At 33.2% G+C, this 144,179-nt stretch overlaps 6 protein-coding genes across 12 annotated transcripts in view; 3 read left to right on the top strand and 3 right to left on the bottom strand.

The window, feature by feature from the left end:
• The window catches only part of LOC139503753 (uncharacterized methyltransferase YdaC-like), a 7,064-nt gene extending 1,852 nt beyond the window's left edge, over positions 1–5,212 (bottom strand). Inside the window, exons 1-3 of the mRNA XM_071293607.1 lie at positions 5,147–5,212; positions 2,344–2,428; positions 1,063–1,198 (exon numbers count right to left, since the gene is read on the bottom strand). Coding sequence (XP_071149708.1) covers positions 1,063–1,198; positions 2,344–2,424 — 217 coding nt within the window. The 5' untranslated portion in view covers positions 2,425–2,428; positions 5,147–5,212. The remainder of the gene's footprint in view (positions 1–1,062; positions 1,199–2,343; positions 2,429–5,146) is intronic.
• A 140-nt stretch (positions 5,213–5,352) lies between these two features.
• On the top strand, positions 5,353–34,413 carry LOC139503748 (catenin beta-like). Of its 6 annotated transcripts, none has more exons than XM_071293594.1 (16): positions 5,353–5,561; positions 17,189–17,266; positions 20,753–20,874; positions 21,387–21,534; positions 22,150–22,337; positions 23,173–23,477; positions 24,806–25,007; positions 25,695–25,839; positions 26,680–26,783; positions 27,743–27,949; positions 28,718–28,972; positions 29,450–29,611; positions 30,319–30,469; positions 31,341–31,465; positions 31,976–32,102; positions 32,828–34,413. In XM_071293594.1, the coding sequence occupies exons 2-16, from the start codon at positions 17,221–17,223 to the stop codon at positions 33,031–33,033; spliced, it is 2,493 nt and encodes an 830-aa protein (XP_071149695.1). In that variant the 5' UTR covers positions 5,353–5,561; positions 17,189–17,220; the 3' UTR covers positions 33,034–34,413. The 6 variants fall into 6 exon arrangements, with proteins under 6 accessions (XP_071149695.1, XP_071149697.1, XP_071149698.1 ...); XM_071293596.1 differs by lacking the exon at positions 5,353–5,561 and adding an exon at positions 12,792–13,218; XM_071293597.1 differs by lacking the exon at positions 5,353–5,561 and adding an exon at positions 12,904–14,023.
• A 14,094-nt stretch (positions 34,414–48,507) lies between these two features.
• LOC139503047 (nucleolar protein 58-like) lies at positions 48,508–53,596 on the top strand. Its single transcript, XM_071292721.1, has 6 exons — positions 48,508–48,637; positions 48,751–48,950; positions 50,189–50,518; positions 50,851–50,903; positions 51,682–51,952; positions 53,172–53,596. The coding sequence occupies exons 2-6, from the start codon at positions 48,782–48,784 to the stop codon at positions 53,510–53,512; spliced, it is 1,164 nt and encodes a 387-aa protein (XP_071148822.1). The 5' UTR covers positions 48,508–48,637; positions 48,751–48,781; the 3' UTR covers positions 53,513–53,596.
• Positions 53,597–57,377: 3,781 nt separating this feature from the next.
• On the bottom strand, positions 57,378–83,377 carry LOC139503750 (organic cation transporter protein-like). Of its 2 annotated transcripts, none has more exons than XM_071293603.1 (9): positions 83,244–83,377; positions 66,132–66,435; positions 64,110–64,531; positions 63,285–63,515; positions 60,951–61,082; positions 60,254–60,336; positions 59,661–59,778; positions 58,575–58,647; positions 57,378–57,871 (listed from the first exon to the last, which is right to left on the bottom strand). In XM_071293603.1, exons 2-9 carry the CDS (start codon positions 66,432–66,434, stop codon positions 57,617–57,619), a joined length of 1,617 nt encoding a protein of 538 aa, XP_071149704.1. In that variant the 5' UTR covers position 66,435; positions 83,244–83,377; the 3' UTR covers positions 57,378–57,616. The 2 variants fall into 2 exon arrangements, with proteins under 2 accessions (XP_071149704.1, XP_071149703.1); XM_071293602.1 differs by lacking the exon at positions 83,244–83,377 and adding an exon at positions 69,592–69,744.
• A 216-nt stretch (positions 83,378–83,593) lies between these two features.
• Positions 83,594–122,926, top strand: LOC139503755 (uncharacterized). The gene is made up of 5 exons (XM_071293609.1): positions 83,594–83,719; positions 85,697–85,837; positions 89,178–89,350; positions 91,577–91,704; positions 122,815–122,926. The coding sequence occupies exons 2-4, from the start codon at positions 85,730–85,732 to the stop codon at positions 91,683–91,685; spliced, it is 390 nt and encodes a 129-aa protein (XP_071149710.1). The 5' UTR covers positions 83,594–83,719; positions 85,697–85,729; the 3' UTR covers positions 91,686–91,704; positions 122,815–122,926.
• On the bottom strand, positions 94,260–109,117 carry LOC139503751 (uncharacterized). Its single transcript, XM_071293605.1, has 10 exons — positions 109,091–109,117; positions 108,228–108,251; positions 105,372–105,656; positions 104,028–104,060; positions 101,047–101,070; positions 98,791–99,066; positions 97,798–97,830; positions 97,452–97,534; positions 96,574–96,667; positions 94,260–94,540 (listed from the first exon to the last, which is right to left on the bottom strand). The coding sequence occupies exons 3-10, from the start codon at positions 105,652–105,654 to the stop codon at positions 94,299–94,301; spliced, it is 1,068 nt and encodes a 355-aa protein (XP_071149706.1). The 5' UTR covers positions 105,655–105,656; positions 108,228–108,251; positions 109,091–109,117; the 3' UTR covers positions 94,260–94,298.
• Positions 122,927–144,179: the final 21,253 nt, after the last annotated feature.

Here is a 144,179-nt window from a genome sequence, read left to right as displayed (position 1 = left end):
GCATGCATTTAATATATTTCATTGACTTAAAACACTTCCAAAATTCATTTATTATGACAGTAATGTGTTGCATTCCGAAATTGACATATTTGACCTAGATACGACAACCATTCATTTTGACTGTTCAAACTCCTCCCTCTGAAAAATCACAGTGCAAGTCGTTTGCTTCTTTACAAACAAAAAAGTGAGGTTCATGGAAGAGCCTACACAAACGATCTACACTTATACACATCAGACATAGAAATTACCTTAATTGTCCTAATCAGAATCGAAATAATTGATGCAAACTATACTTTATTGTAGTTTTAACATAGTTAGGCATTATATTCGTGTTAGTTTAGCCCTCACTATCGCTCGGGCAAAAATAATCACGAATATAATGCCTACCCATGTTAAAACTACGATAAAGTATACCTCGCATCAATCATTTTTTAGATTAGATTGGACGTTATCCCAATCTAATTAAAAACCGATCTCTCACCGCTCCTGTTTCTGATATGTCGCGTAGGAGATCTAACGAAACCCGCTTTGAGGTCACATGGGAGTGACCTCGTAGGTGTGTCTTTTTCGACCAATGAAATCGAGTCTTCCACGATCTTGGAAGTTTAACGTAAGGCAAAGGGATGTAACTCATTTTATTTACGACGAAATCGTCAGTCAAAATAATTCATAAACTTTTTTGATTGGCTTATTAATAGGTCGTCAACTCATTTGCATATCTTTATAAATTCATAACTTTTAGTTCACTCGCATGTGACCTCAAAGCCGGTTTCGTTAGATCTCCCACGCGACATATCAGAAACAGGAGCGATGAGAGATCGGTTTTTAATTAGATTGACGTTATCCCAATTACAATTATACAATATACAAACAAAGCAAGCTAGCTAACAAAAGTCTTACTTTACCAGCATTTGGAAATTATCTATCAAGTGGTCTTTAAGGAATAAATGAGATGAGGGACCCCAATCTAGACCCTCGTGAGAATCGCCTTACCCGTCACATATTTACAAGCTCACCTGTCACATATTTACAAGCTTACCCGTCACATATTTACAAGCTTACCCGTCACATGTTTACACGCAGCTTCAAGTCCAACTCCTGGTCCAAACCCGACCTCTAAAACATTGTGGTGTGGTTCAATCTGACACAGTTTTACAGCACTTTCTTCTAAAATCACATTTCGTCTCAAAAAGATATTCTGAATTTAAAATTTAAAAACAAAATTGTTGATGTGATTGGTGTCAAGATGTTAATAAGTTTCAAAATTTTCTTTTCATAACCTGATGGAAGATTTAAGATGTGAACAATACATCTGATAAAAATTAAGCAACCTATATTATTTTTCTCGTTTGAATTGGTTTACATTGTCATTTCTGGGCCTTTTATGGCTGACTATGCAGTATGGGGTTTGCTCATTGTTGAAGGCCGTACGGTGACCTATAGTTGTTAATGTATGTGTCATCTATGGGTTGGTGGTAAATAACCATATTCTAGGAACAATAAATATGATTTCCGTATTATCTCTGCTTTATTAAAATTGTAAACGTATGCATGGTGGTTCTGTGAAAGTTTCAGCCTTTAATTAAAAGGAATTGTGTTTATCTATAGCGTGCAATCATAAGAAAATAAGAAATACCACACCTCTTGATGTGCTTAGTACATAATGCAGTAATTTTGGACATGTCCAAAACGCACGGCTTCCGTTACGTTTTAAATTCAGTTTGGATATTATGTCTGAATTCGAGGTTTTACCATACATGCAAAAATGTAAAAAAATCATTTAAATACAGTAAAATGGGTATAATTATTCATAAAACTTCGAAGCGTGATAGCATCCTTGTTAATACAGGAAGCAGTTACAAAGCAATAGACCACTTTCGAGTTCATCCGTCACCGGAAAAAACTCGTCAATTATACGCGCCTTTATCACCGTCATTTTTGCGTTTAGGGGCGTCGTCACTTCCTTCCAATGTTGAGCGAGTGGTTGGAAAACTATAATTCTATATTGTACGAATTATTCGGCAAATTGAATTCTCAAAATTGACAATCAACACTGCTGTCATTAGGGAATTGTCAGTAAGTACCTACAGAGCAACCATTATTTCTAGGTTATCCTGCACAAAGACGATCACTAAGACGCTTGATGAACGTAAATAGTGCAGGGATACAGGCGAGCCCCTCTATCTGGTAAGTGACGTCATAAAGGCGTGCATAATTGACGAGTTTTTGCCGGTGACGGATGAACTCGAAAGTGGTCTATTCGATTCATTTCATATTGAAGTACTGTCAATTTGTATTGCAGCATTCTGATGTACTATAGTATATATTAAGACAAATATTTACCTTCGTAACATACCAACCAAAGAAGCCACTTCCAGGTTTCCGCAGATTCTGTGCTAAATATTCTCTAAAGATATTAGTCATCCTCCTGAATATATGAAAGTATATAGATAGATATAAGAAGATGTGGTATGAATGCCAATGAGACAACTCTCCATCCAAGTCAAGATTTGTGAAAGTAAACCATTATAGGTCAAAGTACGACCTTCAACACGGAGCCTTTGCTCACACAGAAGAGCTCAGCAAGCTATTTAGGGTCCCAAATATTACCAGTGTAAATCCATTCAAACGGGAAAATTAATGGTCTAATTTATATTAAAAACGAGAAACGTGAAACAGTTATATATGAACCACATCCAGGGGCGGATCCAGCCATTTTAAAAAGTGGGGGTTCCCAACCCAGGACAAAGGGGGGGGGGGGGGGGGGGGGGGGTCCAACTATATGTTCCCATTCAAATGCATTGATCGACCAAAGAAAAGGGGGGTTCCAACCCCCGGACCCCCCCCCCCCTGGATCCGCCAATGACATCAACAAACTAAAACTACTGCACATCAGATTCTTGAACATAGTTATCAGAATAAAAATAAAGAAATTTGTTGAGGTTTTCAAAGGGATTAAAATTTGCCAATGTGCACAAGTACAATGTGCTTATCAAGGGTTTGAGGTATGTAGGGGGGGTTCTGAGACAAGTGCCTGTGTTTGAGGAAAGGGAGGCGCAATTTTCCGAAAAAGTTATTACCAAGGGTAAGCCGTTTACACCCCCTGAATCCTCCACTGATGTCATAATACCATTATCGTCAGCAAATAAAATGTACAAAAACAGTGCCTACTAGTTATCATGAGTAATGAAATAACAGTACTGTAACTGAAGAGTTCTCGCCGTCAATTAGCAATTTGATGGTAGCAAATGCAATTGGACTGCATTTTGATTTTCTGTAGAGGAAGTAGGGATTTTAAAAATGATTGGATTGGCCTGGTCACACTAGAAAAACATAATTTTGATGATGTAACTAGATGCTCTTAAGAGCCTGTGTAGCTCGCCTGTCACGTGCATCTTCAACAATGGATATTCTACAAAACTGTACACGAACAAAGTTAATGATTGAACTCTCTTTTTTAAGGGGAAAAAGGGGGATATCGTGTTGGTGATCATTATTTTTCTGTTTACACTATCTCCCTTTCTTCTGTAGTCCCCCTCCCCAAACACAAAACAAATGGTAAAAAAAAATGTCCTTTATAGGCAACAACTTTTATGACTGACACTTCTTTCTTAATGCGGATCTTGTATTGCTTGTCAGCTTAGTATTTTAATGTTTCGAAGCATCTATTATAATGCGAAAGTAATAGAATGAAATTCAAAACAGCGTGGCTGTGGCCATTGATTGACACATTAAATTCATCCATTGACCGGGACAATTTACGTGAACGTTTGTATGTAACGACCACTGTTCACGACGTACCTACGATAGACTTTTAAACTGTGGGGTCACCAAAGGTTTCTTAACGCCTTTAATTATAAAATAATTCGAAAAATTAATCAGGAATAACCTTTATGTTTTGATTTATATAATTGATATAAATCAAAACATCGTGTTATTTCTGATTAATTTTTCGAATTACTTAATTAAGGCGTTGAGAACCTTTGGTGACCCCATAGTTTAAGTGTCTTTAAAAAGTACATAGTCAGTGGCGGATCCAGAAATTTTCATATGTGGGGGCCCACTGACTGACCTAAGAGGGGGCCCGCTCCAGTCACGCTTCAGTGATTCCCTATATAAGCAACCAAATTTTTCCCAAAAAGGGGGGGCCCGGGCCCCCCCTAAATCCGCCTCTGATAGTGAGCAGTGGTCGTTACATACAAACGTTCACCTAAATTGTCCCAGTCAATGGATGAATTTAATGTGTCAATCAATGGCCACAGCCACACTGTTTTGAATTTCATTCTATATAACGCCAAAAACTGTTATTGAAAGTCATCATTGTCAAGAGCAATAACTACAATAAGGAATCGACTGCATGACAATTTCATCCATTTGGCATGTTCGACACATTTGAAGTATCTTTTTCGTGTTGATTATTTCTGCTATTAAAAGCGTCTAGTATTTATCTACTATAGTTTTTATGATATAAACTGGCAATCGCACATAAACATTGATAAAATTAATTTCGGGGGAGCAAGATTTTGATGGTCAAGGGCATTACTACCCTTATGAAAGTTCATTATTCAGAATATGAATAAAATTTCTATCAAACCATCGTAACCGACATATATTTTTTTCTTTTATTGGAGGAAAAGGAACGACAAGGATTATGTTTTTTTTCCTGAAAAATATTCTGATCCCCCAATTGGATGAAAAAAAATTCTGGTCAAGCAGATAACAAAAAAAATATTCTGAATGCAGATTTCCCCTATACCTAAAATATACAGTCATTGTGTTGAATTTTGGAGAGAAAAAAATTACCCAGAAAATAACATATACCTCCTCCTTTTTAACTCTTTTAGAAGTTAAATGGTTGTTCCCTCACAAGACAACATAACTTTATTGATTCACATTCTGTGCATTTTCAAAATATTTTGACTTTGCACCCGACTATTTTTATATAATAAAACAAATCAAGGATTTGTACAAATCCCGAAGTTGAACAAATCAATAATCATGCTGTATAAAAACCAAACTAATTTTACTCGAGGGTCAAACAAAATACAAAAAAAACCCAATAATTCTATTTTTTTTAATTTTTTTTATTGTTATGGGTGTTATTTTATTTTATTGTAACAGTAATATGTGTTCAATTGTAACAAACCGTGATGCATGAGGAAAACATGGAAAGAGTATTTCTAAACAATGCGGATGAATTCGACTGTTAACCTTTTATTTAATATTGCAGTCATATCTAGTATTTCCTTATTGTAAAAATCATGAGAATAATAAAATAAAATATTTTTCATGTATATTAATTCAATTTTTAAAGAGAAAGACAAATATTACATGACCATAGAACTATTTTTTAATGTATAATTTGGCCTACAGGTAAATAGGTCAAGTAACAGGTGCTTGTTTAAGAGCGCATGCGTGACAGATTAAATTGAATCGCCATCTTGGAATTTGAATGATTCAGTTCTGCTGTAATGTGAAGTTAATTTCAAGCATTCAAAGATTGTGTTTGTAAACTGAGTATTTCGAAAGCCACCTTTGGTTCAAGGCGGCAGTTATTTTCGGTAGGTACTAAGTAAAGGTATACAACAGGCCAATATTCCCTTTGTGACCTATATTTTCTCGAACCAAGTTATTCTCCTTTGTTGACGGTTGGGTGTTCAAATACAACGGCTTACTCTCTGCAATACAATAAATAATACCGGTAGTTGCATAGTTGCACAAACTTGGGGTCGATGGAAAATACCCGTAGTAACCACAATATAAGGTTTGCTACTTGCATGAAAATAATTTCAAAAAGGGGGAAGTGACAAGTGGACGAAAATTTATGATACATGCGAAGTATGACGCATGAAATTACCGGCGTCAGAAATTTTATAGCTGGTGCTTTATGGTCAAACCTTTGGTCCTGTTCAACTAAAAATCGTGACTAGAACAAGGTTTTTAGAGCATGGCAGGTACAAGTCTAAATAATGATGAATGAAGTCTTGATAGGCTATTTTATGTTTTTGCTTTTGCCCTGGCTTTGACTATCTTGTTAAATAAAGTTTAAATTTTCTTTTGAATTTCAACTGAAAGAATGAGCGTTGTGAAGTTGCAGGAAGGCGTCAAAGCAAAAAATAAAATTGTTTTTAATAAATTTATTTGGACTAGGCTGGTTACCAGGTACTAACTATAGTCACCGTCAGCTGAAATTCGTAGCGGTTATCGGTAAAAATAATCTAAACTATCAATCGCGTTCACTCGAGATATAGTTTTTCACATTCCATTCATAAATCGCAAAAAGAAAAACCACTCTCGATCGATGTTCAATGATCATTTTATTTCTAAAAATATGACAGTTTGAAACGAATTTACCTTGCAAGCAACATTTTTCACTTTCAATTAAAATAAATCACTTCTCGTTATCTTTAATCAAAGTTTATTTTAATTTTTTCAACTACAAATACTCTCATTCATAATTTTCATCGTAAATATCTTTAGCAATGTGTATTCAATTCCCAGTGATTTTCCAACCCTCATTTTGGGGCCGAATTTCGGCCCCATTCCCAAAGAGAAATATGCTCTTTTTTTCCCAATTTTCAGCTCTAAAATTCCCAATCGTATATGGACATCGTCGCGAGATTTTGTTATTGTCGTATCTCCGTATCATGTACTATTTTGTTGACAAATCTCTGAGCGTTCGGGGTATTTCGGGAGTTATCATTATCGTTCACTTAAGACTATGATTGGTTTGCAATCTTTTTTGGATTGCATTGCATTGCAATCTACGATATTCTGGTCACGTTTGCGCTTGAAACATCCGAATGAATAATTCAATGACAAAGCAAAAAAATGAGACATAATGTAAACAAAATGAACGTAGATCATGTCTCATAATTCCAAATATTACACAAAGAAGCTAAAGGCGGCGGACGGTAGTAAATGCTGGAAGCTGAAAGCTTTTGGATTCAAAAAGTCGTTTCTACTTCCTTCTGATGAAACAAGTGAAAGAAGGAAAAGACCGACTCTCAGATACAGAACTGGAACAACTAGTTGACATGTTTAAAAATAAACATGAAGGAAAACTTGGAATTTTAAATAAAACTAAAAAATAAATGCTTCAGATTTCAAATGTGTCTTTTTAGAATTTCTATAGATTCTCATCATTATAAATAGAATCAGAAGGGATAGGTTGAATTTTACCTTTCAAGAGTAAAGTTACAAAGCTTGAGTGCATGCAAATGTGTCCTCAGACACATTCAACTTTTATTTTTAATCCTTTTCCTTAAAAAGATAGCTTATTTTGTACGCAATTCATGCAGTTAATCCTTCTCAGAATGCAGGATTTTGCACCTAATTTTCAAAATTTTCCAAACCCCCCTAGCGAGGCGCACACGGCTTACGCCGTGTGCCCGCCCTCGTAAAGACCATTCATATTTTTCCCAAACCATAATTTTTTTCCCAATTGCATGGGCCCCAGGACCCTTCCCCTAAACACCAGGAAAATCACTGATTCCATCACGTGTATTGAACAGGTTCATTGGTCGTGTTTAAATAGATTCTTCTTTAGACCAATGAAAAAATTCGTTATATAAATAGTCAAGTAATCACACACACGATGCCTAACTTAAATAGAATGTATTTGCGATCTATTTCTTCAATTTCTGCACTGAAGTTTTTAATTTTTTTAATTTTTTCTAAAAATATCTATCTTCTTGATGATCATTTACGCTATTACATGATAACATAGTCCGATAAGGCTGAGATAAGCGTGGCTCAGGTAAAACTATATTATCAGATATTGCGTAACACTGAGTGACCTCTCAGCTGTGATCAGCATGTCAGCAACTTGACAATTTTAACAAATTTATAATGAAAATGTGAAAATTAACACGCTGCGGGATCAAGTAGTGAGGGACAGCAGCCAATTCAGACGCTGCGGGATTAACGAAAATATTATGAAGGCGCTGCGGTACCCCAGCATCATATCGGCCTGAGGAGAACACTGAGTTAATATGAATGTTTTGATATATCGTAACAGTTTCAGACAGGTATTGATTTCAAAGAATATAAAGCTGACTATTTTGTCGATAAAACTAGATATATGTAGCTGACATGATTTCAATTAAAGTAAGGTCACCAATTTCCTGGTATCAAATAATTTGATAAACCCAACAATGAAATGCCATATGACCTTTTACATTGAAGGGTTAAATTTGCATTAAGTCATGTTCAGACCCTTTAACAGAAAATAAAGGAATATGGAGAGAACGTGCACGGGGCCTGATCGCACTCAAAGTCGATGAAAAAAATACAAATTATCAATCCAAGTGGTCAAAGTTTTTATTTCTTTTCTTCATTTTGATAGTTGCTGGAGGGTCTTCAACAATAAAAGAATCATTAATACTGTTAAAACAAGGTCAAGATGGTCCCTAGTGTCAACTTAAGCAGTACAAGTACTGAAGGTATAATACTGCATTTATTTTTTTTTTATATTTTAATCTAGCCATAAAAAAAAATCACCCAAGTCTTAGCACAAGACAAGATAGACAGACAGATCCTGTATTTATGATTATGAGAATTACAATTTTTGCTTTATCCTACATATCAGTCTTTTAATGTTGTCCCTAAAATCTACAAGTCTTAAATTACAATGAATCAATGTTTTTGTTTTGAGACCAGAATATCATCGAAAAAATAGCTAAAAATTAATTATGTTTCAATTTAAGAAAGAGCCTAGGAAACGCTCAGAATGCACGATTTTGCGTTATTTCCTCAGAGCTTTCCCTTGAGCAACCCCCAGACCCCTCGCCAAAATTTTTTTGCCTCACTGCGCTCTGCGAATATATTTTACCTCACTATTAAAAGAGGCTAGTTAGGCCCTGTCCTCAAAGTTCTTTTGTTGGACCATACTCTTTCATGTATGAATTTAATTCCTTATTTGGAAGGAGAATGAACTAGTTCTTTTGATTATAATACTATACTTAAGCGGTAGTTTTATTACCAGAATATAATGTGAAACAAATATTAAAGCAAATTGGCATGAAAATGAGATTTTCTCTAATAAAATATTTTTCAACCTAAACCCGTATGATGGCTTATCTGCCATTTCAGTGTACACAAATGTACATTGTTGGTCATGTCTGGCAAATATAATCATTTCCAGACCCTTTGGCTGTATACAGTTACTGTACACTGTTACTATACAGACACATGTCATGTTTGTGTTTTTCTCTAATGAACTTGACTTGCTTGATTTATAGACACTTGCACTTTTAATTTTGGTACACTTTTTGGAGCAGAGCTGCATGTACAACATGTAGTTGAATTAACCAGCACATGACAAAGTCAATTAATGTGCCATATTTGCACTTTGAGCCAATGCACCCAAACTAAAATAAACTGAAATTCTCACTATATTAAATTTTGAAAAGCAATTAACTTGAAATAACACCATATTAAAAAGTTTCACAATTTAATACCTGCTTTGGAACACCTGGGGCACATATCAAGGATAAGCATAAAATTTAGTGATTTTCCAATATTTTGAATGCTGAAAATTCATCAAGTACATGTATTTAAATAACATCTTTCAAATTTTATATAAAAATATAGACTAACTGACTGATCTTGCTCTCTTTGGCTTGCAGTCCGACAGCTGTTGCATCCAATCGCTGTTACTAATATGTTCAACATGACAATATTGCATATTTAATTTAATGAGCTATACATGTACATGTCAAATTCAAATTGTATTTCAAAATGGTGATAGAAGCTTTATATCTGTTGAAGGAATGTTAAAAGTTCAACAGTAATACAAAATTAACATAACAAATAAAGGGAGATAATAACCAAGGAGACATGGTTAAAATTGAAATTGGGTTATCTTCCCTTGAAACTGTATAAAAACATATTTTCCATGTAGTTGTTATATTTAACAAAGTATTTTACATTGATAAATTTTATCAAGTTTAAAGTTATTTTAGATCTGTAACTTAAAGATTTATAAACTGTTCTATAAAGATTCAAATACCCTGGTAACAGTTTTATGGCTTTTAAGAAAAGGCGTCTTAAAGCTTGGTTTCAGACCCCTTGAGGCTCTGCTGATTTCTGATCGGCCTCAGGATACCCAATGTGTGGAACTTAATTGAATGTAAAGTTTTTAGTTACATGTTATCTTTCATGGTTTCAAATTTTAAGCCAATTGCTGAACTAAGTTATAAGTAAAGGAAAGATTCCCTGTCCCCACAAGTTAATCAAATAAGAGATCATAACAAACTCCTGTGTTAGAAGCAGAAACTAATTAGTTGCAAGTGAAATCACATTATAATATAACAAAAATAGTGCATGATTCTCATTTGATCTAATTATAGAAAATTAAGTGTTAAGAAGTATCTATATGTCTTAATGTTATACATGTAATAGGCTTTTGTAGGCCATGAGTAAGAAGCATTTTCTACATGCTCATTCATGTAACATTTGTATGTAGTTTCAGTTGTAAGAAAAAAGTAAAATCACAAAAATACTGAACTTAGAGGAAGATCAATTGTGAAAGTCCATAATCATATGGCAAAATCAAATAACAAAACGCATCAAAAACGAATGGACAAGAACTGTTATATTCCTGACTTGGTACAGGCATTTTGAAATGAAGAAAATGGTGGATTAAACCTGGTTCTATAGCGCTAAAATTAGTCTAACTTGTCAATTGAACAGAAAAGTCTCTATTTTGGTCCAAATATCCTGCTTTGATGATTTCAAAAGAATGTCAGTGTGATTAAGGTCTGTTCTGAAGGATGTTAAAATTATATATATTGATGAAAAATGTACATGTATATATGAAGGAATTGTCTTAGACCTTGCAAAATTCTACTTGTTTATGTCTTGAAAATTTTGGTGTCTGCTTTAGTGATTCAAAACATCCAGTGTTCTCCCCAGGATTTTTGGATAGCACCAGGGTAACGCGTGACGAAATAATTTTTTACAATATTTTGTGTCACGTTGCGTCGCTTATTTTTTTCTTGTTAGTTTTTGTCATTACCTTTTTGCCTTTGTTTTGTTAACTGTGGTACTGTGTTGTATGGACTTTGGGTCAGAAAATTATTGGTAGAAAAAGTAAATCAATAAACAGTTTGTATACTTTAATATCTTTGAAGAATAAATAAAAGAAAGCACAATTAGTCTTTAAACTAAAGTCACTTCTTATATTTTGATCAAGCCATTTTGTCCTGATACTTGTAGTTACACTACACATTCCCCATGTTAGATTTCACCATAACAATTAACTTTGAACAAGATTAAATTTTGATACAGAACCTTCAGTAGATTAAAAACTATTTTCCATCGTTTTAGACCTGATTCTTTTAAACAACAACAAATTATTTTTATAGTTAATACTTTGTTGCAGACATGTAGAGTACTTATTTAAATATATCTATCCACTAGTTCATATTGAGATATAGTCCTGTTTTGGATTATATTACATTTCAATTGATATAATTTTGGCAGTAGGCTTGTCAGCCTTGGCACAGTAATTTTTGAAAAATCTACTAATTTAATATAATATGTCTGTGCATCAATAAAAGTATGATTCTCAAAAATAATTTTCAAAACATTTTTGTTGGTATGTTCTAAAAAAGTTTTTATCTTTAATGTAACATTCTAATATAATTTTGCATTCAATTTGTAATTTATTTTTATTTTCAATGAGAAATTATATAAGAGGAGCATTTATTTGTGATACGCAAAATCAGGGGAAGTAATTCCACAATTAATTTCCAACAGGCAAATTATTTTGACTCAAGACTGGCGTAATAGAGTTCATTAACAAATGTCTGCTTGTCCCTCACAAGTCTGTTATTAAAATTATAATCTCTTAATTAATTAAAACACAAAAGAATCAGGTACATCGATTAAATCCAATCATCAAGGTTAACCTCAAAAGGTAAATCGATCACGTGGTGTAAACAATCTACCTGTCAGATCTGGATTAAACTGGTCAATTTTCATGTAAAATTTTAAACCTAATGGAAAGTTAAACAAGTCGTCTCAATCTTTACCGATTTACGATTTTTTTACCAAAAACTCTAGCACCACGGAGAAAAATTATACATCGCGGCAAGAACGATACCACCGCGGTACAAAATTATACATCGCGGGCCCGTGGTCCTTTAAGGGCCTGGGGAGAACACTGACATCTACATACATGTACAAACATAGAATGCGTGTTTCAAGTGTACTCAAATTACTGAGTCATTTTAATTTGACACCATTTTTTCATTGACCAAGTTCTTTACTACATCATTTTAAATTTGTGTAAACAAGGGTTTTAACATGTTTAACTACTTTTTTCAATTTTCAAAACATGCTTTTTGTAAACTTAAAGTGAACTAGATCTGCAGACATTATTAATACATGTACATGTTTTAACTATTAATTTATTAATGAAATGCACATTTATACCCCTGGGGGTTGAAGGCATATACAAACAATACAATACAATATACACAATATAAAATTAACATATCAATTAATGTAGACTCAATGTATATGTAGCTTATGTTTTCTATTTATATATTATATCATATATATATATAATTATATAGTTAGACTTGATTGGAAATTTTTTTCTCTGAACTTTATCCAATTTTACTTGTACCATAATATAATTTGTTAAAATTGGAATGACCAAAGAAAATATATATATATGTATCAATATTTAAGAAGAGGTATTCTTTCGTTTCATACATGTCAATAAACCAGAAAAATCCTTTGTTGAGCCTCTGTTTTGAAATGTTAGACAGGTGAGAGATTTGAAAGTTTGACACATGGCAGGTTGATTTATATGTTAATATGGTCGACTGAGCTCACCTAGCGTCTAGGTCATAGGAGTGTTTTATTCTTGCAAACTTTAACAAAGTCTTAGTCATTTTTAAATCGTGGGTGAAAGCATTCATGTGACAATGTTAGATTTCACTGTTTTGACACATTTATGGAGATAAAATTTAATGTGTGTTTATTTTGCGTTGGATTAATGTGAAAATTAATTTGATACAGCAACTGGTGCAAAAGAGGGGAATATTTTACCCGGTTTATTCTGGATTCTAAGTGAAAATTTCAGCACTTTTACTTGTTTATCAAATTCGAATTTTATATTGGACTTGTTACTCTATGGCAATTACAACAACGAGTCACCATGTAGTGGGATTTTAGTATTCTAGATTCATAAACATTGCAAAGGTAGAGTATAATTTCAGTCTGCACTTTTAGCAACTAGGTAGGCCATAGTGCCAAGACTACAAAAAAGTCGTTTCAGTCTATTGAAGATAAGAAAACAATTAGTTTTGGCAACGTGAAGAAACTCTTAAAATTTATTTCTCAGGCTATTGTGTTAAAAGTTTGATGCAGACTTTTTTGATGGCATGTTATATGCTGCTGTAGATTTTATTATCTTATAAATGTCAACTGTTACATGTCTAATGCATTTGTTTATACATGTACTTTAAATGTATATAAAATCTTTAAATCAAGGGGAGCTGATCCCTAGGGTGTTTAGAACAGTAAAAGTACAAGTTAACTTCTCTAAGAAAAGGCCTGATAAAAAAAAATAAAAAGAGATATGACTTCAGTGATTTGTACATCTGGGAATATGCATGAAATATTTGCCACTGGACGTTAAGCAACCAGCAATCAATCCTCAATGTTGCAAAAATTAAAATCCACAAATTGAAATATGTTAAGAAAAGTAGATATTTTTGAACAATGTAATGTGAGTTGTAAACTTGATGCAGATGTGTGTATGGTGATTAAATGTTAATGGAGTGACATTTGAACTCCTGTCAGTTGTCAGTTACAGTGATTAATATTCAATGACCAGCATGTGAGTTGGTCAGTGTGTAATTAGGTTCCTATTGATACTGACCAGTCTTAATCAAATTTCCACCAGTGGGGCAATTCTTTTTCATTTCAATTTGATAAGAGACAGATGCTTGCTTTGAAGAAGTTATGTAATTTGATTCTGATGCTTAAGAGGAAAGGTTAAAAGGTTAGTGGTACATAGTGAAACATACATACACAATTCAAATGCAGTCACTGACTTTAAAAATAAAAGTTAACCTGAGGTCTGACAAAACGCTTCTGTTTTACAATCTGACATTTGACTTTGAACAAAAATTAGGAATTGATGGACATTTGCGTTTTCATTTTCTACACTTAAGAATATTCATGGTTTACAAATGTACAAAACTTTAAAAAAAGAAAATAGATTGAAACTGTTTAGTTTGTTGTCCATTCTTCTGTTTTTTCCCACTCGTGCTTACATTGGTACACTTGTAATCAAGGGTTGATTAGACATTTTGATATGGTCTGTAGGGCCAATTATATTTCTATTTGAACTTTAGTGGAAAGTTGTCTCATTGGCAACTATACCACATCTGCTATGACAACTTAAGATTCAGTGTATTCATTTAGGTCACACCAGTGGAGAACAATTTTGTGCTTCATCATTCTGCATCAATGGGTAATGGTAATGATTTCCATTGACAAAGTTAACAAGCCATAAAATATGATTAGTTTTATCAAAGATAATTGATGTTAATGGGTTTGTCCTCACTGTTCTAACACATCAGCCCTTGATGACAAACTGTGAAATTGATTATGCAGAAAATGTATTGAAAACCAGGAGGCCATACCTAGGGTTAAAATACTTGCAAGGCCAAGGTTCTGTACATTTGCAGTGGGAAGCAAAACAATTCATTTGAAGTTTGGTTTTTTTTACACGAAGGGGTTCAATACAATCTTACTGAACTTAACTTAACAGTACTTAACAATTCAAAAAGAACAACTTTAACAGTGCTCATTGGTCTTCAAAGGGGGGTCTGGCTGTTTTAACCCCCCTCTGGATCCAGGTTTAGTATCTAGACAGGATAAATGGCCAAGAGAGAGTAATGTCTGTAAACCGTCAATGCCATGTTGCGTATCAACAAACCCTTCATTCAAATAATAAATATTCTTTTTTGGGTTTTCTAGTCAATGTCTGCTTAAATTCTGGAATTGATTTTTCTTTACTCAGATTTTAAAATGCAATATATTTGACATTTTTTAAATCAATACTGTTTAAAATATTTCGTTGATTAGACACAAGTGTCTCATTACGGTTGTCAATTAATTCGATTATCTCCCCCTTTTTAAAGAGCTTCTTGTTGAATCACCCAACCACAAAAATTGCAATGTTTACACCCCTTGTGTAGTAAGCTTGCATTGTTATCATTCATGACACTAATTGATAAGAAAGATTGAAAGGGGCCTGGGGAAGGGAAATCTCATTCTGAATGCTAGCTGAAGTATGACAAGCGATTTAATCTGACCCAAATTTGGCAACCTGCCAAATCTGAACTCTCAAGTATTTACCTTTTGGATGACAGGTGTTTTGAACTTTAAAAATTTATTGATAATTTGAAATACTCAGTCTGAAAGGATTTTTTGCAAGATTGGAGGGGGTGGTACATGTATCTGTCTGAATTTGTTTCTAGAGTGGAAACAGGGGGTATTATAGTCCACTTTCTTAAAAGTCAATCATATGATCACAGTAAACAAAATGTTTGTGCTGTACCTTGAGCTTGTAAATTCAATAACAAAATTTAATTGGTAGTTTGAGGGACAGAGTTGCTCAACTTTTCTCTTAGGCTCATCCATAAAATGTCTTAAAACATCAAAGGGATAGAAGTTACTTGATTTTCCTTAAGCTAATCAGGCAATTAGAATTTTCTTCCTTTTCATCCTCAGTAGTGTATAGCCAAAGTGCTGTGAAAATGTGAGCTTAAAGTGTAGCTAATTTCAAATGTTGAAGATGAAAGGTTGCAGTGGCTGTTACTTACATTAGATTATAAATAAACTTTCCTGAATGACCCAAATAAAATTGTAGTTCAGAAATAATGTTGGTTAACATGGTTAAAAAAATTGGGGGCGGATGAGTACAGACAAATGTTATAATGAGACCTCCTTCCTTCCTCAATTGAGGGAGGTATCAGTCATCTTGTATTGATCATCATGTGTTGTGTTCTGCCTAAAGGCGCAACATTTTGATTTTAATTTAGAAAATAGTTAGAATTGTCATCTCTTTCTAACTTTCTCTTTACTTATTGGGCTATCATTATTTTTTGTTGCATACCAATTTTTTTTTAGGTTTTCGTGGAAACAACTGAATCACGAATTTGACTGTTCCAACTTCAATGAATGACAAATTTTATATCTATAGCTAGGCTTTGTCTGTTAAATAAATCAAAAGCATGAAATCAAATGTCCTTGAAAATTATAATTTACTCAATCGATGAAAAAAATGGTATCCATGAAAATAAATGAATTCACATTATTGTATTTGTGATTCTCGTTTCTGACATATCTATTTAAGTCGTTGACATAGCTGACACCATGTGCATAAATGAGTTTGAAAAAAAGACTAATGATAAAATTAAATACTTTCCCCATACATTATTATACATAAATATTTGAGTCATGTTTAAATGCCAAGGTGAAGTTTTTATTGAATAGATAAGTGGCTTTTGTTGACTGCCAGGTCATTCAAAAATCTGACACTTCTTCAAAGGCTTGTAGTTAGAGGGTGTGAATTTATATTATATGGTAATTTGGGGGTTACAAAGGGGTTAGATTCTGCTTATGCATTGGGTTATTTGTTATATAACATCCTTAAGCCCCTCTTGTAATTGCTAAAAGTAGTTCATTGATAATATTAAGACTTTAAAGCAGGCAATTAACAGACATATTATGTACATTATTTCTAAATCAGGTTTGAAATGTTGAAAGTTTAACAAGTACATGCATTTGTACATTACATGTATAAAAACAAGAAGATGTGATCATATGATTACAAATCAGCCAAATCTCCACCAGAAACCAAATGTCATAGAATTTACAAACTTTGTCATCAATTTTGCCCATTCTGCTTTGTCTGCTTTTAAAGGCCCTTAAATGGCAAATGTAAAAAAAAAAAATTTAAAACAAAAGATTTAAAAAAAAAATCAAAGGAATAGAAGAAAGTTGATTTTTCCTAGATTATTTTAATGAGGATAAATTGGGATGAGGGAACCTAATTTTGAGGTGTTTAATATTCCATACAATTATTTTTGTAAGTTATGTATATTTGCATGTTGCAGCTTGTGTCAGCTTTTCAAAATTTCGTTTTCTTTTTCAGACTTGAAAGAGAACCAGCCATTATAATCAATCATGAGTACTTATCAGATAAATCAGAATGAGGGATCAAACAGGAATAGTAAGTGTAGAAATAGACAGAAACCTAAGTACCAAGGCCTAAAATAAAATATTGTTTGTTTCCCCAATCCCTACCGACCCTGCAAAACTGGTCCGACACTAAAAAGATTAATGTCAATTGATCCTAAGTCAAATATTATTTTATTCATTTCTGATTTTCAGGCTTGCCGGATGGACCGTTAATGTTCCAGCTTTTCGGAAAAAATAAATTATTTCCCTACCTACCTTAACCCACACCTGGCTTGGCAGGGACGGGATTGGAGAAACAAACAATATATTAATTTAGGCCCAATACATGTTAAATTGACAAGTTCAGTATGAATAAATCTCCATCTTAAAAAAGAACAGGTGCAAGACTTAGATTAGTGTGGTTAAGGATATTGTAAACCAACTTATTTTTGCGAGCGATTTATTTTCTCGACTTTTGCAAATGGAAAAATAATTAGAATATTAAACGTCGCGAATATGTTATACATGGATCATTCCTTATTGAACTTCAGAAAATCGCAAAATTAAATAGCTGCAAAGTAGTCTAAAAAGGGTAAAACGCGAAAATAAGTTGGTTTACAGTACTAGAAGGACATTCAAACTCGCAGATCAAAATAAACTGACAACGCTGTGGCTTTTAAAATAGAAGACACAGATAAATAATAGTACACAAGACACAACATACAAAACTAAAGACAAAGCAACATGAACCCCCACCAAAAACTTGGGGTGATCTCAAGTGCTCTGGAAAGGTTAGCAGATCCACATGTGGCACCCAATGTATTGCTTATGATAAGCTGTAAACAGTTGAAAATACATGTTTACAGAATTTACATGGCATATTAGGCTTATGTTTGAATGGATTTGAGAAACATTGATTTGTTATAAGCTTGTTGACTTGACACCTGATAATGAAGCAAAAAATGTCATCCGTTAGTAAATTTTCACAAGCTGTAGTACAAGGTAAAAAGTGCAAAATTAAGTTGTTTTTTATATGATTATGAATATCAACAAGCAATAATTAGAATTGTATGCTTTGTCAGTCATGAAATGGATTTATTGGCTCACAGCCAGACAAACTGTGCACAATTATACATAAGTCTTCAAAATTGAGGAAATTTTTATAGCAAGCAACATACAAAACAAATGTTCCAATTACTATCTCAACATTAGGCTGAGATAACTTAATTTTTTGTGCACATACAAATTGTTGATTGAACTCTGGGGTCACTCACAGGCTTAACCATTAAGAGGCTTGCTGACATTAACAGGGTCACATTCAATGTCGTAGTGGTTACAATAAGGGCTATGAAGAATTATGACTATTGAACGTGTATCTAGCCAGCTACACATAAATATTGATAGCAGATAGGCTAGCTACTAGATCAGTAGACAAAAATCTACCTAGCACTATATAGCTGCTACGATATTGAACACAACTCAGATTTCCATACCTGCCAACATTTCAAAATGGCCAAGCAAGATGGCTTTCATAGTTTTAGAAAACCTGAATAGGGGCCTTCAAATTCATTTTAATGTTGTTGTTTTTTTGCTTACTCATACTTTTATAAAGTTAATGTATAGCCATTGTAAATTGTAAAAGTCCTTATTAACATTTGTATTTACAAAGTCTTGAGATAAGGCTAATAATTGTATACCTTGGAAATAATAAAAAGAAAATGATTTTTTTGGGGCATAAATTTGCTTGGCCTTGAATTTCCTGTATTTACAAAAGATTATCAATGAGCTGTGAAACATAAATCTCAAATGCAATAAAGAACAAATCCTTTATCATGTTTATGTGTTGATTAGCATCTGTACACACATTTTATTTTAACAAAGGCTGAAGATTTTATTTTTTTCCTTGGCCTGATTCTGAAGGATATTCTTAATGTACAAATTAAATGAAGCATTATTAATAAATATTTGATGTCAGAAGAAACAAATGTGTAACAGTGTGATGGCTGTTTGGGAAAATTGCAACAAAATGGTAAGGTTTGTTGTTGCATTTTTAATTTATCTCTCAAACTTTGGTAAAATGATGTCTTTCTTGGGTATTTCTATCTTATTTGGATAAAATGTCTTTAGGGTCAATTGGCTTTTTGCTTCAAATTTTGAACATTTACTCTACAATTATGTGATCATTTTAAAATTTGTGTACAGGAAAACACATTTTGATTACTGCTTGCACGAATTGTCCATATTCATATAATATCGGCTAAATATGTTGCACCCTTTGCCTTCTACCACAGCTTGTGAGAATTATTCACTTTCTCCCACATTACATTCCGAAGGGATTTTCTGCTTCATTTTCAGTGTCAACAAACAAGACCCAATCAAGTGTTTAAAAATCTATATTAGGAAATTGATATTACAGCTCATTTTCTAATGCATGTAAAGCAAGACTTTGGTTTGCTAACTTGCTTTGTTTGTATATTGTACAATTGTAATTGGGATAACATCCAATCAAATTTAAATGATATATATACAGGTTAAAATATCCCAATATATATTGTTTGAAGATGTCAATGTTAATTACAGTGCTTGAATTGACGTTCAAACAAACAGAGCAAGCAAGCCTTCTAAAGTTTTACTCTACAAGCATTAGGAAATTATCTGTAATGATAAAACGAATTTAATATGATCATATATTTTTCTGGTTTACTACACATAATTTCATACATTGTACTTGCATCTGTTGTCTCAAGTTGTCTTACTTGGCCAGATGCTATCGATTTACAGAAACATTCATCAATTTTTTTGCATTTATTGTTTTGAGGTTTATAAAATGAACTTATTCACCAAAAGTATCTACACACCTGTATGTAGATTTTTATTGCTTAGTGACTATGCATTGTTTTCCATGAACTCCCATGTCAGCTGTCATACATGTACATGCATTTACATTTCATTTATTACTAGTAGTAGTACATGCTTGTCATGCTTGTTTGGTTATGCATTTACATTTCATTTATTACTAGTAGTAGTACATGCTTGTCATGCTTGTTTGGTTATTTTAAAACATGATTAAAGTCTTGTAATTGGTTTGCTAGTCTTACAAATAGAAGTACATGTAGGATGTGCTTACATACAACTTTTACTATTACCACTGACAGTCGAGAAGATCGTCAAAATTGTAGAAATTAAAAACTACTTCGAAAAAAGAAAAAAACACTTCCTACAGAAAGCACTATATCATGATAACCTGATATGTTTTAGGTGCACCTCAAATGTAAAATATCTGCAAATTGTTAATGCGTGAACAATGATGAATTAGACATGTTAGATGAAATATCAAATATTTGTCAGTCAAACAGTAACTTAACAACCTAAAAAGACTAACTTTGTATTAACAGAAGTTTCTGTTCTGTTTAGCTCTAAATTGTATTGTACATGTCTTATTATTTTCAGAAATTGACCAAATCCTTAATTGGGAAAAAAACTGTAAACAAGATATTTTCTGATGCTCTCTATTGTAACAAATATATTTGTTTTTCAGTGTCGGGAGGGAATAACTACATGGACCTGTCGGACATGCCGCTGGACAAAAACCAACAGACCATGATGTGGCAACAGAACCAATACATGGATTCTGGTATCCAGTCAGGAGCCACAACCAATGTAAATACTTCAATCAGTTAACAAAATATTTATACAAATTTGTAGTCACATTACACATACATGTATGTGCCATGGAGTCCTTGAATTGATATTTTGTCAGTAGAAAAGGAATTTTAACATTGCAGAATATGGAAGAATAATTAAAACTGTAAAGTTCATATTCCAGTTACTAAGAAAACTTTACAATGGTTTATTTTGTGTCTTTATGCAGTGGCACAAACTAACAAAGCTGGATAAACATGAGCTCTGTACAAGTGTTTTTTGGATTCACAAATTGAACAGTTCAAATTAGTTAATAAACTCTAAGGAACAAAAATGGTGAAAAAGTGTTTGAAATTGTATGAAAAATTGAACAATAGTCAGGATAGTGATCGTCTTAAATGCTGAGAAAACTCAAAAGAGGGGTCGGGTGTCCATTTAGAATTGATCATGTATAGTATATGTATTCAAACTATTAAAGTCTGTAACTTTGTATTCTCAGATTATTTATAATATTTTTACTTGTTATTTAGGCTCCTTCCATCAGCAGCAAAGGAAATCACCATGAACCAGAGGATATGAATGAATCAGGGGGAGATAACATGGACACAACCAGGATGATGTTAGACTGGGCCGAACAAAATTACAGCAATCCACAATATACACAGGATCAAGTCGATGGTAGGTTTTGAAGGGTAGAAACATCAGACATTTGAATCAGAGGAGTGATATTATTATATATAACTTAATCTACTGCTTACATACACATTAGGGCTATTCCAGAAAAAAATGTATGGGAGGCAGTTTTTGTCAGCACCCACCAGCCAGACAATTGTAATTGAGAATTATAGTGCATTATAGTGTGAAAAGTTGCTCTGATACCCATCACCCATGTATTATTAATACAATGTGCCTTCCAACCCCCCCCCCCCCCCCCCCCCCCCCCCATACATTTTTTTCTGGAATAGTTCTTATGTGAACTCTGCTGGACAGTTGTTTCATTGGCTATGGTTTTGTCAGTAACTGCACTCCAATAATTACATGTTACAAACACTAATAACTCACACTATCAATCAGAAACAACAATGTGAAAAGGTCTATACTAAATTGTGCATTAGTAGAATGAAGGGCATAGCAAATAAGGATTCCTCAACAGAATTGAAGAGATGTGGAATGTTGTTACACTTAAACTGTATAACCTCTTATAGAATAATTTTGTAAAAAAAAATATAAGAAGTTTAAATTCTGAAATCTTTTTGAAGTTGAAGATATGTATTTCTGTTTTTACCATTGCAGAAGTTAACCAACAGTTAAACCAGACACGTTCACAGCGTGTGAGAGCAGCCATGTTCCCAGAAACCATGGAGGAAGGCATGGCTATACCATCAACACAAATGCACCCTGATCAACCAACGGCAGTGCAGAGATTGGCTGAACCATCTCAAATGCTGAAACATGCTGTTGTCAACCTTATAAACTATCAGGTAAATTGTTAATTGTTAATATCGTGATCAACAGATGGCAATGCAAAGATTGGCTAAGCCATCTGATATGCTGAAACATGCTGTTGTTAACCTTATAAACTATCAGGTAAATTGTTAATACCCTGATCAACCAACGGCAGTGCAGAGATTGGCTGAGCCATCTCAAATGCTGAAACATGCTGTTGTCAACCTTATAAACTATCAGGTAAATTGTTAATTGTTAATACCCTGATCAACCAACGGCAGTGCAGAGATTGGCTGAGCCATCTCAAATGCTGAATCATGCTGTTGTCAACCTTATAAACTATCAGGTAAATTGTTAATTGTTAATACCCTGATCAACAGATGGCAATGCAAAGATTGGCTGAGCCATCTCAAATGCTGAAACATGCTGTTGTTAACCTTATAAACTATCAGGTAAATTGCTAATACCCTGATCAACCAACGGCAGTGCAGGGATTAGCTGAGCCATCTCAAATGCTGAAACATGCCGTTGTCAACCTTATAAACTATCAGGTAACTTGGAACTTCTCAACCTCAGTTATTTTGTAAAACTTCAATATGTTATCATGAAGTAATTTCCTAAAAAAAAACTTAAGACCAGTAACTGTAAGAATGTTTCATAAACCTGGTATGAAATGCTGATCCTTCACTATAATACCTAAATGCAGTGCTTAAAAGGCGTTAAAACACCAAAAATCAAATACATTCATAAAAGAGTTAAATATGGACAGCACAAGAATGATAAATGATTGAAAATAGAGATGCCATATCATGAAGACCAAGAAAATGAATAACTTTCTATCAAAATTTTAAATATTTTATTTTTATTCAGGATGATGCAGATTTAGCTACCAGAGCTATTCCTGAACTGACCAAGCTTCTTAACGATGAAGATCAAGTGGTGGTCAGTCAGGCCGCCATGATGGTCCACCAGTTGTCCAAGAAAGAGGCCAGTCGGCATGCCATCATGAATTCCCCACAGATGGTTGCAGCATTAGTACGAGCCATGAACAATACAAATGACATGGAAACCACCCGTTGTGCTGCTGGAACATTACATAATCTTTCACATCACCGCCAGGGATTACTCGCCATCTTCAAATCTGGTGGAATACCAGCTCTAGTCAAACTTTTAAGGTATTGAAAAAAAGAGAAAATACTGTAAATTCAGAAATGATTGAGAGGTTTTTATTATTGTGAAAAAATAATGCAACAGAGTTGTAAACGCAATAATTTAAACTCTCATTTTGAAATATGTTATATAAATTAAACAGGATTTTTCTCAAAATCGTAAAAATTAAAATCGAATTTAAGTCTAAAATGACAAAATTGCAATAATAAATGCATGCAATATTTTCTGAAAGTACAGTAACAAATAACAACGAGACAAAGAATTTATACTATTTATTATATTTACTGAATGTGTCAAAGGGATATTACCTAAAAATAGACTAAAAAAACATGTAAAGAAGTAACCAACATAGACAAATAAAAGATCACTAAAACATGTAATTGAGATGATAAACAATGTCAGTAGCTGGAGTCTATAACCAACAATATTGATCACATAGATGCCAACCATTACGATTTTTGCGTAGTTTTTTCGATTTTGCGATAAAAACTACGCTGTTACGGTCAAAGTCGAATAGTTACGGATTACCAATCATTGCAGTTCAATTTTGTAAAACGCGCATTTGTATCATTACTTTTCCGTCCTGGTCCGGTATTTAGAAAACGCCAATGTAATGCTTCCGGTTCCTCGGGAGTTATCAACCTATTGTTGAGTAACTAACTGACTTCCGAAGAGGCAAACTTGCATTTTATGAAGGAGCTTTCCCCCTTTCTCTACTTCTCCTTGACAAAACGAAAATGTACGAGTTGAGAACATCTGAACAATTAATGAATGGAATACATACTACAGACAACATGTTAAACGACAAATTTTAGGGCACATCACTTTGCAACCACTCGTCAGTAATTTTTATTGGTAAATGCACGTTTATAAATGATTACTGAAAGCTTTTCAAAAATACGGAAAATTTGATAGTTTGTTACTGATTGTGTCAAAAGGGGGTTGGCATCTATGTTGATCAGATGAATTCTAATTTTATTCTCCTAAGAGGATAATAAAAAGGTTTAATAGAAAGTTCATTATTTAAAAATCCCATGTTACTGCCTTTGAAATATATATATATTCTTGTTTTTAAAATTCCAATAGGGAAAGTTTCGGCCATTGGCCTTCTTCAGTTCTTTATTTTTCCTCAACTACATGGCTGACATTACATTTTTATATATAAAAATCTGCAAGGTAGAATCATCAAATAATTTTTAGTCTCTGATGTATTCCTTCTCCATGCAATTTGTTTCTCTTTGATAAAAAAAAATATAGAAAAAACTAACAAAAATAATGATAGTCAATTCATTATGCTCTGATACAAAAACTAACATTTGTTTTGTATTTTCAGTTCACCCATTGAATCAGTTCTATTTTATGCTATCACAACATTGCACAATCTCCTGTTACATCAAGATGGTTCCAAGATGGCTGTCAGGCTTGCTGGGGGTCTACAGAAGATGGTGGCATTACTACAGAGAAACAATGTCAAGTTTCTTGCCATAACAACAGATTGTTTACAAATTCTAGCTTACGGAAACCAAGAAAGCAAGGTTGGTTTATAAACTCTAATGTCTCCAAAACGATTCCAGACTCAAATTTTATTTCGCTTTTTATTCATCCATGAATGAGATTTGAAGCAGTTTGAACACTGCTTGTAATCCTTTATCATTGTAGAAGTAATAACATCAATTGAAAACAAGAATTTACATACATACACATCATGAAAACAAAAATCCTACCAAAAGTGATCTATTTCTGAAGAACCTTTTTTAAATTCAGCCTGTTATTTTCATCCACATATCTATCATTTGTTATTACAACATAGATGTACTTTAGTTAAAAAATACAGATCAGGTCTCACAGTCATAAAACTTTCGAGCAAGATTTTTGTACTCAGACTCGAGAATCAACCAATCAAAATACAGGATTTGGTGTTTCGAGCATGATTTTTGTGCTCCAAGCACTGAGCAAAGTTTTATGACTTCAACCGCAGGAATTAAAATTTAAATTTCATTTGGAAACATAAATACTTCAACCAATTTATACTTGTATTAAACACATTATGCTTATTAACATCAATTTTGCATGAAATTTACTTTAAATATCTTGATTTCTAGAAAATGCAAATAATTGTAATATGGTGTTGTGTACCAATGCGGTTGAAGCATCAGCTTAAGAAAATATTTATTTACTTATTTTATGAGTAACTGGTTCATTTATGTATTATTTCCTTTCAGTTGATAATCCTTGCCAGTGGTGGTCCAGGAGAACTTGTTAGAATTATGAGATCTTATACCTACGAGAAACTGCTGTGGACAACATCTCGTGTCCTCAAAGTTTTATCTGTATGTTCAAGTAACAAACCTGCTGTCGTAGAAGCTGGTGAGTATAATGAAATACCGTATAGTGGGTTATTTTGGCGGGGGTCAAATTTCGTGATTTACCTTGAATAAGGTATAAGAAATATTTTGGCGGTTATTATTTTGGCGGATTCAAAACTTTCATCAATACCTTTGCATGTAGACTTTTAAATTGGCGGAATTTATTTTGGCGATTTTGTTCTATCCGCGAAAATAACCCGCTATAAAAAATCATAAATCAGTTCACTGTGAATTTATTTTGATTGGTACCAATATTTTTTGGTTTTATAAAAATTTTGAAAAAGACAAACATTTATAGTTCACCTTTGCCTAAGAAGTTGGTATCCAGGAACTATGATTCCACAGTACTCTGAATTAATTAAGTTGATTCTAAAAGAGATACATATTGTGAAGAAGGTCCATGCTTCACAAAGAATTTTGATTTAGTAATTCAGTATATTTGTTGGTTTATTACTATTGGTAAATGAAAGGATGAGTTACCTATAAATCTGTTTAGGTTGCTTATGATTTGAACAATAGATCCCCATACAAATACAATTTCAAAAAATCTGCCTAGATGCCTAGAATATTTTTTCAATGTTAATGGATGCTTGGGATACACTGATTTTTTCCCTGATATGAAGTCAAAAATTCAACTAAAATAATTCTCCCCAATATGAAGTTAAAAATGCAACTACAAAATTTCTTCCTAATATGAAGTTAAAAATTATTACTACAAAGCTATTGGCAAATAAATAAATACATGAGTAGTTTATAACTACTGTAAAATTATATTATTTGTAGTGTCTAAAGATGACTGTTTATTTAAAGGTTATAATATGATTTCTTTTGTATGTTTCAGGTGGTATGCAAGCATTAGCTATGCATCTAGCCCATCAGAGTCAAAGATTAGTACAGAATTGTTTATGGACATTGAGAAATTTGTCTGATGCAGCCACTAAAGCAGTAAGTTGTTTAATAAAATTTGTGAGAATGGAAATGGCCAATATGTCAAGCAGATAACAGCCGAAGTCCACCCATGGGTCTTAAACACAGGGAGAAATTTCCGCTCTTGAGGTGGTCCTCAGCTGGCCCTTAAATAATAGTGTACTCAGGACAAGGCGCAATAATGTGGTTACCTTTATAATATCTATTTTAAGAATTACATTTAGCAATGTTTAGTGTTAAGTTATGTTGGTAGTTTGTGTAATACAGGATACATTTTAAGGATGTCAGGAAATATCAAAGTTTGATTAGTTTTACAAATCACACCCAACACTGAGACTACCTATAACAATAAAAGTAGGATTAAACCAGTTTTTTGTCTGTCTACATATTCCTTCTCTTTGAATATCTAGACCATATGTTACAAAAGTTAAATGTATTATAGATAGGTTATTTTATTATAATCTGACTTGTATATCAGCATTAACATTTTCCACATTATTCAACATGTACCAAAAGTCAATCAATCAACATATATTTGCTGACAAATTATTTAGCATCACCCCTCAAGTGAAAGAAGTATTGGTCAACTTGTACATGTTGTATGTATAAATTGTATTTTTCACAAAAATATGTTATGAAAAAAGTCTGTATATTTTCTTTTGTGAACAACTGACATCTAATTTGATTATTTTTGAAAAATGATGCTCCTTCAGAACTCGGTTCCGAATTTTACATACCTATGTTTTAACATTACTGAATAAGATCCTGATAGATGTTCTTACTGTTGTTAAAACTTTAAGAAATTTTGGATCTCCATGCCCTTCAACTTTGAACTTTATTTGGCTTTTTTAACTTTTTTGGATTCGAGCGTCACTGATGAGTCTTTTGTAGATGAAACGCGCATCTGGCGTATATACTAAATTTAGTCCTGGTATCTATGATGAATTTATTTATAAGATTATTATTTCTGTTTACAGGACAATATGGAAACACTCCTACAAATGTTGGTACAGCTTCTGTCATCCAACGATCTCAACATGGTTACCTGTTCTGCTGGTATCCTGTCGAACATGACTTGTAATAACCAACGTAATAAGATCATCGTGTCACAGGTCGGAGGTATCGAGGCTCTTGTCAGAACCATTCTACAGGCTGGAGATCGGGAAGACATCACTGAACCAGCTGTAAGTACATAGATATACGAAGATGTGGTATGAGAACCAATGTGACCAAAAAAAAACAGGTCACACCGAACAGCAAGCAAATTGTATCTGAAAAAATTACTAGTGCAATCAGTAAAACCAACAATCCCAAGTCTTTGTAAAAACAAGAAACACTTATGAACCACATCAACAAACAACAACTACTGAACAACAGACACCTTACTCAGGACCAGTACAAACAAATACAGCTGGTTTTAACAGCACAGATGTCTTATTCAAAATAGCAAAATTACAAATGGATATCAGTTAATAAGGAGTAAATATAATATTGTACTATTTGAAATTTGATTAGTAGTCAATATAAAGAATTCTGTAGATTGCATCAGTCAGTTGGTTAACAAAGATGAAAGCAAATTCTCAAAGGAAACTTCAGAAATTGTGAGAAATTAGATGAAAATTTTGAAATTTCAAAATCTTGATAAAAACTTGATAAATTAAAATGGTAAAATAAGGCAAGTGTTGTGATTGCAAATGAGACAAGTTATCAACTAAAGACTTAAATTCCATGAACAGTTTGTTTACATAAAAATTTACAAACAATAACTTTTATTAGAGAAAAAACATAAGTTCATACTTTTACAGATCATTTGTAAATGATTTCATAATAATGTTGACAACATTGGTGGAATCTAAGTATTTTCCACCGAGACGCTTAGAAGTATTTAAAAAAAACTATTCAGAGAAATTTCATTAATGACAATGTAATAATTATGATTCTTGTGTTTTCAGGTGTGTGCATTGCGTCATTTGACCAGTCGTCATCCAGATTCAGAGATGGCCCAGAATGCAGTGCGATTACATTATGGACTTCCTGTCCTTGTCAAACTGTTACATCCACCAAGCAGATGGCCATTGATCAAGGCTGTAGTTGGTCTGATCAGAAATCTGGCTTTGTGCCCAGCTAATCATGCACCACTGAGAGAACATGGTGCCCTGCCAAGAATTGTCCACCTTTTGTTGAGAGCCCACCAAGACACACAAAGGGTAATTTGTTATCTGGATATTCATTTATTTTCGTATTTTTGTGGATTGAGGAAAACTTTTTATTTTTTTGTGGATATTTGAGGGTAGTAATGCCCTTTACCTTCATTCGTTAAATTGGTTAAAATTTATTGTAAATTATGAAATAATAAATAAGGATAATCCAGCAAATTTTGTCTGATGAAGCGATCTTGAGGACTGTAAATAGGAAATTTTTTGTGCTCTCTTTTATTAGTGGTTTACCAACCGAAACTTTGATTTACACCAATTGTAGGAAGCCTGTAAAAAATAAGTAAATGATTTAAAACATGCACTTGTGCATGTATTGTATAAAAGTAAGTGATGAAAGAAAAAAAATGTCTCAATAAATGGAAATCTACTGTCATATTTCTGTATTGGCACAGGCATTTTCAATATAAAAAGGTAATTTAAACTTGATTTTAATATTATGATTTATATGACAATATTTTTATTTTCTAGAGAGCATCAATTTCGTCCAATGGTCAGGGATCTGGCTACGTTGATGGCGTTCGTATGGAGGATATTGTAGAAGGTACAGTAGGAGCTCTCCACATACTGGCCAGAGAAGGACACAACAGAGCAGTCATCAGAGGCTTGTCATGTATACCACTCTTTGTACAGGTAAGGAATGTAAAATAAAAGTTCTCCTATTTCAAGATGTCATTGATATTCTTGGTGTAGGCAACTTCAAAAAGTAAACTTATCAATTCACTATTGCTTCTTCTTTCATGACACATCTTTTATAAGAGATAGTCTGTTTAATAAGACACCCTCAATGTTATATTACAATAATTTATCTTGGAATAATTACATAAGATGTATGTTTCATTATAATACATTATTCTGATTGGCTACACTGCAATCTCGCGTTATTCCTTAATCAACTTCATTACACAATAAAATTTATCATTCATGATGACACGAGGACCCACAATAAAGTGCACAGGTATTAAATTAAATGAAAACTTGATTAAAATCGTGTTTTCATGATCCTGGTTAAAAAAATGTAATAAGTATTGAATGCTTCTTTTTGTAACATCATAGGGGTGTAAAAGAGTTGACTGTATGCACATTTTTAGAATGAAGCCCACGCTTCATACAAATTGTACTTTGGTCAACACTTTTACACCCTAATGAAGTTACAAAAAAAAAGAAGCATTCAATTCTTAAATAAAAGATTTGATGGTTATTGCAATGTCACATCTTGAAACAAACCTATCATTTTCCAGTGTATTTTAAAGAAGTTTACTTCAAAGAAATTTTGATAACCTTGATAATAAGTGACTATTTTGAACATGCTGAATAAATATAACTGTCTTATTTTACAGCTGTTGTATTCACCTATTGAGAACATACAGAGAGTAGCCGCCGGAGTACTGTGTGAACTGGCTGCTGATAAGGAGGGAGCTGAGCTCATTGAACAAGAGGGAGCCACTGCTCCTCTTACAGAACTGTTACACTCCAGAAATGAAGGAGTTGGTAAGAAGATAAAGTTATAACACATTTTTAATTTGTAAAAATTTCTGATGAAATATTTGCTCTAAATAGATATAAGAAGATGAGTTTCAACTTGACAATTCTCCATCAAAAAGTCACAATTTGATAAAGAAAACCATTATAGGTCAAAGTCAGTCTTCATCACAGAGCCCTGACTCACACTGAACAGCAAGCTATAAAGGGCCCCAAAAAAGTTACTAGTGTAAAACCATTTAAATAGGAAAAACAACTGTCTAATCTGTATAAGAAACAATAAACACGTATAAACCATATTAACAAACAACAACTGCTGAACATCAGATTCCTGACTTAGGACAGGTGCAAACAATTGCAGCTGGTAAAAACTTGGCTTTATATTCATCCCCAAGACGATGGAATACCATGTCTTTATTTGAAACAGCTTATCAATTCAAATTGATCATTCCGTTATAAATGTGACCTGTTATGAATTTCTCTCATAATTATCATTTCACACTGCTAAGAGTGTGATGTGTAAACGTGATGCAAAAAAGGTAATTTCTCAGCTACAATTTCGTTGAAGGATATCAGGTCTGAGATTAGATGTACCTAAGAGACATCATTGAGTGTGAAAGTCCATTGATTTTTAGTTTATTGCTATTTTTCTGGCAACATAAATGACAGGCTAATAATTTCATACATTTTCTTTCATTTTGACTGAAAAAATCCAATATTGTGATGTGAAAAATTATTACTAAAAAATTTAAATGGAAAATTTGATCAAAAAAAGAATGTTTTTATGTCATCACTGAAGTCTGCATTGTATGTTAATATGACTAGTGACGAAAGTAATTATTAAAAAAATCAATTGCTAGCCATTGAACATTTCTTACAGCCACATATGCAGCAGCTGTTTTGTTCAGGATGTCTGAAGATAAACCACAAGATTATAAGAAACGTCTGTCTGTAGAACTGACTAGTTCCTTGTTTAGAGGAGACCAAAATATGCCATGGTCTGAGGTAAGTTGTTTACATATTCTATGATGCTGTCTTAATTTAATAAGACAGAATTCAATTATCATTTAATATGTATGGATTGAAATGGTAGATATGTATTTATGCTATTAAAAAAAATTTGTGACATTGAATTATTAAAAAATGATATGAACAAAATATCTAAAAATGTTGGTATTGAGGTTAGACCCTTGTTTTTTTGTACTTCCAAAATAGTTTATGTTCTCAAATATGAGCTTGCATCAACCAATTGTTATGAAATGCGAATTACCTCCAAACACAATTCAAGTTGGAATTTGGTTAGTGTCATTTTTTTTACTATTTTCAAGTTACGTCCCTTTGTCAAGCAAAAAATAATTTGTAGTATTTTTGCAAGCAGGGGCTCACATAGACATATATTCTTCATTTATTTAAATTTCATCCATCTAAAAACTTGATTATTTAATATTTTTAAAAAAGAAGTACAAGTCTTTCTTTTTGAAATTTTTTTTTTCAATTTACATTTTCTCTTTTTAGCCACCAGGATTTGATGATGTTGCTGGAGGTTTCGGACAGGATGAGTCTTACAGGGATCAGATGTATCAACCACCACAACACCATGGTAGTCAAGGCAGCATGCATAGTGGAGGGGACATGAGAGGAGGTAAGGTCAAGGTCACACACAGGATAGGAGTTAAAAAAAGTTAAATTGCTTCATAGAAGAAAAAAATAAATAACTCGTCCGAAAAAGATTCACACAGGCATTGATTCACCAGACAGAAAAAAGTACACTGCTTTACATTAATTGCTAAAGCACAGAATCAGTTTTTTGTTGTGGAGGTAGTTAATTATTTGCAAGTTAACCTGTCCAATTGTATAAATATAATGGTTCAACTTGAATGAACAATGCTTAGAAAAATAGACACTCTTTCTACCAAATGTATTGAGTAGTTTGTTGTTACGCTCTCTTGTGCAACTGGAAGATAATCAAGTCTATATACTCTGTAGTGTAGTCGTAACAATTTCAAACTGGCATAAATTAGTGTACTCTGAGGTCAATAAATTAAAGAAACTCGTCATAAAGCAGACCATGGAAAAAGTCAATTAAAAAAATCCAAAGCTTTATATGGAAAAAAAAAAATAGTTGAAAGACAAAGTTATTCAATGTTTGCAGCTTTTAAATGCAAAGGGAGGTAATTTAAATCATACCAGTTTAAGGAACTTTTAAGCCAGAATACATAACATCATGAAAATAAGTTCATGACATCAGTCACATGACAAAATTATGTCTATGAGCTAATAGGTAACACACTGTCAGCCAATCAGAAGACACGCTTCATCCAAAATTAAATTATTCAGCATTGTGATGATTTGTTTCCCTCTTTTCAGGTTATGATCCTCAACTGCCCATTGATTCCATGCAAGGCCTAGATATTGGAAGTCAGCATGGCAGCAACTACGGTCCATTGGACAACATCCCAGACCTGGGCCCACAGTCTCATCATTCTGGACCAGATTTAAACTTTGAGAATATAGAATCAACACTGCCTCCTCAACATGACGGAAGCCATTCTTGGTACGATACAGATCTGTAGACGGAAAAAATTGTTTTTAATGAACTTGAAATTCAACTGACACAGATTTTTAGAATGATACTATCAGGAAGTGAACATTAGTTGATATTTGATCTGTGACAATAGCACATTAGTGCTTGAACAAATGTAAATAAAACATCAAGGTGACAAGCATGTTACTGATAAAGATCTGAGCAAAATTTGCCTGATGATATTTTTTTTTGTAAATTAATTTTTAGAATTAGAATGAACTTGTATGTGCTGTCTAAAAAATAAATGTTATTTAAAATTAGTTATTTAATTTCCATTATATAGACTATAACACAATCAAATTACATGTATACACAAGTTACCATGGTTACTTGGAAATCATAATGTCAATAACGGAACAAAGTTCTTTTTTTTTCTCATTTAATTCATTTACATTTCATTTCTTCACACATATCGGCATCACATATATCAATCAGAAAAAGATGTAAAAAAGAAAAGACCACAAATTATTATTTTGTTGCCATGGTAACATGTACTGATTTAAATTATAGATATTTTTTAATGTTTTATCCATTATTGTACAGGTGTATGTTTTTAAATTATACAAGTGATTTTTATTAATTTTAACATTTAACTGGTCCCCTGTTATTGTTTTTTTTTAACCAGATCAAAGGTGAATATTTATATTTGACTGGTTTAAATTCAATACAGAGGGTAACAGAACATTTTAATTATGTATGACAGTATATTCTATGTATTAAAGACATCGTGATATTGTATTTTTAAGAAATTTAAGATCAGAAGGTTGTCTTTTTTCTCCTGATAATTTCATATATGAATAATTTTCTTGGTAAAATGAGGATAAAAAATATTTTTAACTGTTATACTTAGTCTGATTTTTTTCTCTTTTCGTCTTAATATTTCTTTCGACACTTCTTTGTCTTTCAGATTATTTTTATACAAATAACTATATCAGTTGTGAGAATCAATAGAAGGTTGTAAATAGGTATTGGTTTGATGAAGAAGAAGAAAAAAACAATTTTTATAGTAATTTTAGCATTTTAGAATTTTTAGTTATTTTATTTCTATGAACAAAATGCCATGTTGCATAAAATAAACTTTACTATGAGTTTAAAGTCATAGAATAAGAAGATGAAGATTTCATTCATTAGGTAAAAATTTCAGATGATTCAAAATTGTAAATTCTTTGTTTAATGAATTTGGTCTCTTAAGGATAATTAGTATTTCTAGATTTGAACAAGTTTAAGGGATTACCCAAGTTATTATTGTATTTAGAAAGTAAAGAAAGTTGTACCATATTTAAAGTCTCATTTTGATATTTCATAAGAAATTTATAATGTACTTATATTTGCATGCCTTTTTCAATAAAGATGGCATTTTTCTATAAAATGTGTTTCTCCTTTCTATTAGATTTTGCATCCAAGTAATTATACCCCTGCTTTAAAAACTAAGTGTTAGTTTACTGTTGTACCTATGTCTGTCCGTCCATCCTTCTTTTTGGACCTTTTGGATAATAGCTCTTCATCTTTTATATAAGCTTTGGATTTCAAATATTTGGCCACGAGCCTCATCACTGAAGAGACTATATATTGTCGAAATGTGCATCTGATGCAGGAAAATTGGTACTGTGAATGTTATTTCAGTCCTTCCATCCTTCAGTCCATCCAATGAATATTTTTCATCGTATCTTTCTCAGAAACTACATCATAAGGGTTTCTAAAATTTGGGTTCAGGTTTTATGAGTCGGCTATAAGACAAGAAGCTGAGGGTTGAATATAAAAAAGATGTGGTATGATTGCCAATGAGACAACTATCCACAAAAGACTAAAATGACACAGACATTAACAACTATTGGTCATCGTACGGCCTTCAACAATGAGCAAAGTCCATACCCCATAGTCAGCTATAAAAGGTCCCCATAAGACAATGGAAAGCAATTCAAACGAGAAAATTAACGGCCTTATGTAAAAAAAATGAACGAAAAACAAATATGTAACACATAAACAAATGACAACCACTGAATTACAGGCTCCTGACTTGGGACAGGCACATACATAAATAATGGTGCAGGGTTAAACGTGTTAGCGGGATCCCAACCCTCCCCCTAACCTGGGACAGGGGTATTACAGTACAACATAAGAAGGAACTATAAAAATCAGTTGAAAAAGGCTCAACTCATCAGATGGACAAAAAATACAAGGAGAAGCCATTGAAGAGTAAAACTAAAGACGGAAATATTGGTAATTGCTGATTCTCTCTAAGAACATAACATTGAGGACTTGTCTAGTAGTTTGAAACATGTGTATGGGTAGTGTGACGGGTCTTCCTTTGGACTAATGCATATATGGGAATACTTATGTATAAGAAATATATAAAATTCAGATAGGTTCTGTGGAACCCAGCGTCTTTCCTTCTGGATACTAGCTTTTGATCATTAACAAGCTTCTGTCCAAGTGGAGTACAAATCCAGGATGGTTAAACAAAATTAAAATCTTCAAAAATTTAACCACAGAGTGAATATTTGTGGACGCTGCCGACAATGGAATGTAGGATTGCTATGTCTTACTTTTTCAACACAAGTTGTGGGCTCAACAATAAATGGGTAATAATTTTCTCAAAATTTCATTCTATGAAGAGAGTTTTTTTGTGAATCCACACAAGCTGCACACCTTGAGCCTTTTTCACAAAAAATCAGTGTAAAATTTAATCATAAGTGTAAAATATTTCTTAACAATACAACTAAATATTTTTATCGTAAGATTAATTTTACACTTTGGATTTTTTGTGAAAAGGGATACCCTACTGAAAATCTACTGCAGAAGATGCATCTTGCCCACAAGCAAAATTTCACTAGTTACAAATCATTAGTGCCCAAAAATTTTCTAAGCTAATATTACATCAACAATGCAGGTAAAAACTTGATAAAATGAATATTTATACTACTGTCAAGCATTACCAAGATATAGATACCTCTAAAGCTTTGAAAAAGGGCTCTTCACGGTTAGTTCGGCCATATTGGATAGGGGACAGATTTTTGTCGAGCCTGCAACTTTTGTTGCAGAAAGCTCGACATAGGGATAGTGATCTGGCGGCGACGGCGGCGGCGTTAGCTCACTTCTTAAAAGCTTTATATTTTAGAAGGTGGAAGACCTGGATGCTTCATACTTTGTATATAGATGCTTCATGTTACGAAGTTTCCGCCAGTCACATGTCCAATGTCCTTGACCTTTCATGGTTCAGTGACCACTTGAAAAAAAAGTTCAATTTTTTTGTAATGTTGAATTCTCTCTTATTATAAGTAATAGGATAACTATATTTGATATGTGCGTACCTTGCAAGGTCCTCATGTCTGTCAGACAGTTTTCACTTGACCTCGACCTCATTTCATGGATCAGTGAACAAGGTTAAGTTTTGGTGGCCAAGTCCATATCTCAGATACTATAAGCAATAGGGCTAGTATATTCGGTGTATGGAAGGACTGTAAGGTGTACATGTACAACTGACAGGTGTCATCTGACCTTGACCTCATTTTCATGGTTCAGTGGTTATAGTTAAATTTTTGTGTTTTGGTCTGTTTTTCTCATACTATATGCAATATGTCTACTATATTTTTGTATGGAATTATTGTAAGGTATACATGTCTAGCGGGCAGATGTCATGTGACCTTGACCTCATTTTAGGTTCAGTGGTCAAAGTTAAGTTTTTGAGTTTTGGTCTTTTTATCTGTACACTATATGCCATATGTCAATTATATTTGGTGTATGGAAATATTTTATGATCTTTATGTCAGTCGCGTAGGTTTTATTTGACCGTGACCTCATTTTCACGGTTCATTGCACAGTGTTAAGTTTTTGTGTTTGGTCTATTTTTCTTAAACTATAAGTAATGGGTCAACTATATATGTTGTATAGAAGCATTGTTAGCTGTACATGTCTGCCTGGCATGGTTCATCTGACCTTGACCTCATTTTCAAGGTTCATTGGTCTTTGTTTAGTTATCTTGGTTAATGTTAAGTTTATGTGACAGTTGTAATAAAGCTTAGCTTTATACTGAAGACTATCAACATATCAATGATTAGTATAGAAGGCGAGACATTTCAGCGTGTGCACTCTTGTTTTTGAAAGAGGTGGAAATAGTATATAAGTATGGGAAATCCTATGCATGTTTCCAAGCAACTGCTCTGTTTTAATGATGTTTTCCCGTATTTTTCACACTATTTTTACCTTCATTATGAAAATCTGCCCCCTATCCAATATGGCCGGACTAACCGTGAAAAGCCCTATTAAAACCATATGTGACTTTAAATAAGATCGAATTCTTGCATGTTTTCATCAATTCTACGTTTTGCTGACCTGCAAAATTTTGTGATAGTGATTCATAATTATGTAGTTACAATTAAGGACGGATTTAATATGATTCTTAATTGGCTGTCTTTCTCTTCAAATTATCAGAACCGGATAAAGTTTTGCCTGTCAGAAGCATGTGATGAGTTTAAACTAGATTAAACTACTATTCATTTGAAGTTTTCATCGAAGAAAGGGATTTCAGCTTGAAAAACACGATTTCTAAATAAACATTTTTTACACAAAGAATTTCATGCAAATAAAGTAGGTTAACTGAGCAATGATGTGCTGTAGTTTAGAATATGTATTTTTTGCTGTCATTGTTTCTTTGCCTCATATAGCCTATATTATCTGGTGGTGATTTGCATGTATTCAACTTTTGTCTTAAATTTTAATTTCATAAAGGAATCGATGTTGACGTTCAGCTACCGTGCTACATTGCACAAGGTAATGTTCTTCTCGGACTGTAAATGACGTCTTTTTACCAAATACATTGGACCTGCGCTCATAGATATTTTAGTCTACATTATATATTGTGTATTTTTGCAGTATGCCAGACTTAGGTATTCCTATATGGTGGCGGAGGCTTAAACTATTTGTATAATAGCACGAACGGACGCCTGACGGATGAAAATAAAAGTTGTCTTTGACAAAACTGTTATCCGTTGGGAGTTTGTTGATGTACGGACCAAATAAAGCAGACACCTAACGGAAACTTACCGGATACAACGCAGGAACAAGATATACAGAAAAATTAAAGGTGACAATAATATTACATGTAAATCGCATAAATATTCAAAAAGTTTCTGTGTAACTGGTTTTGGTTTGTTCTTCAAAATTCCACCAAAGGGTGGTATCTGGCCTGAATAACAGCTGCTTAATAGTGAAGACGTACCCTTACTCTAAGATCGATTATGCATATAATGAATACATGACACTCAAGTAATCTGACATACCAATAATTGGTATTTCTGTCGCGAAATTTTCAATTGGCATTTATCCGTTTTAGATCTGTTCATTATCCGTTATCCATTAAACGTCCGGTAGAAATCCGTTGCTGAATTGGTCTACCAGATCTCCAACGGATATATAACGGACAAGCAACGAAAAGAAAACGGAAACGAAACGGACGAATACCGTACAAAACGGACGCCTACCAGACGTTCAATGGACACTTCATCCGTTGGACGTCCGTTCAAAGTTTTGAAATGCTCAAAATTTTCCGCCGGACAGAACGGACGTCGACAGATAAAACGTACGCTAAACGGACATGAAACGGATATATACGGACGTCTAACGGACAAGAACGGACATGAACAGATAAAAAAAAAATATCCGTTCGGCATCCGTTCGAGCTATCCGTTCAAGTGTGACCGAGGCTTAAAACTAAATATTTCAGAAGATATAAGACGTTGATGTTTCATATCTTGCATCTGAGACTACTATAACACATAGCTTGTATCTGAGACTACTATAAAATATAGCTTGTATCTGAGATTACTATAACACATATCTTGTATCTGAGACTACTATAACACATAGCTTGTATCTGAGACTTCTAGAACATATAGCTTGCATCTGAGACTACTATAACACATAGCTTGTATCTGAGACTACTATAACATATAGCTTGTATATGAGACTACTATAACACATATCTTGTATCTGAGACTACTATTACACATAGCTTGTATCTGAGACTACTAGAACATATAGCTTGTATCTGAGACTACTATAACACATAGCTTGTATCTGAGACTACTATAACACATAGCTTGTATCTGAGACTACTATAACACATATCTTGTATCTGAGACTACTATAACACATAGCTTGTATCTGAGAGGTATCTGAGACTACTATAACACATAGCGTGTATCTGAGAGGTATCTGAGACTACTATAACACATAGCTTGTATCTGAGAGGTATCTGAGCCTACTATAACACATAGCTTGTATCTGAGACTACTATAACACATAGCTTGTATCTGAGACTACTTCATGTATAACACATAGCTTGTGTCTGAGACTACTATAACACATAGCTTGTATCTGAGACTACTTCATGTAAAACACAAAGCTTGTATCTGAGACTACTATAACACATAGCTTGTATCTGAGATGTATCTGAGACTACTATAACACATAGCTTGTATCTGAGACTACTATAACACATAGCTTGTATCTGAGACTACTATAACACATAGCTTGTTTCTGAGACTACTATAACACATAGCTTGTAAATGAGACTACTAGAACACATAGCTTGTATCTGAGACTACTATAACACATAGCTTGTTTCTGAGACTACTATAACACATAGCTTGTATCTGAGACTACTATAACACATAGCTTGACACATAGCTTGTATCTGAGACTACTTTAACACATAGCTTGTATCTGAGACTAGCATAACACATAGCTTGTATCTGAGACTACTATAATACATAGCTTGTATATGGGACTACTATAACACATATCTTGTATCTGAGAATACTATAACACATAGCTTGTTTCTGAGACTACTATAACACATATCTTGTATCTGAGACTACTATAACACATAGCTTGACACATAGCTTGTATCTGAGACTACTTTAACACATAGCTTGTATCTGAGACTAGCATAACACATAGCTTGTATCTGAGACTACTATAATACATAGCTTGTATCTGAGACTACTATAACACCTATCTTGTATCTGAGACTACTATACCACATAGCTTGTTTCTGAGACTACTATAACACATAGCTTGTATTTGAGACTACTAGAACACATAGCTTGTATCTGAGACTACTATAACACATAGCTTGTTTCTGAGACTACTATAACACATAGCTTTTATCTGAGACTACTATAACACATAGCTTGTATCTGAGACTTCTATAACACATAGCTTTTATCTGAGACTACTATAACAAATAGCTTGTATCTGAGACTACTACATGTATAACACATAACCTGTATCCGAGACTACTATACCACATAGCTTGTATCTGAGATGTATCTGAGACTGCTATAACACATAGCACGTATCTGAGACTACTATAACACATATCTTGTATCTGATACTACTATAACACAAAGCTTGTATCTGAGACTACTATAACACATAGCTTGTATCTGAGACTACTGCATGTATAACACATAGCTTGTATCTGAGACTACTATAACACATAGCTTGTATATGAGTCTACTATAACACATAGCTCGTATCTGAGACTACTATAACACATAGCTTGTATCTGAGACTACTATAACACATAGCTTGTATCTGAGACTACTTCATGTATAACACATAGCTTGTGTCTGAGACTACTATAACACATAGCTTGTATCTGAGACTACTTCATGTATAACACATAGCTTGTATCTGAGACTACTATAACACATAGCTTGTATCTGAAATGTATCTGAGACTACTATAACACATAGCTTGTATCTGAGACTACTATAACACATAGCTTGTATCTGAGACTACTATAACACATAGCTTGTTTCTGAGACTACTATAACACATAGCTTGTAAATGAGACTACTAGAACACATAGCTTGTATCCGAGACTACTATAACTCATAGCTTGTTTCTGAGACTACTATAACACATAGCTTGTACATGAGACTACTATAACACATAGCTTGTATCTGAGACTACTTTAACACATAGCTTGTATCTGAGACTAGCATAACACATAGCTTGTATCTGAGACTACTATAACACATAGCTTGTATATGGGACTACTATAACACATATCTTGTATCTGAGAATACTATAACACATATCTTGTATCTGAGACTACTATAACACATATCTTGTATCTGAGACTACTATAACACATAGCTTGTTTCTGAGACTACTATAACACATAGCTTGTATCTGAGATGTATCTGAGACTACTATAACACATAGCTTGTATCTGAGACTTCTATAACACATAGCTTTTATCTGAGACTACTATAACAAATAGCTTGTATCTGAGACTACTACATGTATAACACATAGCCTGTATCCGAGACTACTATACCACATAGCTTGTATCTGAGATGTATCTGAGACTGCTATAACACATAGCTCGTATCTGAGACTACTATAACACATATCTTGTATCTGAGACTACTATAACACACAGCTTGTATCTGAGACTACTATAACACATAGCTTGTATCTGAGACTACTATAACACATAGCTTGTATCTGAGACTACTACATGTATAACACATAGCTTGTATCTGAGACTTCTATAACACATAGCTTTTATCTGAGACTACTATAACAAATAGCTTGTATCTGAGACTACTACATGTATAACACATAGCCTGTATCCGAGACTACTATACCACATAGCTTGTATCTGAGATGTATCTGAGACTGCTATAACACATAGCTCGTATCTGAGACTACTATAACACATATCTTGTATCTGAGACTACTATAACACAAAGCTTGTATCTGAGACTACTATAACACATAGCTTGTATCTCAGACTACTATAACACATAGCTTGTATCTGAGACTACTACATGTATAACACATAGCTTGTATCTGAGACTACTATAACACATAGCATGTATGCAGATACATTATTTTGCGAAGTTTCTGACTGTCATATGTCTGTTGTCTTTGACCTTATTTTTATGGTTCAGTGGCTGCTTGAAGTGTCATGTGAGTTTCTCGATTACTATGAGTAATAAAAATACTATTTGTTATATTGGTTCCTTGCAATGCCTACATCGCTGGCAAGCAGACTTCGCCTGACCTTGACCTTATTTCATGAATCAGTCATCAGCATCAATGTTACGTGATCAGGTCCGTTTCTCAAATACGTATATATGGTGTATCGAATAATTGTTATGGGATACATGTCAGTCTGTCATGTTTTATCTGACCTTGACCTTATTTTCATGGTTCATTTGTTATTGTCAAGTTTTTGTGCTTTGCCATTTTTTTTTTCAAGTACTTTAAACAGTAAGTCAACTATGTTTGGTGTAAGGAATGATTGTAAAGTGTACGTGACGGTCTAGTGAGTATCGTGTGGCCTTTACCTCATTTTCATTGTTCAATATTAAGTATATGTTTTTGGTCTGTATTGTAGCAATATGACTGATACTCTTGGTGTATAGATTAATTATCAGGTGAACATTTCTCTATGGAAAATTTCTCTATGACAGTTATCATCTGACCTTGACCCCATTTGTATCGATTCATTGGTCAATTACATTTTTTCGGGTTCTGAATGTCAGAAACCTATGCTGTATTTAACAAATATCACAATCCGAATTCAGAGCTTGAATATTATTTATTTCATATCGGTTGAGAATAAGATTCTCTTATTGGATAAAAAGGGGTCACATGGCATTCATTATTCTTCAGTAATAAATTCCATCGGTCATTAACAGAAAAAAAAACGGACCAGAAAACCGATCGTTAACGAACTTTCACATGATAATGACCGGTGGGGCGTGGTTTCCGTCTGATATTGACCGCTAGGGCGTGATTTCTCTGTTTAGAGAGATTAACCTTTTATGAAACATGTTCCTGATTTTAATATTATATTTAAGTTGTTGAATTGTTTATTATATGTTTTCGTTAAATATAAAATTAAAGATAACTTGATTAATACTCATATACTGAAAAATTGCACTAAAATGAATGGCAGTATTACTACGACTGGTCTTCACTCTTTGTCATAGAAATCGTACAACTATTCGAGTTCGCTTTAGGCATTTTTAATATACAAGAATTTTCCAAAACATGGTTTCTCAATGAAATAAACATAATAGTTCTTGAAAAACTGGTCATTATCGTGATACATGGACTGCCCGTAGGACAGTGGTATTGACTGCGACAGCGATAATGACCTCGCCTTTGGCTAAGTCATTATCACTATCTTAGTCAATACCACTGTCCTGTGGGCAGTCCATATATCACGTTAATGACCAGTTTTTCAAGAACTATTATATAGGTCTATACTGCTCTAACTGGTCATGGTTCGACCTCTGCGGTCGTCAGTGACGGATCCAGAACTTTTCATATAATCAACTAAATTTTTCCCACGAAAGGGGTCCCAGCCCCCCCCCCCCCCCCCCCCCCCCCCCCCCCCCCCCCCCAGCGCCCTGGATCCGCCTATGGTCGAATCACATTGTGCCCATGAAACGTTTTATCTGGATTTTCCTTACTTTGTCATAATTATTTTTTATATTAATATTTGTTGTTGTAGCTATTTTATTTTCAAATTATTTTAATAAAGATATGAATATATTTTGATTTTTTAATTGTATACTGATCAGGTCCTCTGAATTTTCAGGTATTATAAATTGTAAAGTTTGTGATGTAAATAAACCTTTAGACTCGGTTAACCTTGTAAATCACTTCTTTATTGAATAATAATTGTCTTTTGTAGAGGATAAATGTACATATATTTCCTGAATCCAAGTGTAACATTTATTTTCAAAAACCAAGATAAAAGCAATCTTTCATGTTCTTCAGCTGTGTATTTGGGGAAAAAATATTTTTGAGACAATATTCCGATATTTCTTTTTAGCTCTCCCGGCCAAAACATTATTGGCGAGACCATGATCTAAGATTTCTTTTGAGCTCACCTGGCCCAATGGCTCATCACTTGGCGTCCAGTGTCAGATATCGTCTGTCAACTTTTACAAAAATCTTCTCCTCTGAAATTTTTGGGCCAAATTTAACAAACCTTTGCCACAACCATCATTTGAGTATCTAGTTTTAAAAATGGGTCTAATGACCTCGCCTGCCAACCAAGATGGCAAAAGAAGGCTAAAGAGAGAATACAGGTAAAACACAATTTTATATGACCTCAATCAAATTTTGGGTTCGTCTAATGCTATGATGTCTGTGTCCATGTTGGTAGCATCCGAAGATGCATACAAATTTGGTTTCTAGACAATATCTTGAGTAAATGTAAATGGATCCTTATAAAATTTTACCAGAAGGTTTAATACACCAAAAGGTAGATTGGAATTGATGTAAGGGGTTATAGTATACCAACAGTTAAGGAAGAAGGGGTCAACAACAAGGATTTTTGTAGTTTCTGGACAAAACATTTTTGTGATAGTATGTATCCCTCTGAACTTGTACCACAAAATATCGATATCAGAAAGGGAAGGCTGGGATTGATGTTAGAGGTTATTGCCTTATAGGTTAAGGAATTAGGAACCAAAAAGGGCCATAAACCACAAAGTGAAGGCTGAAATTGAGTTTAGGGGTAAAACTCCAAGGGGGTGTTCAAAAAGTGGGGAAAATTGTTTGGGGGGTTTGAAATTTTAAATTCTGTTGAAAGTTTCAAGAAGAAATCTCCAATTGCACAGTATAACACAAGAGCAAAAAAAAAAAAAAAAAAAAAACTTCAATTGTACAGTATTGTGCAATAAATAGCACAGTATTGGAGACAAAAGCAAGAAATCTTCTATTGCACAGAATTGCCCAACCACAAGAAATCTCCAATTGCACAGTATTGCGCAATAGCACAGGATTGTACAATAACAAAGTTGGGGGCAAAAGCAAGAAATCTTCTATTGCACAGTATTTCCAAATCACAAGAAGTCTTCAATTGCATGTAGTATTTGGCAGAAGCAAGAAATCTTTTATTGCACAGTATTGCCCAATTACAAGGATCTTCAATCGCACAGTATTGGACAAAAACAAGTAATCTTCTATTACACAGTATTGCACTACATCACAATATTGCCTAATCACAAGAGATCTCCAATTGCACAGTAATGCACAAAAGCAAGAAATCTTCAATTGTACAGTATTGGGCAAAAGCAAGAAATCTTCTATTGCACAATATTGCGCTATAGCACAGTATTGTCCAATCACAAGAAATCTACAATTGCACAGTATTCGGCAAGAGCAAGAAATCTTCTATTGCACAATATTGCGCTATAGCACAGTATTGTCCAATCACAAGAAATCTACAATTGCACAGTATTCGGCAAGAGCAAGAAATCTTCTATTGTTACGGAGTCATGATTGCAACTGCACAGTATTGTGCAATAGCTCATAATTGTTCAATTCCATAGGATTGTACAATTGCACAGGATTGTACAATAGCACAGGATTTAACAATTTCACAGGATTTAACAATTTCACAGGATTAAACAATAGCACAATATTATATAATAACACAGCCTTGTACAATTCGTTTATTGTTTTAACATAAATCAGGTAATTAGTCTCGTTTAAATGGGATTCATTTTTGTCATTCCTGGAACACTTTAGCTTGCTATATGGTACGAAAATTGCTCAGTTGAAGACTTTATGTCGACCTACGGTTGCTTCAATCCACGTACTTTGGTATCTAGCAAATCATTGGTATTCATTTCACGTCACCTTATTTCATAGGTATGCTATCATTTAAAAAGTAATTGGCAGCTTAGCGTTTTCAAAAAGCAGTGACCGGCCCCGGCAAAATAGCAAATTTGTTATTTGACCGGCACAAATCTTAGTAAAATCTATGGTTAAATATCCTGCCATGTCATAAAAAAGTGGTATTTAAAACTACATCATAAAACAGACATGACAGACAGTATTAAAAGTCTTTTGATATGAATTTCAAATGGACTTAACATTTGCAATTGTTACAAAACAAATTATTTGCCCCGGTCCTTTGGAAGAACTACACATTACACTGGTTTCCTTTGAATCTGCGTCATATGTGCATATGTTACATATGTAGATAGGTATATATAAAAAAGAAGATGTGGTATGATTGCCAATGAGACAACTCTCGACAAGAGACCAAAATGACACAGAAATTAACAATTATAGGTAGATGTACGGCCTTCAACATGAGCAAAGCCCATAAAGCATAGTCAGCTATAAAATGCCCCGAAATGACAATGTAAAACAATACCTTTAATGTCATTTGTTCGATTGACTTCTCCAGTTCCTCTATCATATCGCTTTTCCTTGAAGGTCTTCTGTAGTAGGAACCTATGTAAATTGGGTAGCTGCCTTGAACAGTAAGTGTTGCCCAGACTATCTCACAATCAGTTTATATATTAATCACTGTTGTTATGAGTTCACTTATAGCAGCTATGAACACTCCACTCTCCCTCTGAATAACATCTAATATCTGTTGATATTGAATTTATTCGCCACCAGTAGCTTCGGATGCAAGACTTGCAATTTGCTGTAACAGTATTTTTGTCTCCCTGTATTATGTGCTTTGATTTTTATAGTTCGTTCTTATGTTGTACTGTTATATCACTGTCCCAGGTTAGGGGGAGGGCTGGGATCCCAATAACATGTTTAACCCCGCCACATTATTTATGTATGTGTCTGTCCCAAGCCAGGGGCCTGTAATTCAGTGGTTGTCGTGTGTTACATATTTGTTTTCGTTCATTTTTTATATATAAAAATAAGGCCGTTAGTTTTCTCGTTTGAATTGTTTTACTTTGTCATATCGGGGCCTTTTAAAGCGGACTATGCGGTATGGGCTTTGCTCCTTGTTTAAGACAGTACGGTGACATATAGTTTTTAATGTCTGTGTCATTTTGGTCTATTGTGGAGAGTTGTCTCATTGGCAATTATACCACATCTTCTTTTTTTTTTTTTAAATTTGAGACATTTTCCTCACTCTTTTTGGTGTGCATATGATAGAACACATAGAATATATTTAATTTAAGTTTAAGTGTTGATATGAGTATCAGTAAACAAAGTTTTTTAAGTATAAAATTTCGATATTTAATTATTAATCTTCCATTTTAATTCCAGTATAAAGATATAATTTAATCAGACCCAGTTAAGTAGCAAATTTGCTATTTTGCCGGTGCCGGTCAAATAGCCACTGCCTTTTTAAAAATATTTGAAAAAAATGAAAATGCCGAAGAGTTACGTACCCCTTTATACCCTTACTTTCCCTATGAATCTGTCACTGCTGAATAACATTTTGAATCTATGGGTAAATGTTTAAGAAGTAGAAAAGGCAACAAGATTACACACGGTACAATTGAGTTGAAGTAAAGCAGACTAACACAAAGACGAAAAGATTTCCAGCGTACAACACTACACAGAATATTACAGATGCAATGTACAACAGGGAAAAGAAAATAATAATTTTGATAAAAACTAGAAGTACTGCGCGATCAGAACTAACAAAATTATACCCCAACGCCTTGCAAAAGTTACAATTGGCAGGGAAACCCCAAAACCATTATGATGAAATAAAAGAGGTCGCATGTATATGATTAAGATTGTGATAAAGTTAGATAAATTCAGGAACATATATATATATATACTGTTCCTAGATAAATTGTAATAAGGGGTTTAAAAGGAGTAACGAATGAAAAAATATCGGTAGACCAAACATTATGCAATGGCAAGGTTCTTTACTAAGAATAATCCGCGCCCCTCCACAATCCCCCAAAATAAACGTTGAACGAATACAAAATCATTATATGGTTAAGATTTCTTTTTAAGTTTGAATAGAGGTTTAGGAGGAAAGGCGGAGACATCATCATTTTATTATTATGTGCAGATATGATGTCATTTAAAATTAAACAAAAAATGTATTCAAATGACAAAATGATATGATAAGGTGCAAAAACAAATAATGTCAATAGTATTTAGTAAAAAAAAATGTATGTAAATTTTATATCCGCATCTGCTGGGGAAAAATGTAATTTTTGAGTAGCAGATGCGGATACAAAATTCATACAATAACGAACGGACAAACAAATATACAGACGGAATCCTTTGTGACTCTAAAAGGTGAGATATATAATTAACTATGTACTAACAATTCAGAAATGAAATGAAAATGTATCATCTTTATACCACAAAATAGGAATCTGAGAAAGTCCGAAAAAACTTTGCTCTTGTGAGGAACCATTTTACTTCGAAAAAAAGGGGATAGTAAAAAAGGTATTCTTACATGTATTGCCAAATTGATGGAACAAATATTCTTCTGTTCAATCACAATCAGAGGACAAAAAAAAGTATTCTAAATCCAGATGTTCCCCATTCCTTATATAGTGTTAAATTTTGAGCAAATAATTTAATTGATAGCGTTAAAAAAATAAATACAATTTTCTGACTCAAACAAAAAGCCCACCCCTTTTAAAGTATATTGGTTGCTCCCTATAGTGACTATCCTATTCATCGACGTCATAAACATCTCTTCTGACAACGTTATCGTCGATGTATCGTCGATAAATTGCACAAGGATACATTTTTAGACGTCTTAATTGATCTCGTGCAGCATTTCTGAAGAAAATAGACTTCGTAAGCGGAGAGTGGTAAGTTACTTCAAAGTATTTTTCTCAAGTTCTTTGTTTTGTTGTTCAAATTTTTAAAGGGGGTAACGGGAAGGGGTTAAAACGGATTTCATAATGCTTTTTTTAATTTTCAGTTGACTCAACAATCAACAGGACAACTTCAGTATGGAGTGGACAGCAGAAAAAGAAGAAAAAGTACATAAAGTAGTAGCTGGGTTCAGTGAAGCAATCATTTGTGTTGGGACATTTGAATTCACATACGAACAGTGGGCAAATGTAGAAGGAGACATAAGAGCAGCTGAGGATAGGGAATCTGCTCTGATAAAGGAGTTAGGTATGTCAGTAAGTAATCTCCCACCCCTGAGGATAGGGAATCTGCCCTGATAAAGGAGTTAGGTATGTCAGTAAGTAATCTCCCACCCCCGAGGATAGGGAATCTGCCCTGATAAAGGAGTTAGGTATGTCAGTTATCTCCCTCCCCTGTTATAGCTGAGGATAGAGAATCTGCCCTGATAAAGGAGTTAAGTATGTCAGTAATCTCCCTCCCCTGAGGATAGGGAATCTGCCCTGATAAAGGAGTTAGGTATGTCAGTACTCTCCCTCCCCTGAGGATAGGGAATCTGCCCTGATAAAGGAGTTAGGTATGTCAGTACTCTCCCTCCCCTGAGGATAGGGAATCTGCCCTGATAAAGGAGTTAGGTATGTCAGTACTCTCCCTCCCCTGAGGATAGGGAATCTGCCCTGATAAAGGAGTTAGGTATGTCAGTAATCTCCCTCCCCTGAGGATAGGGAATCTGCCCTGATAAAGGAGTTAGGTATGTCAGTAATCTCCCTCCCCTGAGGATACGGAATCTGCCCTGATAAAGGAGTTAGGTATGTCAGTAATCTCCCTCCCCTGAGGATAGGGTTTCTGCCCTGATAAAGGAGTTAGGTATGTCAGTAATCTCCCACCCCTGAGGATAGGGAATCTGCCCTGATAAAGGAGTTAGGTATGTCAGTAATCTCCCACCCCTGAGATAAGGAATCTGCCCTGATAAAGGAGTTAGGTATGTCAGTAATCTCCCTCCCCTGAGGATACGGAATCTGCCCTGATAAAGGAGTTAGGTATGTCAGTAATCTCCCTCCCCTGAGGATAGGGTTTCTGCCCTGATAAAGGAGTTAGGTATGTCAGTAATCTCCCACCACTGAGGATAGGGAATCTGCCCTGATAAAGGAGTTAGGTATGTCAGTTATCTCCCTCCCCTGTCATAGCTGAGGATAGGGAATCTGCCCTGATAAAGGAGTTAGGTATGTCAGTAATCTCCCACCCCTGTCATTGCTTACACTTCTGAATGTAATACAAAATTGTCTATTATAATCATTTCGAACTGCTTATATTTCTCGTAACCGTAGACCAAATCTTGTCAAAATTGTATTTATACGAAATGTTAATTTTCCAGATAATTTTCTTGAGTTGTTAGGTTGTTGTCTAATTAATTTTTGAAATGTACCTGCTTTCGCCTTAATATATGTCTCTGGCAGCACTAAATGTACAAGAAAATTAAAATCATACTCTCGTGTTGCTCTATTTAGACAAATTAAAAGAACATGGCACAACCGAAAAAGAAGAATTAGAAAGGGAAGAATATGGGTTGAATGTTCAAGACGACACTGGTGATATATCTGACGAATTGAAAGACTTGGACGAGGCATTAGACGTGGCAGAACAACAGATGGCATCTATAAGATCAGAACGTCAAGGTGCACCTATGAGTGTAGCAGAGCAACAAGAGGCATTAATTAGAGCAGAACATGAAGAGGAATCGTTGAGTGCACCAGAACAGCTAGAGGCATCTGCGAGTGCAACACAAGAGGAATCTATGAATGTAGAAGAACAAAAAGAGGCATACATGAAATTAGCAGGTAATGACATAATTTCTTAATTCCATTTCCACTTGTTTTATTTTAATAGTTTTAATTCTGATTTATCTTCATAAACAGTTTTACCTTAATATGTCCGTGTTTTTTGTTGATTTTTTTTACTCTTACCTGAAAAGTAGCATATTTTCTGTTAGTATATATAAAAAATTGTTAAGCCGTTTTCGGTGTTTTTGTTAGAGAATGAAAATCCTTATCATCATTGGCTGGATCTGTAAATCTTATGTTATCTTGTCAGGTTTTTTTTATAGTTTAAAAAAAAAAAAAAAAATGAAAATGACAATATAGTTATATTCATGAGGGTATTTTATTTTTAGATGTTTTAGGACCAACAGAAAAATCGCCAAAGAATGCCGGATATCTTTTCCAGGTACAATACAACATTTAAGAAATAAGTCCTGGGGGTTTGAGCTATTCTGATCTGTCCACGGTTTTGCACTTTTTGCTTAATATTTTACCACGAGCGACAGTGCTCTATTGTTTGTATTGATTTGTGTCTTTTACTTCTTCGGGTCACAAGGGTTACTGAGGAAAAGAAATATGGCCGCTTATTGTTCTTCCGACCGGCAGTAAAAACGCTTGCCAAAGTGGGGCTTCAGTTTGGCTGTGCGGGATGTATCAAGTACACAGCCAAATCCGATCAGAATGGGGACGCTAAATCCGATGCCTTGTGTAAATAAAGTGACATTCTCTCTACACGTTAAGAACCCTTGCAACAACAACAACTGTTTGAGGGTCCATAGGTGGCCTGTTACACGTCAACATTTCTGTCCCTATCCAAATACCCTCTATTCCAATGGCAATCCAAATTTCTCCGACCATCATTCCGGATGGCCTCTTTTACAAGACCTACCTAGTATTGTATTAATTGTCAACTCGTTCTCGTCCAGAACATGCATGACATATTTGCCACTGGACGTTAAGCAACTATCAATCAATCAATTTATTTCTTCGGCGTAGTCAGAATGCATAGTTGGTGGGATCTTGTATACTGTCCAATATGTTTGGTATACTTCCTGTTATGCTTTTAAGGTTTGATGAGATATGGTTTATAGATATTTTCCCCAAAACACAATACATGTGAAAATGTAACATGTTGTACAACTATATTTTAACAATTATATATACATGTTGTGATATTTTCATAGGATATTGTCAAGAATTCTAAACAGAATGGAGCTAATAGCAAACAATCAAAAAAGGACAAAAAGAGGATAAAAAAAAATATTAAGAAAGACGAGAAATTAAGAGAAAAAATTGCTAAAAAAGAGGAAAAAGTTGTACAGTTGCACTTAAAGTTGGTAGATCAAATTATGAAAAGGTACAACAAGGATGTCAAAGTACAACGAGAAAAGGAAGAACAGAGGAGAAAGAAGATTGTCAAGATTGAGATAAAAGCTCAAAAGATGTTGGAGAAAGGTATTCATTTTATTGAAATGTACACTTCCAGGTTTTTTTCCTTAAACGATTCTATATGGACGCCTTTGACAGGACGAGTAATATTTTCAAATGTCAGGACATGCTAATGATTCTTGCGGGGAACAAAAAATAGTACAAACTAGAATTTTTTTATTATTGGGGTTCGTGTTGTTTATTCTTTAGTTTTCTATGTTGTGTCATGTGTACTATTGTTTTTCTGTTTGTCTTTTTCATTTTTAGCCATGGCGTTGTCAGTTTGTTTTCGATTTATGAGTTTGACTGTCATATCTTTCGTCCCTCTTTTAATATGTGTAAATACGAAATATAATCATATATATATATAATCACATCTTTGCATGCTTCAATCTTATTAATTAATATATAAGTTCGCATCACTTGCTCCTCGGTTTTTTATATGTCGCCGTGTGTATAAAAAATCGAGGAGCAAGTGATGCAAACTTATTTTAATAAAATTGTGCATGTTTCTAAAGCGGTTATTGAATTAAAAATTGGCATGCTGTTTTTGTTTCTATTGCACACTAATAAATTTTAAAATTTAAAAAGTACAACAAAAGCTAATTAAATTGTTAAAATTTCAGTTCGTTGCCAGTTTCATTTTAGTGCAATATATATTGTACTGTTTCATATTTGAATAGCAGCTTTTTCTTTGTCAAACATGACTTTATGCATAGTAAAACAGGATTAAATAAACCTGTCCCAAGTCAGGAGCCTCTGGCCTTTGTTAGTCTTGTATTATTTTAACTTTTAGTTTCTTGTGTGCAATTTGGAGTTTAGTATGGTGTTTATTGTCACTGAACCAGTATATTTGTTTAGGGGTCAGCTGAAGGACGCCTCCGGGTGACCTTCTGCTGTTGTCTGCTCTATGGTCGGGTTGTTGTCTCTTTGGCACATTCCCCATTTCCATTCTCAATTTTATTAAATAGCGGATACCAAGTTAATACTGAACTAAATTTTGAATGCAAAAATAGAAAAAAAAACATTTTTGTTTATTGGTCTTTAATCAATAAATGGTCTCATTTAATACTTTCCCTAGTTTAATATTATGATTTTTTAAATGCATGATATACTAACACTTGTAAAATTAAAATTGAGAATGGAAATGGGGAATGTGCCAAAGAGACAACAACCCGACCATTGAAAAAAAAAACAACAGCAGAAGGTCACCAACAGGTCTTCAATGTAACACTTGTGTTTACAGAAATGAAGAGGATAATGAAAGTAGATGCAAAAGATGAAAAGAAGAAAAAGACCCCCATTATGGTTGAAAAGGACAAAAAACATGATACAAAGAAAGAGACAGAGAATAATAAGGGTCAGGAGATGAAAGAGGCACGCAATAAAGATGGTGTAAAGGCTATGGAGAAAAACAAAACAAAGAAAGAGGCAAAGAAAAACAAAGATGAAAAGAAGAAAGAGTCCCAAACCATGGAAAACATTGATAATGACGGAAAGAAAAACTCAGTTTCAGCAAACATTCAGGCATTTTTGCGAATCTTTTCTTGCAACAAACATCAGAAAAAGGATGAAGCTGTAGTTTGATATATCGTTTTTTGTATTATACCAACTTTTCTTTATTTTCATCACTGTGTTTTGTATTATATTAAATTTTCTATATTTTTGTTATCTCTGTTTTTCATATTTTTTTCTGAATGAGACATCAAAATGGAATTATGCGTTTATATAAAGGGTCGACACGATTGGACCTGCCTGAAGAAAGATTTAATGACATATAAGTTATATCATTTATTAATTAACAAAGATTTTAAGTTTTGCTACTGAAGTGGTCGACGGTTCTCCGGCTTCCTCCACAAATTACCACAACAACTCCTCGTATACAGGTACATAACAGGAAAACAGTAAAAGTGATGCCACAAAAAAAAAACGAACATGATTTGTGTTTGGTGGTAATATGCATTGTTGGTGACCTTCTGCTGTTGTCTGCTCTATGGTCCGGTTGTTGTCTCTTTGGCACATTCCCCATTTCCATTCTCAATTTTATTGTGTCTAATCTTTTTATATCTTGATTGAGGCAAAGTAAAGTTAGAATGCTGAAAAGACATATTCAGCATAATCATTGTTTCCAAATACAAGAACATAACAAGAGAAAAGTAAAAAAGGCGTCACCAAAACTCGGCCTTCATATGTGTTTTTTGGTAGTGAGAAAACAATGTACAGGGTCGGGTGCTCGGATAAGTGCTATTTTCAGTCTGTTTATATGTACGGGATCGGACAGCTTTCTTTTCCTTGTTGGGTTGCGGAGTTTGATAAGATGTGAACTCGGAATGTTAATAACTACATACGGACCATCAAAAATTGGTTGAAATTTTCTTCCTACACCAGTAGGTTCACGTTGTAAATAAACATAGTCGCCAATTGATAATTTTAATTTATTAGTTTTCAAATTCTCCTTTTCCTCCATTTGTAAGCCGGGTGCGATAGCATGTTGGATACTATTTCATGTATTGTATTTAATTTACAAGTGAGTTCCTGAAAATACGTACGCATATCTACGGGTATGTCTTTGAAAGATGCGCTATTATATTGTATGAGCGGAAAATTTGGGCTTTTCCCATAGAGTATTTCAAATGAAGAAAAATCAATGCTGTTGTTTACAGACGAGTTCATTGAAAATGTAACGGAATGTAGTTCGTTTTCCCATGATTTTCCTTTTAGAACATGAGTTGTTAAACGTTCTGCTAACGTTCGATGTTGGCGTTCACACGATCCTAAGCAATGATGGGCAAAGGCTGGCGTGAACTCCTGTGTTACTTCAAGCAATTTACATAATTCGGCTGTACACTTATTGGTAAATTCACTACCGCGATCCGATATTAAAGTTTGGCACAGTCCATAAGTAGTAAACATCCTGTAAATTGCGTGTTTCACATACGGTTATGGGATTTTTATTTCGCAACGGGTATATGCAAGTAATAGTTTTGTGAACATATCAACCGCTGTAAACACATATATATTTCCATTAGCAGAAACTGGATAAGGGCCACATAGCACGGTCTATCTTAAATATTTATCTCTTTTGAAATGAAATTAAAAAAAAAATGTAACACTGAAGTTGATTAATAAAGATACTATTACGTGTATTTCTGTATTGGCCTTGTCTATTGGGCCTCGGTCAGCTGTATTGGCCTATGGCTTCGTCTCAGGCCAATATAGAAATACTTACGTAATAATATCATAGTCCCTTTCTAGTAATACCATTATATTTATTTTGAATTGAAATGCAAGTGATATCTTTCATATATTATAAGGTCGTTGTTCTCAGGTCCCATGGTATTTTTTATATAGGGTTGACTGTATGTTGTCAATGGAAACATTATAAACCTTTCATGTCTCACCTGTTTATAACACTAATAATGAAAAGGGAATTCGACAACATCATAGATGTTTTACACAACTATTACTCGTTTAGTCATGGTTGTATACTAGTATTAGATTCCCGTACTTTCCTCCAGCGCTTATATGGCTTGGAAAAAATATATATAACTAGAGGCTCTAAAGAGCCTGTGTCGCTCACCTTGGTCTATGTAAAATTGAGAATGGAAATGGGGAATGTGTCAAAGAGACAACAACCCGACCAAATAAAAAACAACAGCAGAGGGTCACCAACAATGTGCAATGTGCATATTAAACAAAGGACACAGATGGATTCATGACAAAATTGTGTTTTGCTGATAGTGATGTGTTTGTAGATCTTACTTTACTGAACATTCTTGGTACTTAGAATTTTCTCTATCTATAATAAACTTGGACCTTTAGATACAGTGAAAAATATTTTGTAAAAATTTACAAAAATTTACCAAATTAGTGAAAATTGTTAAAAATTGAATAAAATGGGCAACAACTCCTTAAGGGGTCAACTGACGATTTTGGTCATGTTGACTTATTTCTAGATCTTATTTAGCTGAACATTATTGCTGTTTACAAGTTATCTCTATCTGTAACAATATTCAAGATAATAACCAAAAACAGCAAAATTTCCTTAAAATTACTAATTCAGGGGCAGCAACCCAACAACAGGTTATCCAATTTATCTGAAAATTTCAAGGCAGATAGATCTTGACCTGTTACACAATTTTATCCCGTCAGATTTGCTCTAAATGCTTTGGTTTTTGAGTTATAAGCCCAAAACTGCATTTTACCCCTATGTTCTATTTTTAGCCATGGCGGCCATCTTGGATGGTTGGCCGGGTCACCGGACACATTTTTTAAACAAGATACCCCAATGATGATTTTGGCCAAGTTTGGTGTAATTTGGCCAAGTAGTTTCAGAGGAGAAGATGTAAAAGATTACTAAGATTTACGAAAAATGGTTAAAAATTGACTATTAAGGGCAATAACTCCTAAAGGGGTCAACTGACAATTTCGGTCATGTTAACTTATTTGTAAATCTTTTTTTGCTGAACATTATTGCTGTTTACAGTTTATCTCTATCTATAATAATATTCAAGATAATAACCAAAAACAGCAAAATTTCATTAAAATTACTTATTCTGGGGCAGCAACCCAAAACCGGGTTGTCCAATTCATCTGAAAATTTCAGGGCAGGTAGATCTTGACCTGATAAACAAATTTACCTCATGTCAGATTTACTCTAAATGCTTTGGTTTTTGAGTTATAAGCCAAAAACTGCATTTTACCCAAGGTTCTATTTTTAGCCATGGCGGCCATCTTGATTGGATGGCTGGGTCACTGGACACATTTTTCAAACTACATACCCTAAAGATGGTTGTGGCCAAGTTTGGATTGATTTGGCCAAGTAGTTTCAGAGGAGAAGATTTTTGTAAAAGATTACTAAGATTTACGAAAAATGGTTAAAAATTGACTATAAAGGGCAATAACTCCTAAAGGGGTCAACTGACCATTTCGGTCATGTTGACTTATTTGTAAATATTACTTTGCTGAACATTATTGCTGTTTACAGTTTATCTCTATCTATAATAATATTCAAGATAATAACCAAAAACAGCAAAATTTCCTTAAAATTACTAATTCAGGGGCAGCAACCCAACAACAGGTTATCCGATTTATCTGAAAATTTCAGGGCAGATAGATCTTGACCTGTTACACAAGTTTACCCCTGTCAGATTTGCTCTAAATGCTTTGGTTTTTGAGTTATAAGCCAAAAACTGCATTTTACCCCTATGTTCTATTTTTAGCCATGGCGGCCATCTTGGATGGTTGGCCGGGTCACCGGACACATTTTTTAAACTAGATACCCCAATGATGATTTTGGCTAAGTTTGGTGTAATTTGGCCCAGTAGTTTCAGAGGAGAAGATTTTTGTAAAAGTTAACGACGCCGGACGACGACGGACGACAGACGACGGACGACGGACGCCAAGTGATGGGAAAAGCTCACTTGGCCCTTTGGGCCAGGTGAGCTAATAAAAACGGGATTCTTATTTTGATAAAACGTTAGAAACTAACACTGTCGACATGCATTATGAAAACACGAATACATATAAATACATTTAAAGTGGACAAAATGAAAACAAATGCACAAGAATAATATAAAAAAAAAGGTATTCGGCACACTTCTGATGATAACGGTATCGTAACCCGAATAATGTCAGTCGTTATATTCCGCCGATCTCCGACTAATCTCTGATTAATTGCTCGATAGGGTATTAGCCGTTCGAGGGCACAGAATTATTCGAGTTGGCTGCATTAAAGTTTCTTTCTAATTTACATTTTTCAGAAAACAGAGTTTCACTTTCATCTACCGTTTTCAATGATTCGTTTTGTTTGACTGGAAGCGAAAAATCATTTATCGTATTTTTCAATGCGAGATTGTTCGTTTCTTCTAACAGAAGAAGACAGAAAGCTGACATGATGAACAACCCGCCAAGCAATAAGAACATTATCCCTGGTATACGATAGCTCTGAAAAAAAAAGAAAATATTGATGCATGAAATTTGGTTACAAGCCTAGTAATACACGGTAAGTAATTATGATTTCTAGGTAATCTTTTCGAGGAATATTCAATCTTCAAACTGTGAGCAAAACAAATGTTTTAATTCACGTTTTTACACAAACTTTTGTTTAATCGTAAATCACAGACAAGACACATTTGAAACAAATGTAATCTTTGCGGGGAGGGGGGTGGAGAAAGAAACGGCAATTATTTTTGAATTAAAATTGAAATACATAGTTTTTACATTAGATGTGTTTCATTATAATACAGTTATTTTGATTGACTAACAGCAATTTCGCGTCCTTCTGATATTAACATTCATTACTCAATGAAGATAACACGTGACGAGGTCCCACAATAAAGTACACAGGTAAATTAAAGAAAAACTTGATAGAAATCGTATTTTCATGATCTTATCTAAAAAATGTAATTATAAGTACTGAAGGCTTATTTTTGTAACTTAATACGCTTTTAATGGCAGAGGCGGATTTAGGGGGACAGGGGGCCCGGGCAGTCAGTGGGCCCCACTTATGAAATTTCTAGATCCGCCAGTGAATGGAGTAATAAAAAGAAGCATTCAATTCTTAAATAGAAGCAATGAAAAAGAGGAAAGCATACTAGTAACATAGCGTCAGCTGGAATATATAGAAATATTGTTAAATCATACTTACTGCAAATATTAATTGAGGTGCTATCATAGAACCAACACGTGACATGGTATTATTGAATCCAAAACCTATATTTCTGTGAAAATATAAATGTATTTGATTATAAAGTGCGGTTTGTTACTTGAAGATTTAGCACAGTTCAATCTGTTCATTAAAGGGGCAGACCCATAACGCATGTCGTTACTACAATCCTGTTCCATTTTCACGAATGTAACTTCCGAATTTGGTAATTTAACGAGTTTGTAATAACATGAGCAACATGACGGGTGCCACATGTGGAACAGGATCTTCTTACCCGTCTGGATAACCTGAGATAACCCCCAGTTTTCGGTGGGGTTCGCGTGTTACTCTTTATTTTTCTATGTTGTGTCTTGTGTACTATTATTTGTCTGTTTGTCTTTTTCTTTTTTAGCCAAGTCAGTTTATTTTCGATCTATGAGTTTGAATGTCCCTCTGGTATCGTTCACCCCTCTTCTGAGGAAAGAGAGAGTGGTGTTATTGTCCACAATGGTAAAAATAGCACCGAACGTAACTTGGTGAGTCATTTGTTTTACTATTTTGCGCCAACTGAAATTAACATGTACCAATAATAAGAAGATAAATTAGGGACGTCGAAAAGTTAAAAAACACTCATCGTTTCAGAATTAAAATAACAAGGTTATTTCATTAATGATCGTATCTCAACTGAACAAAACCTCATATCATTTGTTGAATAGCCATTGTTTAGGATCTTGAAAATCATAAATGTACGTTACTGTGTAAATGTATTTTAGTCATTTGCTGTTGTGGGTTGCTGTCTAAATGACGCATATCCTATAGACATATTCATTTGTTCATGTAAACTAAAATGAAAAAGACAACTCAACTAGGGAACGACCATTTCACTTCATGGGGGAGGGGAAGCGGGTAGATTTTTATTTTTCTAAAAAAAAAATCCGATCCATAATTTGATGAAAAAAAATATACTGAATGCAAATTCCCACATACCTTTAAGTGTGAAAGTTTGAAGAAAAAAAAAATAATACGAGTGATCGCGTTATAAACATTTTTTTTCTGACTAACCCTCCTTAAAGAGCTTTCTACATTTACCTCACAACGGTGGGATATAACTCAGACGTAAATATTATCAACGCCATCCAGCCACACGCAACACACAATTTACATGTTAACGCTAAACCATTTATCAAAGCACCCTCATTAGATAAATCTGCAAAAGAAAAGGAGCGAAATTAAAAAAAAAAAAAAATCAAACAAATTGAAAATCCTCAACATATTGAGAAAGGCGTTGAAATAAAAAAAAAAATCAAAACTGAATCAGTTTTGATTTTTTTTTTATATCGATTTAAAAATTGCTATTCATTAGAATATATGCACCTGCAACGAATGATTAAATACTCGTATGTAATTTATCTAATACGCATTGTATCAAATCTAATGTGTAGCTCCAATGTTTACATATCCCTAGGCATAAGATATGGTATGAGGGCCAATGAGACAACTCTCCATCCAAGTCACAATTTATAAAAGTAAACCATTATAGGTCAAAGCACGGTCTTCAACACGGAGCCTTGGCTCACATTGAATAGCAAGCTATAAAGAGCCCCAGCTATAAAAATTACCAGTGTAAAACCATTCAAATGGGGAACCCAACGGTCTAATCTATATAAAAAAAAAATACATACCTAGGAATTGAACGATTCCGACAGTTATACCAGTTATACCAGATAACAAAAAGAACACAAAGGATGATTTCTTTCTTCCAATGCTGAAAAGTAAAGAGAACCAATATATAACGACGAAAAAAATTATTGACGAAAAGAGCTGCGGTTTTGGAGTGTGATAAAGGCGGAGTCGTAGATTTCGCACCAGGCCTAGTAAGACTTTAAAACAAAAAAAAAAACCTAACAAAACCTATGATTAAAAGAAAGTTTATTTAAAAATATGAAGTCCAAGCTTGTAACGTTATGAGGGGCAAGAAGAGTTAAAAGTAGAGCAACCCAAATTCCAACCTCATCGGTGTTTTGGGGGTAATAAGCACTGAGTGTAAGTTTCATTACATTTGGAGACAAACTAAAGTAAGAGAACAGAAACCAAAATTGGGACGTATAGATATATAGACAAGTATTTATAACGTTATGCCCCCTCTGCTGCTGCGGCGAGGGCATTTCGTTCGTTTGCTTGCTTGCTTTTTGTATTGAAATGTTTTCTCTATTATTCAATAACATTATACAAGCTGAACCCCCACCTGTCTATTGCTTGTAATTGTAAAACTAACTAAAATGCTTGTGCAAACAGTTATACATACAGAACAAGCAAGCCAACCAAATCTTTAAACTACATGCATTAGGAAAATAGCTCTAATAGTCTTTTTATTCTTACCAGTTTGCGAAATAACACACAACAAATGATGTGGATTCCATGAGACCAAGCAGAGCCATATTGAGGTAGAGATTGCCAGACAGCTGGGCAACACCGAACGAGATTGCATAAAACCCGTATCCACAGGAAACCCTGCGTTAACATATAAAACATATATTATACTAATATTGTGTGCGTATACAGACATCTTTCAATGAGAAATGAAGAAATGTTCTAACTACATTATCTTCAATGTGTGGGAACACTACCATGACACTACGGTAATGCATGTTATATAATAAGCTCATATCTATATATATAAAAAAAAAACCAACAACAAAATGAATCACAGTAAATAATGGTAAAATAAGTCACACTTTTTACGCTTCAGAAGCTTATGGAAAGATTTAGCGGACCTAGCAAGCAATTTTTACGGCATTGCCATTTCTTTTCTCTAGCCAGTCTAGGAAAATTCGTGAGAGGTAGCTGCATCACGTTGTTTTATGAACTTTTAGTACATGTATGCCCGATATATTAACCACAGAAAAACAATGAATGACTAAAATGGATTGATGTGTTCAAGCTTTTGATATTGCCATTTAATAAAGAACTTTCCGAAAAAAAATGAAAAACCAAGTTTTTATAGATGCGTTTAGTAAAGATTTAGTATCAAGAAATGTGGTATGCAATACATAAAAAATGGTCAGAAAAAACGCTATATTATTGACATAAGAATAACATCCATGTAAGAATTATATATGTGGTATGATTATCATTGAGGCAACTGTCTATCTAAGACCAATAATGTAGATGTGAGGGACGACATCAAAATATCGATGAAGGATAAAAAAAACTTAAATCAAATAGTTTGGGGGTGGGGGTTAAAATTCTACAAATTTTGTATACCTAAAATCGATTTTTACATATATCCTTATTGGTAAATCAATTTTTCCCAAATTAAGTTAAGAGAGGGGGGGGGGGGGGGGGGGGGGTGTCAGTGAAAAAACTATGTGAATTAAGTTTTTTGTCCTACATTGAACTTTTGATGTTGTCCCTTAGCAAGCATAGTTCAATTTCGACAATGATAAAAACCGGATCACATATAAAGATAAAAAGGCCCCGACATGACAAATGTAAAACTTATCAAATTAGTAACTTAACAGTCTGAGGTATGTACAATACAATAAACGAAGCACAGAAAGGGTTATTATACAGCAACAAAAGAAAACAGCTGATTTCCAGGCCCATGACTTGGGACAGACACACAAAGAATTTGACAGATTTAAACACGTTTGTTGTAGCATTTTCTCATGCCTCCCAACAACCTTCATCCTGGGTCAGCGGTAACAGCAAAACATACTAACACACCATAACCAATCAATTCTCTAGTGTTTTTTTTTTGTGCTCTCCAAAGTATACTATATATTTGTCTTCTTATTTTTCATAACGATGCAATTCCGGAAACACGTGTTGTAACATGCAGTAAGAGGTGTAGCTAGCTATAAAATCCGGTTTCATCCACTATTTCCTTAATAAAGAAATGTCTGTACTAGTTTAATGTGTTTGATCTTTTCATTTTGTCAATTTGATACAGGAACTTTCCAGTTTGAATTGTCTTTGAAGTTCGGTATTTTCAGTGTTATTTTACTTTATAAGAATATAATAAAATGGAAACGGGAAATGTGTCAAAGAGACAACAACTCGACCATAGAATAGACAACAGCAGAGGGTCACCAATATGTCTTCAATGCAGCGAGAAATTGCCGCACTTGGCAATAGTAGTCCGTATTTTAGTGGCACCTAGTTGTTTTAATAGCCCAATAATATGCTCAAATTGTCATGTTTGCTGAAGTTATTACTTAAAAAAAAACAGATGGAAGGAAGAAACAAATAAAACTAAAAGATAGCGAGTTCTACAAGTTATTATCTTTTTCTCAACAAAAACTGTACAGGTAATTACTCGTACAATTATTTTTGTAATTACCATTTGGCATCATACGAGTAATTACTGTTACAAAGTTTTTGTACACGTAGTAACCTGTACACGAAATATATATGGTAAACATACAGTGAATGATAGCAATGCAGGGACTTTTAATATATGTTTATTCCTCAGAATGTCTAGTATTGTATAGATGAAATTTCATTGACTAAGGTAATAATTAGCTGCGATTTTATTGGCTAATGTAATGATTAGCTGAAATTTCATTGGCTTATCTAATAATAAGTTAAAATGTTATTGGCTAAGGTAATACTTACTAGTGAGTGTAGTCGGATCCTTGTAAACGAAGAGCTACATTTCAATCAGATAATGAACAAACAAGGGGCTGATATATATCGATATGATATACATACCATGTGAAAGACAGCAATGCCGTGACTTTTAATAGATGCTTATTCCTCAGGATGTCTATTAAAGTATATTTTTTCTCCTTTGCCACGTGTTCGTTGAGGTTTACCATATCAATTAATTTCTGCTTATTCGGCGGGGATCTACCATTCATTTTCGCTATTTTTATCATCACTTCGTAAGCTTCCTCGATTCTTCCATGTGATATAAGCCATCGATAACTCTCTGTTATAAAGCTACAAATAGATTTGTTTTTAATTTTCGAAATAAGAAGGATTTTCTACTCCAGAAATATAGTTTTTGGTAAATTTTCGGAATTTAACGTCCTTAATGCTCTTCAACTTCGAATTTCATTTGGTCTTTTTAACGTTTTTGAATCGAGCGTCACTGACGAGTTTTTGTTCACGAAAGTTTTGAAAAGCGCATCTGTCCAAAGAAATCGATAGAAATAAAAATACAATATAAAAATTCAGTCTTCATATGTCACCTGCATAAGCCAACCTTGTGAAAGCACAGGTGAACCATTATATTTGATAATTCAAAAAAAGTATGCCGATGTCACTTCTGATAACAATGTTGGCATTCGAATGGGTAACTAGTGTGCGCTCCTGCTTGACGATTTCTTTTTATACTTGCGGTAAATGTATGCATGTTCTTACAGAATTTAAGGGAGATATCTGGTTAACAAATGATAATTTTTGTGAATACTTGCATCTTTTTGTATATCATTGTAAACTTGATTTAATAATACTATAAATAAAGTTTTATTGTGTTCACTTTGGCGTTAATACAAATTTCTTCGTTTTTGCAAATTTTCTGGGCAAACTTACAATATTCCTAGAAACCACGGGAGACAACACACTGCAGCAGCAATTTGTATATATTTCCAATCATGTAAGAAATAGCACATAAGTCCATTTGACATGGCGCCAATCGGCCACACTGGTAAGGATAGAATAACGGATCTATATTTGATAGGTATTAATTCTGCCAAATAAGTAATATCTATAGTTAAGTACCATCCACACCCTACCCCCACAAGGAATCGTACGACAGCAAACATGTGCCAACTTGTAGAAAAGGCTCCGACCACATTGAAAACAAGAAGTATTAATATTGATATGTAATACGTCTTTTTTCGTCCGTACAAATCACCTACATGACCGGAAACGAATGCGCCAATAAGTAGTCCAAACATCTGTATTGTTGTGATAGAAGAGACGATCCAATATTTGTCACATACTAGATCCCACTGTAATATAACATAAAGATAAAGATACATTGAGATCTCACAAACATGTTTAACCCCGTTTTTGCGCCTGTCCCAAGTCAGGAGCCTCTGGCCTTTGTTAGTCTTGTATTATTTTTAATTTTAGTTTTTTGTGTACAATTTGGAAATTAGTATGGCGTTCATTACCACTGAACTAGCATATATTTGTTTACGGGACAGCTGAAGGACGCCTCCGGGTGCGGGAATTTCTCGCTGCATTGAAGACCTGTTGGTGACCTACTGCTGTTGTTTTTTTCTATGGTCGGGTTGTTGTCTCTTTGGCATATTCCCCATTTCCATTCTCAATTTTATTAATGTGTTTCCAATAGAAGACATATTATAGGATAACAAGTAGAATGATTATTACATTACACACCTACAATGTAGGTAATAAAAAAAACCCAGCTCAATAGATATAAGAAGAGGTGGTATGAATGTCAATGAGACAATTCTCCATGCAAATCACAATTTATAAAAGTACACCATTATAGGTCAAAGTACGGTCTTCAACATGGATCCTTGGCTCACACCGAACAGCAAGCTATAAAGATCCCTAAAATTACAAGTGCAAAACCATTCAAAAGGAGCAAACAAATGCAGCGGGTTTAAACATTTCAACAGGTACCAACCTTCACCCTTATTTGAAACAATAGTGTAACACCACAACATATAAAGACTATAAAATATCAATTGAAATGACTTAACTCAATCAAACATGAAATATGCTATGAGTTGATGAAATAATCATATAAACCATAAGGTTCAGTGTTTGCTGACCATCATAATTTTGAACTTGTCAAATTATTTTCAAATATTTTTCAAATTATAGTTTGTATGAACAGTAACAACATCCATAACAAACTTGACTGACGGAGCTGCAATCTTAAGTTTAAGAGTTCATTTTGACTTTGAGCAAAGAAAGGCGAAAGATAACAAGGGGACATTCAAACTCTTGTGTCGAAAATAAACAGACAACGCCATGACTAAAAAGAAAAAAAAATTACAAACAATAGTACACAAAACACAACAGAGAAAACTAAAGACTAAGCTACACGAACCCCACCTAAAACTAGGGGGTATCTCAGGTGACCAGGGCGGGTAAGCAAATCTTGCTCCTCATGTGGCACCCGTCGTGTAATGTAATTACAAACCTAGTAATAAGTACTGTAAACCAATTTATTTTCGCGGATATTTTATTTCGCGTTTTACCCTTTCTAGGCCACTTCGCGACTATTTTATTTCGCTATTTTCTGACTAACTTGATAAAGTTTAATAAGGAATGATCCAGGTTTTAAATATTTGCGTTATTTTTTTACTCGCGAAAGTCGCGAAATTAAATAGCTCGCGAAAATAAGTTGGTTTACAGTATAGTTCAGTAGGTCAAATTTATGAAAAGGGTATGGGATTGTTGTTACCACATTTGGAACATATAAAAACATGAACACGAAACCTGTATAAAACAAACATGTTCTTGAACATGTGAACCTAATAAAATCGAAAATTGGCCAAAACCGAAAAATATCTTTAGTCCCGAAGAGGTTAGGTTTAACATGTTTAAACAGGTTTCACTATATATTCATACCTCAGATACAATGGTGTTCATCGATTCGTCAAATTTTCTTGATGCACAGTCTAATTTCTCTGTTGTATTCTCTAAACTACACTTCTTATCAAACGTGATATTGGACATAAATGGTTCTCCTGATTCTGTATGCCACTCGCATGACCAGTCAGGCATAACTCCACCAAAAGCCATCATTAAAACACTCCATGCTACTGTTGCTTTACTCCCAAGGACTACTAGTGTTAATATAAACTGGTACCGCCCTAAGCCTCCTAGGTCTGTTAATACCGATTCCAAATATTCATTTAATTCAGAAGACATCCTTAAAAGAAAATAATGATACGAAATGTGAGACGTCAACTGTCGAATTCCTTTTAAAAAGTATATTTGTATAGAAATCCAATTTTAGACTTGAACTTAAAATAATTTGATATTCTTTAGATGACCGCATGAAGTCTATCTACATGAATTAGACATTTTTATTTTCATGACCCGGATATTTAATTTTATTTTATTTCCCAAATTACAGGGCCCATAAAGGGGAAAAAATCTGATACAATTGATTGACATGATTGGTAATTACAGCAATAAACATCACTATGCACATGTAATGCCTCGTTCACACGGACATTTAATTCGAATTGAATTCGAATCGAATGCGAATCGAATTCGCTTATCGCGTTCACACACTCTTCCTTTTTTAATTCGAATTGATCCGAATTGGCTAATTAGAATTGCCCAATTTGAATTAGAAATACGTTTTTGTTAAAACGAATTAAAAGTAAACGTCGTTTGGACAGTAAAGCGAATTTGAGGCGCATTGTAATTCGAATTAGAATTGACGTTAGGACGTGAAACGTTTCGCATTAATTCGCATTTTGAATTACGTGTGAACTCAGCATAAATATAGTGAAACCTGGCTAAACCGAATCCTGCATAAACCGAAAAGCTGTATAAACCAAATATGTTCTTAAACACCGTCATACCACGTGTATAAATTGTGAACCTGATAAAATATAATGTCGGCAAAAACAGAACAAAATCTTTAAAAGTCCTGAAGAGGTTCGGTTTGAACAGGTTTCACTGTATATATTGAGTTTATAAGCATTGTTTAGAATCAGAGCCATCAATAAAGAATAAAATTTTATCATATGCATTCATTCTCAAATTATTTTCTAGACTAAGTGTCAATATTCATACCTGATCTCATTAATTTAACAGTCACAAATACATATAATAGCCCATTTTTCCCCATAAGAGATACGTTTTCTTGCGTCAAGAGCCATACAAATTTGGATAAGTTTTTAAAATTATAACAAATGTTAGAAATGTATTGTTAAAAATCTTCCCTGTCGACAGGGCTCGACATTAACGCTTGTCCGATTGTCCGGGACAAGTGGACACAGGTGTCGGGCAAGTAGATTCACCATACTACTTGTCCGATGGGACAAGTGAAAAGTCAAGGTCAGATAAAAATAGATCAAATTCAAGACTTATACATTCCCAAAAATATGAATGATTGTTTTATTGATCATACTTAATGAAATAATTATTCATTGATTGAACCAGAGACATATAAAACTTGTATAATATGTCTCTGATTTGGAGTTTTGAACATGCTGGCAGCCATTGACCAGGGGGATATAAGTAAGGGGAAAGAAACCAATGTTAATGTATCTTCTTAGTATAAGCTTCTTGAATTAGGAATATGGAGTTTTACCTAAACTTTAAGATATTAAATTAAAGTATGTTTCATTTGATTTTGCTTTTATGCATAACAATACATTAAAAAAGGTTTTATTTGATAAGATCTATGACATGAATGATATAAAAATTTAAGATGAAAAAAAAAAAAAATCTAAAAAGGCAGATTTTTTTGTAAAATGTGTATGTACTTCATGATCATATATATCAATGTATATACAAATCAAAATAAATTGTAAAAGCTTGTTTTGACATCATCAATAAATTAAAAAGGTTTACTCATATACATGTTCAAAGTGGCCAGGTGTATTTACGTCCTTGGTTTAACCCATACCACTACTAAAGAATGAATAGGTCCATAGGGGAACGTATTGGTTTGGGAAGTAATGATGATTTAATGATTGACAAATGATAGTGACATTGAGTCAGAGAACACAGTCTTGCAAAAAAACTTTCATTCTGAAATAATGAAATGTACTTTGATGCGGTATTCATATAACATTACAAAATGCTTTTTTTATTAGGTACAATCAAAGCCCAAGTGTTATTGCATAAATCATCAATATGTTAGATTTTCAATTATGAATTCGGACAAGTGAGTTAAGAGTTCGTACAAGCTGATTTTCTTGCCACTTGTCCGAAGGGACAAGTTAGAAAAAATGTTAATGTAGAGGCCTGTGTCGATATCACAAAGTGGTCATTCTAACAAAAAATGAAGCTCATTTTCAATTGTATGAATTCATTTTAAAATTAGGTTAAGATGAGTCTATAAGGACAAGAGACCCGGATGTTAACGACCAAATTGACTAGAATGTCGCATACTCGACCGGAACTCTGTTATATATATGACACCTAGTCTGGGCATTGTGATATGACCCTAAAAAACAAATAGAGAACAACAGGTGTCACTAGAGTAGTGCAGCAGCAACTGTTTACCCCTCCGGAGCGCCCCGTGTTTGTTAGCCTGCGTGTTATAATACTATTATTAATAATAATATCTTTATAAGAGAGAGTAGATCAGCGGATTATATGAATTTTCAATTAACGGCGGGTGTCACATGTCGAGCAGGATCTGCTTACCCTTCAGGAGCATCTGAGATCACCGCCAGTTTTTGGTGGGGTTCGTGTTGCTTACTCTTTAGTTTTCTATGTTGTGTTTTGTGTACTATTGTTAGTCTGTTTGTCTGTTTGTGTTTTTCATTTTTAACCATGTAAGTACAAGCTATCTGATAAATGGGAGAATGACAGTTACGGCATATTTGATCAGACGAACTCCACTATCCCAGTCTTTACAGTGAGGAAGGAAAGCGGACATGGAAGAAGGAAACCCTTACATAGGAACCTTCTTTTGCCTGTGTGAGTTTATTTTCGACTAATGAGTGTGAATGTCCCTCTGTATAGTATTTTTCGCCTTTCGTTTACTTAACCTCAAGTTTTGTGTTGTGGATTGCTCGATCACTGTTGTTTGCCTTTGATGGCTATTGTCTACTTGTTATTAGTGTATTTTGTATTTTTTTCTGGTTCAGCAAGACCATTTGTTTCAAATAGAGACAGATAGCTTTGTCGGATCCAGCCATTTGAAAAAGGGGGGGGGGGGGTCCCCAACCCAGGACAAAAGGGGGGGGGGGTCCAACTATATGTCCCCATTCAAATGCATTGATCGTCCAAAAAAAGGGGGGTTCTAACCTCCGGAACCCTCCCCCCCTGGATCCGCCACTGGTTAACAACTAAGAGATGATCAATTTTGTTTGTTTGTTGACTAACGATCACTTACCCCTCTGAAATTTAAAAGTAAGTTCCAAATAGATTCAAACTATATAACAGTCAAATCTGTTAATTCGGATTTATAAGCTCTTGAACAGTGAACGTATCTGTGTATTCCTAGGCTTTAATATGTGAAATTAAAATCGGTTTACCATTTTCATGTTTGTTTAATTATTTTATCCTGATTTGACATGTAGATGTAGGCTTTGCTATAGCTAGAAAAGGTAAAGGAGCTACCATTTGATTTTTAGGGGGGCTAGGATGAAAAATTCTGTCCTGCCTTATTATTTTTCAAAATTGTCATCCTGCCTTTTTTAAAATAAATTTTCATCCTGACTCTTTTTTTTGCAAGTGTCTCATCCTGCCTTTTTTTTTAACTAAAAACTCCTGTCCTGCCTATTTTTTTTTAACAAATTTCATCCTAGGCCCCCCCTAAAAATCAAATGGTAGCTCCCTAAACATCATATATCATGTATATCGTGATCTGTTTATATTTGAAAACTAATTTTGACAGCTCACAGTTACAATGTTTTGATGTTTAATTTTAAATTTTATGATTTGATAGTATTATCAATTAGGAACGTCCATCAATAGCAGATAATGAATAATGACGCTTTTTTTTTTTAATTTTATGCGTCCGAAGCGCTTTTCTCAATAAAAAAAACCGGGAAAAAACCCAATGAAAAGAAAAGGTAATTGTCAATGAAAGGTGCAATCCCAACTCCCCCCCCCCCCCCCCCCCCAAAAAAAAAAAAAAAAACCACCAACAAAACAATAGTCACAAAAGTTCAAACATTCGTTTTATTTTAAAAGCATATGAAAAAAAGTGGAGCATGTTTCAAATACCAAAATGACAAAAAATTAAATATAAACAAGTGTACGCGTGTACTCAAATCAAATGTATGTGTATACCACCAAACAAACTTCTGGTATATTTTTACATACCTTATGCTTGTTTATAACTTATCGACAACTATCATTTCTATTGAAAAGTTTTAGGACAATACAAGACAATATGACAAAGAAACATTGATGATAGAAGTTTTTAACGACCTTGACTGGCTAGTCAGCCCTCGATTAAAAGAAACAGATGTCATCTATTTATTGTTACATGAATGAGCTCTACAAAACAATGTTTAATTTTATATCATGTGATTTTTCAATTTTGATATGGATATAATTGAATATTTTTGCCCGCTTTAGGGAATAACCGTTAAAACGGTTTGTGTGTGTGTGGTGGTGGTGGGGGACGGATGGTAATACAAAATTGTGATCAAGCATATGACAAAAAGAATACTTGAATCATGATTTCCTTATATCTTATAGTGTTAAATTAAAAATAAAAAGATTGACAGGGTATAAAATCTAAAAAAAAAAAAAAAAATCCCCGACCTAATTAAGAAAAAAAAAAAAAAAAAAAAAAAATTTGGATCTGTCACTGACACGTCCGGACAGCATAGGGCGTTAAATCCAATTTTTCATCTGCATAAAGAGTGACATGCTCTCTTCATATTATGACATTTTGCTACAACTCTTTCATTGTTTATGTTTTGGCCTGCTGCAAAGCAAAATGTCTGTCTCTATCCAATATACCCTCATTTGCAAGTGGCAGTTCAGATTCCCGAGCTTTGTATCCTAGACGGTGTACCCTAGACGGTGTATCCTAGACGGTCTCTACTACAGGACCTACCTACATATGTGATGTATCTATGGTTTTGATGTTCTCGTCCTAAACATGCACGAACAATTTGCCACTGGACGTTCAGAAAATATCAATCAATCATTTAAAAAATATGTTAATTGGTAGCCTGTATGAGTTCTATAAATCGTCAAAAATGAATGGTCCTGCAAAATCCAAATATAATGAGTGATAGCTATATTTATACATTATATCTATTCTTCTGCGTCTTACAGTTATTTTGTCATTAAATTAATAAAGTAGGTCAATCGGTAAATATGTACTTTAAAATAAAATCTATACCAAAGGAGTTACAATTATTTTACATGACAACAACAGAGCCATTCAATTGTTATTAACAGCGACTTTCACACAAAGAGCCTTGACCAGGACGAAGTCCATTCATATTTAGATTATGTTATTTTGAGTCATGAATAGAAATTCTGACCAGCTGCTGTTTCGGTCAATTCATTTGCTCAATACTATGTTATTTTCTTTGTTAATTTTTTCTTGACCTTAGACCTGTTTATATAGTAGTAATGAGGGATCGGATGAGATTACAGAAAAGAGAGAAATGGACAAAATCTACAGAAAAATGGACGAACAATTAAGAATACAGAAAAAATATTGAAAGGAGAACAATAGCTAGAGTATTAAAATATAGAAAATAATTGAAAAAAAAACATGAACCGTATAGAAAAATGACATAAAAATTAAAATCTTTCAGAATGAATGACCCCCAGCCAGACCATCTGTAATTGGACCTGGAATATTACTTAAACATGATTACACGACCTCACTTTAAAGTCTGTGACACAGAAGGAGCATTATTCAGTTGGGTGTTATTCATTTAAATTTAACTAATTATAAGTAACTTCTAATTACTAAAATTTGTCAGCTTAGTATATTACATATTAGATGAATAAACATGCATACACTAAAAATAAGTAAAGGAAATTCAAAATGTCAATGTTTTATAATATTTTTTTCCAGATTTACCGAAATGAAACGAATTATATACAATAGATGTCTTATAGGGTATGCTTACTGAATAAGTTACTAGCTGTTATCATTTTTTTTCGTTCTGAATATGCACAAAATTTAACCTGAATCTACATAAAATGAGTGCCCTTAGACAAAAGGCAAACAATAATTAACCAATAGGGAATGTCAGAGGTGGTTTTAGGAAAGGGGGGGGTGGGCAGGGGGCTCGGCCCCTTGAGAAAAAAATTTGGTTGCTTATATATGGATTCACTGAAGCGTGAAGCGATCGGGCCCCCTCTTAGACAGCCAGTTATGAAAATTTCTGGATCCGCCACTGAATGTGAGCAATCATATTACTATGTTCAATTAAAAAACAATTGATTGGTCAGATCTGACAAAAACAAACCTCAAAGTCAATGCAATATTTTAGTTTAGGAAATATACAACAAGGCATAGAAAATATGAACATAAACTCAAAATTTCATAAAGAGATGACGGAATTGTTTATAAAGAAGAGTCACTTACCTAAGTTCAACTAGCACTAGCTCCGACCTTAAACAGTGGATAGATCGAAATGCAGGTCAACAAAAGTTCAAAACGCTATACTCTATGACTTTTCTATTGTCCGTGAACAATTTAAATTGATATACAGTTTCAAAAGTAAAACGAGAATTATTTTGTAAACTAAGTTTTAACGGTTATATTATTGTTCACATGCGTGGTAGTTACGTCTTTTTAAAAAAAGTAATTAAGTCAAACTTTAAAACAAGTTAGATTTAAATGATTTTTTTTCAAATTAGCAAGAAATACGCGTTCGATCTTAATAAAAAAAAACAAAAAACACCATTCCACATTGGAGGACATAACACAGAGATAGATACCAATAAACCTTCAAACTCATAAGTCGAAATTAAACTGACAAGTCCATGGCTAAACAATTATAGGTCAATGTACGGTCTTCAACACGGTGCCTTGGCTCACACCGAACAACAAGCTCAGTGGCGGATCCAGCCATTTTAAAAAGGGGGGGGGGGGGGGTTCCCAACCCAGAGTAAATGGGGGAGGGGGGGTTCCAACTATATGCTCCCATTCAAATGCATTGATCGGCCAAAAAAAAAGGGGGGGGTTCCAACCCCCGGAACCCCTCCCCTGGATCCGCCACTGAAGCTATAAAGGGTCCCAAAATTACTAGTGTAAAACCATTCAAACGGGAAACCACCGGTCTAATCTATATAAAAAAGACTGAATTCCAGGAACCCTATTATGAACGGGCGTGATCTCAAGTGCGCCAAAAGGATACTCAGATCAACATATGGCTCATGTAAAATACTAACCCGGCAATGAGACATCAAGAACCATGCAGTGAACTTGCCATTTTCTGAGACTTCACTGATCATAAAATGTTAAAAACTCTCAAAACAGTACGGATTTTATTCTCTTGTATTTATGCCGCTTATCCATATAACACCCAACTTTTTAGAATTCTAAGTTATCATGAGTCAAACATAGTCATATGTATACATTGCTTTTACTTGAGCGCCACTGATGAGTCTTATGTGAACAACACGAACATATGGTATACAGTACTTGATTATAATATAAAAAGAAGATGTGGTATGATTGCCAATGAGCACTGAAAATCTAAATTAGTCAATTTGACTAATTTAATTAGTCATTTTGACTGTCCTCTAGATGACAATGCACTTTAATCATTTTGACTATGCTCTTAGTCGTTTGACTAGATGGTTAGTCACATTTGACTGAGTAGGGTGGTCATTGTGACTATGTTAGGAAGTCAAAATGACTATATGTCATACTCGTTATGACGAATTGGATTGTTCAATTGACTATGCACATTTGTCAGTTTGACAATTGAATGCAGTCCATATGACTGATTGAAATAGTCGGAAGTGACCATGTTGGTTAGTCAACATGATTACTGTGAATAGTCACGACTGTTAGACTGTTATTTTTATTTGTGTTGTGTTTTTTTGTTCTACCATTTAATTTGTGTGCGTTTCATTCCGTTTCGTTCTGTTATGGTTCATTTCTTCTGTTATTCTACTTTTTGTTGTTTCTCTTCCATAGGATTGACAAATACATCTGGAATATAATATCATTAAAAATACCACAGCAGCAATACTAACAATGACAATAGTATAGGACCACAAAGTGCTCAATGTTCAAAACCTTCCTATATCTTAAGTTTCCATGTGTAACCATTACTCAGTGACATATATTAAAGACTAAAAATCAAACAAAGAAAATAAATTATTATAAACTCATTGTTAATTTGAAGTGTTTATTTCAGATATTTTGTCGGTATCAACTCTGCATGTGTCAGTGTGGTATTCTCTATGGTAAAAAATCTCTCAGCTGTGTTCATACAAATAGCAATGTCTTCATTTGCTGAAAAATATAATTATATCATTTTAGAAGCTAAAATATAACAATAAACAAGTATATCAGTCATGTTAAAAGTTTAAAGAAAAAACTAATTTTAAAATCTTTGATCTAGTGATTTAATCACTCATCTTATACCATTAATTTGTAATGTAAGCACCGGGATCTTGACAGCCACCCATCCTATATCACAACATTGTAACATTGTAATGTAAGCACCAGGACCTTGACAGCCACCTATCTTATACCACAACATTTTAATGTAAGCACCACAATCTTGCCAGCCACCCATCTTATACCACAACATTGTAATGTAAGCACCGGGATCTTGCCAGCCACCCATCTTATACCACAACATTGTAATGTAAGCACCGGGATCTTGCCAGCCACCCATCTTATACCACAACATTGTGATATAAGCACCGGGATCTTGACAGCCACCCATCTTATAACACAACATTGTAATATAAGAACCAGGATCTTGACAGCCACCCATCTTATAACACACCATTGTAATGTAAGCACCAGGATCTTGACAGCCACCCATCCTATATCACAGCATTGTAATGTAAGCACCAGGATCTTGACAGCCACCCTGAGTTTTTGATTCATTGTTGTGAATATCAATTGCAGTGTTTAATTTTAACAGTTTTTGCTCAGGTGAAAAAAAGATGTCGCTAAATACTCTTTTCAATCGACAATACGTTGTATGTGTATCAAAATTAATATCACGTATACATATCCCCCTTTTTTTATTGTCGTTACGTCAACATGTGACGATATAACTTTCATTTATACACTTCTTTTTCTTAAATTTAATTTTTGTAAGTAAGAATTAAAACAAATATACATCATACTTACTTTAAACAATTGGTTTATTTGACAAAATAACAGTTTCCGTGCCTTCTGGTTTGTTTACATCTACACAATCTATGGAACAAAGGAAACGCGAAAGAGTGCGCGTGAAAACCGATACTCTACACCACGTGGTGCTGTGACCACTTACATAGTCAATTGACCATGCAGGTAGTCATAATGACTTGACGGGTAGTCATATATACTTTTGACTACCTTTCGGCTGATATTTGACTAACTGAATAGTCATCGTGACTACTTTAGATTTTCAGTGAGACACCTGTCCACAAGAGACCAAAATGACACCGACATTAACAACTATAGGTCAACGTACGGCCTTCAACAATGAGAAAAGACAATACCGCATAGTCAGCTATAAAAGGCCCCGATATGACAATGTAAAACAATTCAAATGAGAAAACTAACGGCCTTATTCATATAGAAAAATGAACGAAAAACAAGTATGTAACACATAAACAAACGACAAGCACTGGATAACAGGCTCCTGACTTGAGACAGGCACATACATAAATAATGTATAAGCCTGATATAAGCCTGTATTGAAATAAAAAGATTATAAGACTAACATAGAAACAATTACAGGAACGGCTCTCAACAATGAGTAAAGCCCATTAAGAAAGTCCGTATTACTTGGTCGTGTTCTTAGTGGTAAGAGCATTATTTTAGGAGAAAGCATTAAAATACAAGATATATATAGATATACTCCTAGAGCACTGAGAAGTATTCTTCTGAAATGATAAACCAGTTTTCAAGAACCAATAATTTTCATACTGGACAGGGTCAGCTTTATTGTAAATTTTACGTGAAAAGAATGTAAGGCAGTAAGATGGTACAGTGAAACCTGACTAAACCTAATCCTGTATAAACCAAACATTTTCGTGAGAACCGTCATATCAAATTATGTGCTTTACGAACCTGATAAAACCGAACTTCGGCCTAAACCGAACAAAATCTTAAGTCCCAAAGTGATTCGGTGTAAACAGGTTTCACTGTATAACATTAGATATAACCTGGTCAGCTAATTTGACAAGACGAAAACAATAAATAAATGAGTGCGGTGAATAAAGTGGGTTTATTTTGTAATGAGCACGAGGTAAAGAGTACATTTTTTTGGCCTGGGGCGACGACTTTTCAGATATGTCATTTTAACGAGGTTAAGAAAAGTTTTTACTGGAAAAAATTATTTTTTCTGCATAATGCGATACATGAAGTAGATATGTCCATTAAAAGTGGCACTTTGCAGATATGTAACTCGTAGTAACGAGGTTAAGCGGTGTTTTGAACTAAATACAATTGTTATGCACTGATGAATTGAATTAAAGCCTATGTCCACTTTTCAGATATATGTCATTTGAAACGAGGTGAAGTGTACTTCTTATACACGAAAAATTCTTTTTTCTGCACTTATGCAATGCATCAAAGTATATGTCCACGTAAAGTGGCACTTTGAAGATATGTCATTTTTAACGAGGTTAAGAGGACTTTAAGAACTGGATACACTTTTTTCTGCACTGATGCATTGCAGACAAAGTCTATGTCCACTTTTCAGATATATGTCATTTGAAACGAGGTTAAGAGATCTTTTTGAGTGATCGAATATGTTTGCCCTCGACACAATAAATCAAAGTTTTGTCCACTTTGCAGATATGTCAATTGTTACCGGCTCGAGGTTAAGAGGTCTTTATGCAGGAAAGCAACTTTTTATATACCATAGTTTCCGTGAGGAAAACAATACCGACTCTTGTTTAAACGACTAACAATGTTTTTGCATGATTCGTTTAATGCACTTTCTTATTATTTAAGAGGCATTCGCTGTTAAGAAAAGTTTTTACTGGAATGTTATTTTATCTGCATAATGCAATACATCAAGTAGATATGTCCATTAAAAGTGACACTTTGCAGATGTGTAAGTTGTAGTAACGAGATATAGAGGTGTTTTGAACTAAATACATTTTTTCTGCACTGATGAATTGAATTAAAGCCTATTTTTACTTTTCAGATATATGTCATTTGAAACGAGGTGAAGTGTACTTCTTATACACGAAAAATTATTTTTTCTGCACTTGATGCAATGCATCAAAGTATATGTCCACGTAAAGTGGCACTTTGAAGATATGTAACTCGTAGTAACGAAGTTAAGCGGTGTTTTGAACTAAATACATTTGTTCTGCACTGGTGAATTGAATTAAAGCCTATCTCCACTTTTCAGATATATGTCATTTGAAACGAGGTGAAGTGTACTTCTTATACACGAAAAATTCTTTTTTCTGCACTTATGCAATGCATCAAAGTATATGTCCACGTAAAGTGGCACTTTGAAGATATGTCATTTTTAACTAGGTTAAGAGGACTTTAAGAACTGGATACACTTTTTTCTGCATTGATGCATTGCATCAAAGTCTATGTCCACTTTTCAGATATATGTCATTTGAAACGAGGTTAAGAGATCTTTTTGAGTGATCGAATATGTTTGCCCTCGACACAATAAATCAAAGTTTTGTCCACTTTGCAGATATGTCAATTGTTACCGGCTCGAGGTTAAAAGGTCTTTATGCAGGAAAGCAACTTTTTATATACCATAGTTTCCCTGAGGAAAACAATATCGACTCTTGTTTAAACGACTAACAATATTTTTTAATGCACTTTCTTATTATTTAAGAGGCATTCGCTGTCAAGTTCAAATTCACTGATTAAACTCAATTTTGACTTTAAGGTCGTAGACCTTGGTTCAGGGATATCTCTTTAAATCAGCTAAATGTATTTATAAAAGTCACAAGGGAAGAAATGTCATTATGACACAGAAATTAACAACTATAGGTCCCCATACAACCTTTGATAATGAGCAAAGCCCATCAATGAATTTTTAAGCATTTATCTGAAACGGATTGCATGGAAACTATCTATATATTCAAGAAGCTTATAACATATTCATGCAATTGGTTGACACAAACGTACTGATGAATTTTAAAGTTATTTCCCTTAACCTAAGTGTACCACCTTAATAAAGACCTGTTTACACCGAACCTCTTTAAAACTTAAGATTTTGTTAATACAATAGTTAGTATAACATCACAACATAGAAAAACACACGACAAAATATCAATTGGAAGGCTTAACTCAATCAATAAAACAGAACAAAGCTGTTTTAGGACTAAGACATGTCCAAGGAGGGGTTCACACAATAGTCCGAACTTAGGACATATCTTAAAGTTGGTCATAAAGTTAAGACTCCAATTAGATGCACTTAATTTTCAAATGTTTGGTTCCGCCCAGCTCATGTTCGAAGATATTACGGGCTCTGGATTTTTTTTAAAACAGTTATATAGACAGTCTGGCATTCTCAAATTTCCACTCCTAAAAATGGCCGTATTATTGTGAAACTCGATGACCGTATCATGTCAACAACTGACTTGTTTTTATATATAGCTCTTTTTTTGAGAGCCCAGGTGGTCGTGTGGTCTAGCGGGACGGCTGCAGTGCAGGCGATTTGGTGTCACGATATCACAGTAGCATGGGTTCGAATCCCGGCGAGGGAATAACCAAAAATTTGCGAAAGCGAATTTACAGATCTAACATTGTTGGGTTGATGTTTAGACGAGTTGTATATACAGAATATATATATATATTTGCGAAAGCAAATTTACAGATCTAACATTGTTGGGTTTATGTTTAGACGAGTTATATATATATGCGTGTATGTCATCAAAATATTATTGGGAAAATAAACACAAACAATTAGATCTGTAATGACAAGAATTTTGACCTCCTTAGTGACAAACTGCTTTTTTAGTACGAAAAGGGTAAATATCTGCTGTGTCAGAAAATAAAACATCTCGACCATGAAAAAACTTCTTAATTGGTGACACACTAGTTTCTAAGCACAGGCACTTGTCTCCGATTTCTTCCTCATATATCTTAATATTAATGAATATAGAGAAAAAATACGAGACAATTATTATATGCCTGTGTTTGTGAATTCTGAAAGGATTAATGTTTGCGGTGTCAGAAAACAACCGGCGTTTTGCATTTGCGCCGATCTGCATTTCATTTGCGCCGATTTTTTCTTTCATTTGCGCCGATTTTTTTTTTTCATTTGCGCCGATTTTTTTACAGGTAAATTACAGGTGAAATGATATAAGAAGATGTGGTATGAGTGCCAATGAGACAACTCTCCATCCCAGTAATGTTATTTTCATTTATCATTAAAGACCTCTTCCGTTAGCCAGTTGTACATATGTTATGAATTGTCAATCATAACATGTATATAACTGTTGTCTTCTGCTTAAAATCAAGAAGTGAAAATCTAAGATAAAAGCACTTTGTTTATACTAAAATGACGAATTAAAAATATATGTACAGCATTCAAATCCATAAAAACGGAATACATTCAAATCATAAATCGATGTATGTATAGGCAACACATCTAATATATTCCTTTCTTATGATTTCGTCTCTTCTATATTTGGCGTAATTGTCGATAACGAAGGCCATCTTTTCTTTGTCTGGCATACGTACTGGTGAGGGCATTTCTAGAGTTCGCATTTTATCATAAGGAAGCTATTAAACCAAGAGTTCCAAACGGTGAAGTTGAAATCCTCCTTCGTTAGTTTTATGGACGCTATCACGAATTGTTTGACCGTTATGGAATGTGTACTTGTACGTGGTCTAAGAATGTATGACATTTGTCATCAGAAAGAGCGTCAGACAATGTCAAACGTGAAGAAAAGTCATTGATTTCATTTAAGGAAAGGAATGGTAACCCGAAACATTGGGATAGCCATTTACCAATTGCAATGTCACTTGATTTGTCCTTATACTCTGTGCTCAGCCAATGTAAAAGTGTGAACTTACCTGTAACTTACCTGTAAATCCAATTAGGAAAAAATACAAAATCGGCGCAAATGAAAAAATGAAATCGGCGCAAATGAAAGAATGAAAATTTTCAAAATCGGCGCAAATGTCATACGCCCAAAACAACTTGACCCTGAAAAGCTTCTTAATTGGTGACACAGTGAAACTAATTCGTAAGCGCACAAAAGGTACCTGTAAAATTGTAATGTCAGAGAACAAATGCAGATATACTTTTCTTAAGGGAAAACGGTACTATTTATTCTGCCATAGGCAATAATATTAACATTTTCTGAATTTATCACTTTTTATGATAAAAACCTGGATAAAACAGTTATATGTGGTGTTTGTACTTTATAATCCTGTTTTAAAAATTAAAGCCAATAAGTTTCATGACCAACTTTTAACGAAGCTTGTTTATGTTATTCATGCCCACCGTCATTTTGAACCATTTGTACCGTTTTCCTTTAAATAACTGAAAGTCCAATAACAGTATCAGAAGTAAATAAAGTTATAAAATCCCTTAAAATGAAAAATCCCCTAGACCAGACTCCATTGTAAATGAGGTGATTAAATATTGTAGTCCAGTAACTATTAAATGCTACACAAAAGTATATAACCTTGTTCTTGATTCAGGATATTCCCGTGAAACATGGCAATATTCTCTATAAGTGCCAATAATGAAGTATTGAAATTCCAAAGACCAAAATAACTACAGAGGAATATCTCTTATAAATGGTATTGCCAAAATATTTAGTTCAATTTTAAATAACAGAATAATTAAATATATGGAAAACAAATTTAGCCAGGAACAATTTGGATTTCTTCCTAAATTAAGAACTACAGATAGTCTATTAAGCCATAGATTATTGAAAATTTACACATGGCCTGGGCCGTGATATTCGAATTTTATCCTGAGCGTTAGCTCACAAACCACAAACCGAACATCTTTAATACATTTTTAGAATGATGCAAGCGTCTTAACTGATGTTCTGTTTGACTTTTTTTATTGTAACCTATGTCATGTTTAATAAATTTTTAGAATGGTGAAATGAAAACGGACTTTCGAAACTACTGCGAATTTGATTTGGTTCCTATTCTCTAATGGGTAACAGATACAAGGGAGACATCATTTAATTAGATCTCGACAGTTTCCATTTCTTTTTCCATTTTAGTTCAATGAAAAGATAATTGGTCTAATATTTACAGATAGTTAATATTTTCTTATTAAAAACATTGATGAAATGTTATTTCAAAAATCGTATTTTCACCCGAGAATTCAAATTTAAATTTTAAACTATTCGTGGTGGGCTTAAAATCTTGAATGCCTTTGCAGATATTTGAAAACTTAATTCTTATCTTCGAAATAAATTTACCGACTTTTGTTCTTATTTTCAACAGATTATACCCCTATGTTCAACACCAAGTAACTATTTTCTCACTTTCCCGATTTTGTCAGATTCTTTTAAGAGAGGGGATCTGAGGTGTCGTGACCCCGAAATCCCGGGCTTTAAGCATGAAATCCCGACGTCCCGAATTTAAGAAATATTAAATCCCGACATCCCGAAATTAAAAAAAAAAAAGAAATCCCGGATCCCGAAAGGGTCAATCTCGAAATCCCGACGTCCCGAAATGTTTAACATTTGATAATTTTTTTTTCCTATTTATTATATTTTATAATAAACTGGATTTCAAACTTGTTGATGTTACGTTTGACTAGTATATTTATATGTAAAAGTATTAATGTATGTACATGACTACACATGTATGCATCGATTAAATTTTTGTTTTTATAAAGCGTTACTTAAGAATTGAATGCTTCTTTTTGTAACTTCTTTGTGGTGTAAAAGCATTGACCGAATACATTTTGAATGAAGCGCGGTAGTGCTTCATTCTTCAAATGTGCGCACGGTAAACGCTTTTACAACCCTTCGATGTTACAAAAAGAAGCATCCAATAATTATAATTACATTTTTTAGCTAGGATCATGAAAACACGTTTTTTCTCCAGTTTTTATTTAATTTACCAGAGTACGTTATTATATATATATATATATATCTTTATTCTCGTCACCAAATACATAGGTACAGCTAGAAATACATAAATGTATGAGATCTGTCCTATTTTTAGACGACATAATTTCAGATTTTAGATTTTGGTCGGTTTTATCAGGTTCGTAAAGCACATAATTTGATATGACGGTTCTCACGAAATTGTTTGGTTTTTAAAGGTTTTCGTTTATACAGGATTCGGTTTAGTCAGGTTTCACTGTATCATCCTTTATTTTACATCAATAGCAAGTGGAAAACGTCCTAACTCACTGATATCATACAGTTGGGAGTGGAAGATTTCAGATTTAGGAGCAACTTACAAAATTTTAGATGAACCTTTTCGATAATATTACATTTTTCTGATCCATATATAAAGGAACAGGTTTTACTACACTTAGCATACTATATACATGTAGCACACTAAGCACACTGTAGTTAATATATAGTACACTAAGCAGACTATATAGTACACTTAGCTCACTACATAATAAACTAAGCACACTATTGAGAACACTAAATATCACGATAAGCACACTATATAGTACATTAAGGACACTATATAGTACACTAAGCACACTATATAGTACACTAATCACAGTATAACACACTAAGCACACTATATAGTACACTAAGCACACTATATAGTAATTAAGCAATATGTAGTACACTAAGCACACTATATAGTAATTAAGCACACTATTTAGAACACTAAATATCACACTAAGCACACTATATATTACACTAAGCACACTGCATAGTACACTTATCACACTTTAAAGCAACCACACGTATATCTGACAAAAGAAAAGTAGGGATTCTTACCTTGAATTTGTTATCTTCTTCGGAAACTGTCGATATTGCAATAACAGTGTTTTAAATCTCAGAGTTTTGCGTCGATATACAGAACATACAGGGCCTTGGAATTTTTTTCTCTGTATTTGACAATGTTAATAAATACGAAGATTTTATTCTCGTCCTTCAGTTTTTTTAAAACAACAGAAGTAGGGGTGGAAAAAATGGTCATTAATAAAGGTTTCTATTGTACACAACGTTTCAGATATTATATGCGAAGTTAAGTATGTCATGAATCTGTAAAGTTTCTACTTCATTTTGATTAGCCCACTCTTCCTTATTAGTATATAAAAGCATATATTTTGAAAGGATGACAATATTTTGCATCGTTAGTATTGAGTAATGGGTCATAACAATTAACCTTTACCGTAAAAACACGATGCAGGAACTATAAAAGAGACGTATGTAACGATGAACTACCCATACTGCTGTGGAGTTTCTAAAAGGTAAGTCTCGTATTCTTCACAGGGAGCAACAACTTAACTTCAAGGGGTCATGGTTTTTGTCGGAGTCAGAACTTATTTTTTCCAATATTTAAGTTATGGGGGATATCTGGACTCAGATTTTGTTTTGGTCATCTTCATGCTCATATTATGTTTTTTCATTTAATTGGGGATCAGAATTTTTTTTAGAAAATAAAACATACCCCCTCTTTTTGAAGTTAAATGGTTGTTTCCTTATATTATTTAGATATAGAAAAATAACTTTTGTTTTGGTTTAAAGCTTTAATAGTTATACCTTGAAGATTACTTCAATGTCAAAATAGAAAAAACCCAGTATTTTACATTTTATTTAACGAATTTTGTGTAAAATGATATATATTCATTAACTTATATATATGTTTATCAAGATAACTTGCTCGACCTACTTGTCAAATGCATTTTTGTTTAAAATATACTTTTTACTTTTTAATTTTTGGTCTTTTGGAAAATATTATTTGTGCTTCTGCGAAATTAAGCAATAGTTCAACGGAAGGAGAGAATTAATAGAAGTTCGTTTTTAAATTGCAAATATACCATTCATTTTTGGACTTTTTTTAATGAATCCAACGCTCATGAACTGTATCTCATCTTTGTTTTAAGGATGTCTGCTTGTCATGTTTTGGAATTTTTGTCAGATGTGTGGAATCCTCTGGTTTTATCCATTTGAATGCCTTTTTAAAAAAAAATCCCCATGAACCCCCATTTTTCTTTTTATAAATCTTTTACATGTGTAATTACATGTATAAGTCATTGTAAAAGTCTTATAAAATTTTATTTATTTTTTAATAGTATTTCAGAACTTTAACTGGTCAATGATAAAGCTATGAAAAATCAAGAGATCAAATTTCCCCGCCAAAATTCCAATGGCTAATATCTCGAAAACAAGCACATTACCCCTATATTTTGTTTTTGCTTTTTATTCACTATCAGTACATACTAGTTTTATGAAAAGTTATTTATTTTGAAACTGAGCAGCGAACATCCTTAACTAATATTTGAATAAAAAAGAAAACTATTTTTGTTTTAAAATAAATAGTGTTGACAATTGTCGGGACAATATACCATCCACTTACCGATTAATGACTTTTTTAAAGTTGAAATCCGTTTTTTTATGTCAATGTTGACATTTAGTTCCTCAGAAATTCAAGGATATATACATATTTGAACGTTACCAATGAAGGCAAAAATAGAAAACCGCATCAAACATATCGAATGTATCGCTTTTTAACTTCAATGATTAACAGAGCCTTTTAGGTCAGAACTGACCTATATAATACAAGAGAGGAATATCTTTCCCGTTTCAAGGATCATAATTTCTATTTTTGTTGTTGTCTATAACTTTATTCAGACCTATTGTAAAATCAGATCAATTGGTATTTTGGAATACAGTGAAACCTCATCAAACCGAACCCTGAATAAACCGGAAACCTGTCTAATCCAAACTTGTTCTGAAGACCAATCATATCACATTTTATGCATTGTGAACCTGATCAAACCGAATACCTGCCAAAACCGAACAAAACTTCAAGTCCCGAAAGGGTTCGGTTTAGTCAAGTTTCACTGTAGAAAAAATAAGGATTATGTGATATGTTGTCAATGAGACAACTTACTTCCAAACACAACATAAGGTTGAAATACGCCACTATTTTTGTAAGCCTGCAAACTGTAATATAATAAATGTTGCCATGGTATATTGCATGCGCTTCGCATTTTCACAATTAATATATCTTTAGTAATGCTCAGTCAAAAACCTAATTCAAAGCGTATAATATCAAAATGAAAATGAAACAAATTCGGACAAGGCATAGAGGGAGATACATTCCTTAATTTAAAATGATTTGAATTTTATAACAGCAAATATCAAGAAGACAATATATCCGTTCTTTTATGTCATTCATGTAATGTGCAAGTCTATACACTCGGTTTTATTTATTGTTTCAGTAAAGTTTAAAAGCATAAACACGTTACGTAACCATGGTTATCGTTGTTATACACACCTCCCTTAAGGATGAAGAGCTTCCAGAAAAGTTTGAAGAAACAGTGTCCAAGATGTTAGCGGACCTGATGGACTATCCGGTGGAGGTAAATACTAGTACATGGACATTTTTATTGTGTATAACAAGAACAATCATATATTACATCATGTCTGTCGACGCATTTTGCAATACCTACCGTTTTGAGTATTGAGTGCATGAACAAGTGAATTTTCGTCTAAATTATGAATGAAATATTTACCATTGAATGTTAAAAAACAGCAATCAATCACGGATAACAAATTACAAATTCTACTATCTCTAGTAGTCCATAGCGCACACAACACGCTTTTACAAACGGCGAACCTACAAAAAGAAGTCTTCAATTCGCCGTTTTAGAATCTATTGCATTCTGAGTAATATTTTCAAAAATGTACACCGAAACGTCGTGATTGGTTGAAAACGTCCAAAAACAATGGAAATTCAACCAATGTCGTGACGTTATTGTCATTTTGGGGAACGAACAATGAAATTACCCATAGTCCTTTAGATTCTGAAACGGCTAAGTTGAGTGACTGGTTCCTCATTTACTAGGTTGGTCCCCTCCGTAAACATTCAGTATGCCTTCGGAATATACAAATATTAACGTATTGTCAAGAATTTCAATAACGGCCGGGAAACAGACTACTCATTTACCTACTATTGCATGTATAGTTTAACATATTGACATAAAGGATAAATAAAGGTGTCGTAAGGTGAATTAAAAAAAATCCAAAATTTAGAATTGACACTTTAAATCAGAAGATAGTTAAGGAACAAAATAAATTAAATATAAAGGTGACTTGTACATGTACCTCCTTGTCGAGATATTCAATTTTTCAAATATGGCGGGAAATTGCTGACACGGACTTTTATTATTTTACATTTCGCATTAGCATTATTTGGATCTCAAATCATTAGAAAGAAAATCTAGTATCTGCTTAAATTTTAGTAATGTCATTTTGTTAGCTTTTGTAGCATATGTAGTCTTCTATAGACTGTGAAATCTTTTTAGTGATATTTGGCAACTTGAAATGACTACATCCTTCACTGCTGTATTTCGACCAGTTTTTTTTATTTTTTACCAAGCGCCAGTGTATTATATACACATATTGACTGGGTGTGAGGTTAATATCAAGATACCAGCTATTGCTCGAGGCGAAGCCGAGGGCAATAGTTGGTATGCGAAGGGACAACAAACTAGCTATTATCCGCACAACCAATCATTTAGGTGTTTAATTATACCGAACAACACAGTCATTAAGTGTTTTTTATATACCAAATTAACCAATTTTCTAAAAGTTTACATATATCATCTGAAAGAAAAGAAAAATGCCACATAACTTGACATGCACAAGATGAAATATACGTTTTCTTTTAGCTCACCTGGCCCAAAGGGACAAGTGAGCTTTTCTCATCAATTGGTGTCCGTCGTCGTCCTGCATCCGTCGTCCGTCGTCGTTTAGTTTTACAAAATCTTCTCCTCTGAAACTACTGGGCCAAATTTAACCAAACTTGGCCACAATCATCATTTGGGTATTTAGTTTAAAAAATGTGTTCGGTGACCCGGCCAACCAACAAAGATGGCCGCCATTGCTAAAAATAGAACATAGGGATACATTTATAGATTTTGGCTTATAACTCTGAAACCGAAGCATTGAGAACAAATTTGACACAGTTTAATTGTTTATCAAGTCAATGTCTATCTGCCCTGAAATTTTCAGATGAATTGGACAACTGGGTGTTGGGTTGCTGTCCCCCAATAGATAATTTTTAAAGAAACTTTGCCATTTTTTGTTATCATCTTGAATACTATTATAGATAGAGATAAACTGTAAACAGCAATAATGTTTAGCAAAGTAAGATATACAAATAAGTCAACAGATCAAAATGGTCAGTTGACCCCTTAAGAAGTATTGCCCTTTATAGTCAATTTTTAACAATTTTCATTAATTTGGTAAATTTTTGTAAATTTTTACAAAACATTTTCCTCTGTAACGAAAGGGTCAAGTTTATTCTACTAGATAGTGAAAATTATAAGTAGCAAGAATGTTCAGTCAAGTAAGATCTACAAACACATCACCATCACCAAAACACAATTTTGTCATGAATCCATGTATGTAATTTGTTGAATAAAAAAAAAGTAAAATCACAAAAATACTGAACTCAGCGGAAAATCAATTCGGAAAGTCCATAATTACATGGCAAAATCAAATAACAAAACGCATCAAAAACGAATGGACAAGAACTGTCATATTCCTGACTTGGTACAGGCATTTTCAAATGTAGAAAATGGTGGATTGAACCTTGTTTAATAGCTAGCTAAACCTCTCAATTGTATGACAGTCGCATCAAATTCCATTATATTGTCACCGATGCGTGAACAAAACAAACAGATTCAATAGGTAAAAATGTCAAAAATAGGGGTACAGAAGTCAACAATGTGTTATCATTTTAATCACTATAAAACAACAAATGTAACGAAGAAGCACAAAAAGGCATACATCAAATTAACATCCTCATTTTGCTTATATTATACGATTTTATTTGTCTATGTAAAATGCAACCATCAAGGATGGAGGGTTTTGAGTACTGGTGTAAAATTGCACATACACCAAGGTGAGCGACACAGGCTCTTTAGAGCCTCTAGTTATAGTTCGTGTTGTATTTATAAATATTTCATTAGTTGCAATCAAAACTAGAAATACTTGTGTTAAACTTTCCGTGCATATGATAAATTCTAGCTAAAGAACACAAAACGCAATACAATTTTAGAATACAACGATACGCCCATATTATAAGTATAAGGTACTGTTTTTAGATACTGAAATGCGCGCGAAGATTTTCTTTCTCTTTTATGATTACTTCTTGTACGTGAAATTACAATCAACACAAACAGATTATACCGTTTTGTATACGATATTAGAGTCTGACGTTGCCAAGCACACAAATCCATTCAGAATAGTTAATGACATCATTTTAGACCAATGAAAAATAAGCATGAAAAAGTACGGGAAATATGATTATAAACCTATTAACCAGGGTAATAGTCTTTGAAACTATTAACTGGCAAATAGTCTGTGGTATGAAATAGAACAACTGTTTCATTACTTTTTATATAGAAAAAAACATACTGATTTGTATTATCTCCCTTACTCCATGTGTCATGTACGTATGGTTGTTGATGGGTTATTTCCCTTTATTGTTTACCGCTTGACATTCATTATTATTAAATGTGCCTTGCATACGATCACATGTGTTAAAGTGTTATCTGCTTACTTGCGAAGGTTTACTTTACCTAAATCATGTGAAATGACTTCCTCTTCTAATACATGCTGCATTACGTCAAAGACAACTTTCCTTTTTAGTTTTTGTCTTATTGATAAGATCCTTTATTTCCTTTTACACAGGTTTACTACTGTATTGTAAAGACAGCTGAACGGATATGGCATGACGGGAATTATGATCCATTTGTTTATGTTGACGTGATAACAAACAATAGGTTTAATGATAAAACTAATCCTAAATATATAACTAATATAATGCAGTTTTTCAGGGATTTCATGAAGCTACCAATAAACCGGTATGTGTTCTTATGTTGTAAGAGAGATACCATTTGATTTTTATGGGGGGGGGGGGGGGGGGGGCTAGGATGAAAAATGTTGTCCTGCTTTTTTTTTTAGTTGTAATCTCTGTCCTGCCTTTTTATTTTTCACTTTTTATTTTTTTAGTTTATCCTGACTTTTTTAAACCTAAATTATCATCCTGACTTCTTTTTTTATTGCAAGTGTCTCATCCTGCTTTTTTTTTACTCAAAATTCCTGTCCTGCCTATTTTTTTCAAATTTCATCCTAGCCCCCCATAAAAATCAAATGGTAGCTCCCTAATCCAGGTTATCGAGAGAGTTAAACACTCATAAGCATTTTAAACCCCACCACATTCTGAACATCTTTGCTAGTCAAGGGTTACGATCCACTTCCCTCTTGTCCACCTTTGGTAGATTTAAGCCAATATTTGCGATAACAATGTTGCGTCATCTATTGGTAGATTAAAGTCACTCCCATGCAGAATACATTATTCTTGACCAATGGTACAATGTAGCACCTGCATTTGGGGGTTAAAGATTCTATACACTTGGTTAAGCAGAAAACGAAAATATACATTTTTGCAAGAAACATACACACGAACTTCTATTAGTTGATTAAAAACATTCAAATTGTCACTAAATATAGTTGTTTGATTAGGGATGTAAAGACTTGTTGCACAATAAGCACGTAATAATGGTTTACATGCACTTTCTACATTTACACGTGATCATGTTATATGCGCTTTTTGATTGGATGCAACAAGTTTCGACTACATACACAGGAACTTCTATTAGTTGAATAAAAACATTCAAATTGTCACTAAATATAGTTGTTTGTTTAGGGATGTAAAGACTTGTTGCACAATAAGCACGTGACAATTGTTTACATAAACTTTCTACATTTACACGTGATCATGTAATATGCGCTTTTTGATTGGATGCAACGAGTTTCGACTGCAACCAATGAAAATCATCACCTTGTGTCTCCGAAATTCTATCTCTATCCGCTAAGGGTGGAGAGGAGGGAAGTGGATCGTAACCCTTGGCTAGCGAAGATGCATTTTGAATGTTCCTGCCCCAAGTCAGGAATTTAGTGGTTGGCGTTGTGTCATGTCTGTCATATTTGCTTTTCGTAAATTTTCTTTGTTATACATAAAACCGTTAGTTATCTCAATTGAATTGTTTCATATTTTTCATGTCGGGGCTTTTTGTAGAGGCCCATACGGTACAGGGTTTTCTCATTGTTGAAGTTCGTACAGTTACCTAAATTGCTTACATCAACTTCATTTGAAATTTGATAGATAGTTGTTTTAGTAAATACAAATAATTATTATATCAAATAAAAAAAGTTAAGTTTTTACCAACTTTTTGAATACATATTGTAGAATTCTTCTTTAAACGTAAGATATAATTACCACATTTCAATAGGTCACATATATCAATTTTTTGCAGCTCAATTCTTATTGGCTAATGCACACCATCCAATCAAATGGCAGCTTTTTTAGATTTTCATTACTATTCAATACACATTTTCAGGTCAAACGATTTTTCTAGTAATATGCATGCAATATAAAAAGAAGATGTGGTAGGATTGCCAAAGAGACCAAATGACACAGAAGTTACTATAGGTCACCGTACGGCCTACAACAATGAGCAAAGCCTATACCGCATAATACATGTTTTATAATACAAAAACGTGACTTTAATTGACAAACCACGAAAGCTTTTGAATTATATGATATTAATTTATTATTTAGTTTATGACTGTTCTGAATAGGAAAATTCACATGGTAAAAAAACATTAAAATTGGTATGGTTGCTATTTAAAATATCCCTCTGAATATTATTACACCGATCTTCATCGGGAAAGTTAATTTGAAACGTAATCAATTTAGAACCGTACAAGGTTTTTCATTTTTACTCTTAAAATTTAGGATCATCCCGGTGTTTCTCTCTCTCGTATATCCTTATTAAGGTGGTACAAAACACCTTGACTAAAAAATTTACGTTGACCCTTTGACAAAAATCTAAAATTTAAAAAAAAAACACTTTCTCGGAAAAATTTCATTGGATATATAGCAGTTTGACAAACACTAGTCTTGATAATTGAGAAGCTTAACATTTCCTTAGAATACAACTTGATTAAAACGTTAAGCTGATTTTACAGAGTAATCTCCCTGTAGTGTTCGGTACCTCATTATAATAAGTTGATTTTCATTTTAGGGTTTTAGCCCAGCTTCACGAGTGTCCCTTATCCAGCCTTGGATGGCATAGATTAGCGCCACAGTATGCAGCTGAAAAATATTTTCGGGATGCTACAATTCAGCACTAAACAAAGCAGGTATAAAGATGTAAGTATTAGACTGAGCTTTTACTATTCAAATATGTTGATTGTATACGTCAATATGACGTAAACAATATAAATTACTAAAACATATATAGACCAACAAAACCCAAGAATATTTACAATAAGTTACGCCTTGAATTTTTTTTTTTAGTAAAACAGGGACTATCAAATATCTGCCATATTTCTTATTCCTATGTGATGTGTGAATTAGCCATTTCAGAATCTATTTCCTTCTGTGTAATAATCAAAAGTGTACATCAAAGCGTCGTGATTGGTAAAAAACGTCATACACAATTAAAATTCAACTAATGTCCCGAAGTGTTTTTCTTTTTGGTGTACTAACAATAAAATCACCTATAGTCCTTAAGATTCTGAAACGGTTGCACCCATACACAACTCTTGGCATTCACATCTAAACACATTTAGTTACACTGTTCAATGTTAATCAGTCTTAGTAATAATTGTCCAATTTGATAGTACTATTTAGTTCTGCACTTCTACCATTCAGGTGCCAATCTTAATTAATGATTGAATATGATTAAACAAATTCGTTGACTTCTTGATTTCAAATAATTGCCAAAAACTTATATCATGTCATATCATTTGAAAAAAACACCTCCGCATTTTAATCTTCAAAACAATTCACTACTGTGGATTCATTTATTTTCGTGGGTACCAATTTACGTGGATTGAGGAAAACTTGATTTTTCGGGGATATAGTTATTATGGGTTTGCGAATCTTTGCATACAAAGCCTTTAGGAAGTTAGTAACTCGTTTAACATATGAATGTACGGTTCAGCTGTACCAACGAAACCAACGAAAATTGGTATCAACGAATAATAATGATTCCACAGTAGTTAAATGATGTTTCTCCACATTCAGTACTTAAGGTGTCCTTTGTTTGTGCTCACGTATTTCTTCTAAGTCATTTGCATATTTGAATATTCAAAAGATTACCTTATCCAATTAGAAATATGAAAGTTGATTCCCAGTCATTTTATTGGTTGATATAGTCAAACGTTAGATTTTTGTCAGTTTTTAAGGTTTTCCTCTGCTAAAATTTGCCTTGATGCTCGGTATTCTATTCTTTCTGAATCAAATAGCAAATCAAATTAACTCTCGTTTTCTTTATAATCATATATTTCATTAATTTACCAAGAAAAAATATCCCGGGAGAATAATTTAAAAAGAACCCAACATAATATTTTTTAAGTTACAGAGGTCACTGTTTTTACAGGCAATTTTGGTCCCTTTATAGATTACTGTTCGGTATGAGTCAAGGCTTATTGGCACTCATAACATATCTTCATATATCTATCACTGTCTATGATAACTGTTGAATGGTTTATATGGTTTCATAAATATTTATGTTTTTTTTGTAGATTGCGATTTATCAGAAAAAAAGTGGATTCCACCAGCATTACGCATTATAATGAAATATGACAACGCATTTTTTGTCGAATTCCTTTTATCAAATAAATATTAAATGCTACCTGAATTGTATTTGAAAAGACCTTTCGGAATTTTGGGTTCTCATGCTCTCCAGCTTCGTACTGGATTTGCCCTTTTTATAATCTTTCTTTTATTCAAGCATCACTGATGAGTCTTTTATAAACGAAACGAGCGTCTGGCATACAAAATTTCAATCCTGGTATCTATGACGATTGGGATATGTTTATCACAAAATAAACATTTTGAAATCTTCAATACTTACTAAGAAGAAAACATCAAGTGAGAGGTTTGGCTAGCTATCAAACCAGGTTTAATACACCATTTTCTACATAAGAAAAGGAGTGTTAAGTTCGGAATAGGACAGTTGTGATCCATCCGTTTTATGTGTTTGAGCTTTTGATTTTGTCATTTGATTAGGGATGTCCCTTTTTGATTTTTCATCGGATTTCAGTATTTTTGTTATTACTCTCTGTTCTGAATTATTAGCTTGTATATCAATAATGTCAACCTTTTGAATCCGTGTTCATTCTAACTTTCATTTGACACTTAAAAATGCCAACAAAATTATTGTGTTACAGATAAAACAATGTTTCACATATTTGTTTTAATCTATGAAAAAAGAAGGGCGAAAGATACCAGAGGGACATTCAAACTCTATAGATTGAAATTAAACTGACAACGCAATGGCTAAAAATAAAAAAAGACAAACAGACCAATAATAGTACACAAGACACAACATAGAAAACTAAAGTCTTTGCAACACGGCGCCCAACAAAAACTGGGGGTGATCTCAGGTGTGCCGGAAGGGTGTACAGATCCTGCTCCACCTGTGGCACCGGCTTAATTTATGTACAAAATATGAACGAAAAACAAATAGGCAATACATGTACATTAATTTAATGAGAGTAATTATTACCTCCATTGACAATTTAGACAATTAAGGAATGCGCACTCCTACAGATGGAACGAATGGATTTAACTTATGATTTATCTGACTGCCTTCTTGGTATATTCTACACTTGCCATATCAATGCTTTGTGTCTCGTGTATAATTAGCTGAATTATGTTTTCTAAGAAAAACACAAGCACCGAATTTCAGTTCAAGTTATTTATTCATTTGTTTCTAAATTTGTTAAAAACACATGTTATATTTCACAAATGAAACCCCCAAGAAAATGTCCATTGTCACACATCACATTATAGAAATTGTATCTATCATTCGCGTAGAAGAACATGCAGTCTTCTCCCTTTTCAGCTGACCAAGAGGGTTGTCCCGGAGCAAACGCAAAGTATGTCATCTTTGTTGCGTTACCATGTTTAATCCATCTCCAATCGCCACTTGAAAGGTATCTATTGACGTTACGTCCACCAACGAAGTAGGAAATACCTGTATGAAAATAAGCATTTGGTTTTTTTCTTATTGATCTCTGTATATATTGTTCATATGTGTCTTTCTTCTTTCAAAAAGGAGAAATGAAAAGAAATGAACAGAATATAACGTCGAACTTTCTGTAAAATAAAAAGTTTTGTTAAGTTTTGTTTATGTTTTTTCTTGTTCAGTAAAAACAAAACATTTTATTAACAGTAATAACTGGTATATCCTGCAATAGTTTAGTAAATATCAATTATTGATTTTAGCATTTGTAATACAAAAGGTTTAGAAATATACTAAAATATAGTCAGAGATGTCGGTAACATGAAAGAATCAATAGTAACAGGACAACTGTAACAGAATAGAGTTGATAACAGAAAGGATTTTTTTCTAAAAAAAAGAAGCTTTATTTTGTAGTTTAAGAAAAATACATCATTTCACATTGGTCACAATTTGAAGATAACAGCAAACCATTTCATTTATCCTTTGAAACTGTATTTGCCAGATTAAAAATCTGCCAAGGTAATGAAAAATTATAAAATAAATTCCTTTCTGTTACTATCTACTAATACTAGAATTGCACAATGTTCTCTGCTGTTATCAAAAGCAAAAAACCTATTTTTTCATTCAATATACTGTATATTACTTTGAAATTTATTTAGTATGTTGAACTTATATTAAGGTGGTATGGGAGTCTAAAATAAAAATGATAGAATTTGTTCATACTTTGCCAAAACGTTGTATCTATTGATACATGTTGAAAAATATAATAAAAATGATAGGTCACCGCGCATTTTCTCAAGCTACAGGACGGGACAAAATGACACATTTTGTATGGATTATACAGGAAAAAACACCATTTTGTGATTAGAAACTAAACAAAATGATAAAATTGTTAAATACTTCAGGAAAAGATAGTTTTCAGTCACTGCTTTGAGAATATCAAAAGAAAAGATAGGGTCACCGTACGTTTTTTCCGGCTAAAATACAAAATAGAAAAATTCCATACAGAATCCTTCAGAAAATGCACTTTTTTAGAGTTACCTACCCTTAAAATGCCAATTTAAAAAAAAAAATAAAAACAACCAAAAATAATTAACATTTGCAAAAATATCAATATTTAGAAGTTATATTCTTATAAATTGGTACTTTTAAATGAAAATGTACATTAAACATCTGCATTCCTGCATCAAATTTTGCTAACTTGATGGAAAATCTTGACCTTTGATTCTCTGTTTTTTACAATCCAAGATGGAGGAAGACACCCATACCACCTTAAATGAAATGGTTGACATATAGTAGATTAACTTTTTTATTCATGGTTATGCTGTTATTTTTATCAGGTAACGACAGAATGTAACAGAAAGGAATTACGCAGTACTTTTTGTTCATTCACTTGAATTGTGTAGAAGTTTACTTTCATCTACACATCAATTTGATAAGATACTATAAAAACACATGTACTGTTATAGTGCTGACAATGAAATATTCTCAGAAAATACACAAAAAGGCTGCAACAGGAGAGAACAACAAAATTATTTTTCTCCAAATTCTGATCTTTAGGGAGTTCAGTTTTTTTTAAAATTGGCCGCTATTCACCTAAACAAATGGATTCATACATTCAGGAAATGATGCTCTTCACATTACATTACAAGAAATACATTTTTGGTCTTTCAAACGTGTCCAGTGGTAACAGGAGGAAAAGTACTACTGGGAACAACATTCAAAAGACCCTTAAAATGCATATTTTCTTACATGCTTTAGTTATAACAAAATAAGACCAGTAATTGAGAAGTATATTATATAATTTATCAGATTTGTGAAAATCGAAAGGCTGTTTACTTAATGTTTTTATTAAGGTTTGATTCTCAAGTATATCGGCCTCGATCATCACTCATGGTTTGTCGAAACGCGACCGTGTTGTAATGTAATCGTTCTAGGTATTTTTTTAATTTAAAACGTACAATAGAAAATAGTGAGATTATATCATTAAGAAGATTTGTTAGTAAAACATCAAATTAGTCTAGCAAATGTTATGTAAATATTACCTGTCTTATTCCTCTGAAGGAATACTTTCATGAACATAGCCTCTTCAAGTGTTTCAAAGTTAGCCAGGTACGCACCTGGGTCTGTACAGCTTGCCTGGTGTATTGGAAGTAGAAATTAAAAACATTCAATACATTTAAAAAAAAATTTGAGTTACTTTACATAGGAAATTATCTAGAAAAATGAACGCTCGAAAACAAGAAATAACAAATCATTTATCCTCAAACCCCTTTTATCATAATGGAAAAAATGATTTATAAACTTAGTGAATATGTTAATGTTACAATCTTTAAATATTGTGTGATGGCCTAATAATAATAAGTGCTTTTTGAAATATGTCGCTCGCCTATTATGTTTTGTAACATTTTACATACAATGTTCCTTTATTAGTTTTCCTTGTTAATTAATATGTATAAATACGCCTTTCTGTCGAAAATAGAAGTAGGGAGATGTGATGTAAATACCAATGAGACCAATTGTCACAGGAAACCATATGACGAAGAAGTACACAACTGTGAATATTTCAGCTATTTGTGAAATGTATTCTAGTCTTGATTTGATTCAAAATAGTTACCCATTATAATTCTATTTTGCTATTTTTACTATGAGATACTTGCAATTATTATTTAACAATATGTATTATATTAAATGAATACAACGCTGTGAAAGTATAAAATAAAGTGTGTGAAGGAGGTGGATGAGGTGGACAAGTCTACAGACAACTTGTATCTAGAAAAATCAGAAAAACATCAAACAAATGATGAAGCCATATAGTTTGTGAGGTTACGCAAAGTATGTGTGGGTGCTTTAGTTGAACATCATTGGGCCCTATTTTCTGCATAGGGTATATTTGAATGTTGTCGAAGTAGTTAATACATACAAAAGCCTCATCACCAGATATGTTGTCATCGTGGATGGAATAACAGCCATTCCCTATCTTCTGGTATGGTTCCTGACAGCTATCTGATTAATGTAATGTGACATAGATTAATAAATAGGTAAGATATATTTATAGATATTATAATCATTAATCATAACTTAAGGTTGCACTTCTGTAAATGTAGACAATGCAATTTCCCACTGGAACGCATATAAGGGTTTAAACTGTGGCACTTTTTTTTATGAAGTTTGGAAAAAATATATCCTAGAATGGGAAGTTCAAAGCACTCCATTTTGGTCCACAATTAGACATATTTAAAAGAAAAGAAAATGTTGAGTTAACTTACCAGTGGGTGGTTGGTTAGTCGTTATGGATGGTTCTACAAAAAGATACAAAATCATGAATATTACATATTGTTGTTGACGTTTACTAAACATATTATAATTGATTTTTTTTCTTAGAAAGAAAGCATTGCACGAATATATTTGAATTCCAAATATTCATTCACTGTCACACAACCCTCTGAATACAGAAAATTTAACAACTTGAAACATGTAGATGGTAATTACAAAACTTCTTCTGTCGCCTCGTTAGCTGACTGGCATAAGAGACGAACTAATGTATTAACACTGAGGTTCCAATCTTACTTGCTACAGGTATTTAGGCTTAAAACACCCCCCAAAAATATCACCTGCCACGAAATAGCACAATATTGCTGAAAGTGCAGTTAAACATCAATAGATGAATGACTCAATCAATAAAAAAAACCCTATTGAATATGATGTCATTAATGAAGTTTACAGAACTGTTATATTATCCCCCAATGTCATATATCTTGAAAAAAAAGAGCCGAAATGTACCGAAAAGAAGAATAAATAGACAAAAAGGGAGCGTACACGACGTCATAAACCTACGTCATTGCAGTTTCCTTGGTACACGAATGCTTCTCCAAATTTTATATGTATCTCTCATGATTTTTGCCGCGGTTAAAATAATGATTTATCAAAGATGATTTCCTTTTTCTTGCCAACGAGAAATTAGAAAACTTAGGTTCATAAAATAAAAGATAATATTGTATTGAGAATGATATGTGAAAGTTTCACAGTTGTCAAATTTGCAAAAATGATGTCATCAGCCTTATGCGGAACCTATTTCTGATACTCACCATTAAGTTTCCAGGTATTGTTTTACGGATAGGTTTTAACGTTGTAACTCTTATTTTCGTTAATGCGTTGTATGTGACGAATACTTATCATTGCCCTTTTGATATTTTATCATTGATAAAGCCAACACTTTTAGGTCGATTATAAAATAAAAATGAAGAAGAATGTTTACTTACGAACAAACACTGTATAGAAAGTGTTGTAAAAATTATGACTACACCCCCATTCAGTTCCATTTTCTGTCATTGTTAAAGGATCAATTAAAACAAAAATTCCACTAGTGTTGCTATTCACCATTGGCTTATCTGTGTCACAAGTATCAGGAGTACAATATGCATACAAAACATTATCTCTGTACCATAATGCAAATCCAGTGAATGTTGGTATAATGCACGATAATAGCAATGCAGAGCCGGCTTCGAACGATCCTTTCCCAACTATGCTTAATTCACCTAAAACAAGACATACGGTAATCAATAAGTTGCTAGCCATAAAACCAGTTTCATCTCACCAAGTCAGGAACGTGGCAGTTGTTTTCTATCAGTTTGTTTCTATGTACATGTATGTTGCATTATCGGTTGTTTTTTGTTGCACTTCAGTGTTCTGTTGTTTCGTTGCTTTCCTCTATAGATAATGAGTTTCCCTCGGTTTTCATTTGTGTCCCGAATTTTTTTCTCTCAATTCATTTATGACTTTTGAAGAGCGGTATACTAGTATTACTGATGCCTTTGTTTAACTATTTGTGCATACCGAAAGCATGATTTGAAGAAAACGAAAAGCTTTAAATTTGTGTATCTGTATCGTATTAATAAATGGAACTGTAAAAACAAATTTCACAAAAATGAAAAATAAATGCTGTTAGATTTAGTAAAATTAACAATATTACAATAAATCAAAAGTGTATGAATGCCTTTTTAAATCGTCTTATGCTAGTTATATATTTTACATCTCGTTTTATAAACAATATATATGGAAGTGTTTAACGACCTTGACTGGCTTTTCAGCCCTCGCACGGTCGGCTCGGTGCCCGAAGGCGTTTGGTGAGCTTTAACATATTTTGATGCCGTGGGACAGGAACAAGTAGTGGAGGACGCCATATGTAGGCCGCCATCTTGGTTTTGGTGAGTTGATTTTTCTTTTGTTTACTATTTTGTTGTTTTTCTTTACTTCACAACGGCTGCTTTTAGGGCCAGTTTGGTCAGCTTGGCAGCCCGCTAACCTCGATGATGGAGTACTTGGTAGATGAATCGTGGACGTAGTTCTAAAGATGACAGGAAACGATATCAGGACCAAAGCAGTGAAATGAAGGTCGTATCACCCAACAGCCTATGATACAGCCCTCGGATGTTAATCGGCATAACACTCCCCATGACACAATGGTTTTGGAGTGCATGTTAACGCGGATACGCCAACTACTACGTCTATCTGTACGGCATGGATTGGTTTCTGTCTTTAGTAGTATGTCGTTGATCATCTGACTGTAAACCCTCATCGAACATAGCGGGTAAAGGAGAGCTGGCCCAGCACGTCCGTTCAGCTGTAATGACTGAGACGTGACTGGATTGTGATGTTTATAAACAAGTTATAGGTTGTACTGTTGTGCTGTTTCTCAAACCACGCCTCTTTTGAGGAGATTTTGTTTACATACTGGTTCCCACTTATGCTCTCTCTGTTCCATCTCAAATGTGCATATTGTTTACATTGAATTCTGTGGTAACCCTTCATTCGAGGAAGGGGTAGTTAAGAAAATTAGTGTTAGTTTAAACTCTGAAAAGTTCAGGGCATATAAACGTTGAAAATATACCGCACAGCCCTATATTTTGACCTTTGAAAAAAAAATGTAGTGCATATGCATATATGGGAAATTGCATTGTCAATATTTACAGAAATGCAACCTATACGCCAAATATTTTATTATATTCCTCAACTTTGCTACGAGACTGCTGCAACTATACAGTAAGGCATATTCGTTTAACAGACTGACACTGTATGATTGTTCTGTGATAATTTTTGTTTTCTAGTCGTTCTTTTTGATAATGTGCCTTGACTATCTGCCTATTCGTGCTTCTTTGTTATCTATGTGTTTGTTTTAATAGTGATTAAGGTTATAACACTGCATTGCCTGCAGTACTCCTATTATTATCACGCTTATCTGTTATGCATGTTTGTTTTGTTCACATATTGGTGTCAGTATAATGGAATTGTATGCGACTGTCATACAAGTGAGAGGTTTAGATATCTATAAAACCAGATTAAAGCAACCGTTTTTTACATAAGAAAATGCCTGTACCAAGGCAATATGATAGTTGTTATCCATTCATTTGATGTGTTTGGGCTTTTGATTTTGCAAATTAATTAAGGACTTTTATTTTTAAATTTCAGTTCAGTATTATTGTGATGTGTGATTTTATTTATTATCATTAGTATCTTACCTGGTGGTGGCACAAAAGTTGATTCTAAAAGAAAAAGAAAGACATATTTTGCAATGTCGACAACAAACAAAATACGTATGTTCCATCTTAGCTTCCCAATGACAAAGGATCTGGAGTTTATCACGTCTGTTTTAGACTTAAAAATGTAAAAAATAAGTTTGCAGGCAGAATATACAAAGATGGCATTAACTTCCACTGACTGGAAACATTTGTTTAGCCGTATTTGGCACAACTTTTTGCAATTGTGGACCCTCAATGCTCTTCAACTTGTTCTTGTTTGGCTCTATAAATATTTTGATATGAGCGTCACTGATGAGTCTTATGTAGACGAAACGCCTGGCGTACTAAATTATAATCCTGGTACCTTTGATAACTGTTTAAAGTAATCTTTATTGCAAAATTACACCCATAAGGATCAAGCAATACAGACAATCAATTATACATTCTAAATACAATGCAATACAATGAAATACAATACAATATAATATAATAGAATATACTTTACAAGTTCAATTATAAATTTATGTATAAAACGCAATTATGAGCTTGTCTGACATGGGTCGGACCATCTCAGTTTTACAGACAGCTTAATGAAGACTCCAATATGACAAACAAATTTCAGGGATGAAGTTTAGAATGTGTTTTAGTTTATTAAATCCATCAAGATGTTGAAATAGTAGTACATAGTCTTTTAGATAAGCAATAAAATTAGAACGCAATGATATACGCATGTTCTATCGATATAACGACTGCATGTGTCATTTAGGACATATGAATTCCGATGAATATTGCTATTGTGAAGATGCTAATCTTTCCAGAAGACAAATTAGGTAACAATATATTTTAATGTTATCATTATTATATTGTTTGTGTCCTGGAAAAGAATTACACATATCTGAACCAATAGAAAGACGTCTATAATATATGCCAGAGAAAATGCTCATTGCTCCAATAATTCATCTTCAATCCTGATTTTATATCGATTGAAACAGAAATTCAAGCGACGACATTTTTTATTCAGCAAGTTACACAATTACGGTCTCCAGTTTTTTCCCTATTATTTCTATGTTTAAAATATACTCTAAAAGCAAGCGTTTTGTGTCTATTGATTAAACAAATGAAATAATATGTAATGTTTGCCTTGTTGGTATTTTTTTGGGGTGGGGGGATTAGGAATGAATCACAAATTTGTACTTACTGTTTACAATTTCATTTTATAATTTGACACATGAAAAGAAAATATAATAACAAAATACATTATAAATTAGGAAAAATTGCATTTTAACCGATATAACCCTGATAAGAATTATTTCCAAATACTCATAAAAAAATCTGTTGTCACTAAAATGACATCGTTGAAGGCTTCAGCAATGAAACAAGACACAGTATCTAATGAAGAATGTCTTTGAGAGAGAAAAAAAAAGGAATAATCAAAATCCAAACAACGCGAAATTTTGAAATTTTGTTTGTTCTATTATTTTCAAAAAAGATATAAGAAAACAATTCGTTTCTTTATGGAGCATTTCAAATAAGACAAAACGGTACAGGTATGAATAAAGATCAGTCTATTAACAATAATTTTCAGTCGGATAGATCTCGACTTTATGCAAATGAATATCACCTATTTCTGATTAATAAATCTCTATGGAAATATTTCTGTTATGAAATTGAGATGCTATAAAACCCAATAAAACAGACCAAAATTGATCTTTGATTTCATTTTTGAATATGCCAACACCAATCAAATTTAAAAGGCGTGGTTTGTAAAACAGTCATAATTTTCAAGTTCAACCTTAATGTATGCGATGTACACTAACATATTGGCATCCATTTAGTAATATTTGATTCGGCGAATAAGTTGTAGTCCTAAAATTGTCAAATACAGGAAATATATCTTTGTGAAGGCCGCACGGTGACCTATAGTTGTTAATTTCTGTGTCATTTTGGTCTCTTGTTGGGAGTTGTCTTATTGGCAATCATACCACATCTTCTTTTTTATAGATAAATATAATAACCAATCATTGCAAAGCAAATTGTTCATTTGACAAAGATGACACCTCGGGCATAAACATGTATCTTTCTTTTTATTTAAAGATTTTATAAACGTTTTAGGTGAGCTGACTGCTTTTAATAAAAACTGAAACAGTAAATAAATAACCTGATAATTAAAAGCGGTTATGACTTTATGGTTCATGAGTACGTTGATATAGTTTGTAATGTGTTAATAACTATTTTTCCTATCAAAGATTTTAATATTGGAAAATGTTACATCTAGATGTAGGATGTTGAATCTAAGGCGATACAATTGGACTGCTTAACAAGCTTTATTTGATAAATTATAAAAATGACGCATAAAATAACACTATAGGTTACCGTACAGCTTTAACAATGAACAAATCCCATACTGCATAGTCAGCTATTAAAATCCCCGAAATGACAAATGAAAAATAAATCAAACCAGAAAACTAACGGTCTTATTTATGTATAAAAAATGAACGATAAACAAATATGTAACACATCAACATACGACAAACAATGAATTACAGGCTCCTGACTTGGGACAGGTACTTACATAAACCATGTCTTATAATGTCTTTTCTACACTGTTATTCCAATGTTTGATGTTTTTTGTATCAATATGAATCATATATACATAATGCTTGATAACTCTTTAAACCGTTATGAACTTCAAAATGATTCTCATTAGTCTATTTGAATCAGTCTTTTGATTAGTTAGAGGCAAAAGGTGTTTTAAATTTAACAATTAATCTTTTATCGGCAGGTACTCATAGTTGAATTTGGAAAATTAAATTATTTTAGCGTATCATGATATTGGGTCTCTTATAGTCGAACAATATGTGATGACCTCTTAATGACTCTTATTGCAACATATATATGTTTTACGAACACCATGATGATTCTACCTCATTTTGAGTCACAATTATAATAATTAAAAGAAAGGAAATGTAGGGTTTACTCACCAGTGGGAGGTTGGTTTGTCGTTATGGATGATTCTATAAATATAATATAAAAATATTATGAATATTACTTGTTGTTGTTGACGTTGTAAAGTTGGTACTAAACATATTATAATTGTAACAGTAGTGATAAGAATTAAAAGTGAGCGAATGCCTTTTCAGATGGAAGTTTTGCATTCTATTTTGTTAAATAACCAGCAAATTTCGTTATATTAGTTAACTGTGCTACATCACTTCCGTAAATTTATGATTATCATTTAAATATATCAAGATATCAATATATGTGATTTTAATGTTGAGAAGTCTAACACGTTAATATATTAAAAACAATAAATATTCAATCATTGACGTAAGAACTTCGAAATTGTGTAACGAATTAAATATATATATATTTCAATTTCCACGATAATGATTAACATACGTTTGATTGATACAAGAAATCATATCGTACACCGCGATGAAATAACAATTAGGCAATTACTCGTACTCATACGAGAGTAAAAATAATCTTGTCATTTTGATGTACATTTAGGAGTGAATTGTTAACTAAAATGAAGGTTTTAAATTTTTTTTCTTCTCATAATTGAATACTGCGTTGAATACTAGTATATAAGTTTCAAACTCCGATTATTTCAATTTTGCAGCCCCTATAATGTTGGCATATAAAATCAGACTCGATATACGGACTTTGGACTTCGAACTTAGTGCAATCGTTGACTCTACAAAAAAAACCCACATATTTCACCATGCCGACAAAAAAATATTAATATGTTCGTTTCATCCATTATCAACGGCTGCACATTTGTGGGGTCGATGAAAATCATTTTGTTTCCATGCAAGCGACATAAAATACTATTTAATTCATTTTGATTTGATCCCAGTGTCTGAAAGCACTTTCTGGTTGTCAAGTATCATTCTAAGTGTGATTCCAATTAGTTATCATGTTGTTCATGGATGAACGGCATTTTGTACCTCTGTCTGGATAACCTGCTGTAAATTGGCGTCTTTAAGTTTACTCGGTCAATACAATGGTTATGAAGTTACCACACAAAAACACTTGATATACAACCACAACTCAGTCCCATAATTGTATAGATTTAGCAACGGCCTACCGAAAACTAACGATTCCATAACGAGAGTACAACATTTTCCCGCTATGCTGATCAAAACGCGGGAAAATATCAATATGCTCTTTCATTAAATTTGTGGCTAGACGTGTGATGCTAGGGACACCAATTGCTAACAGTTACAAAGCGGATAATCCGAATTTACCCCTGAGTAATTTACACTATGAATTTGATTTTAGGTTAGATAAGATTATATTTTAAGAAGAAAATATTTACATACGGACAAGTACTGTATATGAAGTGCTATCATCACCGTGATAGCACGTCCATGTAGTACCATTTTCTGTCATTGTCAAAGGGTAAATTGCGACAAAAATGTCACTGTTGTTGCTTGAAAACGTGTAATGTTGTTGCATGTATGGGAAACATAAATCATGAAAACAAGTTGATTCGATAATGTTTTCTCTGCTCCACGTTGCAGATCCAGTGAAAGTTGGTATGATGCATGATAAGATTAATGTAGAATCTACTTCTGAAGATCCTTGCACGACTAAGCTGAGCATACCTAAAAAGACATGACGTACTCAACAATCACTATTTGCCGATAAACAAACATAATAGAACGTAGGAAATGGTATCTTTTAGTGTATTTGTATTGTAAGAATTACAGTTATTATAGGATATATCGAAATGAAAGAACAAACAATACAAAAGACTTCCAGATGGCAAACATTAGTACTGTCTGCATTAACGAATAAGAATCAAAAGTCAGCAAACACCTTTTCAGAATTTTTTATGTTTTATAAAATTGAGAATGGAAATGGGGAATGTGTCAAAGAAACAACAACCGAATCAGAGAGCAGAAGCTGGCCCCTTGAAAACAAAATGTGTATAAGTGAAGTGAAAATGGACGTCACACTGAACTCCAAATATATAAACAAGCAAAAATTAAAAATCATACAAGACTGACAAAGGCCAGATGCTCCTTTGGACAGGCGCAAAAAATGTGTAGGGTTAAACATGTTTAGTGAGATTTCAACCATCCCCTCTGATATACTTCTAGCCAATGTAGAAAAAACCCACACAGCAATACGAACAGTAAAATGCAGTTTACAAAAGTCAGAGTCCGATGTCAGAATATGTTAAAAAAGAAACTATGCAAAATGCCAATAATACATCAATTAACAAAGGAGCAGTTACTGCTATGCCAGCTCCAGACCTAAATTAAACTGACTGAATGATTTTGTCTTCATCATATAAAAATCAAGCCTATCCCTCTCGTTAGGTGTTTAGTATTTTACCATTATAACATATGAGAAGAACATAAGCTGTATCAAGCCATCAACTTGTTCTAGAATAAATGTGTTTATTTCCGATGCATAAACCCTATTAGTGAATCAATATTACTGCTAAAATATGTAATATTTAATGACCTGACAACAGTATCGGAACTATAACCCTTCTGGACAAGGCTGTTTAAAGGTTTGTTTAGCTCTTGTGGTAAATTCCGACATGTGTGTGCTTCATAAAGAATAATACCGAAAAAGATTAACTGTGAAATACCTGAACGCATAAGATGTCTGCATGTTGATTTATATTTACGAATAATGTCCTTACACCGATGCTAACATTTAGTAAATATTTGATTAGTTTGTGATATCGAAACCCGTTTTGGTGTAATAATTTCTTTTTTTAAAACCAAATACGTTGGTATATACATGAGCGAATTAAACAAGTTGGGGTATATAAACACCAACCTATTTTATCATATTTGTTAACTTTGCTACGTTAATTATGTATTTTTAAATTCATGATAGTCAATTTTAATAATACAAAATATTAATAGATGTTTGTTTAATGTTGAGACGTCACACACATATAGATATCAAAACAATATTAATTTTCTAATTGGTATAACAATTTCGAAATGTTTCACGAATATTTTTATGTATATTCATTTTCTTCGATGATCATTAATTTACGTTTGGTTGATAAAAAAATCATATTACAGATCATGATGAATTAATAATTAGGCAAAAGGTAAAATCACAAAAACACTGAACTCCGAGCAAAATTCAAAAAGGAAAGTCCCTAATCAAACAGCAAAATCAAAAGTTCAAACACATCAAACGAATGAATAACAACTATCATATTCCTGACTTGGTACATGCATTTTCTTATGTAGAAAATGGTGGATTAACCTGGTTATATAGCTACCTAAACCTCTCACTTGTATGACAGTCGCATCAAATTCCATTATATTGTCAACGATGCGTGAACAAAACTAATAGACACAATAGGTAAAAATGTCAAAAATAGGGGTACAGCAGTCAACATTGTGTTATCATCTTAATCACTATAAAATCAACAAATGTAACGAAGAAGCACAAAAAGGCATAAATCAAATTTACCAACCTCATTTTGCTTATATTATACGATTTTATTTATCTATGTAAAATCCACCCATAAGTACTGGTGTAAAACTGCGCGTTTGAAATTCGCACAGATAGAAATAAAATAATTTTGTCGTTCAAAGTATGACGGGATACATAAATACAGAGTCACGTAAAATAGATATTACAAAAAGTATAAGTCTAAAAATGATGCGGAGGAAGCCGTGTCTGTTGTCTCTTTAATTTCTAGTTCTGGTGGATATATAAATGGAACCCAATTAGTAAAGTTCGGATTGTTAATGGAAAGAACATCATCAAAATATCCGAAAGTGAAATTAAATAACCTGGCTTCTTTGATCTTCTTGTTTTTGACAAGTGTCTGAAGGAACTCCGATTCATATGATAATAAGAAGAGGTCGACAAGGAGAGGCGCACAGTTCGTTCCCATAGGAATGCCGACAATTTGTTGAAAAAGTCTACCTCCAAATTCAACAAATATGTTGTCAATAAGAAACTCCAGCAAGGCGTTGTTTCATGCTAGAATTGCAACTTTCATCTTCATTTGTTTTACATTTAGGTGTGATAGGTTAATTAAAATGAAGGTTTAAAAAAAAAAAAAAAAGAAATGTTTCCCATAATTTAAAACACAATGGAATAAATTCCAATTTTTCAGCCTCTAAAATTTCGGCGTATAAAACAAACTCGATATACGGACTTCGGACTCCGGACGTATAATATCTCACCTGTTGTTGGTGCAATCGTTGACTCTACCAAAAAAAAAAGAGAAATATATTTCGCCATGTCGACAAAACACAATATTGTGTGTGTTTGTTTCATCGATGGCTCATAGGTTATCAAACGCGGCACGTATGCAGTGATGAGGAAAATCATTTTGTTTTAAATGTCAAACAAACCAATTATGACTAACGTAGATTAAAGAAACCCCAACGAGACGTCAAATGTCAAAATCACTGCTATCAACACAAAATAAAATTACGATCTGACATATGCGACAACTGACCAGGTTTTTAACTAGGTGCAGGCACTCTAATATATTTATTACTTCATATCCAAACTTCACATTAAAAATAGGCATTGTTCAACAAATGGAAGTTTTTAACGACATTGACTGGCTATACAGCCCTTGTATGGTCGGTATGGCATTGTTCATTCCATTACTTCTACTTTTTATAAGAATTTGAAGATGTTGTAGGATTGCCATTGAAAAACTCTACACAAGAGATCGAATGACGAAGAAATTACAAGCTGTGGGACATGTAGGATATCGTCCGTAAAACGAGAAAAAATACCCTACCTGAAGAACATCTAAAATGAACTTGGTATTCTGTTAATTAGAATAAAAAAAATAGCTAACCATTTTCGAAAACTCTTGAAAGACATATATTTGTACTTGAATTTGTGAAATGATTTAGATAGAACTTTTATTTGTAGTTGCTTATAGTCCAACTAGAAAATGTCCTCTCAATACTCCTGTAGTGAAATTATTTGATTTCTACGTAAATCTTGTTGATTCTATTCTATATTGTTCACTCGCAATTTAAAATATAGGAAACATATTGAAGATATAAATGTATAGTTAACTTACCAGTGGCGATCGTGCTAGTCGTTGCTGAAGATTCTAAAGATATAATATAAAATACTATGAATTGCATTGTTCTTGAAATTCTTACTGTCTTAATATTAGAAACATACCAATAATTACTCCTGTCGCCTCGGCAGCTGATTGGCATAAAAATAGGACTTTTGTCAACAATATCACTCGTGGCAGGTGCGTTTGAATCCAATCTTAATTGGCAAGGATAGTTATTTTTCATACCGATTTTATTTCACTTCGGGTTCGATACCAATCGCCACTTACCTGTCACGAAATAGCACGATATTGCTGATAGTGCAGTTACACACCAATAGATGAATGACTAAATCAATCAAAATACCTTTAAATATGATGTCATTATTGACGTTTAAAGAACTTTTATATTATCCTCACATACAATGCAAAGGGTTTGTAGAGAAGATTATATAAGTTTGAACAACTTGTGTCTCATCCCTGTTGCACATTTAAGCAAATAAAATATGTTTAAACTAAAAATAGGTTTGTATATTACAATACCAAAATAGTTATCCATCTTCATTCAATCTTCAAAAATTCACAGATTACAGATAATGTATTTGCTTGAAGCATGCGGACGGTTTTTAATTTGTATTATACAATTATTGACTTTTGATCAGGTTGATACAATGATTTAAACCTCTTTGGTTAATAAATCATTGTTTTAATTTATTATATGACTTTTTATCCTTCTCCAAATTTCTAGTATTAACCCAAGATACTTTTAAAATTGCTCCTTGTTTTAACACTTATTGTATCATCTGCTCATTTTTATACATTTTGTAAGTTGAAACATTCAGTAAAGTAGAACTAGAAAAATACACCGAAAGCAAAAGTAGAGCAAAAATGTCCCGAAAACAAGAATAAATAGAAAAAACGGGAATGTACACGTCGTCATAAATCTACGTCATTGACGTTTCCTTTGAAAATATATATATATGTACAAATTTTATATTAATCACTCGTGATTTTTTTTCGCGATGAATATTATTATTTATCAAAAAGGATTTCTATGTTTTTAGCCAACGTGAAAACTCATAGTCATACTATATATAGATAATATTGCATTGAGAATGATATGTGTCAAATTTTCTCGGTTCATATTATCAGGCTCATGTGCAATTTATATCTGATGCTCACTATTTATTTCCCGGTTATTGTTTTAAGGATTAGTTTAAACATTTTGACTTTTATTTTTGTTAATGTGTTTTCTGTTTTTCTGTGACGAATAGTTATCACTGTCATTTCGTTATTCTAGCATTTCTAAAGCCAACACTTTGAAGATCGACTACAAAATTTAAATTAAGAAGAATTTTTACTTACGAACAAACACTGTATAAAAAGTGTTGTCAAAATTATGATTACAATGCCATTTAGTTCCATTTTCTGTCATTGTTAAAGGATCAATTGAAACAAAAATTCCACTAGTGTTGCTGGCAAAAGTGTAATTTACCATTGGATTTGTGTCACAAGCATCAGGTGTACAAATTGTATATACAACATTTTCTCTAGATAATGAGGCATGTCCAGTGAATGTTGGTATAATACATGATAATAGTAATACAGATCCGGCTTCGAACGATCCTTTCCCAACTATTCTGAATTCACCTAAAACAAGGCATAAGGTAATCAATAAGTGGCTAGCAACAAAACCAGGTTCAACCCGTCATTTTTATTTGAAATATCCTGTACAAAGCTAGGAATATGGTAGTTGTTATCATTGATGGCGATCCGATGGATACATCTGTTGTAGAGTTGTCTCTGACTCAGACGTACTTATAAATATAATTATTTTCTGTGACTGTATATTACATCAATTTGTAGGATCCTTAACTATAGATAATTTAAATGATCTGTAACAATAACATCTTCATGCCTTATATATCATGTACTGTAGTACGCCGCTAGATTAAAACTGACGAGGAAAGGTAACACACGACCAGCGAAAGCTCTTTTTTTGAGAGCCCAGGTGGTCGTGTGGTCTAGCAGGACGGCTGCAGTGCAGGCGATTTGGTGTCACGATATCACAGTAGCATGTGTTCGAATCCCGGCGATCGAAGAACCAAAAATTTGCGAAAGCAAATTTACAGATCTTACATTGTTGGGTTGATGTTTAGACGAGTTGTATATACATTATGTACACAGCCATGTATCACCATCATTGATGGCGATCCGATGGATACATCTGTTGTAGAGTTGTCACTGACTCAGACGTACTTATAAATATAATTATTTTCTGTGACTGTATATTACAGCAAATTTACAGATCTAACATTGTTGGGTTGATGTTTAGACGAGTTGTATATATAGCAAATTGCTTTCGTAAATTTTTGGTTCTTCCCTCGCCGGGATGTATATCTTTCTATATATATATAAGAGCCCAGGTGGTCGTGTGGTCTAGCGGGACGGCTGCAGTGCAGGCGATTTGGTGTCACGATATCACAGTAGCATGGGTTCGAATCCCGGCGAGGGAAGAACCAAAAATTTGCGAAAGCAAATTTACAGATCTAACATTGTTGGGTTGATGTTTAGACGAGTTGTATATATATATATATATATACTTGATAAAACGATGTTTGTTGGCAATATACCCAAAAAGAGTCTTAACCTTGCAATCTATCTTGAATAAAATAAATATTTTCCTCTCTCACATTTTAAAGAATACAGAAGTAATTAAAAACCTGGCTATACCGATGAATATTGTTATTTGGAATATAATGATATTATATTTATCTATAGCTAGAAGACAGTTATGTAGCAAAGATTTATGGATTTATTGTTATTCATGGATGCAATTTTTTGTGGATTTCGTGGGAACCACGAATTCTAATGTACAACAAATACTAGTAACTTATTTTCTTTAAGGTTATATGCAGACTTTTGCGAAACCATAAAATCAAATATTCACGAAAATGCAAGGTATCTTTGTTACATCTCAATATGATTTAAAAAGACAACATCGAGTTCATATACAATATTTATATATTGCAAACATGTAACCAACTTTTCACATCGAGCAACAACCTTAAAACTGACCAGAATCTACATTAAATCTGTCTTTATCTTTGTATTTTAAACATATTTGAATAACCAGAAACTTTAAGTGTTCTTCAGTGGCGACTTTAGGACCATAGATAATTAGCACTAATTAATTGTGATAGTTCTATAGAGTTCATTCAGATGCTAAGAAAATATAACTATTTAACAGTTAACAGGTGTCACAGTTAAAGTTCTTGTAATATTAAAATAAGACTTTTAACAATCTTCAATACACGAAAACTGGTATCCACAAAAATTAAGGAATCCACAGTATTAATATGTTGTTCGTGTGTCTTAGAAAAGAGGACATACGTCTTAACCGATAAACAGACGTCATAAAATATGCCAAAAGAAAATGGAAGATCTGCAATCAAAATGTTTTACACATTGCCTAAAATAGTTCATACAGTATCTCAAACTTTATATATATTCAATAGGAATGCACTGGGTTCAAGTGACTCAGACATTTTATTAGCCAATTGACACTGTAAACAATTCTGATCATCCGTTTTCCCTGTTAGTGTTACTTTCAAATATAAACCAAATATAATTTTCTCATTATCAAAAGTACGTGACGTTTTTGGTAATAGAGGAAAACAATTTCTAACACATACGGAACAGATCACCTGTATTTACCCTATGTCAAATTGAAAGAATTTGTGATTGTAATGATTATTAGATAATTGATTGTTATGTTTGTTTTTTATGGATTAGTACTGACTATTTTATCCATTGTATTGGTTTTTAGTTATAATAGCCGTTTTTGAATTCTACAATCTTATGAAGCCAAAGCTTGAAAGGCCGAATATGCACCTATTATATAAGAGTACATTGTTTAACTGAGTGATGAAAATTTGATGCGAAACACTCTCAAAAACTGCAATGAATAGCTGTTACCTTAAACTACGGAGTTTGTTTGTTTAAAGATGACATTTTTTTTAGAAGAAGAATAACTTACGGACCATAATGGTATATGAAGTTGTGTAATCTTGATAATTACACATCCATATAGTTCCATTGTCTGTCATTGATAAAGGATTAGTGGTGACAAAAATGCCACTGGCGTTGCTTCCAAAAGTGTAATTTTCTGTACGAACATTCGTACAAAAATCAGGAATACAAGTTGTATAGATATGCGTTTCTCCCTTCCATTGTGCAGGTTCAGTGAAATTTGGTATAATACATGATAACATTAATGCAGAGCCCGCTTCGAGAGAACCTTTTCCAATTATGCTGATTTCACCTTAAAAAGATATCATAATAATTCTAGACCATTATTTGCACATACGAAAATATTCATTACGGATGAAATGTTAAGTTTTTGTTATTTGATTCGGACGAAGCTGTATGATATACCTCAATCAGACATCAATGACATAAGATTAAATCCCTAATGATATACTTATTTTAAAACATTCTGTATAAATATCGATATTATTATCAATAAAGTAAAACCCAACTAATTATTATTATTCCCAAAATATTCATGATATTTATAATTGCGATATATATAATTTTTGTCATTATAATGGAATTTTATGCGACTGTAATGGTTTACCTAGCTATAAATATAGGCTTAACCCACCATTTTCTACATAAGAGACTCACGTACCAAGTACCAAGTCAGGAATATGACAGTTGTTATCCGTTCGTTTCTTGGGTTTCATCTTTTGATATTGAACATGCTTAGGGACTTCACGTTTTGAATTTCCTCGGAGTTAAGTATTTTTGTGATTTTGCTTTTGTCACTGTCTGACGATACCATTTTTTTTAGCATTACAAAAAGTCGACTATTAAACACGTCTTTATGCTTTGTATTTATGAAATGAGTTAAGCTCTTGTCATCTAATTTTTATGATTAGTTGGTTCTTATGTTGTACTGTTGTACTGTTGTTAACTACTCTCGTACGTTGCTTAGAAATATATGTATGAGAACTTACTAGTGGTTATTTGGCTAGAAGATGTTGATGATACTATAAATAAAACATTAAATAATATGAACAGTATTGGTTTTCGATATCGAAATGTTTTATTTCATACACATGTATCAAACGCTTTATATTGTCCGTACAAAACTGTTATTTCATATATTTCAATATCAACACAAATTCATTAATCATTTAACCTTCTACGCTATTACAGATTACAGATTATGTATTAATTAAGGATGTACTTAGGTGAGGTTTTGGAATTTGTGTCATATGTTTAGACTCCTTGGTGTTTTTCCATACAATAAATGTAAAATATTTTGCCCCATAACACCCATTTATCTTAATAGCTCATGAAAGGTCATTTACCAAAATTTTAGAAGATTCTTACTTTTCTTTCTTTTGTTTTGAGACCTAATAATACCAATGCAAATATAAGGTAAAAGTCCGAGTCAGCCTTTTCCCGCCATATTTTAAATCTCAAATATCTTGAAAAGGAGGTCCATGACCTATCAATATTTTTAGCTTATTGTTATCCTTAATTGATGCTCTACCAGCTTATAGTATCAATTTTAACTTCTTAATTTATTAGTTTTCACCTAACCTCACCTAAGTACATCCTTAAATTGAAGCATTTACTAGATAATATAACATAGATGAGAGAACTTATAAGTGGTAGCTACTGCAATCTTTAAATGTTCCTAGTATCGTTCTTCCACTTGATTGCATTTTGGATTTGGAATATGGCAGTTGTTATATAATAATTCGTTCCGATGTATATTGCTTTGGCGTTCGTTATTGTTGCACTTTTGTGTTTCTGTTGTTCTGTTATTTTTCTCTTATAGTTGATGTATTTCCATCGGTTTTAGTTAGTAATCCGAATTTTATTTTATTTAATCGATTTATGACTTTTAAAGTGAAGGCATACTACTATTAATCTTCATCATTATTATTAATCCCTTTTTGAATAACTGACCGCAATAAAAAATAGGCACGTGACTTATCATTTTTCTGTTTCCTAGTGACCTACCAGGTAATATTTCAAAAGTCAGGATCACAGCGAGAAACAACAACGTTGTCATGTCTACCTCGAACCAAAATTTCTCTGACTTTTACTGAAATAAAATGCATTGTTGTAGTAGATTTTGTTTGTCTTTTACATAGTGACCAACTTCATCACATGTTTGGCTTTTACTGGTATATCATCAGCTATTTGCATTCACATTTTCAAAACTCGAACAATCGTCTTTAGTGATGATTGAAATAGAGAAAATGATAGCTAACAATTGAAGAGTATGTAACCATAAAAGTCATATATTGGGGTTATTAACCCTTATGTTAGAACAAAAGAATCAGACAACATGCTGTAGATTGACAATTCAGATAATAAGTTTACAGTTGTGTTGTCTGTTTCGAATTTTTATATATTTATGATTTATACATTGTCTTAACTCCTTGATCTTCATTTTACTATGGGATTTTTGTAGGGTCTGCTAACAAAAATCAAAACGTACAAACGCATACACGTATTTTAATGTTTCATTTTTGTATGAACTTTATATGAATATAATTTTCGAATTGTGAATAGAATATCAAAAAATCGAATATAGAAGAATGCTATTTGTATATGCGTATCGCTTCTCTATTCATTACTCGTAGCAGTCTTTTTCAACGTAGATCGAATCATACACAAAACCAATATCAATATCGTTACTGAAACAAAGACAGTTTAGTGAGTAGAAAATTAATCTGTAAATGGTCTTTTTCGCAAGTTTTGTTAAACGTAAACCATACATTCACAGACATTGTTTCTAGATCAAACTTTACAAAAATAAAAAAAGAAACAAAAACAAACGTTGCACATTTTTCAAAACTATACTAAATAAACCAGTTTAAGTAATTAGTTCGCAAAGTTTAAGTGATATGCAATGGTAAAATGTGTACATACATTTTGAAATATAAATAAAATTGAGAATGGACATGTGGAATGTGTCAAAGAGACAACATCCCGACCATAGAAGAACAGATAACAGCAGAAGGTCACCAACAGGTCTTCAATGCAGCGAATAGTTCCCGCACCCAGAGGCGTCCTTCAGCTGGCACTTAAACACATATATATACTAGTTCAGTGATAATGAACGCCATACTAAACTCCAAATTGTACACAAGAAACTAAAATTAAAAATGATACAAGACTAACAAAGTCCAGAGGCTCCTGACTTGGAACAGGCGCAAAAATGCGACGGAGTTAAACATGTTTATGAGATCTAAACACTCCCACTATACCTAAAGCCAATGTAGAAAAGTTAAACCATAACAATACGCACATTAAAATTCAGTTCAAGAAAAGTCCGAGTCTGATGTCAGAAGATGTAAGTAAAGAAAATAATCAAAATGACAATAATACATAAATAACAACAGACTACTAGCAGTAACCTGACATGCCAGCTCCAGACTTCAATTAAACTGATTGAAAGATAATTATGTCTTCGTCATATGAATATCAGGCGCAATCCTTCCCGTTAGGGGTTTAGTATCATACTATCATAACATATATGAAAAGAACATAACCCGTGTCATGCCAACAACTGGTTTTTAAATGAATGTATATAGTTCCGATGCAAATACCCTATAAATGAATCAATATTAACGCCAAAATATGCAATCTTTAATGACCTGACAACAGTATCGTAATTATATCCCTTCTTAGTAAGATTTTGTTGGCTTCTGATGTGAATACTGACATTTTTGTGCTTTATAAAGAATATTTCCATAAAAAATTGGATGTGAAATTCCTGAAAGTATAAGAAGTCTGCATGTTGATCTATATTTACGAATGATGGTCTTATACCGATGATAAAATTTAGTAAATGTTTTGACTAGTTTGTGATATCGAAAACCCTGGTGTAATAATTTTTCAGTAATACATAAATTTCTCTCGTTAAAACCTAAAACATTGTACATCCACGAGCGAATCGTACAAGTTGAGATATATAAACACCGTAAGATGGTGACAAGGGAACGTCACCATCTAAGAATGGATAATTAACGATAGGAAATGAAAAATTTTTGTCATAAATTGTAACTCATAGCTATACAAAAACAGGTCCGCAATAAGTGATGCACAGTTTGTCCACATTGGAATTCCGATAACTTGACGATATACGGAATCTCCAAAGCGAACAAAAATGTTATCTAGTAAAAATTCAAGGGCATCTATAGTATCAAAGCATGTCCAATTGACATAGTTGTTTTGTTTATTGCTACTAAATGACCTAAAAGAGTTTGAACATATATATTCACATTTTGACTTTTTAAATGCCCATTTAATTAGGTGTGTGAATTCTTTTTTTAATGTGATTGTGAGGCAATGTGGTATAAAGGTAGAAAAATCAAAACTTTGAACAGATTCAAAATCACCAATATAAGCATGCAATTTATCAAGTACTTCCAACGAGTTCTTGACACTCCAAAACGAATTAATGCCACTATTTTCGAAGGCCTTATTTGAACAATTTATTATCAGGTTTTTGATTGTACCAAGTGAACTGGTAAGAAGAATAGACAATTTAGTAGTGGAACACTCTTGAAGACGAAATAAATCTATATTTGTAAGGTGTTTTATGTAGCTTCGGAAGCCAATACATATTTTAATCGTATTTGGTTCTGCTTGTAAAGCGGTAGCTAAAAGTTTATGTTTGTTACAGATGTCGTTTTCTGAAAATGGAGTGAGTTGGAATGTTGGTGAATTGGTGATTTCATTTTGCAGAACCTCAATGTAAAATTTACGTCAAACAATAATAAGATTATTAGCAGCTTTATCGGCCGGGACAGGAACAAATTCCTTTGCTAGTTCTTTTAGTTTATGTTTGATACGAGAAATAAATTTATTGTGGTTATTGTTCAGAGTAAAATGTTCTTTAAAATGTTGAATACGTATATCAACTACGTTCATTACAGAATTAAAAAAAGAGTTCAAAGATTTTTTGTCAGCTTTTTCCCGTTTTATCCAGTTCAAACAGTAAGTACGGAGTGAGTCGTGGATGATATTACGACACTCATTCCAATTAATAAGTGACGGGGACGATATTTAGGTCCTTTAATGAGGAATGATTTTAACTCTCGGTCTTGAACGATGTTAAGATCTCCTGTTATAACATGGGAAATGGGTCCATAAATATATTCGGAATTACTGCAATTACATAAAGTAGGTGTATTTTCACTGATATTAACATCTTTACACAATTGGCTATAATTAAACACAAATTTCCGGGTAGAACTTTTGTAAATATAACAAATAAGAGGGAGCTCAGTATTATCAAAATATCCAGGAATTTGTTCTTTAACAGAACGGTCGTTAAAAATACCGGCAGTATTTACAAAATCAAAACCTTAATTGACATACTTTATTTTAATAAAATGTTTTTTATGATCTTCAGGGCGATCAATTTTGGGAAACAGTTTAGAATAACAATATGACAATAACAATATTATAATTTGAACGATTTCATACTTAGGACTGCTATATGAAATTGTGTTGCAATCCTCTAAAATTGTATTTAACTTATTAACCGGTAATGCACAGAGTTTTGTTAACAGATAATGTCTGCCGTTGTTTTTTTTGAAATAGAATGTTATTCGAAGGCCGGCTAGTTTTACAATAGAACATAGAAAACGAAAGCAAAACCGAGGGGCCAGATTTCTGGGTAGTCTAAAAAGAGGAATATCAAAAATGCTGAAAAAAGTATTGAAATGTTATTTTGGAGGGTTACGAAAGTAAAACATCACATAATGAGGCGAGACTGCTTACATTTTAAGGTATTTGTTTGGTCGGGTCTGTTTTACTCAGTATCAAATTTGATTTCTAATGTTTGTGTTAATAGCTTGTCATATCCTTTCGTCGTATTATTTTCGACCAAATTGGTGTCTCTTTTTATTGAAATGTTGATTATCGATTTGAACATGTCTTTTTCTTTTTTTATATAAAATGTTTTCCCGTCGAAGTCTTTATTGTGGCTCGTATCCGATAAACACTCGTACCAGTATTATATCCCACAAAACACTGCATACTAACAACCTAGTTTTAGTCTTTTATAAAAGGAATTAAAATCCGAATCTATGGTGAACTAAATTTGGTAACCCTTCATATGCAAAATGAATATTTCCAAAAAGTTTTCCCGTTATTAATTATTTAAAACAAACTGTGATTTATCCACGGTGACTGGTCCGCGACAGTCAATAATAATAAAAAACTAAATAGTTTGAACTAAACTTAAATATACTACATACCTAAATATCCTGGATAAATTAGATCTGCAAAGTAAGTATGAATTCACAAATATATCACTTGATTTCTGGCGCTAGGTAGCACAAATGAGATAACACTATGCAACGTAATCTGTTTTTATATGAATTAAAACATGACTCATCATCGTATTTATTCGATTTAAGTCATAAAATGTTCAAAAACTTATCGTTGATTGCCATTTCCACGAAAAAAACATTTGTCGTCCTTCATTCTTTATTGATACACACCCACGACTGACAAAACAAAGTTATTTATAACACATGCAGTTTGAAAAATAAACCAAAATTATAGGCAAATTTATAAATTGAAAAGAATGAAACTGTATGTTTTCGGAAATTTCATTACCGACTTTGTATATATAAACGCATCTTTGGTTCTTAGAGCATTCGACAAGAGCGCTCAAAATTGTACAAAGACAAAGATTGGTTACAGAACTACTGTGACACTGCTTATTCGCAAAGTAACCATAAATGAATTTTTAAGAATTCAATAGAACTTCAGTAAAATTTGAAATCTCGATCATTTTATGAAATAAATCATTTTTTCCCCAATACCAATATCTTTAATCTGAACATCTGATTCATGAAAAGCCACTATATGTTTTTGTTAATTTTTGTTTATGCTTTGTACAAATCAGACGAGTGAAGCTTTTTATAACTGAATTGATATAGGAAGATGTAGTATACGTGCAAATGAGACAACTCTCCATCCAATTCACAATTTATAAATTAAAGTAAACCATTATAGGTCAAAGGACGGTCTTCAACACGGAGCCTTGGCTCACATCGAGCAGCAAGCTATAAAGGACCCCAAAACATACTAGCGTTAAATTAATCAAACGTGAAAACCAATGGTCTAATCTATATAAAAAACACGAGAAACGAGAAACGAGAACCACTTATGAACCACATCAACAAACGACATCTACTGACTATCAGATTTCTTACTTAAGACAGGTGCAAACAATTGCAGCGGGTAAGACTTTAACAAAGTCTTTAGCAATCAGAGCAAACTATCATTTAATAAAGTTCTACATTTGCATTATATTAAAAAATATTAAATCATTTGCGCATCAATTGGCAGATAGAATAGTTAAAAGATGGCAATGTTTTCACATGAAAATGCTTATGCCAATGTTTGAATGTGTTCTAAAAATAGTATTGATTATTTCAAAAATTTAAATGGCATATTTGTACTTTTGATGGTATACACAGAGTCCCTAAATGTTACGTTTCCCAGATAAATGTTACATAACATTAATTTACAAAACTTTTACAAGACGATTTCGGCATATCTCATGGTTTTCTCATAGACAGGCTCTTAATATATAATGATAAATGTTACCTCATTATAACATAATTGTTTTTTAAAAATACATGAATATAGCATGCGTATGTGTGGTTAATATTTGATATTAAAGAGTATTGTTGTCAATATAATGGAATATGAAGCGACTGTCATACAAGTGAGAGGTTTAGCTAGTTATAAAACAAGGTTCAATCCACCGTTTTCTACATAAAAAATGCCTGTTCCTAGTCCGGAATATTACAGTTTTTATCCAGGCGTTCGATGTGTTTCAGCTTTTGAATTTTCCTCGGAGTTCAGTATTTTTGAGATTTTACTTTTTCTACGACCGGTAATCGATACAAAGCAGGAGATACTTATCCTACCAAGTCAGATTGTACAACTTTGGAGAACTTGTTACTTTATAAGCTTTTTTCACTGATTCAAATGGATTTGCCAACTTAAAACATAGAAATATAGTATACTGCAATGCGAAATCGAACTTCGATTACAAATAATTAAATGTTTTATATCAAAGTTGTGTGTTTATATCAAAGCTGTGCCCCTCTTCTTGCCGACTTGTTTCTTTATTATTATGAGGCTGACTTCATACAGGAACTTCTTAAGAAGAAAGATAAGAAGTTAGCAATATCCTTTAACTCTACTTTCTGCTATATAAGTGATTTTCTTTCACTAAATAATTCAACATTTGGCGACTATTGAACTAGAGATAAAGGATACAAATGATACAGTTAAGTTGGCCCCATATATTAACTTACATCTAGAAATTGACAATAAGGGTCGATTGAAAACAAAACTTTACGACAAAAGAGATGATTGCAGCTTTCCAATTGTGACCTTTCCATTTCTAAGTAGCGACATGCCAGCAGCACCTGCATACGATGTATACATCTCCCAATTGATACGATATTCCCGTGCTTGCATTTCCTATCATGATTTTCTTAATATATATCTTAACATATATAGACCAACAAAACCCAAGAATCTTTACAATAATTTACGCCTTGAATTTTTTTTTAGAAAAATCTATGATTTATTGAACAGGGACTATCAAATATCTGCCATATTTCTTATTCCTAAGTGATGTGTGAATTAGCCATTTCAGAATCTATTTCATTCTGTGTAATAATCAAAAGTGTACATCAAAGCGTCGTGATTGGTTAAAAACGTCATACACAATTGAAATTCAACTAATGTCCTGAAGTTTTTTTTAAATTTTTGGTGTACGAACAATAAAATCACCTATAGTCCTTAAGATTCTGAAACGGTTGCACCCATACACAACTCTTGGCATTCACATCTAGTTACACTGTTCAATGTGGATTCATTTATTTTCGTGGGTATCAATTTTCGTGGATTGAGGAAAACTTGATTTTTCGGGGATATAGTTGTTATGGGTTTGTGAATCTTTGCATACAAAGCCTATAGGAAGTTAGTAACTCGTTTAACATATGAATGTACGGTTCACCTGTACCAACGAAACCAACAAAAATTGGTATCAACGAATAATAATGATTCCACAGTAGTTAAATGATGTTTCTTCACATTCAGTACTTAAGGTGTCCTTTGTTTGTGCTCACGTATTTCTTCTAAGTCATTTGCATATTTGAATATTCAAAAGATTACCTTATCCAATTAGAAATATGAAAGTTGATTTCCCGTCATTTTATTGGTTGATATAGTCAAACGTTAGATTTTTGTCAGTTTTTAAGGTTTTCCCCGGCAAAATTTGCCTTGATGCTCGGTATTCTATTCTTTCTGAATCAAATAGCAAATCAAATTAACTCTCGTTTTCTTTATAATCATATATTTAATTAATTTACCAAGAAAAATATCACGGGAGAATAATTTAAAAAGAACCCAACATTATATTTTTTAAGTTACAGAGGTCACTGTTTTTACAGGTGATTTTGGTCCCTTTATAGATTGCTGTTCGGTATGAGTCAAGGCTTTGTGTTGGAAACCGTACTTTGACCTATAATGATTTACTTTTACAAATTGTGACTTGGATCGAGAGTTGTCTTATTGGCAATCATAACATATCTTCATATATCTATCACTGTCTATGATAACTGTTGAAAGGTTTATATGGTTTCATAGATATTTATGCTTTTTTGTAGATTGCGATTTAGAAGAAAAGTGGATTCCACCAGCATTACGCATTATAATGAAATATGACAACGCATTTTTGTTGAATTCCTTTTATCAAATAAATAATAAATGCTACCTGAATTGTATTTGAAAAGATCTTTCGGAATTTTGGGTTCTCATGCTCTCCAGCTTCGTACTGGATTTGCCCTTTTTATAATCTTTTTTTATTCAAGCATCACTGATGAGTCTTTTATAAACGAAACGAGCGTCTGGCATACAAAATTTCAATCCTGGTATCTATGACGATTGGGATATGTTTATCACAAAATAAACATTTTGAAATCTTCAATACTTACTAAGAAGAAAACATCAAGTGAGAGGTTTGGCTAGCTATCAAACCAGGTTTAATACACCATTTTCTACATAAGAAAAGGAGTGTTAAGTCAGGAATAGGACAGTTGTGATCCATCCGTTTTATGTGTTTGAGCTTTTGATTTTGTCATTTGATTAGGGATTTCCCTTTTTGATTTTTCATCGGAGTTCAGTATTTTTGTGATTACTCTCTGTTCTGAATTATTAGCTTGTATATCAATAATGTCAACCTTTTGAATACGTGTTCATTCTAACTTTCATTTGACACTTAAAAATGCCAACAAAATTATTGTGTTACAGATAAAACAATGTTTCACATATTTGTTTTAATCTATGAAAAAAGAAGGGCGAAAGATACCAGAGGGACATTCATACTCATAGATTGAAATTAGACTGACAACGCAATGGCTAAAAAATAAAAAAAAGACAAACAGACCAATAATAGTATACAAGACACAACATAGAAAACTAAAGTCTTTGCAACACGGCGCCCAACAAAAACTGGGGGTGATCTCAGGTGTGCCGGAAGGGTGTGCAGATCCTGCTCCACCTGTGGCACCGGCTTAATTTATGTACAAAATATGAACGAAAAACAAATAGGCAATACATGTACATTAATTTAATGAGAGTAATTATTACCTCCATTGACAATTTAGACAATTAACGAATGCGCACTCCTACAGATGGAACGAATGGATTCAATTTATGATTTATCTGACTGCCTTCTTGGTATATTCTACACTTGCCATATCAATGCTTTGTGTCTCGTGTATAATTAGCTGAATTATGTTTTCTAAGAAAAACACAAGCACCGAATTTCAGTTCAAGTTATTTATTCATTTGTTTCTAAATTTGTTAAAAACACATGTTATATTTCACAAATGAAACCCCCAAGAAAATGTCCATTGTCACACATCACATTATAGAAATTGTATCTATCATTAGCGTAGAAGAACATGCAGTCTTCCCCCTTTTCAGCTGACCAAGAGGGTTGTCCCGGAGCAAACGCAAAGTATGTCATCTTTGTTGCGTTACCATGTTTTATCCACCTCCAATCGCCACTTGAAAGGTATCTATTGACGTTACGTCCACCAACAAAGTAGGAAATACCTGTATGAAAATAATCATTTGTTTTATCTTATTGATCTCTGTATATACTGTACATATGTGTCTTGCTTCTTTAAAAAAAGAGAAATGAAAAGAAATGAACAGAATATAAAGTCAGACTTTCTGTAAAATAAAAAGTTTTGTTTAGTTTTTGTTTTAGTTTTTTTCTTGTTCAGTAAAAACAAGACATTTTATCAACAGTAATAGGGCTGGCTTCACAGTCGAATAAACCTGGAGTACTCATAGATTTATTTATGATTTTGATAAATTTCCAAAGTTAAGCTTTGCTTACTTATTTGTAAACAGCAATCATTTATTTCTTTAAAGTATTTGGCCTGAATGCAGTGTACCCTAAGCTATATTGGTATATAAATACGTCAAAAACATGTTCCATGCACTTTCACTCAAGGTTAGATCAGAGAAAGTGCCTCACAAATGTATGAAAATCGAAAATACCAAAAAGAATCTACTTGCATTGTTATTTTTTGGTTATCAAATTTACTTGCATATGCTAAAACATAATAACACTAGATTGTTTACTCAATTATCCTGTTTGTTTTGTTGTTTTAAATAGTGCACATTATATGAGACAATATCTGAACAAGTCTAATTTTTGGCAATAAGAAAAAAAACAAAAAAAAAGTCTTTAGACCCGGTATTATAATAGCTAAAATCGAAGAACACACAATGGGGATCTAGGAACTGTTGTCTTCATATCTTGACTTACATCTAGAAATTGACAATGAGGGTCGGTTGAAAACAAAACTTTACGACAAAAGAGATGATTTCAGCTTTTCAATTGTGAACTTTCCATTTCTAAGTAGCAACATTCCAGCAGCACCTGCATACGGGGTATATATCTCCCAATTGATACGATATTCCCGTGCTTGCATTTCCTATCATGATTTTCTTGATAGAGGGTTACTGTTCACAAGGAAGCTATTAAACCAAGAGTTCCAAATGGTGAAGTTGAAATCATCCCTTCGTAAATTTTACGAACGCCATCAAGAGTTGGTTGACCGTTATGGAATAACCGTTTCACAAATGATATCGGATATGTTCCTTACGTCGTAACTACAATCCCCTTCCCTTTCATGAATGTGACCTCCCGAATTAGACTATTTACCGGATTTGTAATCACATAAGCAACACGACGGGTGCCACATGTGGAGCAGGATCTGCTTACCCTTCCGGAACACCTGAGATCACCCCTAGTTTTTGGTGGGGTTCGTGTTGTTTAGAATTCTTTAGTTTTCTATGTTGTGTCATGTGTACTATTGTTTTTCTGTTTGTCTTTTTTCATTTGTAGCCATGGCATTGTCAGTTTGTTTTAGATTTATGAGTTTGACTGTCCCTTTGGAATCTTTCGTCCCTCTTTTTATGTTGTAATGTAATCGTTCTCGGTATTTTATTTTTATTCAAAACGTACAATAGAAAATAGTGAGATTATATCATTAAGAAGATTTGTTAGTAAAACATCAAATTAGTCTAGCAAATGTTTTGTATTCATTACCTGTCTTATTCCTCTGAAGGAATACTTTCATGAACATGGCTTCTTCAACAGTTTCAAAGTTAGCCAGGTACGCACCAGGATCTGTACAGCTCGCCTGATTTATTGGAAGTAAAAAAGAGAGAAAACATATAATATTAGTTATCTAACCTCCTATATATTTTTAGAGATATGATTGGTTAAAGGACTACACATGATGACTATCATAATGTGTATTTGATATAGGATGTAACTTATTATACATGATGTGTTAGTGACCTAATACGATAAATATGGAATCATTAATTCTGAAGCTCAAATCCCCATATGGAATTTACTGACCCCATTTATATCGTATTAGGCCACTAGCACACCGTGTAACAAATTTATCTTACCGACTATCTTCACATATGGTATTTTGACTAGCGACATATCAAAGTGATCAAGTATTCAATACTTAGCATTTGTCTATACAGAAAACAAATGCCAACAATGACAACTTTTTAGCTTTAAAAGAGGGACGAAAGATACCAAAGGGACAGTCAAACTCATAAATCTAAAACAAACTGACAACGCCATGGCTACAAATGAAAAAGACAAACAGAAAAACAATAGTACACATGACACAACATAGAAAACTAAAGAATAAACAACACGAACCCCACCAACAACTAGGGCTGATCGCAGGTGCTCCGGAAGGGTAAGCAGATCCTGCTCCACATGTGGCACCCGTCGTGTTGCTTATGTGATTACAAATCCGGTAAATAGTCTAATTCGGTAGGTCACATTCATGAAAGGGAAGGGGATTGTAGTTACGACGTAAGGAACATATCCGATATCGTTTGTGAAACGGTTATTCCATAACGGTCAACCAACTCTTGATGGCGTCCGTAAAATTTACGAAGGGATGATTTCAACTTCACCATTTGGAACTCTTGGTTTAATAGCTTCCTTGTGAGCAGTAACCCTCTATCAAGAAAATCATGATAGGAAATGCAAGCACGGGAATATCGTATCAGTTGGGAGATATATACCCCGTATGCAGATGCTGCTGGAATGTTTCTACTTAGAAATGGAAAGTTCACAATTGAAAAGCTGAAATCATCTCTTTTGTCGTAAAGTTTTGTTTTCAACCGACCCTCATTGTCAATTTCTAGATGTAAGTCCAGATATGAAGCTGACTTAACTGTATCTGTAGTATCCTTTATCTCCAATTCGATGGGATAGATGCGTTCCACATAGTCACCAAATTTTGAATTGTTTAGTGAAAGAACGTCATCTATATAGCGGAAAGTAGAGTTAAAGGATATTGCTAACTTCTTATATTTCTTCCTAAGAAGTTCCTGCATGAAGTCAGCCTCATAATAATAAAGAAACAAGTCGGCAAGTAGAGGTGCACAGTTTGTTCCCATTGGGATAATTTGTTTTAATTTATTTCAATCGTTCATTAGTGTATCAATGTCTTCGTCTGTGGAATCCTTTCAGATTTTTTGTTTTGTTTTGAAAGGAAAGTAACACAGTTTTGCCAACAATAACAACTTGTTAGCTTTAATTATGTTTAACGAACTAATTTCAACCTTTCATCACCAATTTCTTCGTCTCTGGAATCCTTTTAGATTTTTCCTCAAAACCCTGTCGTTTTTGTAAAGGGTTGTGGCATCTTTTTGATTTGAAAGGGAAATAAAACCTGACCTACTCAATGTGGTAACTATCCATGTATGATAACTAACCCTATATATTTAGGACACAATATATCAAATATACATAGTCATCACGTACGTGTGTAGTCCTTTAACCAATCATATCTCTATAAATCTATAGGAGGTAAGATAATATATATTCTATAAAAAACACCAAAAATCATAAAGCAATAAAATGTGTGAGGTTACACAAAGTGTGTGTGGGTGCTGAGTTTTCACAAAGTGTATGTTATGAGGGAGGGGAACAACTGTATATCATTGGGCCATGTTTTCTGTAAAGGATATATTTGCATGCTGTCGAACTAATCAATACATACAAATGCTTCGTCACCAGATATGGTGTTGTCGTGGATTGAATAACAGCCATTCCCTATTTTCTGGTATGGTTCTTCGCAGCTCACTGATAAATGTAATGTTACATATATTATTAAAAAGGAAGATTTATTTATAGATGTTATAAACATAAATTAAACTTAAGGTTGCACTGCTGCTAATTCGAATAAAGTGTTGAAATCCTTAAATTGTCAAATACAGGAAATATATGTCTATTGTTTTATGTGTCTGTTTGTCCTTTTCTTTTTTAGTCATAGCATTGTCAGTTTGTTTTGATCTATGAGTTAGTAGAAAAACGTCCTTCTCGTATCTTTCGTCCCTCTTTGACAGATTATGTAGCATATTAATCTATTGTGATAAAAAATAATAATATCTAATAAACTTTGTAGATTTAGCTAACAAAGTCCTTATATTTGTATAAAGTAACATTCTTTTATAGTGGTAAATTGTTTTAATGTTAAATAAGCTACAAATAAAAATTGCTTGCTGGTCCCTCTCTGTGATTAATATTAGATAACTCTACTTAATTTCCCAATCAATCTATCATGAAGGGGAAATAAGTATTTAGACATTCATTTATAGTCTTTTTCAAAAATGATGAACGGTTCTTTATATTGGTATGTGATCATTTTAAACGTTTCAAATTTATGAAATTATATTCATACATCAATGATTTTGATACACCAATAACAAAAACTGAAATATATTGAATTGATACATTTTTTAATTACCTATACTTAATTATAAAATAATGAACCTGTTGAAGGGAAACACTACTATATAACTTTCTTTTCGAATCGGCAGCTAACCCACTGTAAAAAATATTTCTTTGAAATTTTTTAAAAAACTTCCTCAGAAAAATGCTCGAGCTACTTGACTTTCATAACAATATTTTAATAAAGTAGTAAAAGATTATTTGCCTCTCAAAGTGTAAGACGCAATAAAAATCGTATGTTTGCATCATCTTACCCAAATACAGGTAGTACATGTTGAGATCCGACTAAATACCGATATCCCGATATCGTCAGGTAAATATGCTAGATTATGTCACTTTCCGATGTAAAATACCATTACAACATGTACAAAAAATACGTCTCATGCAATTTAATTTTGATTGGTAACATTATTACTAAAATTCTCACTCACTTGCATTAGTGAGAAAAAATCCTTACCACTCATTCCAAAGCACATTATTCGTTGTAAAAAGATGATACTTCGGACATCTAAATATATTATTCTTTTTATTTATTGGTGAGCTGACCACTTTTTACTAAAAAAAATATAACCTTTCGACAAGTTCAAGTTCTTTTTACCTCTTTTTGTTCATGAGCTCGTTAATATAGTTTATGAAGTATTTATAATAAAACTAAGAATGGAAATGTGTCAAAGGGACAACAATCCGATAAATAAGTATTTTCCTGGATGTTGATATTGAAAAATTGTACATAACATCCAAAGCGATAAAAAAAATTGAACTGCATTACAAGCTTTATTTGATAAATTAGTATTTTTCTACACTGTTATTCCAATGTTTGATGTTTTTTTGTATCAATATAAATTCGATATGCACAATGCATGCAATGCTTGATAACTCTTCAAACCGTTATAAACTTCAAAATGTTTGTCGTAGATAAGACAGATACTCATTAATTTATTTGAATTAGTATTTTGAGGTGTTTTAATAGTTATCAAAGGTACCAGGCTTATAATTAGTACGCCAGACTAATCATTGACGCTCAGATCAAAATAGTTATAAAGCCAAATAAGTACAAAGTTGAAGAGCATTGAGGACCCAAAATTCCAAAAATTTGTACCAAATACGGCTAAGGTAATTTATGCCTGGGATAAGAAATCCTTAGTTTTCGTAAGATTTATACTTTTGTAAACAGGAAATTTATAAAAACGACAATATAATTGATATTCATTTCAACACCGAAGTGCTTACTTCTGGGCTGGTAGCCAGTAGCATTTAAAAATTTTGATCGACATACATTCATAGTTGAATTTGGAAGATGAAAGATTTAAAGCGAATCATAATATTGAGTCGCTTATAGTCAAACAAGAAATGACGACTATTACTGCAACAATACATTTTTTATGTACACGGTGTACAGTACACCATGTTGATTCTTATTCATTTTGGTTCACAATTAAACATATTTAAAAGAAAGGAACAGTTGAGTTTACTTACCAGTGAGTGGCTGGTTAGTCGGAATGGATGGTTCTATAAATATAATATAACATAGTATGAATATTAACATGTTATTGTTGACGTGTTAAAGTTGGTACTTAACATATTGTAATTGACTTCTAGATTGGAGATATCAATCAGTCAGTCGCCTTTAGATGATGAGAGCAAACGCATTTTCAAATAGTTCTATGTTTTGAATTCTATTTTAATAAATAACTAGCAAACACTTGTTGATGTTGATTCTAAAAAATGAAATAAAAGAAATATATTTTGCCATATCGACAAAACAAACACCAAACACTATTAAGTATGCTCGTTTCATCGATGACAATTATTATGATAATGGAAAATCTTTTTGTATAATGCGTCACAACGTCAATACCACATGATGCGTCTTTTACACTTTAGTAAACGTACATTAAATGCGGTAAATATGGTCCGAGGAATACCTGGTCGTCACAACAATGGAATTTCGTTGAAGACTTAGACCGCATGGACTGCATCCGAGACGTATCTTGAAATGAACGCTGTTTTGACAGCGTCAAACGACTGCAAGACTTGATTGGACTCGTGCAAGACATCGTTCGAGGATGCACGACTAGCATCATTTCCCGTTTATAGATGAGTTCCGATTTGCTCTCTGTTCCAGTGATGAATGCATGAGCGTATACCGTAGACAAGGTGAATGTTTTTCGGACCCTTGTGTCTTTCAAACAGATAGGGATACAGTTCTTGACCCTGTTGTTCTGTCTCTTATTCGGAAACGCAGTTTCAACCCTGTTTTCCAACAGGATAACGCCAAATATTACTTGGCAATGATTTGCATAGACTATCTTGAACAAAACCATATTTGAGTTCTCCCTTGATCAGCATTATCACCGAAACTTCCTCCTATAGATAGGGGATAAACTTTGGAGACGTGTTCGAGAAATGCAAAATACACTAGAAACGTTACAAGGCTTGTGTTAAGCTCTCATACAGAAGCGGAACAATATCCCACAGGCCAACATAATAACTTTGATTGAATCAATGCGTCCTAGGTGTGAAGCTGCTTATGCTGCAAGAGGCGGCCATACTCGCTATTAAAGTCCGCAAACTGAAACTTCAGATAATGACTTTGATTCGTCCGTATTCGGTCCAGGAACTGCCTGAAACTTTACTTCCATGCTATTTTAAATTAACTTATCAGTATAAGGCTAAACCATTCTGATTCTCATTACTCAAGGTCATACTTCGTGGGATTCTAACCTTATTGATTTGAGTGCCACTGATAAGTCCTTTGTAACTTAAACGCACTTCGGGTTTACGAGATGATAAGTTTGGTATTATTTTGTATTTTTGTTAACATATGACGTTACTTAACAAGTATAAAAAAGAAAATATGGCTTGATTGCCAATTAGACAACTCTTCAGAAGATACAAAAGAACAAATAATGAAAACTATAGTTAACCATAGAGCCTTCAACAACGAGCAAAGCCCATACCGCATTGTCAGCTGTAAAAGCCCCCGAAATGATAAATTTAAAACATTTCAAACGAGAAAACTAAAGACCTAATTTATGTTCAAAAAAATGAACGAAAAACAAATATCAAATTAAGGGGGCTCGCGGGTCTAAATCAAATTTTTTATTTAATATAGGATTTCGCTATGTTTTTCTATAAATGAGCTTTATCTTATACTTAATAGAAAAATGAAATAAAAAATGGGGTCACCGCTCATTTACGCTCACAATCTGACTTCGAAGGTAGCATACATTTTTGTTAATGTCCATTTTTTTCTGTTGAACTAATAGGAGAAATAGCGGTAATATCGAAATAAAAAAGAACTAAATTACAGAAATCGCTTAAATTTTACAATTATTTAGTTTATGTATAGCTTATTCGAAAACAACAATAACAAAAATAGGTCACCGAGGAGTTAAAAAAGATATTTCAATTTTAATGCCACAAAATAGCATTTTTGCACCAAAGGGAGATAGTTTGGAGCTTTTTCAATGATATCCAGATTTTAAAAGTCACCTGTGGCCAACACTAATTGATTTTTATGAATGATTTTTGTACCATATGATAAAGTAACAACTACTAAAGGTAATAAATAAAGTTTGTAATGAAAAATAAATGTTTAATTTTTTTCTGAAAATCTTATACCCGCGAGCTTCCTTAAGTTCTTTTAACGCATGTGCAACAGTTAATTTGAAACAAGCTTAATTTTCAAAAGTTAACAATCATGATAAGTTTTATGTTACATTGCGTCAGAGAATCAGCCTGGTTGTTCTATCGTGTCAGGCTATCATTACTTTGTTTTAAAAACTTTTTCAATTTTTAGAGTCTTGACTGTGTTATTACCTCAAATGATTACTTACATTAACGGTGCACCTATATCCGGATAATGCTTTATAATTCGTGATTCTTGCTAATTGATTTATTTTGTTTTAAGTTTTGAGCATTTTCATTTCTGTCTGTCAGTGACGATTAATAGTTATCAATGTCCTTTTTGGTATTTTAGCATTTATGGAGTCAAAGTATTATAGTTCGCTAACACAACTAGTACACGACAGTACATAATAAACGTGCCTGCTTAATATATAATCATAACTGTATTTTGAATACTAGTATCCAATCGGCAACAATTTTTGTTATCTTAGACTACGTTTCTGGCCCAGACTAGATGACATTAAATATTCAAAACAATGTATACTTACGAACAAACACTGTATATGAAGTGCTGTCATCACCGTCATTGCATATCCATGTAGTTCCATTTTCGTTATCTGATAAAGAGTAAATTGTGACAAAAATTCCACTATTGTTGCCTGCAAAAGTGTACCTGTTCATTGACTTTATGATACATGCAGAATCAAAGGAACAAACTGCTAAAGACATATTTCCTCTAATCCATTCTGCAGCTCTAGTGAATGTCGGTATAACGCATGCTAAAATAAGTACAGAGTCTACTTCTAAAGACCCTATCCCGTTTATGCTGATTTTACCTGTAAAACATTATTTAACTTAAATACCAATTCAAAGAAAAATTCAAATCGAAATCTATGAATATCATATATCTCCCAAAAGAGGCCTGGTTTGTGAAACAGCTATATTTTCCGAGTGCAACCTTATTGTATGTGATTAACCTTAAATATTGGTATTCGTTTGATATATAACATTTAGTTTGGCGAAGGAGTCGCAATCCTTAAATTGTCCAATACAGAAAAGATTTGTCAATGTGGGGCAGGATCTGCTTTCCATTCCGGAGCACCTGATAGAATCACCCCAGTTTTGTATGGGGTTCGTTTTGCAATCCTTAAGATAGTCTTGAATTTTCTGTGTCGCTCACCTGATATTTTTATTTACAGTTGATGCATGAAATAATGCAACTGTTATACGTTTGCTTGAGTTTCAGAGATGTAATTCAAAAATTACATTTCCTCCTACGTTCTATTTTTAGCCATGTCTACAACTTTTCTAGAAGATTACAAAAAAATTACATAAAAATAGTTAAATTTGACTTTAAGGGCAATAACTCCTTATGGGGTCATTTGACAATTTTGATCATTTGATTTATTTGTGGATCTTACTTTATTATTATTGCTGTTTACAATTTATCTCTGTCTATAATAATATATTCAAGATAATAACAAAAAGATAGATCTTAACCTGATGTACATTTTTATCCATGCGAAATTTGCTCTTAATGTTTTAGTTTCAGAGATATAAGCCAAAAACATCATTTCAATACTCTGTTCTATTTTTAGCCATGTCGGCCATTTTTGCTGGCAGGTGGGGTCATCGGGTACATTTTTAAAACAAGATACCCTAATTAATTTAGCGACTAAGTTTGGTTAAATTTGTCTCAGTAGTTTCAGACAAGAAGATTTTTGTTAGATCACAAAAATTTACAAAATTTTGTTAAATATCTGCTATAACATTGTATAATGGACAATAACTCTTCAAGGGGTTAATTCCCCATTTTGGTCATGTTGATTTATTTGTAGATCTTAGTTGAACATAACTGCTGTTAGAAGAGGGACGAAAGATACCAGAGGGACAGTCAAACGCATAAATCGAAAATAAACTGACAATGCCATTGCTAAAAATGAAAAGGACAAACAAATAAACAATAAAACACATGACATAACATAGAAAACTAGAGAAAAAACAACACGAACTTTACCAAAAACTAGGGGTGATCCCATGTGCTCTGGAAGGGTAAGCAGATCCTGCTCCACATGTGGCACCCGTCGTGTTGCTTATGAGATAACAAATCCGGTAAATAGTCTAATTCGGTAGGTCACATTTATGAGAGGGAAGGGGATTGTAGTTACGACGTAAGTAACATATCCGATATCATTTGTGAAACATTTATTCCATAAAGGTCAACCGTTATGGCGTCCCTACAATTTACGAAGAGATGATTTCAACTTTACCATTTGGAACTCTTGATTTAATAGCTTCCTTGTAAGTATTTACAGTTTATCTCTATCTCTATTGATATTCAGGACAATAATCAAAAACTGCAAAACTTCCTTAAAATTACCAATGCAGGGGCAGTAACTCAACAGCACGTTGTCAAATTTGTCTGAAAATTTCAAGCCAAATAGATCTTGACCCGAAAAACAATTTCATCCTTGAAAAATTGCTCTAAATGCTTTGGTTTCAAAGATATAAGCCAATATCTACATTTTACTCCTATCTTCTATTTTTTTTGGCATGGCGGGTATCTTGGTTGGTTGGCCGGGTCATCGGACACATTTTTTAAAACTACATAGCTAAATGATGATTGAGGCCAAGTTTTGTTAAATTCGACCCGTAATTCTATTTACCGGATTTGTAATAACATAAGCAACACGACGGGTGCCACATGAAGAGCAGGATGTTGCCTACCCTTTTGGAGCACATGAGATCACCCCAGTTTCTGGTGGGGTTTGTGTTGCTTAGTCTTCAGTTTTCTATGTTGTGTTTTCTGTATTATTATTTGTTCATTTTGTCTTTTTATTTTTAGCCATGGCGTTGTCTATAACCGATCTATGAGTTTGAATGTCCTTTTGGTTACTTTCGCCCCACTTTTATAGTTAAACAAGATGATGACCTCTCGGTGACTCTTATGCAACATTTTTTGTTTTTTACGTACATCATGTTGATTCTACACCATTTTGGTTCACAATTAAACATACTTAAACGAAAAGAAAATGTTGAGTGTACTTACCAGTGGGGGGTTGGTTATTCGTTATGGATGATTCTATAAATATAATATACAATATCATGAATATTTACATATTGCTGTTGACGTTTTAAGTTGGTCATAAACATATCATATTTGACTTTTAGGTGGGAGATGGGAATCTCTTTTAAATGTTGAGAATTAAAAGTGAGTAAATGCATTTTCAGATAGTTCTAGGTTTGCATTCTGTTCTATTAAATAACCAGCACACAATTTTATCATATCTTTTAACTGTGCATAGCCGTATTTGGCACAACGTTTTGGATTTCTTTTTATCCTCAATGCTCTTTAACTTGACTTGTTTGGCTTTATAAATATTTTGATATGAGCGTCAATGATGAGTCTTATGTAGACGAAACGAGCGTCTGGCATACTAAATTATAATCCTGGTACCTTTAATAACTATCTACATCACTTCCGTAAATTTATGATAATCACTTTAAAGATAACAAGATATCATTATATGTGTTTCTTATGTTTAGACATCGCAAACAATATCTTTTCAATCGTTGGCGTAACAAGTTCGAAATTTTGTCACGAATTAAATTTGTCTATAAATATTTATTTCCACGATGATGACTAACATACGTCTGGTTGACACAAGAAATCATATTGTACATCGCGATAAATTAACAATTGAGCAATTATTGTACTCATACCAGAGTCACAACAATCATCTTCATTTTGATATAATTTAGGAGTGAATTGTTAATAAACAAAAATGATGGTTTAAAAAAAGTATCCAATAGTTTTAAACACCATCGAGTTATTTGAAGTTTTAAACATGGATTATTCTAATTTGTCAGCCTTAGAGTCATACGAAACGAGTGGCTGGTGATTTTTTTTATTCAATTCTTGAAACAAATGCATGTTTAATTCAAACTCTTAGTTTTCTGTGCACCATTTTATTATTTTTTACACATCAATATGTTTATAAACTTAAAAAAATTGGCGTATCAAAGCAGTGTCGATATACGGACTTCGGACTATAACATCTCACCTGTTGTTGGTGCGATGGTTGATTCTACAAAAAAAAAAGATAGATTTCGTCATGTCGACAAACACATTATTAAGTATGGTTGTTTTTATCGAATACTCATAGTTTAACAAAAGTGGCACATATACAGTGCAAGCAACATAGAATAACACTTGATTTCATGTCTGGTAAATTACGAACAAACCAATTATGAGTCGAACTAATGAATCAACACTGAGGTTCCAATCACACTCGTGGCAGGTGCAGTTAAACACATATAGACGAATGACTCATTCAATTAAAAACACTATTAAATACAATGTAACTTTTAAACAATCCTCACATTCATAGCAATTGGTTTGTATATTACAAAACCAAGTATTTATCTATCGTCATTTGACATGATATTGTATTAGCTTGAGGCATGAGGACGGTTTTTAATTTGTATTATTAACTTTTGATGAGATTGATACAATGATTTATCAACCCCAGAGATATTATATTCAACGAGGTCAATGCCATATATCTTGGTTTGATGAATCATTGTATCAACTAGAATAAAACGTCAACAATTATATGACTTTGTTTCTAGCCAACGAGAAAACAGAAAGTTCATAGTCATATTACATATGTAACACTCCTTCCCCCAAACGTGTCCACATCGACGTCACTGAAATGCAAAACATGTCTAGTAGTAAAACAGCGCCAACGCCTGTCATTTTTGTAAGCACCCAAACGTGTCCAATCCCTCAAATTGTGTCCATATCATAATATTATTTATACGTGGGTTGTTTGGCTATTGTTCCATTAATGTATATTCATTTTACTATTTTATTGAAAAATAGAAAAATAACTTTAACATTGCTTAGGCCTTTTTTGTTAAACCGACAGTAAATTCCCGGTATAATAAACGAACCTAACTTCAGTATATAAAAGAAGATGTGGTATGATTGCAAATGAGACAACTCTCGACATGAGACCAAAATGACACACAAATCAACAACTATAGGTCATCGTACAGCCTTCAACAATGAGCAAAGCCAATCCGCATAGTCAGTTTTAAAAGGCCCCGAAATGACAAATGCATTTATTGCTAACATGATATCGTTCAAAAAATGCATGAAAAATTTGGCACTGGACGTTATGTCTCTTGTTCGTGTGTCTTTAGAAATGTTCGAAACCTGAAAATTATTAAAAAAAACCCTGATAACCTGTTTATGAATTTAAGAGCTTTTAAAATATCAGAACTGTTGAAAGAAAGGATGTCAATTCTGCTGAAAAAAAAAACCCATGATATATTTGGATGAATAGAAAAGGCATCAACGGAGTTTATTAGTACAATATAATTTACATAGTAAACAATTAATTCAACAGTACAAGAATTATATGTATGTTTGCTCAAAATGCGCATGAAATACTTTCAACTGGACAATAATAAATTTCAGTCAAAATTCAATTAATATGTTACATATAAAATTTGCAATGTTTGTTTATGCTAATCATACACAACTGGCATTGCACAAACTACAAATGACAACTTCCTCAACTGTATCCCCCATCATGAAATTGCCGTAAACGTTATTTATTTGGGACGGCCATGCATGTATTAGCGCTAAAATATGTGAGACGTTCTGGCGTGTAAAAGTGGACACGTTTCGGCGAATAACAATTAGCGGACACGTTTGGGGAATATTGAATATTACGGACACGTTTAGGGAGAACAGACACGTTTGGGGGAATCGGACACGTTTGGGAGTGTTACATATATATATATAGATAATAATGCATTGAGAATGATATGTGTCAAATTTGCGAAGTTCATTTTATCAGCCTCATGTGCAATCTATATCTGATGCTTACTAATCAGTTCCCGGTTATTATTTCACGAATAAATTTTAACATTTTGACTTTTTTTTCTTTAATGCGTTGTCTGTTTGTCTGTGACGAATTGTTATCATTGTCATTTCGGAAGCAGAACAAATCGCCCACTGGCAAAACGCACAACGCCAAATCGCCCCACTTTTTCACCAACCCGCCCCACTTTTAAAAAATCGCCCCAAACTGGTTTACCAAATCGCCCCACTTTTTAAGAAATCGCCTCACTTGTGAAAAGGGTTAAATTAAATCCCGTTAATTTTCTCCTGTCAACTCGCCCCACTTATTTAAACAAGGTAAAATCTACTTCAATGTGTAATTTTCAGCTTAGTTATTTGTATAACACTGTGACTTGAAAGGAAACTTGTTCATACAATTGAATGATTTCAATTACTCAGTTACAGCCATTTGATTTATAGCACTTCATCAAGGTTTTCATATGTATTAAAGTGGGGCAGGGACATCGATATACAACGGGATTGCATCTTTTTTCATAAGTAGGGCGAGTTGGCACTGATAAATTCATCATGGTTTATCTAGTTTTGTCATGAGTGGGGCAGACCTTAATTCAGTGGGATTTTGACCCTTTTCATACGTGGGGCATGTTATCAAATCTATTTGCAATGGAATTTTACCCTTTTTCATAAGTGGACGAGTTGGTAAACAAGAGTTTGGCGATTTTTTTTAAGAAAGTGGGGCGAGTTTGTAAAAATGTGGGGCGATTAGGTGTTGGGCGATTTGCCAGTGGGGCGATATGTCATGGGTTCGTCATTTCGTTATTCTAGCATTTATAAACACTTTTAATATTAATTTAGAAGAATGTTTACTTACGAAGAAACACAGTATAAACAGTGTTGAAAACATTATGATTACAATTCCATTCAGTTCCATTTTCTGTCATTGATAAAGGATCAATTGTAGCAAAAATTCCACTGGTGTTGCTTGCAAAAGTGTAATTTACCATTGTACTAACTGTGTCACAAGTATCAGGAGTACAATATGCATACAAAACATTATCTCTGTACCATAAAGCAGGTCCAGTGAATGTTGGTATAATGCATGATAATAGTAATGCAGAGCCGGCTTCGAACGATCCTTTCCCAAATATGCTGTATTCACCTCAAACAAGACATAAGACAATCAATAAGTGGCTAGCCACAAAACCAGATTTAACCCGCCAACTTTTCTTGAAATTACCTGTTCTAAGTCAGGAATATGGCAGTTGTTATCTAATATTAGTAGTTCGTTTCTAAGTATGTTGCATTGTCGTTTCTTTTTTGTTGCACTTCAGTTGTCTGTTGTTTCGTTGCTTTCCTCTTATAGATGATGAGTTTTCCTGTTTGTAACTATTTGTACATACCGAAAGCATAATTTAAAATGTAAAGCTTTTGTGTATCTGTATCGTATAAATAAAAGGAGGTGTACAAACAAATTTCACAAAAAAGAAAAAAAACTGCAGTCAGATAGAGTAAAACTAACAATAATACCATGAATCTAAAGAATATGAAGGCCTTTTTAAACCGTTTTCTAGATAAGAAAATGCCTGTACTAAGGCAGGAATATGATAGTTAATATCTATTCGTTTGATGTGTTTGGGGTTTTGATTTTGCAATTTAATTAGGGACTTTCAGTTTTGAATTTCAGTTCAGTATTTTTGGGATTTGTGATTTTTCTTATTAGTATCTTACCTGGTGGTGGCACAAAAGTTGATTCTAAAAGAAAAAGAAAAACATATTTTGCCATGTCGACAACAAACAAAATAAGTATGTTTTATCGATGAATCCTATTTCATCAACGGTGGCACTGAGCGGTGATGAATACAACCAAAGTATCTAGGCATGTAACATTTGTAACATTTCAATAAAGTTGTTTAAGTTTAGTCATTAATCCAAAATGAGCGTGAACAAGCGGTTTGCATGGTCGCGGACGTTGCAAATTCTTTTTTATGTGACAAGAATAACAATACCAAGACTGATGATTCGTCTAGGCTAACTGGATCAACAAATGATAGACCACGTATCAGTAGACCCTATGTGATAACACAAAGTCATAAGTAAATTTGAAGCAGTATTTTGATTAGTTAGAAGTAAATGGTGTTTTCAAATTTTTGATCGTCATACATTCATAGTTGAATTTGCTAATTTAAATGATTTAAAGCGAATCTTGATATTAAGTCGCTTATAGTAAAAAAAATGATGACCTCCAAATGACAATTATTGCAACAATATATGTTTTTACGTACACCATGTTGATTCTACTTCATTTTGGTTCACAATTAAACATAATTAAAAGAATAGAAAATGTTCAGTTTACTTACCAGTGGGAGGCTGTTTAGTCGTTATGGATGGTTCTATAAATATTTTATAGAATATTATGAATATTACATGTTGTTGCTGACGTGTTAAAGTTGGTACTATATTTACTATAATTGACTTTTAGATGGGTGATCGGCATCAGTCAGTTTCCTTGAAATGGCTGAACAGTTATGATGAGAATTAAAAGTGAACAAACGCATTTTCTGATAGGTTTATGTTTTGCATTCTATTTTATTAAATAACCAGCAAACAATTTCATCATATTTGTTAACTGTGCTACATCACTTCCGCCTCTTATAATACATTCTCCTATATGATTAACACTTTAGATATAACAAGATATCGATATATGTGTTTTTAATGTTGCGACTTCGAACACGTATAGATATCAGAAACGACATCTTTCCAATCATTGACGTAACAACGTCGAAATTTTGTCACGAACAAAATTTGTCTATAAACTATAAACCAACTTATTGTCGCGGATACTTTCTTTCGCGTTTAGTCCTTTCTGGCCAATGTCGCAGCGATATAATTTCCCAATATTCGAATTTACTTGATGTAGTTCGTGACGATATATGTTTGCGATATATTTCTTCTCGTAAAAGTATTAGCTTAAAGCCTGTGGACCATTTTTTTTAATTTGTATCATACAATTATTGACTTTTGATGAGGTTGATACAATGATTTATCAATCCGAGAGATATTATATTCACCGAGGCCAATGTCATATATCTTGGGAAAATAAATTATTTTATCTTTTCTCCTATACATTTCTTTGAATGTAATTGGTTAAAAGCATCCGCGTGAAGACCGTGTATATTTCATACTAGGTCAGTAGGGAGGCGGGGCTTATTTTATACATGGTTGGTAGTGATGTTGCGTCCCTTTATATTCCATATTAGGCAGCAGGGGGGCGGGGCTTGCTTCATACACTGTAAGTAGTGGTGTTACGTCCATTTATAAAAACAAAACGGTACTGAGAAAAAAATCTTAAAGGTTTCAACAGACGAAGAAATTGATGATTAAGATTGAAATAAATTCATAAAACACATTTAAACCTAACAAGTTGTTGTTGTTGGCATCTGTTTTTGTAGGATCAATGGAAGTAGTTTCTTAATGCTAACAGAATTGAAGACTTGCAAATTTTGATAGGGTACTAGTCACACGGTAGGATAAATTCGTTACATAGTGTGCTAGTGACGTATTACGGTATATATGGGGTCAGTAAATTCCATATGGAGATTCGAGCTTCGCTCTCACCCAATATGGAATTTACTGATCCCGTATATACCGTATTAGGTCACTAGCATACTATGTAACTAATAGTATCAACTAAAATCAAACGTCAACAATTATATGACTTTTATCTTTCTCCAGTGTTCTTGTAAAATTCAAATATTGAGTAAAGATTACTAGAGAAATACACAGAAATAAGATAAATAAGAGCAAAAAAGCCTCGAGGCTTCAAACAAGAATAAATAGAATATAGTTATCATAGGTACCAGACTTATAATTTGATACGCCAGACGAAAAAACGGGCATGCACACGACGTCATAAACCTTCGCCATTGACTTTTCCTACGACAATCTATATATATAGGTACACGGACGCTAATTCAAATCTTCTATTAATCTCTCGTGATATTTGGCCCCATAACTATAATGATTTATCAAAGAAAATCTCCTATGTTTTACCCAACGAAAAATCAGAAAATGTATAGTCATATGGTAATAGATAGTATTGCACGGAGAATGATATGTGAGACCTTAACAGTTGTTAAACTTGCAAAATTTATGTTATCAGCCATATGCATAACATAATTTTGATGCTAACTATTTGTTTTCCGGTTATTGTTTTAAGATTTGGTTTTAACTTTTTAACTTTTATTTTCGTTAATGCGTTGTTTTTGTGGAAAAGTTATCATTGCCATCCTCTTATTCTAGCATTGATAAAGTCAACACTTTTAACATAGTCGCATTTGTCATCCATTCTTATGATTACTCAGATTGAGTTGTTTAGGGAGAAAAACGACAAAAAAGGAGTCCGGATATGATTCCGTCATCAGACTAAAATTAGTCATAGATAAGACTTCCGGTTTGAAACATGCACAAATACAACCAATCTGTATAGCCATTTTTGAATTCTACAATCTTATGAAGCCGAGACTTATTATACCAAAGTACATTATTTAACTGAGTGATGAAAATTTAATGCGAAACATTCTCAAAAACTGCAATGATCACCAACAGCTGATACGATAGAATACGGATTTGTTTTTTATAGATGACATTTTAGTTTTATTAGAAGATTAACTTACGGACAATAACTGTATATAAAGTGGTGTAAACATGATTATAACACATCCATATAGATCCATTGTCTGCCTTTGATAAATGATTAATGGTGACAAAAATGCCACTCGCGTTGCTTCCAAAGGTGTAATTTTCTGTATTAACTACCGAACATAAACCAACATCTAAACAAGTTGTATATATATTGTTATCTCTGCCCCATTGTGCAGTTCCAGTGAAATCTGGTATAATACATGACAATATTAGTGCAGAGCCCACTTCGAGAGAACCTTCACCAGTTATGCTGATTTCACCTTATAAAGATAAAAAATATATAACAATCACATTATTGGCTTATTCTTACAGACTAAAACGCCAAGGCATTTTCAGTTTATTTTCGACTTATGAGTTTGAATGTCCTAATGGTATCTTTTGCCATTCTTTTATAACGAATGAAATGTTTAGCATTTGTGTATTTGAATCGTATAACATATCCTGACGAGACAGCAACGAAATGAAAAAAATACCGGAGTTCATTATCAAAGAAGGCAACATGCAGTTTAATTTAATAGAATGAAAAGTGATGATATTCTTATTTTTTAAAGATTTCCAATTCAGCACTGTAAAAAGTTTGAAAATGTTTTGGACGGTTTAAATATTGATATTGTTATGAAAAAATTAAAACACTATATAGTATGTGTTATCTTGGCTTTAAAAAAGGTTGGTTTTCTTCAAGTTTTTTTCATAATCCATTGGAATTGGTTATGTACTAATTTATGTTTTTATCTTAAGAAGAAGAACTTTATTTATGAGTTATTATTAGCTTTAAGAAACAACTTTTCAGTCCCTGCAATTACTCTCCGACTCTTCAGATAAGTTCTTTGTTTTACATTATGATTTCGGAGTTATTTATAGCTGAATATTCGGTAAGTGTTTTACTGTTTTATTGTTGAATGCCCTATAATGACCTATTGTTGTTAATTTCTGAGTCAAATGGTCCCTTGTCTCATTTGGCAATAATACTATATCTTCTTATTTTTATATAATTACATTAGATGTATGTTTCATTATAATACGTTATTCTGATTGGCCAACTGCACATCTCGTGCTATTCCTGAAGCAATTGTATTAGACAATAACATTTATCATTCATGATGACACGAGGTCCCACAATAAAGTGCACAGGTAAATTAAATGAAAATTTGATAAAAATCGTGTTTTCATGATTCTAGCTAAAAAAAATGTAATTATAAGTATTGAATGCTTCTTTTTGTAACTTTATACGGTTGTAAAAGCGTTGACCGTGCGCACATTTTTAGTATGAAGCGCTTCCGCGCTTCATACAAAATGTACTTCGGTCAACGCTTTTACACCCCAATAAATTTACAAAAAGCAGCATTCAATTCTTAAATGATTGTCTTTTTCGTTTTTGTTTGTTTTAATGATTTGTTTCCATTCTAGTAACAACTGTGGATGCTCTGGAAGGGTAAGTATATCCTGTTCCACACTTAGTACCCAGCCTG

The sequence above is a fragment of the Mytilus edulis genome, chromosome 14 (assembly GCF_963676685.1).
Source record: "Mytilus edulis chromosome 14, xbMytEdul2.2, whole genome shotgun sequence".
Classification (NCBI taxonomy): domain Eukaryota; kingdom Metazoa; phylum Mollusca; class Bivalvia; order Mytilida; family Mytilidae; genus Mytilus; species Mytilus edulis.
Note: the sequence above shows the minus strand (reverse complement) of the source record. Positions and strands in the feature narration are given on the sequence as shown.

Bases quoted from the DNA above. Each gene is read 5' to 3' on its own strand.
- LOC139503047 (XM_071292721.1), top strand. From the start codon at position 48,782: ATGGAGTGGACAGCAGAAAAAGAAGAAAAAGTACATAAAGTAGTAGCT. The intron at 48,951-50,188 runs GTATGTCAGTAA...TGCTCTATTTAG, and splicing joins TGCTCTGATAAAGGAGTTAG to ACAAATTAAAAGAACATGGC. The intron at 50,904-51,681 runs GTACAATACAAC...ATATTTTCATAG, and splicing joins ATGCCGGATATCTTTTCCAG to GATATTGTCAAGAATTCTAA.
- LOC139503751 (XM_071293605.1), bottom strand. From the start codon at position 105,654: ATGCTCAGCTTAGTCGTGCAAGGATCTTCAGAAGTAGATTCTACATTA. The intron at 97,831-98,790 runs GTAAGTAAACAT...ATCTTTTTGTAG, and splicing joins TTTCTATACAGTGTTTGTTC to AACCATCCATAACGACTAAC. The intron at 94,541-96,573 runs GTAATATTTACA...ATTTTCATACAG, and splicing joins CCTTCAGAGGAATAAGACAG to GTATTTCCTACTTCGTTGGT.
- LOC139503750 (XM_071293603.1), bottom strand. From the start codon at position 66,434: ATGTCTTCTGAATTAAATGAATATTTGGAATCGGTATTAACAGACCTA. The intron at 64,532-66,131 runs GTATGAATATAT...GTTATATTACAG, and splicing joins TGAACACCATTGTATCTGAG to TGGGATCTAGTATGTGACAA. The intron at 58,648-59,660 runs GTAAATGTAGAA...ATATTTTCACAG, and splicing joins TTATATCCCACCGTTGTGAG to AAATATAGGTTTTGGATTCA.
- LOC139503755 (XM_071293609.1), top strand. From the start codon at position 85,730: ATGGTTATCGTTGTTATACACACCTCCCTTAAGGATGAAGAGCTTCCA. The intron at 85,838-89,177 runs GTAAATACTAGT...CCTTTTACACAG, and splicing joins TGATGGACTATCCGGTGGAG to GTTTACTACTGTATTGTAAA. The intron at 89,351-91,576 runs GTATGTGTTCTT...TTTTCATTTTAG, and splicing joins ATGAAGCTACCAATAAACCG to GGTTTTAGCCCAGCTTCACG.
- LOC139503748 (XM_071293594.1), top strand. From the start codon at position 17,221: ATGAGTACTTATCAGATAAATCAGAATGAGGGATCAAACAGGAATA. The intron at 20,875-21,386 runs GTAAATACTTCA...CTTGTTATTTAG, and splicing joins AGTCAGGAGCCACAACCAAT to GCTCCTTCCATCAGCAGCAA. The intron at 29,612-30,318 runs GTAAGGAATGTA...CTTATTTTACAG, and splicing joins GTATACCACTCTTTGTACAG to CTGTTGTATTCACCTATTGA.